At 51.7% G+C, this 142,998-nt stretch overlaps 1 protein-coding gene across 1 annotated transcript; it reads right to left on the bottom strand.

The window, feature by feature from the left end:
* Window positions 1–46,220: 46,220 nt before the first annotated feature.
* Window positions 46,221–108,047, bottom strand: CABP7 (calcium binding protein 7). The gene is made up of 6 exons (XM_039505447.1): window positions 108,030–108,047; window positions 107,193–107,292; window positions 63,431–63,574; window positions 54,875–54,987; window positions 52,023–52,176; window positions 46,221–46,377 (listed from the first exon to the last, which is right to left on the bottom strand). Exons 1-6 carry the CDS (start codon window positions 108,045–108,047, stop codon window positions 46,250–46,252), a joined length of 657 nt encoding a protein of 218 aa, XP_039361381.1. The 3' UTR covers window positions 46,221–46,249.
* Window positions 108,048–142,998: the final 34,951 nt, after the last annotated feature.

Genomic DNA, 142,998 nt, shown 5'->3' with positions numbered 1-142,998 from the left:
AGAACAAATGGATATAAACTGACCATCAGGAAGTTTAGACTTAAAATTAGACAAAGGTTTCTAACCATCAGATGAGTGAAGTTCTGGAACAGCCTTCCAAGGGGAGTAGTGGGGGAAAAAGACATATCTGGCTTTAAGACTAAGCTTGATAAGTTTATGGGGGGGATCATATGATGGGATAGCCTAATTTTGGCAATTATTTGGTCTTTGACTATTAGTGGTATATATGCCCAATGGCCTGTGATGGGATGTTAGATGGGGTGGGATCTGTTACTACAGAGAATTCTTTCCTGGGTGTCTGGCTAGTGAGTCTTGCCCACATGCTCAGGGTTTAACTGATTGCCATATTTGGGGTCGGGAAGGAATTTTCCTCCAGGGCAGATTGGCAGAGCCCTGGGGAGTTTTCACCTTCCTCTGCAGCGTGGGGCATGGGTCATTTGCTGGAAGATTCTCTGCATCTTGAAGTCTTTAAACCATGATTTGAGGACTTCAATGGCTCAGACACAGGTTTGATACAGGAGTGGGTGGGTGAGATTCTGTGGCTTGCGTTGTGCAGGAGGTCAGACTAGATGATCATAATCGTCCCTTCTGACCTTAAAGTCTATGATTCTATGATTCTATGAACCCCAGGCTGTGGGTGTCCCTAAACCTCTCTCACATGTCAGAACTTGATGACAGGAGATGGATCACTTGATAAATTGCCCTGTTCTGTTCATTCCCCCTGGGGCACCTGGCATTGGCCACTGTCAGAAGACAGGATATTGGGCTAGATGGACCTTTGGTATGACTCAGTATGGCCATTCTTATATTCATTAGAGGTTACCTCTTAAAACTTTTCTCTGCAACCAGGCAGGCTAGAACTTTCCTTCCAAGCTTTAATGAAAGCTGAGATTCTCCTATAATAATGTTCCCCCTTTTGACCCAAACAGATAGCCAAATATGTGAGGTCTTGCAGGTTGTTCCAGTTAGGAGGAGAAATTGGGAAGAAGAGTCAGGTTTTTCTTTTGAGGTAATTTTGTTTCTTTGATAAGAATGTGCCAAGTCTTGCTCCCCTAACCACAGGAGAGAGAGTCCTTGCTCAGATGTCCACACCGGCACCCCAATCCAATGCCTCTCTCTAGGCTTCTCCCAGGGCCTCAAGCCAGGCTTCCAGGCGGTGGCTGTTTGGCTTTCTTTCTCCTTCTGTCTTTCTGTGTCTCTCCCTTTATGCTGTGTCTCTCTCCCACACACAGAGAAAAAACAGTTCCACCAATCCACGCCCTCACCACTGCAAATGAAACCCCTGAGGCGACAAGATTCCCCTTCTGTTCTGGCTTTTCCATGTGCCTGAGTTTGGTGCTAATGCTTCAGCCACTTCTTTACAATGGCTTCTTCACATTTCTGTAAGGCAAAGGCAACATTTACATCTGCCCTGTAACTAGGGTAACCCAACCCGTAACAGCTATAGGGGATCATATAGACGCTGCTGGGTGGGTGAACCACGGTGGATGTGATTTAAGAAACTTGCAGTTGCAGGAGAAATGCTCACGTGTACAGAGCTTTATGGAGATGTCCCTTGAGGGTTCCCACTCTATCCCCTTACAATGCTCTCAGCCGCCGGGATCCTGGACTCCATCCAGAGAGAGAGTGAGCATGTGTCACACGCAGGGAGAGAGAGAGGTGGGTGGGGGGAAGACAGGCAGAGCCAGCTAAATCGAAAGCAGTGCTTCCTTTCCCTATGCCCAATCTGTAAAACTTTATTAAGTCACGGAGGTGCCATATATCCCAATTCACCTAAGCTGTTGTTGTGACAACAGCCACCAGACAGTGAAAAATAATCCACAGGGCAGGTGGAGGCCGTGGATTTTTTACGCCTTGGCTCTGGGAATATGAGCTGCTTGTATCAGACCTTTACAAAGGAGATCGGGGGGAAGAACAGCCTACCAGCATCTCTATAAATTATGCACGGGCTCTGCAAGCAAGCGGCGCGCGCCTGGGAAGACATTGTGCTTAAGAATTCACTCTGCAGAAACACATGCATAATGCGGCTGCCTCGGCCACGAGCACAATGGGGAGAGCTTTCACGCTGGATTCTGACAACATCACAACAAGAAGCTTTCCTGTGCTCCATGCCCCCTCCCACCAACTCTGCATCAAACGGGTTTCCCAGAACTGCAGAGTCAAGCGCTGAGAGACCTGGTACAAGCCTCAGAGACTCATCAGAGAGTCCTGGTAGAAATCCTGCACCAAGCTGCAGGTAAATGGCTTGGCATTAACTTGTCCATTCATGACTTGCTGCATGACAGGAGATCTGTGATGAATGCTGACTACAGAACAGGGTTTAAAAGCAATAGTGTTTAATGTCTGATCTGCCCTGAAGACTTGGGATGCATTCGCGGCCAGTACAGCTACTGGAAAAGTCTGTTAACATGTCTGGGGATGGAGCGGGAATCCTCAAGGGACATCTCCATAAAGCTGTCCTGGAGGTACTCTGAAAGCCTTTGCAGAAGGTTTCTGGGGAGGGCTGCCTTATTTCATCTTCCAAGGTAGGACACTTTACCACGCCAAGCCAGTAGCAAGTAATCTGGAATCATTGCAGCACAAATATGGCAGCGAATGGTCCTGGGGTTTGGTCACATTCAAGCAACATTCGGTCTGTATCTTTCTGTGTCAGCCTCAGGAGAGTGATATCATTCATGGTCACCTGGTTGAAATAGGGGAAGTTTTGTAAGGGAACAGTAAAAGGACCCTGTTCATGCTGGGCTGTTTGCGCTTGGCTAAAAGGGATCATCCCTGAGAATAGCCAAGCGGCGGGGGGAGGGGATCATCCCAAATAGCCATGCGGAGGGGTTGGGGAAGATGTGTGCTGCACATCCGCCTGAAAACCACAGCCCCTCCTTTTAAATGACAAACCCTACCGGCATTGCTTACTATGGGAAAGAAGGGCACTGCAGTTTGAAAACATTCCCACGTGTTATGAAGGCATTAGAAGACAAACCTGCATACTTTTTGGCTTACCATGGCTGCCTGGAAACTGAATTCTGTTGCCCAGCCATGTGTGATGTGTCATCATACCATCAAGCACTCAATATAAGAGGCAAAATGCGACCTTGTACCTACAGCACATGTGCTGTCTGCTGTGAATTGCTTGACTCACTGTGAAAGAGTCTCCCTTTTGTTCTCAGAAATGTATCATCTTAAATTTTACTCTCCCTTTTTATCCCCCTGCAGCTGCAAATGTTTCTATGCTCCCCCTATCATCTCCATCCCAGAGGTTATCGCAGATTAGAAGGCAAAAAAACCCCCAGCACTTGCAATGGCATGTTTTCTGAGCTCATGCAGTTCTCCCGCACTGATAGGGCACAGCTGAATGCATGGAGGCATTCAGGGGCAGAGGCCAGGAAAGCATTAAGTGAGCACAATGAGAAGAGGCAGGATGCAATGCTGAGGCTAATGGGGGAGCAAACGGACATGCTCAGGCAGCTGGTGGAGCTGCAGGAAAGCCAACAAGAGCACAGACTGCCGCTGCATCCACCATACAACCACCTGCCCTCCTCCCCAAGTTCCATATCCTCCTCACCCAGACACCCAAGAACGCGGGGAGACTCTGGGCACCCAGCCACTCCACTCCAGAGGATGGCCCAAGCAACAGCAGGCTGTCATTCAAACAGTTTGATTTGTAGTGTGGCTTCAATAAGCAATGTGGCTTTGTCCTTCCCTCCTCCCCTACACCACCCGGGGTACCTTATCAGTTATCTCCCCTTTTTTTAATTAATAAAGAAAGAATGCCTGGTTTCAAAACAATAGTGACTTTATTTCCTTTGCCAGCTGTGATCAAACTGGGGAGGGTGGTTGGCTTACAGGGAGTTAAAATCAACAAAGGGGGCAGGTTTGCATCAAGGAGAAACACAGACAACTGTCACACCGTAGCCTGGCCAGTCATGAAACTGGTTTTCAAAGCCTCTCTGATGCTCAGGGCACCTACTTGTGCTCTTCTAATCGCCCTGGTGTCTGGCTGTTCAAAATTGGCCAGGCAATTTGCCAGGCAATTTGCCTCAACCTCCCACCCTGCCATAAACATCTCCCCCTTACTCTCACAGAGATTATGGAGCAGCAATAACAATGGGAATATTGGTTGTGCTGAGGTCTGACCTAGTCAGCAAACAGCACCAGTGCGCTTTCAAACGTCCAAAGGCACTTGCTACCACCATTCTGCACTTGCTCAGCCTAGAGTTGAACTGCTCCTTACTGCTGTCCAGGCTGCCTGTGTACGGCTTCATGAGTGATGGGAGCAAGGGGTAGGCTGGGTCTCCACGGATAACTATAGGCATTTCAACATCCCCAGTGGTAATTTTCTGGTCTGGGAAGTAAGTTCCTTCTTGCAGCTGCTCAAACAGCCCAGAGTTCCTGAAGATGCGAGCGTCATGCACCTTTCCCGGCCATCCCACGTTGATGTCGGTGGAACGCCCCTTGTGATCCATTAGTGCTTGCAGCACCATTGAACAGTACCCCTTGCGGTTTATGTACTGGTTGGCAAGGTGGTCTGGTGCCAAGATAGGGATATATGGGTTCCGTCTATCTCCCCACCACCGTTAGGGAATCCCATTGTAGCAAAGCCATCCACTATGACCTGCACATTTCCTAGAGTCACTACCTTTGGTAGCAGAACATGAGTGGCACTGGCTACTTGAATCACAGCAGTCCCCACAGTAGATTTGCCCACGCCAAATTGATTCCCAACTGACCAGTAGCTGTCTGGCATTGCAAGCGTCCACAGGGCTATTGCCACTCACTTCTCAATTGTCAGGGCAGTTCTCATCTTGGTATTCCTGTGCTTCAGGATGGGGGTAAGCAACTCACAGAGTGAGTGGAAAGTGGCCTTATGCATGTGAAATTTTCGCAGCCACTGGGAATCATCCCATACCTGCAACACTATGCGGTCCCACCAGTCTGTGCTTGTTTGCCAGGCCCAGAATCGGCATGCCATTGTATCAACCAGCCCTGCTGCCACTCTGATGCCCCAATTGCCACATCCCATGCTTTCAGGAAGGTCTGTGTCCATGTCCTCCTCACAATCGTCCTCGTGCTGCCTGTTAGGATATAGATATTCAAGCCTGTCTGCAAACGCCTATACTTTAAGAATGTAGGTATATGTTTATCATTTAGCTAGTTATAGAGGTATAAAAGAAAGAATCTGTGTAAGGGCCTTCTCTCCCTGTGACAGTCTGAGGCCCTGTTCTTAGGCCAATGCCTTTGGCTAAGCAGCAGAGGCAGCTATAAGCTGAGAAGCGTGTGGTCACATCCTCACATTCCAAACTAGTCACATTGAAATCAGGCAATCTGGGGCTGTTCGGAACGTGATCCGATCTATCACCTCCAGAGAAAGGGAAGAGCCTAGCAGATGTAAAAGGAAATTTAGTTTGATAGTTTTCTGTCTGGTAAGAACTCACGTATCAATAGACACAGCTGGGAAACCCTTATGTCTGTATAGATGTAGTTGTGAAATCCTCACTTCTGTATTGTTTTGTCATTATAGTTCCCACTTTGCTATGTTTGTTTGCATGGTCTCTGCCTGGTTCTGTGATTGTTTCTGTCTGCTGTATAATTAATTTTGCTGGGTGTAAACTAATTAAGGTGGTGGGATATAATTGGTTAGTTAATCATGTTACAATATGTTAGGATTGGTTAGGTAAATTTTAGTAGAATGATTGGCTAAGGTATAGCTAAGAATATTACTATGTAAATTAGGGGCAAACAGGAAGTAAATTGGGATTCGAAAATAAGGAAAAAGGAACTTGGATTTAAGCTTGCTGGAAGTTCACCCCAATAAACACCGAATTGGTTGCACCTTCAGACTTCGGGTGTTGTTGCTCTCTGTTCATGCAAGAAGGGCCAGGGAAGCGGGAGAGTGAAGGAATAAGCTCTCTAACACTGCCATCTCTTAGCCAGATTCTGCACATACTGCAGTATAATGCGTGAGGTGTTTACAATGCTCGCAACAGCAGCAGTGAGCTGAGCATGCTCCATGCTTGCCATGCTATGGCATCTGCATGGGTAACCCAGGAAAAAAGGTGCCAAATGATTATCTGCAGTTGCTTTCATGGAAGGAGGGAGAGAGGGAAGGGAGACTGACGACGTGTACCCCAAACCACCCGCAACAATATTTTTGCGCCATCAGGCATTGAGAGCTTAACCTAGAATTTCAGTGGGCAGCGGAGATTGTGGGAACTGTGGGATAGCTTCCCACAGTGCACCGCTCCATGAGTCGATGCTCGCCACGGTAGTGAGCACGCACTCCGCTGACTTAATGCACTTAATAGGAACATACACATTTGACTGTATAAAATCGATTTCTAAAAATCAAATTCTAAAATCAATCTAATTTCGTAGTGTAGACATACCCTAAGATAGCTGGAAGAGATGTTAACGGGCTACACCTAAAACAAGGCCTAACAGAGTCTGCCCAAAAAGTAGTATCATGTCAGCGGTGTGTTCCATGGAATATTGGGGAACAGAAATTCAAATATTGGACCTGCTCTAGTCTATAACAATTTGCCCTCTAAAAATAGCGTTATGGAGTTCCTATTGTAACACGGATTTGGAAATTTCCTTTGGGTTGTTAGTTAAATAATAGCCCATTATGGAGTTTCCTATTTTGTGCATAAACTGAGCATCCTGTAAGGAGAATGATATTAAACTTTCAAATCTTTAGATAATGTCTTAATTGTAAAACCCAGGAAATCTGCGGCATGGTCTGATGTGGTGATTAACACCAATTTCTGTAAATTCCACATTGTCAAGAAGTCCTTGGAATTGTCAAGGGAGATCTAGTCTTGTATTTGGTTGGGTAGAATTAGAGTTAAAGGCAAAGTTTGTTCCTGTTGGGTGCATACATCTGCAGAAATCTTCTATAGTTGCTTGTAACTCCTGTGATTTAGGTAGGTGACGTTTGCAGAGAAGGTAGATGACTCCTTCTTGCCATCTCTGTATAGCACAAATTACACATGAAGGGGAGAATTCTCCTATTTTCTGCAGGGTATCCCTGCTAAACAGCAGGTTTCAGAGTAGCAGCTGTGTTAGTCTGTATCCGCAAAAAGAACAGGAGTACTTGTGACACCTTAAGAGACTAACAAAGCTTATGCTCAAATAAATTTGTTAGGCCCTAAGGTGCCATAAGTACTCCTGTTCTTCCTGCTAAATGGCTATGTACTGAGAGTGAAATTCACCCCTCTGCAAAGGCCCATGTACTACTCTCGCTCTATTATAATAGAGTGGAAGCACTGCTATAGTTAAGGTTGCGACTTGTTTATTGTTTAACAGATAGTTTTATTAAGTGACCTAAAACCCATGTGCTCATTTGGATTTTCTTGAAAACTGCTTTGCCTCATGGGGGCCTGAGCTAGGCTTAGTGGTCCAAATCTGGGGTCGTTTGAACAACAGATTCCTGAGATACAGCCCTCCTAAAAAGTCAGGAGATCTCAAATTTTATTTAAGTAGGATATAAGAGTACATTTACACCACCCGCCGGGTTGGCGGGTAGCGATCCATCTATTGGGGATCGATTTATCACGTGTAGTGTAGACGCGATAAATCGATCCCTGATTGCTCTCCTGTCGACTGCTGAACTCCAGCTCAGCGAGAGGTGGAACAAAGTCAACGGGGGAGTTGCGGCGCGCCGCGAGAACGCAAAATTATAATTTTAATTCGATCTAAGATACATCGACTTCAGCTACGCTATTCTCATAGCTGAAGTTGCGTATCTTAGATCAATCTCTTCCCGCCCCGCCCTCCCCCCCCCCCGCAGTGTAGACCAGGCCTAAGCGCTGCATAAATCTTGCACAGATGTGAATGCCACCCTCTTGTAGATTCTGCCACTGGCGTCATACTCTTGGGAAAGTTCTTAGCTTCTCCAGGGGATGTGAAGGTGGACTTCTGGCCACTGAGGAATATTCTAGAGTAGTTGGATATAGCAGCGTGGATCTAGCAGAGTGAAGGCTCTACCTGATCTCTGAATTTCACCCACTGTGGCTGGGCATCAGTGGAGTTATTTGGAAATAGAAGCATGCTGTGACCACCTACCATGGGTAATCAGTGAGGATTAACCTGCGCCTTGTTGCCCTAAAAGCAAGAGCATTTTTCAAGGCTGCCTTGGATGCAGCAGCAGCTCCCTGACCCCTCCCTTCCCTGGGAGGTGGCGGAGAAGTCTTAGGGCAGCAATGGGGGGTGGTGGTGGTGGGGCGGGGTAAGTGCTGCCCAGTCTCAGGCAAAGAAGTGCAAGGCTGGGGGGAAGCAGGGAAATACGGCTTCTTGCACAAGGATGAACCAATCCTCACTGTGACGGGGTCACTTATGAGAGTGATTGATACAAGTTTTTGTATAGAAACCCTGTTGTTAGAGGATCCTTTTTGGAATATTACAAATACTTTCAACACTTAATTTTTTTGAAATATTTAATGACGGGAGATTACAGAACCCGCTGCTCTCTCAGGACACTGGTTATTGGTTTGCTGCCCATTAGTTAACACTGATAAGTTATTTCATGCTTACTTGTGACTATGTCATCGGTTCTTTTATTGTAGTACTACAAAAAGTATGAGTTTACTCCTATATAATGACAGAGCATATTTCTCATCTGCTGTTCCATACAATGTACAATTCTCCTTTTTGTCTGAGCCCCCCTCTCCTGTTATATTCCTCTGCATCCTGTTCTGCTACATTCAGAAAGCAGGAATTAATGTAAGTTCTTTAATATGTATAGCTGTAACTCATCGACCTCAAAAAGTAATAGAAATTCTATGTGTGAGTGTGACTCATAATGCATTGATTAGGTCAGTGGTTCTCAGGGTACGTCTACACTACGGGATTATTCCGAATTTGCATAAACCGGTTTTGTAAAACAGAATTTATAAAATCGGGTGGAGCGCGGCCATACTAAGCACATTAAATTGCACTGTGGGTAGCTATTCCTAGCTATCCCATAGTTCCTTGGAACTTCGGGTTGAGATCCCAGTGCCTGATGGGGCAAAAATCATTGTCGCGGTGGTTCTGGGTAAATGTCGTCAGTCACTCCTTCGTCTGGGAAAGCAACGGCAGACAAGCATTCCCTGGATTGCCCTGGCAGATGCCATAGCATGGCAATCATGGAGCTTGTTTTGCCGTTTGTGACTCTCACGCGATTCAGCAGCGCTACACAGAAGCATGCTTTTGCTTTTGCATGACAGCAGAGATGGTTACTAGCCATATTGCACCATCCAAACCCTTCCATAAATTGGAACTGAGGATGATCATGGCTACCAGTCCTTTTGTACCATTTGCTGCTAGTGCCAAGATTGGTTACTAGCCATATTGCACCTTCCATCGTTTTGTACCATTAGCTGCTGTCATAAGTGCCCTGGCCGATCAGCCAGGGAATGACTCCCTGAGTCAATCCCTCATTTTTGGTATCTAAAAATAGAATCAGTGCTGCCTAATATAGGCAAGTGTACTAGAGAACCACCGTATCATAGAACCAGAGAGCACAGCTGCTCTATATCAGAGCCTGCAGAAATTATGATCTGTATGCTATTCACAGGGGGTGCTCCTGTAACAACCCCACCTGTTGATTCCGTTCTTCCCCCAGCCTTTCTTGGCTACCGTAGCATTGTCCCCCCACTTGTGTGATGAATTAATAAAGAATGCAGGAATAAGACACACTGACTTGTTAGTGAGAAATGAGTGGAAGGCAGCCTCCAGCTGCTATGATAGTCCAGACAGGACATTAAGCAGTGTGTAGGAGAGAAGCCCAGCATCCCACTGCTAGTCCAGGGGCAACTGAATCTTTTCTTTACACATGAAGGGTGGGGGCTGATGGAGCTCAGCCCCCTGTTGCTATGATGAGGATGGTTACCAGCCATATTGCACCATCCATCCACCAGAAAAAATTAGGGCCAATAGGCTGATGATGAGGATGGATTTCAGCTTATTGTACCATCAGCTGAGGCTGATGATGAGGATGGATTTCCATCATATTGTACCATCGGGGAGCAAGGATGTTGGTGTTGAGTGCTGCACTATCGCGTCTATCTGCAGCATTCAGTAAAGATAGGGTGACATGTAAAAGAGTCAGAGGATTGTTTTACCTTGACACTGTGTTGGACCCTAGAAGCATTTGGAGCACAGCCAAGAAGGCAAATACTAGTCGGAGGCTGCAGGAACTGTGGGATAGCTTCAGTCCTCCAGTCCATGAGCATCCATTTGATTCTTTGGCTTTCCGTTACGCTTGTCACGCTGCAGTGCGCTGAGTCCCTGCTATGGCGTCTGTCTGGAGATTTTTAAAAAGGATTCTGAATTTCATCTTCTGTAACGGAGCGCTGATAGAACGGATTTGCCTGCCGCGATCACATCCGCATGGTCAGCTCTTTATTTTGATTTCGGACTGCATCACCACCACGCTGGGCAAACAGGAAATATTCAAAAGTTCGCGGGCTTTTCCTGTTTACCTGGCCACTGCATCCGAGTTCAGATTGCTGTCCAGAGCGGTCACTGGTGCACTGCCACACTAACCCTAATCCGATATGTTAATAGTTTAAAGAGCCATTAAAATCGATATAAGGTGCCTCTAGTGTAGACCAGGCCTCAAATCATTTACCATCTACCCTTCTTTTATCAAAGGAAATAAACCAGGAGGGGAGAGATGGTGATAGGGAATTGACGGCAATTCCCCTCTCTCGGGGTGAGCTGCCAGGAAGAGACGTGCATTTATGTGTGCATTCAGGATTGACTTTTCAACCTGAAATTCTCATATGCACACTGGCAAAGGTGCAGAGGGGAGTTAAAAAGTCAAATGACAGATCAAAAAACACAGATTTGGTGGTTTTTTAAAAAATCTTGTGATTTGGAGGGGCCAATCTCATCGTTTTGGGGGTCTGATTCATGGTTTCTGATCTCTTGAGGTTGGCCATACCATGATTCTGTGCATGCTCAGTTTTATCCAGCTATTTTTAAAGCACAGAGGGACTCCATGGACTGAAAGAAGAGGGGGGTTGCTTTCCTTCAGTCCCTTCTGGTAGCCCAGTCACTCTGAGATTTTTGCTTCCTCTTCAGTTCTCAAATTGATTATCCAGTTGGCTGCCAGCTCTGTTTCCTCTGCCATTTCTCCTGTTGATTATCTCTCTGCATTTATTCAGCTCACAGGGTAGCAATCTGTTCTTCCATTTTCTGGTACTTCTGCTATCACAGAGCTCATCGTTTCTAACTTCTTGTCAGCTTGAGCTTCCAGTTTGGCGAATGGAGAGTCCAAAGTAGTTGTAAGGCTGGTAATTTCCACTACAGTTTTCATGGCTGGCTGAGATGTAGATGGTTCATTATTAGTATTTAGTTTGGTTGAGACAGCCCCTAGGTGCCCTAGTCCTGGACCAGGGCCCCGTTGTGCAAGGTGCTGTACAAACACAGGGCAGAAAGTTTCTGACTCGAGTAGCTCACTATCTAAGTTCATCCTAAATGGCCCCATTATTTTAATGTGCTTTGTTTTTCCCTGTTTTGGAAGTTTCTGCCTGACGTTGCTTGTGTTTGTGTGAAATGCCAGCAATAACAAAGCCCTACCCAGCCAAAGGGAAAATAGGACACTGTCATGCCTAGAAAAGGGGGGTTGGAGAAGAGAAAATGCCACCTTAGAAACCACGGGACCCCAGAAAATATCTAAATAGTCGCCAGTTACTGTAGCTCAGTATCAGATATCACTTGACTTCATCTTCAGTATCACTGCGTAATTTGTGTCATTGACATAAGAACGGCCAGACTAGGTCAGACCAAAGGTCCATCTAGGCCAGTATCCTGTCCTCTGACAATGGCCAGTGCCAGGTGCCCCAGAGGGGATGAACAGAACAGGGAATCATCAAATGATCCATCCTCTGTCACCAGGGCCAGATTAAGGCAGAGGCTTTAGGGGCTGCAGCCCAGGGCCCCGGCTCATGGGGGGACCCACAAAAATAAATCACAGTCAGCGATCTCCAACTAAAAGTCCCACGGTGCAGCAGGGCTCAGGCAGGCTGCCTGCATGCTGTGGTCCCACGCTGCTCCCGGAAGCGGCTGGCTGCTAGCATAGCTCTGTGGCCCTGGCACGGGGAGGCGGCTCCACGCGCTGTCCCCTCCCCCATCACCATCCTCACAGCTCCCATTGGCTGGAAACCGGCCAATGGGAGATACAGGGGCAGCGTTTGTGGGCAGGGGCAGCGCATGGAGACATGCTGTCCCCCTCCCCACAGGGGCAACAGAGATGTGCTAGCAGCCAGCCGCTTCTGGGAGCGGTGTGGGGCCACGGCATGCAGGCAGCCTGCCTGAGCCCTGCTGCACCACCAGCCGGGAGCTGCCTGTGGTAAGCATCTCTCGGCTGGAGCCTGCACCTCGCACCCTCCCCTCTACCCCAACCCCCTGCCACAGATCAGAAGCCCCCTCCTGCACCCAAACTCCTTTCCAGATTCTACACCCCATCCTGCACCCCAATCCCCTGCCCCAGCCCCCTCCTGCACCAAATTCCCGCCCAGGAAAAAGACCTGTACACAGGGGCCCCACAAAATCTAATAGTCCTGGGCCCACAGGAGAGTTAATTTGGCCCTGCCTGTCACCCATTCCCAGCTCCTGGCAAACAGAGGTTAGGGACACCATCCCTGCCCATTCTGGCTAATAGCCATTGATGGACCTATCCTCCATGAATTTATCTAGTTATTTTTTGAACCTTGTTATAGTCTTAGCCTTCACAAGATCCTCTGGCAAGGAGTTCCACAGGTTGACTGTGCATTGTGAGAAAAATACTTCATTTTGTTTGTTTTAAACCTACTGCCGATTAAGTGTGATATACAATTAGGCATCCCTGTACCATGATGTGCTGAGAGACGGATCCAGAGTGGGCACAGGAAAAGGAAATCAGTAATGGGTAAAGTGAATTAAATAGAATAGGAATACAAATGCCAGAGCATTTATCTGTCATACCCAGGGCACTGAAGCGTGGAGAATATTGGGTTAAGAACACTATTAAAATACTGTGAAAGCAGAATATTGTTCTAAAACCAAGATCTGCTGAGAGGAAAGGACAAAAATGTCCTCAGGCTCCACACTTGACAAGGTATGTTCCCGTGTCCTCTCTGCCCAGGCTTCTCTGAGAGCAAGACACTGGTGGGGGGAGGGTGTGGCCTCTCATTCCTGTGTCCCATTGCTCTTGTCTCTATCTTGGAGGAGGAAGGGGAGGGGGACCATGATATGTAGAGTATCACATCTTCTTAAACAGGAGGCAATAATTAAACAAAACAACTGCAGATGCAAACAGGCTGCACCACAGCTTGAGTTCAAGCCTTGTCTCCTTTGTTTACCAGATCACACCCTAGCTGGAACTCTGTGTACAGCATGCGCAGACATCTAGTGACTGACTGATATACTGCAAGTTGACATATCATTACAGATGGGAGCGGGAGGAGCAAGATGCCAGGGCCCTGCCTTGAGGTCTGCCAGTGGGTGATTCACTGGGTCTCCTTCTCTCTGTTGCCTTTTGCAAGGCAGATAGTGCTAGACAGAGGCAGGCATATGTAGGGGAGAAGGCTGAGCCTCCTGCTGATTATGCAGCTCAGCAGTGAGGAAGTGTGCAAACACTGAACCCAGTTCCAAGGGTAGGAGAGTGGGACTAAGGCTGGCAAGTTGGTGTCAGCACCAGGTGCAGGCAGCCCCGACACACAGCATGCTGTTGGATCTATACTGCAGCTTGTGGAGAGCTGCCCAAGCTGGCATGTGTGGCCAAGGAGGAACCAGTCCAGATGTCAATAAGCAACGGAACCCACATAATCTGAAGCAGGGTGTTCCGTGTGGGAGATCAGCTCTGGACACATGAGCTAACACCTGGCATGCAGAATCCTGTTCCCTGCTGGTCACCTGTGGGTCACCCAGGGGCAGCGATCTCCTCCTCTTTCCTTACTCAGTTCTCTCACCCCCTCCGCCCTCTCCCATGGCACTGCTACACCCCATGCTGGCTCTAGTGAAGCCCTGGCTGGTCTGTGGGGCTGCCCCGTTCAGTTGATCCCTGGGGGCAGTTTTGCAGCACGGAGTCGTTCGCCTCCAGACAAGGGGGCCGTCAGCACTCCCCTGGGCCTGTCCCTTAGCTGGCTGCCCACCCAGCTGGCCTCCACCACTTAGACAGATGATGGCATGTTGGCTGCACTCTTTTTTGCTGTTTTATTTAGGTCTTGTTTGGGGCTTGCCCACTTTCCAGCCGCTGTTGGGAGGACAGCTCTGCTGATGCCCCTTGTGCTCTTCCAGTCCTGAGCCTCCTATAGCTCTGCCAGTGCTCCGCAAGCCTGGCCTGCAGCCATTCCTGCTATGACACTCCAGGGCTCCCTCAGTGCAGATCTGCAGCCCTGCCCCTGCCCCTGGGTCCCTCTGTGTCTTCCAGTGCATCCCAATCCTCCCTCTCTTCCAGTCTGGAGCCCCGAAATCTCTGCCAATGTACCTCAGTCCTGGTCTGTAGCACCATGGCCCCTCAGGACAGCCCCATGGCTGTGCTAATGCCCCTCTGTCGTAAACATACAGCTAAGGGGAGCATAAAATCCCTCCTTTACCCATAAGGGGTTAAGAAGCTCAAATAACCTGGTTGGCACCTAATCAAAAGGATCAATAAGGGAAAAAGATACTTTCAAATCTGTGGGGGGAGGTTTTGTTTTGTGCTCCCTTTGTTGTTCTCTCCGGGACAGAGACGGACCAGGGCAGGAAAAACCATCTACTAAAACTCTACCTAAAATAATCATCCAAAATTACAAAAATTGTAAGTAATAGCAAGAAAATGTGTTAGCTTATCTCTTGTTTTAGCTTGTGAATTTTCCCTATGCTAAAGAGGGAGGTTTATTCCTGTTTTTTGTAACTTTGAAGTTTTGTCTAGAGGGGAATCCTGTGTGTTTTAAATCCTATTACCCCGTAAAATTACCTTCCATCCTAATTTTACAGAGGTGCTTCTTTCACTTTTTTTGCTTTATAATAAAGTTCAGCTTTAAAAAACCTGATTGTTTTTTATTGTCCTAAAAATTCAAGGGTCTGGTCTGTGCTCACCTTGGTTACCTATTTGGTTGGTAGATTATTCTCAAGCTTCCCCAGGGAAGCGGGTAAAGGGGCTTAGAGGGAATATTTTGGGGAAACAGGAACTCCAAGTGGTCCTTTTCCTGAATCTTTGTCTAACTCACTTGGTGGTGGCAGCGATACCATCCAAGAACAAGAAAAAATTTGTGCCTTGGGGAAGTTTTAACCTAAGCTGGTAAAAATAAGCTTGGGGGGTCTTTCATGCGGGTCCCCACATTGGTACCCTAGAGTTCAAAATGGGGAGGAACCCTGACACCCTCTGTGCTGCCTGGTACCATCCCCTGCTGTTCCAATAAGTACACTGCCCCAGCTGAGCCCTGAGACACTCAGGGCTGACTCTCGGTTTTTTGCCGCCCCAAGCAAAAAAAAACCCCAAACACCTCCGAGAGCACAAGTGCCGGAGCAAAAAAAACAAAAAACACAAAAACCAAAAAAACGAACAAACAAAACCCTCTGAGAGCGCCTGGAATGTCACCTCTGAAATTGTGCTGCCCCAAGCACGTGCTTGGTTTGCTGGTGCCTAGAGCCAGTCCTGGAGACACCACTCTTCCAAAGACTCTGGTGAACTGGACTGCCGCTTGGATCCAGACCCTTTGCTTGATCAGCTGGCAGTTGATTTTTGCACTGTGTATTTCCAGTGTGGTGTGCTTCCCTTTTCTTTCCTCTTAGATATTTTAATGGTGATCCCAGGCATGAAATATACATGGAGAACACAGTGCAGACACAAGGGAGGCGGAATTAACACTTAAAATTATGTTCACTACTTGTAGAGTTTGCCATAGTTTTATTTATTATTTTAATCTATTTAGGGGAAGATTATCCATTATGCTGGAATCGGAGGTCCCTGTGGAGTGTATGTAGAAATGCCATTTTCAGGTATCTTACATAAACGAGACATGATTTTCATTTGTGAAACACTCTAGCTCTGTTTCAGTACACATTTGCTGGGGGACTATCTGCAAGCAGTTCTATACAAAAGGCACTGGGACAGATTCTGGTTAGACTGGTGTCAATCTGGAGGGGCTCAGTGGGACAGTTACAAAGGCCCGATTCAGCAAAGCACCTAAGCAGGTACTTATCTTTAATCACATGCTTCAGTTCCAGGGAATTAAGCATGTGCTTCAGTGTTTCTCCAAACAGAGATGGATATCCTCCTGTGCAAAGTTAAGCACAGGCTTAGGTGCTTTGCTGGATTGGGGCCTAGTTCTGGGGTAACTTAATTGGGCTTGATCCTCAGCTACAAACAAAGGTGAGCTTGGCACAGCTATGAGAGATGCAGTACTGGTCCCTGGTGTAACTTAGAGCAACATCAGGACTGCTCTAAGTTATGCCCAGCTGACCAAGGGGCCATTTCAGCAGGGAATGGCTGGAATACAGAGGCAATACAGCTTCGCCTACTTTTTGCCCCTGGCGGCTGGGACAAGGATTCATAGACTCTAGGACTGGAAGGGACCTCGAGAGGTCATCGAGTCCAGTCCCCTGCCCTCATGGCAGGACCAAATACTGTCTAGACCATCCCTGATAGACATTTATCTAACCTACTCTTAAATGTCTCCAGAGGTGGAGATTCCACAACCTCCCTAGGCAATTTATTCCAGTGTTTAACCACCCTGACAGTTAGGAACTTTTTCCTAATGTCCAACCTAAATCTCCCTTGCTGCAGTTTAAGCCCATTGCTAAGGTGAACAAGTTTTCTCCCTCCTCCTGATGACACCCTTTTAGATACCTGAAAACTGCTATCATGTCCCCTCTCAGTCTTCTCTTTTCCAAACTAAACAAACCCAATTCTTTCAGCCTTCCGTCATAGGTCATGTTCTCAAGACCTTTAATCATTCTTGTTGCTCTTCTCTGGACCCTCTCCAATTTCTCCACATCTTTCTTGAAATGCGGTGCCCAGAACTGGACACAATACTCCAGCTGAGGCCTAACCAGCGCAGAGTAGAGCGGAAGAATGACTTCTCGTGTCTTGCTCACAACATACCTGTTAATGCATCCCAGAATCACGTTTGCTTTTTTTGCAACAGCATCACACTGTTGACTCATATTTAGCTTGTGGTCCACTATAACCCCTAGATCCCTTTCTGCCGTACTCCTTCCTAGACAGTCTCTTCCCATTCTGTATGTGTGAAACTGATTGTTCCTTCCTAAGTGGAGCACTTTGCATTTGTCTTTATTAAACTTCATCCTGTTTACCTCAGACCATTTCTCCAATTTGTCCAGATCATTTTGAATTATGACCCTGTCTTCCAAAGCAGTTGCAGTCCCTCCCAGTTTGGTATCATCTGCAAACTTAATAAGCGTACTTTCTATGCCAACATCTAAGTCATTGATGAAGATATTGAACAGAGCCGGTCCCAAAACAGACCCCTGCGGAACCCCACTCGTTATACCTTTCCAGCAGGATTGGGAACCATTAATAACTCCTCTCTGAGTACAGTTATCCAGCCAGTTATGCACCCACCTTATAGTAGCCCCATCTAAGTTGTATTTGCCTAGTTTATCGATAAGTATATCATGTGAGACAGTATCAAATGCCTTACTAAAGTCTAGGTATACCACATCCACTGCTTCTCCCTTATCCACAAGACTCGTTATCCTATCAAAGAAAGCTATCAGACTGGTTTGACATGATTTGTTCTTTACAAATCCATGCTGGCTATTCCCTATCACTTTACCACCTTCCAAGTGTTTGCAGATGATTTCCTTAACTACTTGCTCCATTATCTTCCCTGGCACAGAAGTTAAACTAACTTGTCTGTAGTTTCCTGGGTTGTTTTTATTTCCCTTTTTATAGATGGGCACTATATTTTCCCTTTTCCAGTCTTCTGGAATCTCTCCCATTTCCCATGATTTTCCAAAGATAATAGCTAGAGGCTCAGATACCTCCTCTATTAGCTCCTTGAGTATTCTAGGATGCATTTCATCAGGCCCTGGTGACTTGTAGGCATCTAACTTTTCTAAGTGATTTTTAACTTGTTCTTTTTTTATTTTATCTTTTAAATCTACCCCCTTCCCATTAGCATTCACTCTGTTAGGCATTCCTTCAGACTCCTCGGTGAAGACCGAAACAAAGAAGTCATCAAGCATCTCTGCCATTTCCAAGTTTCCTGTTACTGTTTCTCCCTCCTCACTGAGCAGTGGGCCTACCCTGTCCTTGGTCTTCCTCTTGCTTCTAATGTACTGATAAAAAGTCTTCTTGTTTCCCTTTATTCCCATAGCTAGTTTGAGCTCATTTTGTGCCTTTGCCTTTCTAATCTTGCCCCTGCATTCCTGTGTTGTTTGCCTATATTCATCCTTTGTAATCTGACCTAGTTTCCATTTTTTATATGACTCCTTTTTATTTTTTAGATCATGCAAGATCTCGTGGTTAAGCCCAGCTGGTCTTTTGCCACATTTTCTATCTTTCCTACCCAGTGGAATAGCTTGCTTTTGGGCCCTTAATAGTGTCCCTTTGAAAAATTGCCAACTCTCCTCAGTTGTTTTTCCCCTCAGGGTATGGCTACACTTGAGATTTGCAGCGCTGGTGGAGGCTTTCCAGCGCTGCAATTAGTAACTGCCCACACCTGTGGGGCACATCCAGTGCTGCAACTCCCTGGCTGCAGCGCTGGCCGTACACCTGGGTCTGCTTGGGGTATAAGCATTGCAGCGCTGGTGCTGCAGCGCTGGTTGTAAAGTGTGGCCACACACCAGCGCTGTGATTGGCCTCCAGGGTATTAAAAGCATTCTGGGATATCTCCTAACTAAATTACTCCCTTTGTTTTGTTATGCTGCCTCTCTTTGTTTTGTTGTGAACTCGGGGCTCCGGGAGCTGCTTATCTAAAATCAAACACAGCTCCTGTTTGCTGTGATCAATCTGTAACTGACTGAACAATCAAATGAGATAAACCCACTACCTTGCTGTGAATGAGGCAGGCACGGGGAAGAGTATTTGCTTGACGATAGAAACAGCGCGGGGGAGGGAGAGAAAGGGAGTCCGTTGGAGCAGCTGCTTATCTGGTCTGCAGGCTGTTTGCAATTAAGAGTAAGGGGTCGGGAAAATTTTCTGATTTTGCAAGGCAGGGAGCTGATACACAGTGTTGGCTCCAAAAATCCACTCTCTCTCTCCCCCGGTCCCTGTCACACTGCACCCCACCCCCCTCTTTTGAAAAGCACGTTGCTGCCACTTGAACGCTGGGATAGCTGCCCATAATGCACCACTCCCAACAGCGCTGCAAATGCTGCAAATGTGGCCACACTGCAATGCTGGTAGCTGTGAGTGTGGCCACACACCAGCGCTTTCCCTACACAGCTGTACGACCAGCGCTGTAACTACCAGCGCTGCAACTCTCAAGTGTAGCCATGCCCTCAGTCTTGGGACCTTACCTATCAGCTCTCTGAGCTTACCAAAATCCGACTTCCTGAAATCCATTGTCTCTATTTTGCTGTACTCCCTTCTACCCTTCCTTAGAATTGCAAACTCTAGGATTTCATGACCACTTTCACCCAAGCTGCCTTCTACTTTCAAATTCTCAATGAGTTCCTCCCTATTTGTTAAAATCAAGTCTAGAACAGCTTCCCCCCAGTAGCTTTTTCAACCTTCTGAAATAAAAAGTTGTCTGCAATGCAGTCCAGGAACTTATTGGATGGTCTGTGCCCCGCGGTGTTATTTTCCCAACATATATCTGGATAGTTGAAGTCCCCCATCACCACCAAATCTTGGGCTTTGGATGATTTTGTTAGTTGTTTGAAAAAAGCCTCATCCACCTCTTCCACCTGGTTAGGTGGCCTGTAGTAGACTCCTAGCATGACATCACCCTTGTTTTTTACCCCTTTTAGACTAACCCAGAGACTCTCAACACTTCCGTCTCTTATGGCCATCTCCACCTCAGTCCAAGTCTGTACATTTTTAATATATAAGGCAACAACTCCTCCCCTTTTCCCCTGTCTGTCCGTCCTGAGCAAGCTGCACCCATCCATACCAACATTCCGATCATGTGTATTATCCCACCAAGTTTCAATGATGCCAACAATGTCATAGTTGTATTTATTTATTAGCACTTCCAGTTCTTCCTGCTTATTACCCATACTTCTCGCATTTGTCTATAGGCATCTAAGATACTGGTTTGAACTTGCCTCCCAGTTTTGCCCTGACCCTCCTTTCTCTCTGCCATTATAGCCCACGCTCCCTCTTGTTTCCGACCCATCTCCCAGGTCTCCATGTTCCCCATTTACCTGTGGGCTTTGCTCACCTGTCCCCATTGAACCTAGTTTAAAGCCCTCCTCACTAGGTTAGCCAGTCTGTGTGCAAATAGGGTCTTTCCCTTCCTCGAAAGGTGAACACCATCTCTGCCTAGCAGTCCTTCCTCGAATAGCATCCCGTGGTCGAGGAAGCCAAAGCCCCCCTGGCGACACCATCTTCGCAGCCAGACATTCACCTCCATGATGCATCTGTCTCTGCCTGGGCCTCTACCTTTGACAGGAAGAATCGAAGAGAATACCACCTGCGCTCCAAACTCCTTCACCCGTACTCCTAGAGCCCTGTAGTCACTCTTGATCCAATCAGTGTCACATCTTGCAGTATCATTTGTGCCCACATGGATGGCATAGAATGGGCTATCTTGATGTTAAGCCAGCTGGGGATTCGGGTGATCCTTCACAATATCCAGTAGGTTTGTATTTTCCATTTATTTAACCTTGCATTCCCCCCCTCCTTCCCTCTCTCTCTTTTAAAAAAATCAATATGTTTATTTCTTTATGTCCCAGTTAACAGCCCTGGCAGGCAGCCGAGTCGCCTTAGCACCTTATTCCTGCTCCGCTCACAGAGACGGGCCTCAGTGATTTCTCAACACTCCAGCTAGAACATTTCCATTTGTCTTTTTAAAGATAATATTATTTTCCAGAAGCTGATAAGAGGCCTGTGAAGGGAATTATCTGTTCCACTGTGACAGGTTCTTTTGACTTTATTAGTGTCATTCAGAGCTGTCTTCTTAAGCCGCAGAGCCAACCAGCAGCTCTCACAGAAGCAGTCTGGGGCAGATGGGTCTGTCTCAGAGCAACTCCATTGCTTCACTAATGTGATGAATTTCCAGATCCTAGCTGCAGTTGTGCTGGAATATTATGCTTTGAATATTGTGGCCTGATATCAAGGCTTTGCAAGTCAGATTCCCTACAGAGGCGCAATCAGTCCTATGGAGTCTGGTTCTATGCTTAGAGAAATTTGTGTATTTACAGTATATACACCAGTCCTTGAACAGTGGTGGGCAAACAGCATGCAGGTGATCACTTGGTTCGGTAATCTCAGCCCAAATTTGAGTGGTTTTGTGACCCTGTGCAACGGAGGGAGAGCTGGACTAAATGTGAGTGGTGTTGTGACTCCGTGCACCAGTCAGAATGGCACTTGCTGTGTCACGATGGAGGGCAGCCAAGTCAAATTTGAGCGAGTGGCTGCCAATCCCCACAGGGCCATCCTCCTCCTTCGATGGGAACAAAATTCCTGCTGACCAAATATGGCGATCAAACCAGCCACATTCCATGCTCCACCCGAGCCAAAAGGCAAGGACTCTAGCCCAGCCATCCTAGATGACCCATTGTACAAGCATGTTACCATATCTCTTCATACCATTGAAAACTTTATTTACCTTATCCTCATACCACCATCCATTCCCTAACTGCTTTATCCTATCACTTATCTGGGTCGCCTTATCTATCATAAGTGTTCCATCCCTCTCTGTTATTGCACACTTGGTTTCTGAACTGACCTTAATAAGAAGCTGATTATTCTGTTATCCCCAGAACTATTAGAACTGATTTTCCTTTAAACCTAAAGTCAGGTCTAATTTCAGGTCCAAACCAGGGGAACTGGAAAGACCATAAGAACAAATGCCAAGGATCTGCTGATCTCCAATGCCCCCCCAATGTCCATCTCTGCTCAGGTCTAGGCCATAAGGCACCAATCAGAACACTGATCTCTCCTCAGCAACATCCCCCCATCCCCAATAGCCATTTATGGAGTTAGCTGCCATGAATACCCATCCATCCTCCTCCTCAGGTTAGCTTAGCCACCAAGTTGAATGCCTCCAGGCCCTAATCCACTCTCCTTTTTTCCTCGCTTTTTAAACCCACCTAACTATTATTTTCATTAAATTGACCTAGTTCTTATATTATGTGATTTAGTAAATTTATTTCCTTTATATTATTTCTTTTTCAAAAATAACTTTTATTATATTCAGTTCATAAGTAAATACTTTTCCTCATCATGTCCCCCTTAACTTTCTCTTCTTTCTTTCCAAACCACTATCCCATCCCCCATCTAATTTCACTATACTTTCTTTTCTCTTTTTTTCAATCTTTTCTTTTGCTCTTTTTCCTCCTTCCTTCACATCCTACTTTCTCTTTTTTTTCCTCAGCCCTTTTCTGTTCTTATCTAGTATAATTTTCTCTCTTTCTCTCTTTTATTTATATAAGTCTTTTAATACCTTCTCTGATGTATTTCTATTTTTTTTTATAATTCTTCCTATGTATATTCTCTTTTTGATTCTAGAGACTATCTTGGCCTTATATTTTCAATCTTTTTCCTCTGCTGAACTATCTGCACACTGTTTCCTGAATATATATATATCTTTTTCCTTTTTTCTGATTATGTTATTTTACTGTTATTTTTCATTAATTTTCATTTTTGTATTTTTATTTCATATTTTTTCAATGTGCATATTTTTGCCATTAGATCTTTTTTTTTTTTTTTTCTTTTTTATATCTTCAAGTTTAGTATCATTTTTTTATTTCTATTTTGTCTAAATTAGTATTTTCTCCAGATTTTTACCTGTTCTTTATTTTTTTTAATCTTCATCACTTATTTCCTTGGTTTACCTTATGATTTATGAATATTTTTGAATTTTTCACTCGTTACACTCTCCCCCTCCCTAACCTTTCCTTTATTCCTCTCCATTCTCTCCATTCCATGAAAATTTCTATCCCTTTGTTCCTTAATTTGAATTTTATTAATTCCTACCCTTCTAGGACCTCCTTTTCTTATTTCTTCTTATTGTCCCCTTCTTTCCTTTTTTCCAATCCAGCCTCAATTGAGGCTTTCTGGATCCTGTCCACTGTCATGTTGGGCTTTTGGAAATCTATTTTGTTTATGTCCATTAGTAAGACTTCTTTTTCATTTGTCAATGACGATTTCCCTTTTCCTCTTTTTCATTTTGATCAATCATGACCCTTTTATTTTTTTACTATTGTTTTTATTTTTCTATTTCCATTTACTCATTTAATTTTAAATATTGGCGTTATATTTACTTTTTGGTATATTAAAATATTATTTTAGCAGGTTACATTATTTAGTAATTTTATTTTTTTCATTGTTTCATACAATTTCAGAACTCTTGGGTTTGGGTCCATCTACCTTTTTACTTGTTCACCTTTGTTAGCCTGGTTTTTTAGTGAACTTCCTCTGTTTGAGTTCATTACTTGTTACTGTTCTCAGATTCTTCAAGTATAAACGCCAGCTCAGGTTTGGGAATCTTTTCAACATCCTCAATCTGTGAACAATCTTGCACTGACCTCACTCAAGCTTCAGTTTCTCAAATCATCTCAAATTATTTCTCTCAGCTATGTTTTCATTCATCTGAGACTCATTTAGTTTCTCCTTTCTTATCTTCCCTGCTCAACTTTTTTGATTTTGTTTGTATTTTTTTGATTTTTTGTTTCCTTGGCTTCCTTTACCTTTTATTGCCTTTATTTCTTGTTTTCTATTACTTTCTTTTTTTTCTTTTTGGCTCTTATTACTCTCTTTTTGCCTCACTTACTTTAGCTCTTTTTTTTTTTTTATTTTTTTCTTTTTTTGCTTCTTTTTTTTTGTGGCACTTTTTTACTTTTTCACTTTTTTTTTTTTTTTTTTTTTACCTTTTTTTTTTTTTTTTTCTTTTTCTTCTTTTCTTTTTTAAGGATTTCTTTTTGCAATTTGGGGTATTTTTTGCAGTTTTATTTTTTTTCTTTTTAAATAACTTTTTTTTCTTTATTTCCCCTTTTTCAACTTCCACCAACTTACCTTGTAAACTTTCCCTAACTTTCCCTTTTTTGTGTGTTGCCTTTGAATGTTATTGTATTATTGTCACTATTTCTTTCTTTAGTTTCTTTCTGTTAGGGATGTTTGATGCTAATGTCATCCCACCATGGGTTCAGGATGGTCTATGCTCCTTATGGTTGGACCGCATCCCTCAGCTCCTAAAACTGCTCTTTTCCGCAGTCGCCCGCCTCCGTTCCCCATCTAAATCCTAGTCCATTAAATAAATGTTTAAAGTCCCCAGAAATATTATCTCTGCAAATCCCTGCAGTTAATATGAAATTTAATTTGATAGCCTCTCTAATTTCTGAAATTTTAATTTGTCACTGTAATTGTCCTCCCCACTCTTTCGATTATAGAATTTTACTAGCATTTTTTTACTTTCATCCATAGAGACCATCTATATTTTTTCCTATTTCATCATGATTTTTACTCCATTTTTACTCATCTTCTTTCTACTCTACCTTTTTTTTGATATTTACAGGATCATGAAATTCTTTTTCATTCTGTTTCCATCTCTCACTTCCAAACAAATCTATTGTCTCTTCATCCTTCACACCCTCCAGTATTTCTTCGATATGATTGCTCCGATATATTGTGTGCCATCTTATTTATTCATATTATATAGTTCACCCATCTTATAATATAGCACTCTACCCACACTCACAAGGTTAACTAGTATTATTTCTTATGTTTCCACTTTCTTTTATTTGTGTGCTTTTTTTCTTAACCTACTGTTCATCCTTTGTCCCTGTTCTTTTTCAAAACTTCATTTCCTCTGCTCCTGATTTATTATATATTTTATTCCTCTACTCCTCTCCAATTTCTCATTCTCATTCATCTTCTTCCTCTCTTTCTCTCTCCGATCTTTGATCATTCTCTTCTAATCTGCTCTTCTCTCCTCTTCTTCCAGGCTTCCCCATCACTGGTTTTTTTTTTTTTTCTTCAGCTTTTTTTTTCTCTCTCCTTTTTTTTTAGCCAGCCATTTCCCTTTCCCTTGTGTTGCATCTCTCTGAACCCCTCCAGTTCCCCATCCCTCTGGATCTCTCTCCTCTACACCATCGTCTGCCCCCCCTGCCTACTCCTGGAGCTCTCCCTGCCCTGCCACCCTCTCCCTGCTGGATTGGCTCTCTTCTGCCTGCCTGCCAATCTGGCCCTCCTAAATTTTCCTCTCTCTTTCCCTAGTTCTGATTCCCTTCACTACACCTTCTCACACCCCCCCCTCTCTTGACCACCTCATGTATATCTACCTATATCCTAGGATCCCTTCAGCACTCGCACCACGGGGCACTCACCCATCACACATAAGTCTATCTAGACACCGCTATCTATCTTTCTAATAAACTGCCCTCCCTCCGGACCTCACAGCCCCAGCTCCAAACATTTCTAATAATCGGATCTACTAACTAAAACCAGAGTTTCTAATAAAGCATCTCCCATTACTGAGGGTCCCACCACCTCTGGGTCAACTCTTCCCTCCCCCGAGCTCTGCCAGGAGGGTCTGGAAGGTTTCCCCTCAGGAGCCCTCTGCTCCCCTGCTCGGAGGCCTTCCCTCCTCCCCCTTCTCCTCAGCCCGCTGGTGTCTCTCTCCTCAACTCCACAACAGCTCTCTTGTCTCCTCCTCCTGGCCACTCTGTCTGCCTCTCTCCTCTCTCTCCTCCACCTCCGCCACCTCTGGCCTCCTCTCTCAGGCCCCTGGCTGCAGGCTCAGGGGCATGCATACACAGGGCACACATTGCGGCTGCGCCCACAGCACATGTAACTCTTCTGCATAAACTCTGACATAGTGCCACCTGCTGCTGGGCTGCTGCCTTCTGCCTGTCTGGTTTGGTCTAGTAGAAAGGCTGGTTTTAGTTAAGTTGGTTTTAGGATTTAGTTAGGTTTTTAGGGGTTTTAGGGTTTTAAGGGAGTTAGTTTTGGGGTTAAGGTCCCTTGGGTCCTTTTGGCTCCCCCCTCCCCGCCCCTTACTCCTCCCCTCCTCCCCCCCTTCCACGCCCCTGTCCCTGCAGCTGGCTGCCTGGCCGGCAGCTGCTAAAGCCCTGGCCTGGCCTGGAGCCGCCAGCCAGCCCACAGATTAAGGCTCAGCTCAGCTCTGCCAGCCACTGCCAGCCCCAGCACCCAAAACCAAAACAACCAAACAAACAACAAAACAAACAAACAACACAAACACAGAACAACACAAAACAAACACACACACACACAAACACACACACACAACAACACACACACACAACACTCACTTCCTCCTTCACCTGGAACTCCTCTTTGGCTCCTCCTGAAACTCCTACTCCCTTCCCTGTTAGCCTGGTTAGCAGCCCCCTCCCTTAAAAGCCCTGGCCTATGGCTGCCCTGTCCTGGCCTGTTGTCCTCGTGTCCACAATAGCACTGAGCTGACACAAGCTGAGCTCTGAAATAATTCTTTTCTCCTTCCTGGTATTTATCCCTTATAATCATATTAGAGGTAATCTTCTTTATTCTTTTCCACAAAACATCTTAAAATACAAACCTCTTTCATTTCCCTCAAGTCTCCTTTTCCTGAAAGGCCTTCATTCCCTTGGGCATTTCTTTGTAGTTCTCTTGTTTCCGTTCTAGTTTGAATTCATCCTTCTTAAACATGGGACACCAAAACTGGACACAAAACCTTATATATATCTATAGGACCTATCTCTCCTTCCCTACTACTACCTCTACTGACTACTAATGCCTAATGCAACCCAAGATTAGATTAAACATTTAATTTTTGCACACATTCATCGATCATCAGTCATCAACCATCACTCCTCACTCCTTCTCCCTTCTCCTCTCCTCCAACTGACTGGTGCGTCCCCAGCTTATAACTAAGTTCTTGTTGTTACATTACCCATCACTACATACACTTTCTCACTCATACTAATTTCATCTACTTACTAATACTCCAGTTTACTGGTCATCTAAATCATCCTCTAATCCTATCCTCTACCCCGACTTCCCCCCCAACTTGGTGTCATCATCCAAACTTTATCAGCTTCTATCTTGGTTCCCAGGTCAGTAAGTAATATATTGAATAAATAAAATCAAAAAAAAAGCCTGAGAAACTCCAAACCTCTAACCTCCCCCCGGACAGTTCCCATTCCCCTTCTTCCCTACTCCTCTGCTCTCTCCCTTCTCCCTTATCCTCCCTCCTCTCATTTTTTTGGATCCATTTCCCATTTTTCCTTTTTAATTTTTTCTTTTTCTCTTGTACCGTATCAAACGCTTACTGAAATAATCCAGATAGATTAGATCCACCGCCTTAAAAAAATCTGTTACTTTTCTTCAAAGAAATCTGTCAGTTTTGTGATCCGGATCTACCTTTATGTAAATCCATAATCTATCATATCCCCCCATTGCATGCTTCATCCATGACCTCTCCTCTCTTTAAGATTTTTTTTTTTTGACTTTGCATACTACAGATGACTACTAACAGGCCTATAATTCCCGGGTCACTTTTTTTCTTCTTCTATATGAACTACATTAGCTAATCTTCAGTCAAGTCAGTACAATCCGAAATCCCCGGATTTATATTAGATTATCGCTAACGGGCTAGCAATATCCCTCGCCAATTCCCTTAATATTCTAGGATGAAGATTATCCGGGCCCCCCGATTTACTTCCGTTAAGCTTTGCGACCTGGCGCACAGTGTCAGGATGTCATAAACAGATAGTTAAGGGTTAATGTCTCTTTTACCTGTAAAGGGTTAACAAGCTCAGTGAACCTGACGGACACCTGACCAGAGGACCAATCAAGGGACAAGAGAATTTCAAATCTCTGTGGAGGGAAGTCTTTGTTTGTGTTCTTTGTTTTTGGGGTGTGTTCTCTCTCTGGATTAAGAGAGGCCAGACGTATATCCAGGCTCTCCAAGCTTCCTGAAATATTCTCTTCTATTCAGTATAGTGAGTAGTAGAAAGGCGGATTAGTCTTTTGATTAATTTCTGTATTTGCAAATGTGTGTTCGCTGGGAACAATATTTTACCTCTTTGCTGTACTTGTACTTATGCTAGAGTCCCTCTAGTTTTTATAAGCTGGACCCTGTAAACTTCCATCCGGATTTTACAGAGCTAAATTTTACCTTTCCTTTTTTTCTTTAATTAAAAGCTTTTCTTTTTAAGAACCTGATTGATTTCTTCCCTTGTTTGAGACCTCAGGGGATTAGTCTGGGATACCACTCAAATTGTGTAATTATAAAAGTTGTGGTGTCTGCTAAAATTTGCAGCTTCTGAAACAAAATCATGGCCCACAATTTTCTTACAGCCTCAATGATCAGATAATAATCTTTCCCTTCCTCTAGCCCCATCTGTCTGAGGATCTCAAAGTCATGCAGGCATGCAGCCTCCTAAGTCCCAGTAGGAAAGTGGGACTCCTCATTGGGTTTCATAGGGCAAGGTAGCCAGGGGAGGAGCTGCCTATTGCCTTGCTCATTGGGTAGCTCCCCCACTTGGCGTCTTCTGTGCGTGAGATGGGAGGGGGACACCAGACACAATCCTCCCCGTCCCCGTGGTGGTAGGATCTGGCCCTTGTGATGAGAATCACCTTCAATCGGTGACCCCAGGAGAAACCAATTTCAATGAGCAGCTGCTGTCTTGGAAGCTAATAAATGAGGTTGTTGTCTGGGGGACAGCTGGGGGTTCTCCAGTGCTGCCCCCTCCATGACTCCCTGGCATGCAGCTCTGTGGAGCTAGGATGGAATAATAGCCCGCTATTGCCTTTTCTCCATGGCCAGGAGCCAGATTCATTGAACTAAGAAGGAATTTTGACCAAGGGGAAGCTGGGACGCACGTTTACTCAGAGGCCGAATGTATCTCGATATTGACTAGAAGGAGCAGCAATCTCTGAATCGGGGCCGCGGTTCCATTGGAAATGTTTATACAGAAAGCGGTTAGTTTGTCTGTGAGCCGGGAGCCATTCTGTCGGAGGGAGCGTTGGGCAATGCAGTGAGTGTGATGGCTTCACCTGAAGATGTGTTATGCTGCACCCTTGGGTGGGTAGTTGGCAGCCGGCATTGGCCCTCTGACCTCTGGCGCTAAACTCACAGGCCTCTACTGCCTGATCTAAAAGACCCACCTGTGTTAGCCAAGGCTGCCCCTCAGCCTGGATATATGACCCAGCCACCACTGGATGGGGAGAGAGTGGATCAGAAAGGCCCAGTGTGTGCCTGAGGGGCACAGGCTGTGGGAGAATTTGTGCAGCCGGAAGGAACAATTCCTGCCTGGAGCTCCCAGGTGCAAAGAGGAAGACGGTGCTGATGTGTGATCCAGTTGGCAGCTGGCCAGCTCCGGGGCCCTTTGGGGTGTTTAGTGTTCCCTGGGGTGCTAGCACGGAGCAGAGTCCTGCACTCAGTGGAGGGATTGCTGTTCTGCCTGGATCCTGCTCAGTGAATCCAGGGGAGGAAGTCTCTGTACCTGCCCCAGCCTCAGGCACCTTCTGGCTCTGGTGCAATAGGTGATGGGTCAGAGGCTCTGCTTCTGTAGTGGTCCATGGACTAGTCCAGTGCTGCTGCAGAGCTCTGCTCGCAATCTCAAGACAGCGGTTGGACTAGCTCGTTATTGCTGGGGATGAAGTGCGGACGAGAGCTGGTGTCATGTGCAATCCAAGAGACTGACCCTCTGCGTCAGGGCCCTGGATCAGAGTGGCAGGGCTGCCTGGGGTTCTGTGGCAAGCTGGGCATTCTCAGCATTGGGGGAATCCTCAGGTACCTTGAAACGATGCTCCAAAGTGCTCGGGGGCTGGGGGGTGGGAGGAGGGAGGAGAGTGCAGATCTAGAACCCTGCCCCAGCCAGCCAGGCAGGAAACAAACAGAGCAGGAGGCTAGATGGGCTCCAGAAGGTAAGAGGGAATTATCACTTATACAAGTGGATCCAGCCAGGTGCTCATCATATGTTCTTTTGCATCTCTTCTCCTGGCCTGCACCTGCATGGCTCCCTGGCAAGCAGAGTGAGGACAGCAGAAGAGGCTGAAGCCCTGTCTTGCAGGGAGTAGGGTGATGATTGCAGGAGAGGAAGGCTGCCCTGTGGCGCTCCCTGGCTGCACAGGTCCCTAGCCCTCTTCTTGAGGGGTTTCAGGAGCTCCATCCTGGTTACATCTTGGCTCCCTTTCCAGGCAGACGTAGAACCATGGTGGGAAGGGGTGACTAGAACCTGAAATTACCGAGGTCTGTAGAGCAGCGCAGAGTGTGTGTGAGCATACATGTTTGTGTACATACGTGTAGTGTGCATACGTGTGAAAGTGTGTTTGTGTGCACATGTCCCTCTGTGTCTGTGTGCGTGTCTGTGTATGTGTCTGTAGATGCCTGAGTCTGTTTACATGCATCTGTGTACGTCTGTGTACGTGTGTGTGTGTGTGTATAGGTGTCTCTGTGTGCGTGCGTCTGTGTACGTATGTCTGTGTGTGTGTGTGTGTGTGTGTGTGTGTGTGTGTGTGCGCGCGCATGTGTCTGTGTATGCATGCGTGTGTGTGTGTGTGCACGTATCTGGGTGTATGTGTGTGTTTATACCACAATCTGTTTTAGAACGAGAATGGAACTAGAGGCAAGCACATCTCAGAGTACCCCAGTACAGTGGTTTGTGGGGGAGATGGTCCTTGGTTCCATCCACATGGATTTGCACGTCCCATGCTGCTCTGTGGATTTGGGATTCAAACAAACTCAGAATCATAGAGTGAAACTGCGCTGATGCTGTGGAGTCCAGCAGGTTTGGTTTCTGCGGCTGAGAAGGTGCCAGTGGCCTCCTAGGATTTGTATCTCTGCCCCAGCTCTGGGACGAGGGCGGGTGTGTGTGTGTGTGTGTGTGTGTCAATGAACCTCACAGTGCAGAGATTAGCTGTGGGTAGTGGGGAGGATAAGGATCTGTGTACAGGGCTGGATTAACTTTTTGAGGGCCTGGCGCCAAACATATTTGTGGGCCTCCATGGGACAAGGTGCAGGGGGGCAGGATGGTCAGTCTCCAGAGTGAAGGGCGGGCTGGGGGTAATGTTCAATATCTTCATTAATGAGCTGGAGGATGGCATGGACTGCACCCTCAGCAAAACTCGGAGGAGTGGTAGATGCGCTGGAGGGTAGAGATAGGATACAGGGGGACCTAGATAAATTAGAGGACTGGGCCAAAAGAAACCTGATGAGGTTCAACAAGGACTAGTGCAAGTATCAGAGGGGTAGCCATGTTAGTCTGGATCTGTAAAAGCAGCAAAGAATCCTGTGGCACCTTATAGACTAACAGACGTTTTGGAGTATGAGCTTTCGTGGGTGAATACCCACTTCGTCGGATGCAAGTCATACTCTGACATACTCTGGGTCAATAAGTAAGTAAAAAGTGATTTTATTAAATACAGAAAGTAGGATTTAAGTGGTTCCGAGTAGTAACAGACAGAACAGAGTAAGTCACCAAGCAAAATAAAATAAAATGCACAAATCTATGTCTAATCAAACTGAATACAGATAATCTCACCCTCAGAGATGCTTTAGTAAGTTTTTTCCTCAGACTGGACACCTTCCAGGCCTGGGCACAATTCTTTCCCCTGGTACAGCTCCTGTTCCAGCTCAGGTGGTAGCTAGGGGATTCTTCATGATGGCTCCTCTCTTTAGCCAGCTGAAGGACAAATGGAGGGGTCTCCCAGGGGTTTAAATAGACTTTCTCTTGTGGGTGGAGACGCCCCTCCTCACCCCTATGCAAAGTCCAGCTCCAAGATGGAGTTTAGGAGTCACCTGGGCAAGTCACATGTCCATGCACGACTCACAGTTTTTACAGGTAGCATCCATTGTTTACATGCTCCCTTGAATGACCTCAAGTAGACTTCTTATGTGGATTGGTGCATTCCAAGATCCATTGTCCTTTAAGTTTCAGAGTAGCAGCCGTGTTAGTCTGTATCCGCAAAAAGAACAGGAGGACCACATTTATTTCAGCATGAGCTTTCGTGGGCTACAGCTCACTTCTTCAGATGAGGGAGCTGTAGCCCACGAAAGCTTATGCTGAAATAAAATGTGTTAGTCTCTAAGGTGCCACAAGTCCTCCTGTTCTTTTGTCCTTTAAGTGTTTCTTGATTAGGTACTTAATTTCAACATTCCTTTCTCCAGGAACTCACCAAATGCTCTACTAAGGTTATTTAGAAACCAAGCCAGTACACAGCCAACATTCATAACTTCGAATACAAAAATGATACCTGCATACAAATAGGATTAATACATTCAGTAGATCATAACCTTTACGGAGATATGTTACATGGCATATGTAGCATAAAACACGTTCTAAGCCTATTTCCATAAAGCCTTATGGGAGGTACCGTCACAGGGAGGTTTAGGTTGGATATTAGGAAAAACTTTTTCACTAGGATTGTGGTGAAGCACTGGAATGGGTGTGGTGGAATCTGCTTCCTTAGAGGTTTTTAAGGTCAGGCTAGACAAAGCCCTGGCTGGGATGATTTAGTTGGGTTTGGTCCTGCTTTGAGCAGGGGAGATACCTCCTGAGGTCCCTTCCAACCCTGAGATTCTATGATTCTATGGCAGTGGGGAGCACAGGCCACTGGTTGCATGGAGGTGGGAGATTACCCTTCAGCCTCCCCCGACCCCACCCCAGGACAGGGACTTGGCAGTGAGGCTGCACCCAACCCTGGCATAGTGCAAGGGCCAGGCCTGCCCCAGAAACACCCTGGGGCCCTGCCCCCTGTGCCAGGCACTCCAGGTGTGGGTGAGCAGGCTCAGCCCGGCAGCAGGATCCCAGTGCAGAGGGACTTAGTGTGGGGGGATCCAGGTGTGGGTAGGAGAGTTCTGTGGGGCAATCTGGGTGCGGGTGGCTCAGTGGGAGATCTGGATGCACAGAAGCTCATTGGGGGGTTTCAGGTGCAGGGGCAATGGGACTCTGCAGGGATCCAGGTGAAGGTGTTTGGGGCTCAGCAGGGGGGTCTAGGTGCAGGGGAGGTGGGGTTCATTTGGGTGGGGTCCAGGTGCAGGTGGTTGGGGCTCAGTGGGGAGGATGTCTGGGGGGGCTCGTCGGGGTGGTACAGATGCAGGGGTGGTGGGGTTTGTCAGGGTGAGGGTTCAATGGGCCTGCTTAACTGGGGAGCCCCAGCTTCTGCCAAGGGAATGCCGCATGCTGGGCTCCAGCTTCCCCCCTGCCCCCACCCGCTTCTCTTCCCCATCCCATGCCCTTCCCCACTGCCCCATCTCCTCCCCAGGCTTGTGGGGCACGGGGGAACCACCACCCAGCACTCCCCGATGGCGTGGCTGGGAGCCAGCGGAGCGGAGCAGAGCAGGCTGGGGCTGGGTTGCTCCATTTCCCGCTGGGTGAGGGCAGGGTTGGGTCTGACCCCTGCTGCAGTCAGGGGAAGGGGCAGAGTGGGGACGGGGCTGGGAAGAGGAGGAGAATGGGCAGGGGCAGCTTTCCTGGCAGGCTCAGCTGGCCAGGCCGGGGCCCCTTGTGACTCTGGGCCTGGCACCATGGCGCCATTATAAACCTAGTACTGTCTCTGCAGGTGGGAGATTAGATCTTATAGCACCAGCCGCTAGCTCTTGTATGCCTGGGCATTGCCGTCAGAGCAGGGAGCTAAAGCTGCTGGGCCAGTGACCTACCTGTGCTCTGCCCTGACCTCACTCCAACCAGCCGGAAATGCTGAAGCAGAGACCCACTGAAACCTGCTTCCTGAAATCATAGAATATCAGGCTTGGAAGGGACCTCAGATCATCTAGTCCAACCCCCTGCTCAAAGGGGGAACCAATCCCCAGACAGATTTTTGCCCCAGATCCCTAAATGGCCCCCTCAAGGATTGAACTCACAACCCTGAGCTTAGCAGGCCACTGCTCAAACCACTGAGCTACCCCTCCCCACATCAAGTGAGTCAGAGGGGCTGAGCCAGCGAACCCACGGCAGCTGCTCCCGTGACATCTCCTACAGCTACTGAAGCACTCATCATGCTGAGGCCTGGGCAGCCAATCCAGGGAGCACACAGACAGAGGGCTAAGGCTTGGCAGAGCCCAGCAATCCAGAGCTGCTGAGCAGGTGTTAAAATAATGGGAGCATGCAGGAGGTCAGGTCACCTCCACTCCCGCCCCTGGCTGGCAGGGAGCTCTGCTCCCCCAGAACTCCTCCTACTCCCTGAAAGCTGCCCTGGCTGGTGGGATGGCCAGGGCAGAGTTTCTTGGTGGAGTGACCCTGGCAGCTGCTGCTGGCCTGTGGATGGGGGGTGATGGCCTGGTGAAGGGGGAGACCACCTGAAAGCTGTCCAACCATCTGGGCAGGAGATGCATTGGTGCATCAGCACCCAGCTGAGCTAGGGACAGGGTGGTCCCAGAGAAGTCATGGGACTAGGCAGCTAGCCCCCAAGGCAGCCTCTCCTAACACCAGCCCTGTCTGGGCATGGAGCTGAGCTAAGAGTCTCTCTCAGGTTGCCTTGCCCCTGATTTTTCTTGATCATTTTTGATCATGCGTTGACTCCAGGGTTGGCCTGCTGCCCGGAGCCAGGATTTAGTCATTAGCACTGGCAAATGGTCCCGATCTCTAGTGGTTTGCACGGCCTGTTCTTCAGATTTAGGTACTTTGTAAGGCAAATAACCCTAAAATCCAAATAGAATGTCAACAGAAAATGTCAGGGCTTGAAAACAAACAAACAAACAAAAACAAAAAAACGGATTCCAGATATTGCACAGCTTGTATATTACACGGGAGGCACAGGATCAATAGAGGAACAGCCAAAGCACAGACACTAAGGGTTTAACCCTCTCACTGCTGCTCCTCGATGGGGAATGAACAATCAGTGGAATGCCGTGCAGCAGTTGTGTTCTGACTGGCGCTCACCTGGCTTGATAAGCAACACTGCAGGTTGGGTGCACCTGGACAGACCTAAGACATTCGAGAGCACAGAACCCATGTCATGTGTGGATGGTACCAGGCACAGTGAGCAGTGCCCTGTACCACTGTGTGCGTTCTACCTGGAAGGTACTGGCCGCATGCAGTCCTCTGTACTTTATGTCGAGTTCCTGTGTTCAGAACAGCAGAAAAATAAGGGAGAAGCCAACATTTATTTTAACTAGATCAAATGACTCACATTTCATAGTGAATGTTATTCCATGGGTGTGTACCCCATCAGTGAGAGCCCTGGAGACACAGCATGGGCAGCACTCAATCCAGACACAGGCAGCCTGGCTCAGAGCCAGAGTCCATCTAGTCCAGCATCCTGTTTCTCACAGTGTCAGCACCGTGTGCTTTAGAAGAAGGTGCAAATTCCCTGCAGGCGCAGCAGATGTTGGACAATCTTCCCCCACGTTAGGTGTCACCCTGGTCCCTGTTAATTAGAGATTGATCCCGAAGCACCAGCTTTAATAACCCTGCCAGCATTTGTTGTCATAAATGCAGCAATGCACGATTCCCACACATCGTCCCCCGTCAACACACCACAGCCCTGAGCTGGAGCGGTACAACAGCAGAAGTGAGAGGGGAGTTCAGCCTCTGTGACCGTTGGGCTTTCTGCTGCCTGTTGTGATGGAGTGAGCTGTCTGACACCTACAAGCTCATCTCACCCAGTCACCCAGATGGTGGCAGGGGTGGCTCTAGGGATTTTGCCGCCCCAAGCACGGCAGGCCGGCTGCCTCCTGGGACCAGCGGACCCTCCGCAGGCATGCCTGTGGGAGGTCCACTGAAGCCGCGGGACCAGCGGACCCTCCGCAGGCAAACCGCCGAAGGCAGCCTGCCTGCCGCCCTTGTGGCGCCGGCAGAGCGCCCCCCGCGGCTTGCTGCCCCAAGCACGTGCTTGGCGCGCTGGGGCCTGGAGCCACCCCTGGATGGTGGATAGCTCAGCTTTTACTCACTGATGATCTGCTTGGAATCAAACGGACAGTGTAAAGCTTCCTGTCACCCAGACCTGGCCCACTGAGCTATCCATCTCCTCCTTACACCACTGAAAGAAAACAATTTCCATGGCGCCTTCAGCTAGTTCCTAAACCACCCAACGTGCTCTTGATGGGCTGAGTCGAGGAACTTTGCAGCTACAGCTAAACTCCGACCCTTGGAATTACATGGCGCTTTTTATAGTTCAGGCTCTTCTGCTTTTGGAAACCATTTCTTGCTTCCTCGCTTTCTTATGGTGAAGCTGAGCCAATTTTCTATGTAAGGGTAAAATCTGCAGCTGGAGGGAAAATTAGCAAGGCCTAATGAACCGCATAGCTGGGATGCTGCACATCAAGACAATCGCTAACTAAAGGGCCACAGAGTGCTGTCTTCCCTGGGGAAGATCAAGGGCAATATAGGGGAAATAGCACCCCTGAAAGCCTGTTGGAAGAATGATCCTGGATAATGGAATCTAACTATGGTACTTATACGGCCTCTACTCCCTGTGACAGGTTCGACTCACCACTGCAGCGCCTCCTGATGGTGGTCCTGGGGATTAGCTCTGTATGCCAGTGCGCCCTCCTCTGGTGGCATCTGGCTGCCATCACTTAGAATCATAGAATATTAGGGTTGGAAGAGCCCTCAGGAGGTTATCAAGTCCAATCTCCTGCTCAAAGCAGGACCAACACCAACATCCCAACCAGGCCTTTGTCAAGCTGGGCCTTAAAAACCTCTAAGGATGGAGATTCCATCAACTCCCTAGGTAACCCATTCCAGTGCTTCACCACCCTACTAGTGAAATAGTGTTTCCTAATATCCAACCTAGACCTCCCTCACTGCAACTTGAGACCATTGTTCCTTGTTCTCTCATCTGCCACCACCGAGAACAGCCTAGCTCCATCCTCTTTGGAATCCGCCTTCAGGTAGTTGAAGGCTGCTATCAAATCCCCCCTCACTCTTCTCTTCTGCAGACTAAATAACCTCAGTTCCCTCGGCCTCTTCTCATAAGTCATATGCCCCAGCCCACTAATCATTTTCGTTACCCTCCGCTGGACTCTCTCCCTTCTGTAGCGGCAGGGGGGACCAAAACTGGATGCAAAACTCCAGGTGTGGCCTCACCAGTACCAAATAGAGAGGAATAATCACTTCCCTCGATCTGCTGGCAATGCTCCTACTAATACAGCCCAATATGACATTGGCCTTCTTGGCAACACGGGCACATCACTGACTCATATCCAACTTCTTGTCCACTGTAATCCCCAGGTCCTTTTCTGCAGAACTGCTGCTTAGCCAGTCAGTCCCCATCCTGTAGCAGTGCATTTGATTCGTCCTTCCTAAGTGCAGGACTCTGCACTTGTCCTTGTTGAACCTCATCAGATTTCTTTTGGCCCAATCCTACAATTTGTCTAGGTCACTCTGGACTCTATCCTACCCTCCAGCTTATCTACCTCTCTCCCCAGCTTAATGTCATCTGTGAACTTGCTGAGGGTGCAATTAATCCCATCATCCAGATCATTAAAGATGTTGAACAAAACTGGCCCCAGGACCGACCCTTGGGGCACTCTGCTTGATGCTGGCTGCCAACTAGACATCGAGCCATTGATCACTACTCGTTGAGCCCGACAATCTAGCCAGCTTTCTATCCACCTTATAGTCCATTCATCCAATCCAATGCCGAAGCAAAAAAACCCCTAAAAAACCAGAGTGCCGCCACTGGAGAAAAAAAGAAAGGAATGCTGCCCCTTTAAAAGTGCTGCCCAAAGCACATGCTTGGAACGCTGGTGCCTAGAGTCGGTCCTGCCCACATCACTCCCAGGACCGCGGCGTTGTCTTCACACTGTGGGCTGTGTCACACTCCGTTTCCCCCACTTGGGCCCACTCACTATTCTGGGTCCCGGTCCAGGGACTCTGAAGGTGGCCCCCATTTGCTGTGTCCCCTCCGACTCCTCTGTAGATCTTCTTGGGCCACTTCCCCAGTACCTTCTTTGCCCTTGCCTCAGGGCCTCAGCCTGCAGATCCCTACAGGTGGCCAGGAACTGCCTTTATCTCCTTGGGTCTCTGCCTGCAGCACTGCTCTGTCCAGGGTACTTGCTGCCCTCCGCAGGCAAGGCAGCCAGTCCACCTCCCTCCTCAAGCTCCAGGGAGTGACCGAAACTTATATGGGCTCTTCTTATATGGGCCAGCCCAGCCCTGATTGGCTGCTCCTATAAGCCCTTCTGTGATTGGCTGCCTCTTGCACAGCCTCCCTAGGGCTCTAGTAACCCTTGAGATCCCAGTGTGGGGCGGGCACTCCATGACACTCCCATAATACCTGAGTGCCTCAGACTCTGCTGTCCTTACCCTTGCGACATCTCCCCACTCTATTCCTGGGAATTGAGGCCAGAGAGATTAAGTGACTTGTCCCAGGGCACACAGGGAGTCTGGGTGGGGGCATGGATCAGTGTTCACATCACGCTCCCTGTCAGTACCCAGCCCCAGCTGGGGAAGCTAATGACCCAACCAGTGGGCCAAATTCGGAGATTAAGCCTGGTCATGTATCACCTGAGGCATGTTGCGCATACACAGGGAATTGAATCCGGCTCTCTTAATTATTATCTCTCGATTAATACCCTAACCACTGGGCCACCATCTGAAGCTGGCCATAGAGGCTCTTGCAGATCTCAAAGGGGCTGTTTGTCACATGTGTGTGTCTACCTGGGGTTCTCCCTCTGTGACCATTTGCCCCCAGGTGGTATATTTGCCCCTCTGATCCTTCTAAGGAACCCTCTTTCTTCTAATGCAGGAATTCTCCCACAATAGTGCATGTAAAACATAGTAAAAGAACCAAAAAAGTGCCACCATGGCTAAACAACAAAGTAAAAGAAGCAGCGAGAGGCAAAAAGGGCATCATTTAAAAAGTGGAAGTTAAATGCTGTTGAGGAAAATAGAAAGGAGCATGAACTCTGGCAAATGAAGTGTAAAAATGTAATTAGGAAGGCCAAAAAAGAATTTGAAGAACAGCTAACCAAAGACTCAAAAAATACCAGCAAAAATATTTTTTAAGTACATCAGAAGCAGGAAGCCTGCTAAACAATCAGTGGGGCCACTGGACAATCAAGATGATACTCAAGGAAGATAAGACAACTGCGGAGAAACTAAATGAATTCTTTGCATCGGTTTGGAACAAACTGATAAATTAAACAGTAATAAGTCACCAGGACCAGATGGTATTCACCCAAGAGTTCTGAAGGAACTCAGATGTGAAATTGCAGAACTACTAACTGTGATATGTAATCTATCATTTAAATCAGCTTCTGTACCAGATGACTGGAGGATAGCTAATGTGACACCAATTTTTAAAAAGGGCTCCAGAGGTGATCCCGGCAAATATAGGCCAGTAAGCCAAACTTCAGTATTGGGCAAACTGGTCGAAACTATAATAAAGAAAAGAATTATCAGACACAGAGATGAACATGATTTGTTGGGGGAAAAGTCAACATGTTTTTTGTAAAGAGAAATCATATCTCACCAATGTACTAGAATTCTTTGAGGGGGTCAACAAGTATGTGGACAAGGGGGATCCAGTGGATATAGTGTACTTAGATTTTCAGAAAGCCTTTGACAAGGTCCCTCACCAAAGGCTCATAAGCATAGTAAGCTGTCATGGGATAAGAGGGAAGGTGCTCTCATGGATCAGTAACTGGTTAAAAGACAGGAAACAAAGGGTAGGAATAAATGGTCAATTTTCAGAATGGAGAGAGGTAAATAGTGGCATCTCCCAGGGGTCTGTACTGGGCCCAGTCCTATTCAATATATTCATAAGGATCTGGAAATAGGGGTGAACAGTGAGATGGCAAAATTTGCAGATGATACAAAACTTCTCAAGATAGTTAAGTGAAAGCATACTGCAAAGAGTTACAAAGGGATCTCACAAAACTTAATTTGCTGAAAACATCCACTCAATGTGCTGCGGCAGTCAAAAAAAGCAAACAATGTTGTGAATCATTAAGAAAGGGATAGATAACAAGACAGAAAATATCATATTGCCTCTATATAAATCCATGGTATGCTCACCTCTTGAATACTATGTGCAGGTCTGGTCACCCCAACTCAAAAAAGATGTATTGGAATTGAAAAAGGTACAGAAAAGGGCAACAAATATGATTAGAATCATAGATTATTAGGGTTGGAAGGGACCTCAAGAGGTCATGTAGTCCAACCCCTTGCTCAAAGCAGGACCAATCCCCAAATGGCCCCCTCAAGGATTGAATTCATACCCCTGTGTTCAGCAGGCCAATGCTCAAACTGCTGAGCTATCCCTCCCCAGATACAGGTAGCTCCCACTGACAGGGGTATGGAACAGCTTCTGTATGAGGAGAGATTAACAAGACTGGGACTTTTCAGATTGGAAAAGATGACTAAGGGGCAAGGTGACCAGATGTCCTGTTTTTAAAGGGACAGTCCCGTTTTTGGGGACTTTTTCTTATATTGGCACCTATTACCCCTTACCACGTCCTGTTTTTTCACAGTTGCTATCTGGTAACCCTACTAAGGGGGGTGGGGGATATGATAGAGGTCTATAAAATCATGACTGGTGTAGAGAAATTAAATAAGGAAGTGTTTGTAGTGCCCCTCTCCACCTGGTTACCTCCTTTAATGCCAATCCTCTTACAGGTTTTGATGGACAGGTCTGGGTTCTTTTGGATCCCGCCACCCAGCCATCAGGGTGTATCTTTATTTTTTTCTATGAAATTATTTGTCGGTGCCTCCACCCCCCTCGCGCCTTCCTGGCAGGGTCACCAGGGCAGCTTGGACGGAAAATTCTAACTACAGAGGAATCCCCACGAACTTGCCAGATAACTGGAGACTTCCAAGAAATAACACAAACACATAAAAATATATTCAACACAATAATTATATTAAACAGGAGACAAATACAACATAACAGGGTGAAACACTATTTTTACGGTCACCGGTGCCCACACTGAAAATACCCATGACTTGATGTAGCAAATTTAAACTTAGTGTCCCGTTGGTACGCGTACTTTGCTGGGGCCCTTGATGACCTATAACCACAAACTCCTTCCCTGCAGAGGTGTAGCAGTGCGGCTGACTGGGTTCAGTACAGCCCAAAGGACTCACAAGTGGGAGGAGGTGGTGAATCCCTCCACAGGTGTAGTAAGCAGCAGATTATAAAATCCTCAAACCCTCGCTCCCTGGCTTGAGGACACAGTTCAGGGAATAGGGGGTCCCCAAAACAAATTCTCTGACTAACTAACTAAAAGCTGGTGTACTCACAAACTCCATGAACGATCCTCAGGTTTGAAGATGACGTGGGACTCCTCAGTCACTGCAGAGGGGCTGCTGTCTGCTGGCAGGGATCCTCCTCAGGCAGGAGTCAGGCTGCGTCGGTCCCAGGATTTCCCTTCACCACAAAGGAGTGCAGGGCTCAAGGTGTAGGTTATACAACTACCCTAACATCCAAACTGTAGCCTCCTAGCCCAGCCTCCAGTCACACACACAGCAGGCAGCAGCCCTGGACTAGCAGGAGGTGTTAGTACCGTTATACAAGGCACTGGTGAGACCTCATCTGGAATACTGTGTGCAGTTCTGGTCTCCCATGTTTAAGAAGAATGAATTCAAACTGGAACAGGTTCAGAGATGGGCTACTAGGATGATCTGAGGAATGGAAAACCTGTCTTATGGAAGGAGACTCAAAGAGTTTGGCTTGTTTAGCCTAACCAAAAGAAGGCTGAGGGGAGTTATGATTGCTCTTTATAAATATATCAGAGGGATTAATATTAGGGAGGGAGAGGAATTATTTAAGCTTAGTACCAACGTGGACACAAGAACAAATGGATATAAACTGGACACTAGGAAGTTTAGACTTGAAATTAGATGAAGGTTTCTAACCATTAGAAGAGTGAAGTTCTGGAACAGCCTTCCAAGGGGAGTAGTGGGGGCAAAAGACATATCTGGCTTTAAGTGTAAGCTTGATAAGTTTATGGAGGGGATGATATGATGGGATAGCCTAATTTTGACAATTGATCAAAGATCAATTGCCAAATTTTCATCAGGTAAGTATGCCCAGTGTTCTTGGATGGGATGTTAGATGGGATGGGATCTGAGTTACTGCAGAGAATTCTTTCCTGGGTGCTGGCTGGTGCATCTTGCCCACATGCTCAGGGTTTAACTGATCGCCATATTTGGGGTCAGGAAGGAATTTTCCTCCAGGGCAGATTGGCAGAGGCCCTGGAGGTTTTTCGCCTTCCTCTGCAGCATGGGGCACGGGTCACTTGCTGGAGGATTCTCTGCAGCTTGAGGTCTTCAAACCACGATTTGAGGACTTCAATAACTCAGACATAGGTTAGGGGTTTGTTACAGGAGTGGGTGGGTGAGATTCAGGGATAGCTCAGTGGTTTGAGCATTGGCCTGCTAAACCCAGCATTGTGAGTTCAATCCTTGAGGGGGCCACTTAGGGATCTGGGGCAAAAATTGGTCCTGCTAGTGAAGGCAGGGGGCTGGACTCAATGACTTTTCGAGGTCCCTTCCAGCTCTAGGAGATTGGTATATCTCCAATTATAATTCTGTGGCCTGCGTTGTGCAGGAGGTCAGACTAGATGATCATAATGGTTCCTTCTGACCTTAAAGTCTATGAGACTAGTCTCACCTAAGGAGCTGGAGGTGAACCCAGCCTGGCTGGGGAAATTTCCCAGCAAACGCTACCAATTGGGAATCATCTGTGGGGAACAAAAACCCAGCTGGGGGATCTGCTGTCAGGTCCCTAGAGGCCAGTTCTCAGGGGGAACCTGCCTGCAGGCCTGGGACTCACCAGCTCCCCACACAGCCAGTCCTGCCCTTGCCCTGGCTGGCTCCAGTCTCTCCAAAGTGGCTTCTCCCCTTTCCTGGACTCCCTGGGAGGGGCATCTCACTCCCTATTGGTTGCTGGGCAGACTCTGAGTTTGCCTTGGCTCCCCCTCCCTGAGCTGCCAGCAGACAGAGCCCCAGGAATCTAGGTCATCTCCTTGGGGGTTACATGTTATTTACCCCTTCTCATAACACAAGAACTAGGGGTCTCCAAATGAAATTATGGTGGGGCAGGTCTCTGGCCTGTGCTACAAACAGAGCCAGCTCCAGCTTTTTTGCCGCCCCAAGCGGCAAAGCGGAAAAAAAAAAAAAGGTGCGATCGGTGGCAGCTCTACTGTGCCGCTTCATTCTTTGGCAGCGGGTCCTTCCCTCCGAGAAGGACGGAAGGACCCGCTGCCAAATTGCTGCTGAAGACCCAGACCCCTTTCCATTGGCCTCCCAAAGCACCTGCTTCCCTCGCTGGTGCCTGGAGCTGGCCCTGGCTACACAGGAGGTCAGATTAGAGGATCACAATGGGCCCTTCTGGCCTTGGAATCTCTGAATCTAAGGGTAGGTCCATACTTACCGCGCGGGTCGACGCAGTGAGTTCGACTTCTCGGAGTTCGAACTATCGCGTCTAATCAAGACGCAATAGTTCGAACTTCCCATGTGCTCCGGTCGACTCCGGAACTCCACCACCGCGAACGGCGATGGCCTTGGAGCCGTGGAGTTCGACCGCGCCGCATCTGGACGGCTAAGTCAGTCGAACTAAGGTAGTTCGACTTCAGCTACGCTATTCGCGTAGCTGAAGTCGCGTACCTTAGTTCGACCCCCCCACCCCTCCCGTAGTGTAGACCAGACCTAAGTTACTTAGCTGCTACCACCATTAGCCATAACTTGCCTGGGCAGGATGGAAGCTGCTCCCAGTTCCCAGCCGATGCTGTGGTCTGGGTTATATTTTTCTGCCAGCCCCCAGATCTGCGCACACCAAGCCCATGTGGGTCAGGAACCTGGGTCTATGGAAGGTCTGTTGGGAGTGGCAGTTAGAAGAGCCCAGTGTAGACAGTGCAGCTTTGAAGGGTGTATGTGAAACAACGGCCCCATATTCCAGCCTGTGGCATGGCGCTGGGTGCCTCTGGGCTGGGCACGAGCGGACACCAGCCTCACTGGTGCTGCCTGAAGAGTTTGTCTTAAAGGAACGTTGTTTTCAAAGGTGATGTCTCTAAAGACACCTGCCAGTTACACAGAGCCACAGCTAACTCCAGCCCCCCCACCTCCCGGCACACCCATGGCCCCCACCTCCCTCTGAACCCAGCCATGCCCTTACCCCCACTCACCCCATGCCCCCCTCCTCTCTCTGAACCCAGCCATGCACTTACCCCCATTCACCCCATGCCCCCACCTCCCTCTGAACCCAGCCATGCCCTTACCCCCACTCCCCCCCTGCCCCCACCTCCCTCTGAACCCAGCCATGCCCTTACCCCCACTCACCCCATGCCCCCTCCTCCTCTGAACCCAGCCATGCCCTTACCCCCATTCACCCCATGCCCCCACCTCCTCTGAACCCAGCCATGCCCTTACCCACACTCATCCCATGCCCCCACCTCCCTCTGATCCCAGCCATGCGCTTACCCCCACTCACCCCATGCCCCCCACCTCCCTCTGAACCCAGCCATGCCCTTACCCCCATTCACCCCATGCCCCACCCACCTCCCTTTGCAGTCACCCCTGCCAGCACTTAGTCACCCCAACACACCCCTCAGCTCCACCCACTTCCCTTTGTAACCGCTCAGACTTGCCCTACCTGTACCCAGCCCCGCCTCACCCCCCACCCAACACACCCTGTACTCCCCGACACACCCACGCCTCCCACCTATAGCGCCAGCACCAGCTGCCCTCATTTCCCAGCCCCCCACCCCTCACTCACCTGGAGCTGCACATGTCCCCCTTGTGTCCCATAGAAAAGCTGCCGGGGTGCTGGGGTCCAGTCCCGCCCCAGCACTCTGCAGGATTTGCCCCAGGCCAGGATCGCTCCCAATCACAGCCAGACCCGGCCACACCGAGATCAGTTTATAAATTCCATTTTTATTTGGATTGAACATAAAAAAAAAGAAACCCAAATTCACACTGGTCTGATGCTACATCCAGGCTGTAGGGGCGTGTGTGTGTGTGGTGGTCAGGGATAGACACGGGGAGGGAGCACACAGAGGTGACATGGGACGAGAGGGCTGTGTCAGGAAGGCAGTTCAGAAGTGGCTCTCCAGACAGGACACAGAGGGGCTGAGAGCTGAGGCAGCCCCCTCTCAAAGAGGGGTGGTGATGTGATCAAGGACAGACTATGGCCAGCTACATTCTGCAATCAATGACTATCTTTGGGGCCCAGAGGGTTACTGGGCTAATAACCCGGCTGTTATACAGCACTTTTCATCAAGGAAGCAGCATTATCTCTATTTTACAGCTGGGGAAACTGAGGTACAGAGACTTACCTAAGGTCACTCAGTAGGCCACTGACATAGCTGGGAACAGAACCCAGGTCCCAGTCCACTGGTCTGTTCACTAGGCCACACTGGAAGATGTGGGCAATTGGGCATAGTCTGTAGGACAGTCCCAGAGGGGGCTGAACAGGCCAAAAGCAGATGAGTCACACACAGTGTGAGCTCCCTTGGCGAGCCCGGATGCCCCTTTCTGATAGGGAGCTTTATTCATGCCCTGGCATGAGCAGTTAGGGAATGTCTCATGTGGATTTTCTGATGGCAACGGGACCCGAGCTGCAGTACAGACTGAGTGTAAAACCTGACGATTCCTGCAGCCTGTCTTTGCCAATGCCCCCATACCCAGGGCCATATACAACAGGCTCCCTGATGACAACAGCAGCACAGCTGAGGTGAAAAGTGTATGGTTTCTGGGACGTGTGGAGATGGTTATGGGGAGATGGTGCTACAGCTAGTGGTGGAATCCAGCCCTTGTTATTGAGGTCCATGCAATGCCCGAATCTCAAATAGAAAATCTCAATGAGTGTGTATTGCTTACGGGATGATTTGGTTTATCATAAATATAGAGATATAGAATATATTATATATCTGATAGGACTCTAATCTCCGGTTATAAAAGCACACGCTATTGCATCACTCAGAATGGGGGGGGACTCCATGCACGGTACATGCACTTTTGTTTTAATCTAAATGTTCCACAAACAGCCATGCGAGTCCAGGTGACCTCTCTTGCCCTGAGGCGAGTGGGAGCCGCCTCAGGGGAACCCATGCGCTCAGCAGACACGATGGCCCCATCTCCTGGAAGGGCGCTCCCAGCGGAGGAGGGGAAGGGCAGATGTGGGTGAGGAGTTGGTGGGTGTGCACAGGACACGTTCCATGGAAGAATAGTTTGTTTTTTTCCTCCCCCCTTTGTGTATATATTCTATAATATATATATATATATATTTATATATGTCTGTGTGTCTTTGTTCTTCTGGTAAGCAGTCTGTCTGTCTGGGTTACTTCATCCCGCTCCTCAGCACCTGATTGGCGGCGATCAGCATGACGCTGATGATGAAAGCGATGGCGAAGGCGCAGATGAGGCTCTTCCGGACACACGTCTGTCGGATTTGCTGGTTCGAGCAGGCTGCGGGGGAAGTGGGGGAGAGAGAGGAAGGGGAGATGCAGGTTAGTTTGGTGTCTTCTGTCACTCCCCTACTCCCAGGCTCATCTGAAAGATTCACCCACACCCTTCACACACAGCGACTTCAGGCAGCCTTCTGCTTCCTTCCATTTGCTGTCCCTGCTTGCAGTCCTTCCTGCTAGGAAGTTCCTGGCATCTCCTACCTGGGATGCTGCAGGTGTGGGAGTCACTGTGCAGGCTCCCTCCAAGATGCCAGGTGGCTTTGCTGCAAAGCCCTGGCATGGTGCTTTGCCACTTGCCATGCAGAGCGGCAGCTGGCCCGCAAAGCACCCAAGAGGCCTCCTCCTGCATTAAAATTCCGAGCAGCCCAGAGCCAGAGTAGAACAGTCACTTTCTTAATTAAAGTAAAAAAAAAAAAGGAGTAATAAGACTCAGTATCTCTGGCTGGCGCAGTCCCTGGCTCCTCAGGGAGAGGCATTGGGCAGCATGTCAGCGCCTTTCCTCACCCAGAAGGCCTGTGATGTTGGGTACTCGCAAATGTCACCATGTTCTAGATGTACAAAGATCCCAATGGTCTCTGCAGTGGCTGAGCATAGAGACTGTACTGCTTTTACTGAATCAGAGCCCTTGTGGGGCAGCAACATCCACAGTCCATGTGGGTATGGAACACAGTGACTTCTACTGGCCAGGTGGGTGTGGAACACAGTGATCTCTACCAACCACATGTGCATGGAACATGGTGATCTCCAGTGTGTGTAGATGCTGTATGGAAATATTTGTGACCTCTGTGGTGTACATGTGACTAGACAGGGTGACATGTCTGAAACATGGAGTATACATGGGTAGAAGGTGGTGACCTCCACGAGATGTGTGTAGAATACAGGGAGTACGGGGAGCTCAGAAGTGTACATGTCCAGAATGTGATGACTTGACATTCTCTTGGGTGGGCTGGGGAATAGGGTGTGGACAGGGGAGCCACATATTAATCAGCCATATTTGTTGGCCTCATATTGAGAGCAGTAGCCAATCAGTGCAGAGGGATTTACTGCAGCTAATCAGAGCAGATGTATTTGCATAATTGTAATATATCTACTCAAGAAAGTACAAAGCCCTACGCTGTGATTGCCTAACAATGCTCTGATTGTCAGCCAATCAGAACACTGGGATTTGCATACTGTACCATGACTGATAAATAACTCTATAGTCATACAACTCAGAACTCCTCAGCCAATCAGAGTTCAGGGAATCCCCTAATGAGAGAGGAGTGTACAGTTAGAAATCAGGAAGTGCACTTTGATTCCCTTAGGCAATTAGGGATAAGACCTTACCTTACCCATTATCAAAATGCAGCCATCTCTGGGGCAGAACAGGCCAGCTGTCCTTCTAGACATTAGGTTCTGCCATGGCCCCTCTTATTTGTCTCCTCTCTAAACTAAACAGCCCGAGATCCTTTCAATCTCTCCTTGTATGGGATTTTCTCCAGGGCTGCAATCATTTTTGTCATGCCCTGTGTTGACAGGCTGTATACCTCGTCCTGGCTCTGAAAGGAGGAATGTGAGCCTGGGGGAGCAATTAACTTGCCTGGCTGCACCTGGAGGGTGGGCCAGGCCTTATTGAGGGTGAAGCCTAGCTGGGGAAGGAGCTGGGTGATGACTATAAAGACAGGAAGCTGGCAGCAGCAGGGGGGCCTGCAGGGAGAGAGGGAAAGGACCTTGGCAGTCTAGGACCAGAGATTGGTGAGACTGTGGGGAAGAAGGATGACTCCTGCAGGCTGATGACCTGGGAGAAGACACAGATCTGGAGCAAGCCCTTGTGGCCAGCTCTGACCCAAAGGCAGGCACTGGACCTCTGGGGAGAAGCCCTAGATGGTGCTCAGTGTTACAAAGAGCCCAGAGAAGTGCTGGGGGAAAGGCTTATGGCAGCAAGGAGACCAGGGAGGCAGTGGAAGGGGGTATTGTGGGGCCCCTTGATGTTGCTATTTAAAAGCCAAACAGCCTTCCAGGAGTCTGGGGCTAGACAGGCCCCTGGAAAATCTTGCACTTTAAGAGTTTTAAAGAAGTAAAATTTGGGTTCTGTTAGTATTTAGCTGTGATTTCTATAAAGGATGAAAACAGCTCTGCTGCTGTTGCTCTGCTTAGCATGGGTTAACCTGGGACCTATCTCTGCCTTCCTGACAACAATCTGGGATCCCTTGAAGAGCATTGTGGGGGGGGGCAAATATCCCCTCTGCCTTGGCGGTGCCGGTCCTGGTCCAGAGGGCGGATGTGAAATGGCCACTCAACTCAGACTGCACAAAAACTGCCTCTAGCTCAGAGTGCTGGGAAAAGCCAAGGTCTCCAAGGACCCCCACCCACACATGGCCTGACCGTCTCATGCTCCTGGGTTGCCCCCTGACCTGAGAGGGGGGAACTGGGCGGGGGGGAGAGGGACACAGCCCAGTGTCCCATGGTGGATGGGAAGCCCCATATTCACTCGTGATGCATCACAACAAGCCCACTGGCCTGCTCCCTGCTTCTCCAGACAACTCTGTAGGGGCAAGGTGGCTGATGTGGGCAGGTGACACGGGCACAGGGACTGCAAGTATGGCTTGCTCCTTACCGCGGTCTGGCTGCAGGGCTGGCCCACAACATTTTGGCACCTCAGGCGGGGAGCTCAAATGATGCCCCCATGTCTCCTTGCTTGGGACAAAACTCTGAAAGGTCTCAATTCTGCCTTCTTCCCGTTCTACTCCTCTCATCGTACTGCTCTGCTACCCACCCCAATAAAGGAGAACTAACAACTTAAAATGCCTTGTTCAAAAATTTTAAGTAACACTTAACTTTCAAACACCTGAACAGCAAATGTAACTTTTCTTGTCTGCATAGTAAACATTGGCATTTTTCTCTGTTTGAATAATCAAAGTGCTGCTTTTCGGGCCTTCTTGGCAGGGCTGCCCAGAGGAAGGGGCAAGTGGGGCAATTTGCCCCAGGCCCCGCAGGGGCCCCCACGAGAGTTTTTCGGGGCCCCTGGAGCCGGGTCCTTCACTTGCTCCAGGGGCCCTGGAAAACTCTTGCAGGGCCCGGGCCCCCAGAGCTTCTTCTGCTCCGGGTCTTCAGTGGCGGGGGGTCCTTCCGCTGAATTACTGCCGAAGCAGGACCCACCGCCGAAGTGCCGGGTCTTCGGCAGTAATTCGGCGGCGGGTCTTCGGGGCACTTCGGCGGCGGGTCCCAGAGCGGAAGGACCCCCCACTGCCAAATTACCACCGTAGCGGGGGCCCCCCGCTGCCGAAGACTCCAGGCCCCCTGAATCCTCTGGGCGGCCCTGCTTCTTGGTTGCAAAGATTTGAACTGCTTCTTGAAGGTCCACAGTCTGGGCCAGCTCATGCTCTACTGAGATGGTTGCAAGGCCGACCAGCCTCTCCTGTGTCATTGTGGAGCGCAGATGTGTTTTTATTAACTTCAGCTTGGAGAAGCTGCATTCTCCACTGGCAACTGTTACAGGAAGGGTTAGAAGTATGTGCAGAACAACAAAAGCATTTGGAAAGAGGGTGGTCATCTTATTTGTGCACATATATTCCAGAATAGCCTTTGGATTGATCCTGCTGGAATGTATCTTGAAAGGGCTTTCAGTTCATCACCAAAATCACTCGCATCGTCGTGCACGTCATCATGTGTCAACACTGTCTCTAGTGCCCTGCACTGCTGGTGTAGGTCTTCTTCAGGTATAGTGAGGAGTTTTGGAATATCCTACAACATCCCAAATATACTGCTGTGTTCCTTGAGCTGCATGAAACGTTCTTCAACTGACTGTATTACACAATCTAGCACCCGGTTAAAGAATTCAACTTTGAATTGTTGTTTGGGGTCTCTTCTGGGATTATCCCGTGCCTCGTAATCAAAATGTCTTCTTCAGTGACTCTTGTATTCTTGAATGGGTGGGAAAATAGCTTAAGTGTGAAGTTCCTCTGCCAACTTCTGTGCACTCTTCAGAACGTTTTGAAACGTTCTGACTCATCTGACTGGTAAGACTGTAGGTATGACTTTGCTTTGTCCAGTTGTTCCGTTGCTCCAGATATATCAAGGTCAACACCTTGGAGTCTCTTGCTTACAACGTTTATGTTAAACAGTATGTCATGCCACCAGGGCCGGCTCCAGACCCCAGCGCGCCAAGCGCGCGCTTGGGGCGGCATTTTGCCGGCAGAGCGGCAGGCGGCTCTGGCGGACCTTCCACAGTCATGCCTGCGGGAGGTCCACCGGAGCCGCGGGACCAGTGGACCTCCCGCAGGCATGACTGCGGAGGGTTCGCTGGTCCCGCGGCTCGGGTGGACCTCCCGCAGGCATGCCACCGGAGCCGCGGGACCAGCGGAACCTCCGCAGGCACGTCTGCAAGAGGTCCCCCGGAGCTGCGGGACCGGTGACCGCCAGAGCGTGCCCTGTGGCACGCCGCCCTGCTTGGGGCGGCGGGATTCCTAGAGCCGCCCCTGCATGCCACAACACTAAGCCCCACAGAAATTTGAAGTTATGTAAGTTTCTGGTGATTCCATTTCTCTCTGCCACTGTTCTCCCATGAACAGTTCCTGTCATAGCATTATCCTCCATAATGGCAACTATGGCATCATCTATCTTCCCAATTTGGTGTTTGATAGGCTTTATCACCTCCGCTCGAATTTCCTATCGTGTGGCACTCAGTGGTTTCAGTGTCAGAGAGGATGTTCCCAGATGTTGCTTCAAAATTTGCCATCGATGAGTTGATGCAGAGAAAAATACATAGATGCTTCGAATTACATTAAAAAATTTGGCAGCCTCAGTAGAAGCTGATGCTGCATCGCTGACCACCAAGTTCAATGAATGAGAACTGCATGGGACAAAAAAATCTCGAGGGTTTAACCACTCACATCCTCACTGGGGCCGGAAGGCTCCCCGTAAACATTTGTGTCTATGTATCTCAGGAGAGCTCCTTCCTGCTTAGATAGAAAAGCTTCCTTTGCTTTCTTTCTTTTTCTGAATGCTGCCCCAGAGGGGCGTTTTCTTCTTTCACTCATGACTGCTGTTCTGTGCCAGCTATAGTGGCTCCCAACACTCAGTTGAAGGGGACAAATAAGCAGGCTGGTAGCAGGGCCTGAGTGAGGGAAGATATCAGCGTCTTAAGGGCCTAACTGGCTCCTACTACTTCAGTTGACTGTCTGTTCCCCTCAAGTGGGTTCAGGGAAGCAGCAGGAACCAGGAAGCTCCCTGAGAAGCTGGTGTGAATCAGTCCAGGCTCCCTGGGGGCTCCTCCTCCTCTCTCTCCCTGCAGCTCCTGCTGCTTTCTGTTATTCCCTCTCACCTTTTCTCCTGCCTGCCTGTTATGTCTCTTGTGCTGTCCTTCCTCCAGCACAGCACTCCACCATCTCTGTGCACCAGCAGCAGACACAATTTTCTACGCTCTGGGTCCTAGTGGCCCCTCCACAGTCTGGCACCTGAGGTGGCTGCATCAGTTCGCCTCATGGTAAGGCCAGCCCTGTCTGGCTGCTTCAGGCAGCAGCAGAGATGGACAGCAAGTCCCTGGACGCTGATTGTAAGCTCCTTGGGGCAGTGTCTGTACGGAGCCTAGCACCGTGGGGCTTGGCCCATGCTCCTAGGCTCTATGGTAGCAATAGTGAGTGGCAGTGCTGGGGAAGGGTCACTTACGCTCCACGTCGACGGGGCACTCCTCGGCATTGCCCATGTGGCTTTCCTCCTCCGTCATGATGATGTTCTCAATGTCCTTCATGGACAGGTGTTCGCAGAAGGTGTCGTAGAGCAACCGCTTCAGCTCATCCACCGTCAGCTTCTGCATGTCGCACTGTGGCAAGGGGAAGCAGCACACAGACCCCTCAGGGGGGGATGGCAAGAACCGCCCCATGTTCACATGATCTCCCTTGGGCATCATGTGACTTCCAGCTGTGTGTCGTGGGGACCAGCGCCTGGCACAGCTGTCACTGATCAGTCACCACCACACACCTCCGGTCACGCAGGGAGCACAGCCGCAGCACAGCAGCTGCTGATCTCACATGGGGCAGAGGCCTGGCACCGTGGTCCCCGACACCTGGCCGTCATGCAGTATGTGTGGTGTCATGGCTGTCATGTGACCTAACCATTGAGGGCAGGGACACATTGACCCCTGTGCTGGCAGTAGGGAGGAAGGGGAGCCAGGGGAGGCCCACGGTGTGATTGACAAGCATGATGGCAATGTCACAGATAGGCAGCTGCCCTGCCAGAGTGATGGCTGGAGCAAAGACTAGACTGCTGTGCCCTGCAGTGCGCCCCACCAGTAGCGTAGCTAGTGGGATGCATCAGAAGCAGCTGCTTCTCCTCCCCACATTTTTAAAAAAGCGGCGCCTCACGGGCTCCGCTCTGAACTGCCTGCCCGGCTTCCGCCCCGCCCCCGCGGATCAGCTGTGTCTCCCAGCTGTGTCTCCCTCCCAGGAGGGAGATAGCTGATCGCGGGGCGGAAGCGGCGCCTGCCGGCCAGCACTGCCAGCAACACGGCCGAAGGAGCCATGGGGCGGGCGGCTGCGGCAGGCCGGCGCGGAAGCAGCTCGCTCAGACCGCGCCTGGCGGGGCTCGCTGCCTTCTTCCCCCACCCCCCAGGAGGTAGGGCCAGCGCTGAGCTGGGCTGGTGCTGCACACGGCGAGCCCCTCCCAGGCTCTCCTGGTCCTGGGGGCAGCTCCAGCCCCCTCTGCACAGAGAGCTCCGGGGACTCCAGCCCACTCCCATCCCCGGTAACCCCTCCCCAAGCTCCATACCCCATGTACCCCTCCCATGTACCCTGTGCCCCTGCCTTTCCCTCCCCTTCACCTCCCCTCGTACCTCTGTCCTCTGCCAGCCTCCCTGTACAGCCATGGGTGGGGGCGGCGTGGCCGGGGGGGCGCAGCATGGCCGCAGTGTGACCGGAGGAGCCAGCCAAAGGGGGGAGGGGGCGTGGCGTGGCCGGAGGAGCCGGGGGGTGTGGCCAGAGGAGGAGCCAAGGGGGGGCGCCTTTTTAATGTTTGCTTGCTCCCCCTGCTGTTAAAACCTGGCTACGCCACTGCACCCCACCAGCCCCTAGTCACACCAGGAGCTCTTTGCTCTTATAGGGCTGGAGTCAGTAGGGTGACCAGATGTCCCAATTGTATAGGGAAAGTCCCGATTTTTGGGTCTTTTTCTTATATAGGCTCCTATTACCCCCCCACCCCTGTCCCGATTTTTCACACTTGCTGTCTGGTCACTGTAGGAGTCAGGGGCTCTGAGTCCAGTTTTCTCATCAGGGCCCTGACTGTCTCCCTTTTAGGAGTTGAAGCACAAACAGGAAACCACCCCCAATCAGGAAAATGAAACTAAGCCCTGCCCTGGGTTCTGCCGTGTGAGCGTGCACCAGGTGTGATATGTCCAAGGAGGGCTGATGAGCCACCCAGAGGAGAGGCTCCTGGAGATGCTAAAGATGGGCGAATTGGGCTCCTGGGGAGCAGTGCAAATCAGAAAGAGGCCAGGCTGTACCCTGCTGTAACCCCACTGAGACCAACGGGGCTGGGCCAAAGGTAGGGTTGATCCAGAGGCAGCTGATCGTGTCAAAACAAAGCTAAGTCTCATTAAAGAAGATGCTCCCCTAAGGTGTTTCTCTTGTGAGCAAGGGAGGAGTGGGCATGAGGCAGGCCCATGGCTTGCTCCTTCACTTCTCTGGTGTACAGAAAGTAGACCTGGCTTTCCAGAAAGGAGGTGTGGTCAAGGCCAACTCCCTCCCACCCCCAGAATCCCTTCCGAGAAACTTCCAAGTGGGGTTTTCAGCAGACACAGGTGCTGGGGTGGGTGGGTGAGTGAGGGGTCACTGCTGGAGGGGTGGGACGGTGTATGGTAAGGGTGGGCTCATTGATGGGGGGCGTGTGGTGGAGGCAGGGGGTCAGGGCTCTTTGCGGGGGGCTTTCTGGCTGGGCTTGTGGCAATTGTCATTGGGGCACAAGGCAGCGGTGTGTCCGTGCTGCACCACAGGCAGGGTAGGAGCAGTGGGGTCAGCACAGGTTCCCTGGGGAGTCACATGAGCATTCCTTGGGCACGTCAGTTGTTACCTCTCCTGCCTCCAGCTGCGTTCCCTGTATCCGCTCCTCCCCCCCTCAGGCTGTCTGCTTACCTGATTGCACTGACCCCATCAGCTGCCCCTTGGTGCTATTTGGAATAGAGAGGGTCCACGTTGGAGCCTGCTGTGGCTGGTACAGGCAGTGGCTGTTTGCTGGGCACCTCGTAAATGAGGAACTCTCATGGGTGCTGTCCTACCAGAGCCTCTTCTTGTGTGATGCATCTGCACGCCCCCCACCCAACCCCGAACACTGGCTGCTCCTTCCATGGTAGAGCCCCAGGGGCCTGGGGGGAGAACTGGGATCAGTCTGTACTTCTTGGCCTGGAGTAACTTTGGGATCTGCTCTCCCTCTATATCCATGACTCCCCTACCCCAGGTTTGGGGATCTCAAGAGGAGGCGTCAGGGCGAAGGGAGGGCGTGGAGAGGCCCACAGATGAGGCACCAGTTACCTTCCAGAAGACAGTGTCGAAGTCTGTGCCATGGAACTTCTTGGGGATCCCTGAGGTGGAGAGCTTGGGCCCCAGTAATGTCACAAACTCCTCAAAATCCACTTGCCCATCCCCTGGGAAAGAAAGAGGCAGGAGTTACCTCCCCTGGGTGCAGGTGGGACGCTCACTGGAGCTCTGTCTTCTCTCCCCCTTTGGTGCCCTGTGGATACATTTTCCAGCCAAACCCAAACTGATTTCAGCCCAAACTGGAACATTGTTTTTATTTAAAGTTGAATTTCCTTCTGAGAACATTGATAAAATGATTTCCCCATGTTGTCAAACTGGGGCGGGGAGGAAGGGGTCCCCTGTTTTCTGACCCATGCTAATGGTTTGCCCTGGGGGGTGGCAATCACAGACCCCCTGGGGCTGCTGATCCAGGGGCTCCATCTCTGGCATGGGGATGTGGCCTGTGTGATTTGCTGGAGGTGGGGTGGGGGGGAATCCTGCCCATTCCCCAGGCCTCACTGGAGAGATCCACCCCTCCGTCCCCTCAGTGCTGCCTCTTCCCATCAACCACCAGCAGGGGGCACCAGCACTAGAGGGCCTGTGGAAAGACGGGAACGGGCCAAATCCCTCCCTAGCCTCCCCTCCCCTACCACAAGTCCTATGGGACCCAATAGCTATGGAAGAAGAACAGAAGAGGAGAGAGACAGAGGGTGGTAAAGGGAGAATGGGACAAAAGAAACTTGCAAGAGAATCAGGTGTGGGGGCAGGGAGACTGGTCCTGAACAGAAAGAGATGCTGGGGTATGTGGAAACAAGGGCTTGATTTGCATTGCCCGACACCTGGAACTGTGCAAAGGGGCATGAAATGCTCCCGGTTAGATTGAGTAGCTTTTCCCACCGACTCTGTGCTGGTGCCGGTGAGACTCAGGCCCAGAGCTGGGAGCAGTGGAGATGGGGACTTGCAGAAAGGCAGCAGAGCATGTGAAACAGGAAAGAAAATAGGCTGAACTTGGATGAGAGAGTGAGGAGCTCAGGGCTCAACAGCCAACAAGCACCCTGTGGGGGCAGCCGGGGGGCTGTGAGGCAGGAGCCCAGCTGGAGACAGGGACAGTGAGATTCGTAGGGGTGAGAGTTGGCACAGTTTGAACAGAAAGGTTCATTTTCAGTGAAAAACTGGCACTTTCCCCAAAATGACTCGTTTTTTCAAGAAAAATCATCGCCACTGTCAAAATATGATTTGTGTTGCGGTAGCGCCTTAGAGCCCCGGCCCTGGCCTGGCGCCTGTTGTGCTAGGCATTGTAGACACCCGGAGCAAAGGGGCCGTCCCTGCCCCCAGAGCTTACAAGCTGCTGTAAATCTTCTGGGATTTATTTTCAAAAAAGCTCCTGCCCTTCCCTCCTCCTTGATATTTTGGGTTGAAATGTTTTCCCAAAGGTTAATTTTTGATAACCATTTCTGTGGTGTTTTCAATATTCAATTTAAAATAAGTAAATGCAAAATTTTGAATAGATGAAAAATGGGTCAGTTTTGAACCCTTCCGACAGCTTTGAAGTTTTGACAGGGCCAGAGCTCTGCCCAGTGGCTTTTGTGCCCCGCCCCGTCCCCCTGGCTCAAAGGACGCGTGTGTGGTAATGCTCTGTTGCACAGTTCACACAGCAGGGTTGGCTGCTTGTGCCAAACCCTGATTTCCAAATGCAGCCCTGTTAACGGGCCAGATACAGTCTCTGGGCTGGGGCTGGGGAATCCCCCACTGATCAACACAGCACAGAGCAGCCATGCTGTGTGGGGACATGCCATTGCATAGCAATATCTGTGGCAGCCGGGAGGGGCGGGCGACATGGGGGACAGAGGCAGGGATCGTGTGAGCCACATGGGCACTATGGATTAAGCCATCGGCACCAAGAGAGGGACCTGGCCAGTCAGTGTGAGCATGGGTAAGTGAGCATGGCTCGAAGGGTAAGTGAGAAGGAGAGAGCGTGATGCAGAGGAGATGTAAAGAGATGACAGGCAGAAAGCTGGGAGGGAAATAGAATGGAGTGAAGGAGAGCGAGACAGCTAGGGCAGAGAAAAAAGAAGAGAGAACAATCCGAGTGAGAGAGACGTGAGCAGAGGAGACAGGGAACGATCTCAGCCAGAGATGACCCTCTGTTCATCTTGTGAGAACAACTGATCACCATCCTCTTTTTAAGAGCCCTTAACGTATTTGAAGAATGTTATCAGGTTCCCCCCTCAGTCCTCTTTTCTCCAGACTAAACATAGCCCTTTTTTTAACCTTCCCTGACATGTCAGGTTTTCTAAACCTTTGATCATTTCTGTAGCTCTCCTACCTGCCTGTACTTTAGACCTGTCCCCAGGACACAGACACTGGGCCAGATTGGCAGAGACCCTGGGTTTTTTTCGCCTTCCTTTGGTGCGTGGGGCATGGATCACTTGCAGGTTTAAACTAGTATAAATGGTGAATTCTCTGTAACATGAAGTCTTTAAATCACGATTTCATAGAATCATAGATTATTAGGGTTGGAAGGGACCTCAAGAGGTCATCTAGTCCAACCCCCTGCTCCCTCCTTCTGGGACTTGCTAATATCCATCCCAGAGATCTGGGGCCTGTGCCAGCAAAGCCAGGGGAAGCCAGCATTAATGCTCTCCTTGATGCTGGGAACTTCCTTCCGCTGTCTCTGAGAGAGTAGGGCCCTCTCCAGAACTGCAGCCCGCCAGCAGGATCGGACACTCAGAGACGAAAAACCCCAAAGATCACAGGGCTCCCTGAACTGTTGCCAGCAAAGGACAACAAGAAACTCTGATCCCACCTCATTGCTAAGGTTCTGAGACACAATGAAAGGGCTGAGCTGGAGAGCAGAGCCTGGGAGCTTCTGTGACAATGCCGCTGGTGAGCTGGGGATCAGAACCTGGGGAGGGGTTACCAGGGAAGATGGGCCATCTGAGCTCTGGGGATGCTGCAGGAAGAGCACTATTACAAGGGGATGGGAAGCTGGAGCACCAGTATGTTTAACCAGTCCAGAAAGGAAAGATGTTAGCTAACGAGGCCGAGTTTCTTCTAGGAACAGAGTGGTATTTAAACTACCCCCTCCCCTTTGTAGCAACCTGCATGGAACTTGGAGGGAGAAGCACAGGGTGCAGGAGGGAAGAGTGTGAAGATGCCCCACAAAATCAGTCTGTGTGCACATGGCTGGAATGCCCTTTCTAAATTGTCCTTTTAGTAAAGAGCCAGTTTAGTTTTCCGAGTTTGGAGTTCTCACGTGCTACTACCTGGCATGCAGTACATGAAACACGAGTGACATATTTGCCTCCCCCTGTCTCAGTCATAGTTGAACACGGTCTGGCTGCTGGTGTGAAGGGAACCCTTCAATCCTGTACAAGCCCGATTGGGCAGGAAACAGAACAGCCCAAATGCAGGGAGTTCAATTTCCGAACCTATCTCAGGGGGCCAGGATCATCCCCAGGCTGTGGGAGGGGGGGATCGGGCATGGCAGGCCATGTGCCATGCTTTTTGAGCGTACTTCTCTTCCACGTGGGGAGGGATAGCTCAGTGGTTTGAGCATTGGCCTGCTAAACCCAGGGTTGTGAGTTCAATCCTTGAGGGGGCCATTTAGGAATTGGGGACAAAAATCTGTCTGGGGGACTAGATAACCTCCTGAGGTCCCTTCCAACCCTGATATTCTATGGTCAGGAAGCCTTTAAAGAGACTGTGGGGTGTTGGAGATGGAGCTGCTGCCCTCCCTGGAATCAGGTGTCGATCCTACACCAGTAGGCCTAGTGCTTAAGGCACCATGCATCACCATGAACAAAGCTTTGTGCCTGCAGGACAAAGACCTTGGGGATGGATGGATGGGGGGCTGGCTTGGGAGGCCTTTGGAGGGGGAAGGTGTGAAATGAGTTGGGATCTCACAAAACCACCTCCACAACTTGCTGAATTGGCCTTGTTGATGGCATTCTGAGCAGAGAGAGCAAGGAGAGAATGATGTTTGGAGGCTAAACTCCCTTGTCGCCCAGAACTGGACCCCTAGAGGGCAGGGCTGACCCACATTGGTGGGGCAGAGCAGTGGGGTGCTTGCCCTGCATTGGTCTGTGCTGTACCTGTCCTGTGGATAAAAAGAACTTTGATCTCCACTGCTGGTATAAAAATTAATAAGGGAGGGAGCTGGCAGCCTTGCCTGAAGGGCTTTTAAAAGTTAAGAACCCCCCCATCCAATACATTAACATGCTGTTTAAGGTCCCAGATCAGTAAAAGAGCGACAGGTGCAGATTTTAAAGTGATCAAAGGACTGTAAACCTGCCTCTGATCTCCATTACTCTGTGGCCATCTGTACAGTGGAGCTGCTCCAGATTATACCCATGTCAGAGAGACCAGAGTCCAACCCATTGTGTGGAAAAACAAAGGGACTGGTTCTGTCCCTTGCCCCAGCTTCCAAATGCTGCTGTGCTGCTGCATAGGGGATGAAACTCTGCAGCAATGGGCTGGGGGAAAGGCTGCAATGCAGGCATGGTGTAGAGTTGCCATAACCAGCCTTATGCAGTGCCCATTGCAAGCCCTGGCACGGAGGGAGCATCTCCATAGCTCACACCTCTATAAGGATTCGGCACTGCTGCAGGCACTGCATAGGCAGCGCTTGGGAGGATTCCATAAATTAGAGCACCCCTTGGGCTGCTCTAATTTCTGATGTGGGCCACAGAGCCCCTGGAGTAGCCCAGAATCTCAAAGCCCCTTCTGAAGGCCCAGCACAAACTCTCATCCCAAGTCCCTCCTTTATTTACTTGACAGGGTGTGGTATATGTGCAATAGACACATGTCTTGCTAGCAGCATGTTCCCTGCAGTCTTTATGTTGCTGTTGGTCTTGGTAACGTTATCACCTTTTGCAAGGAAACAAATCCAGCAGCTCTGGATCTCAGGCCTAAGGCTCTCTGATCCCCTCTAGCTCTCACTGCGCCCACGAGATGTCACTGACAGAAGCACAGCTGATCAAAGCCAGTGCAGCAGAGCTGGGCTGGGGCGGTGATGCCTAGCTCTTCCCAGCCTTCGAGAAACAGGCTGCAAATTAGTAGTCACACCAGGTCATTGAATTCCACTAAACGAAGCTCATATGTCATCACAGCCGCCATGATCATGATGATGATTAATATTTATACTAAGTGTTTATAGTGCATCGTAGAGTACCCAGCTCCTTACAGACACAGAGGCAAAGATATTCTCTACTCCTTCTAACACAGATGAGAGAAGCGATGGCCCAGGAGGAGAGGGAGGGGGAAGTATTTTTGGAAGAGGTGGGTTTTAGGGAGAGACTTGAAGGAGGTGAGAGGTTCCTCCTATTGGGATCCAGGAAGTGGGCGGGCGGAGCCTCCCCCCAGCCTAAGGGAAGGATCCACAGGACCTGGAAGCCAAGCGATTCTGGGGGACAACAAATGAAATAACAGGGACAGGAGTGCAGTCAAAGGGTCAAACATAGGGAACCTGACGGGGAGGTGAGAGGCCCTGCCAGCGTTACAGGGTGGAAGGTGAGCAGGAAGGCGAGGGATTGGGAGGAGAGCTGGGAGTGGCTGGGGAAGCAGAAGACAAGCTCAGAGATGTAGGAGGTCCCACAGGGCTTGGGAGAGGCTGAGTCTGTTGCCCTAAAGGGAGCTGATGAGGGTTTCTGGGAAGGATGAGGGTGGCCTTAGAGGCAGTGTGGTGACTAGTCTGGAGGGAAGGAGGACACAGTGCGACAGGCAGGGAGGGCAAAGGCCTGGGGAAGGGTCTCCACCAGACTCATGCCACAGAGCTGTCTGGTGCCGGGGGGTCTGATAGCAAACAGTTAGATAAGGGAAAGTGATGGATCCTTCATGGCAAAAGAGACAGGACTTAACTGGAATGAGTTCCAGGGAATTCTTTTACAAGGCTGCTGGGCACAGACACCCCCTGGAGGTCTCTCTGGTCCTGCAGCTCCCAGCCTGCACTGTCCCACCCTGGATTCTCCTGTCACAGAAGGGACAGCTGACTCCACTACAGGTCCAGTTTGAGATGTGTGGGAGGGAGAGATGGTGCGACGGGAAACAGAGGTCAAACTGCACTCTGGTTCCAATGTTACGCGGGCTGACTCCCTAAATGGACACAGTCCACATGCATGCACACAGATATCTGCATTTTCCCCTCATCCTTGTTACCAAGAGCACTTTAGAAGATTAAATCTGAAAGGGTTTATTGAAATCTAATTTATTGTTCACTGGTCATGTTGCTTATTTTTTCACTGCACTCAGCTTTGACAGTGAAACGACTGTAGGCTGGTCAATTTCGTTTCCTGGTTCTGGGGCTGAGCATAGCACTGTGATATTTAGGTTCCCCATGCTGCAGGGGAAGGTGTGCATTTAAAACTGCTTTCAGTAAAAAAAAATTCCTACAGCTGAAACAGTCCCTTACAGGGCTCAGCAGGGAGGTAGAACCCTAAGCCTTCAGATCCACAGTACAGCGCTCCATCACTGGAAGTAAAGGAGCAATATCATTACCTGGTAGCAGTAGTAGGCTACTTTTCCTGTGATGGACACATCCCGGAAGGCACTGCGGTACACACATTGCCACATCTTACACAAATGTTTCTATTCCTATTAGGATTTTGTAAATCCTGTTGTAAACTCTAAATATTGAGCCTATAACTAGAATCATGGAATCTCAGGGTTGGAAGGGACCTCAGGAGGTATCTAGTCCAACCCCCTGCTCAGAGCAGGACCAACCCCAACTAAATCATCCCAGCCAGGGCTTTGTCAAGCCTGACCTTAAAAACCTCTAAGGAAGCAGATTCCACCACCTCCCTAGGTAACCCATCCCAGTGCTTCACCACCCTCCTAGTGAAAAAGTTTTTCCTAATATCCAACCTAAACCTCCCCCTCTGCAATTTGAGACCATTACTCTTTGTTCTGTCATCTGCTACCATTGAGAACTAGCTGCCTTCCACCTCTTTAACAAATGTTTAAAATGTAAAAGGGCAAGAAGGATCAGGTGCTTGCAATGAGCAGATGGCAGCAAAAATGGAAAATAACTAGAGAAAAGGAGAAGCCCTTGGAATATGGATCAGCTGCATTTCCTTTCCCACTGGCCCAGGTACTCCAAGACAAGAGTGGCGAGCTGACAGCACAGCTCCAGCTCCACTGCGGCAGAGGGCAGAGGCAGTGTGAGTGGCTGTGGAGGAAGGCAGCTCTGGCAGCACGTCCATCCCATACTCAGACAGTTGCAGTCACACTCACACACCTGAGCGTATTTCATTGAGCTGTCACCTTTTACAGCAAAGAGATTATATCCATTCTCAAAGAAAATATTCTCTTTAGCTGGTGACATCAAATCTGTAATAGCATTGGCAATGCGGCTTGCATTAAGAGTCACGGCAGCGAGACAACGGAGTGCAGGAAGACAGAGGATGGAGCAGTGTAGGAGAGATGGAGAGAAGGAGAAAGATAAGGGAGGAGGAGAATGCTAAGGGGTACGATTCCCCGCTGCAGGATATGTGTCAATGAGAGTTACTATGGGGGATATGAGGGACCCTGAGAGATGGCCAGAGAGCCATGAGAGATGGAGGGATGGAGCCAGTGAATGAGCAGGAGAGAGAGATGGAGAAAGTGAAAGATGAAGAGGTGGCAGGAGAAGGAGCTGGAGAGAAACCCAAAATGAGAAAGATGATGTGAAAGAAAGCTAGCCGGAAAGAGACAGCAAAAGATGGGAGAGAGATGACAGCAATGGTAGGAGAGGGAGTGAGGAATTCAGTGGAGAGAGCGAAGGGGCACTTTGGCAGAGAGGGGTTTGCTTGGGGCAGTGTGATTGCGGTAGTTTGGGGGCATGGGGAGCAGGCTGAGCTGGGTAAATGACGACCCCCATGCAGGGGGGCTGGAACAATTTGTATAGAGGGGGGCTGAGAGCCCTTGAACCAAACTGTAAATCCTGGTTATAATGGAAATCACTTCAAGCCAGTGGGTGCAGCAACCTCCCCAGCATCGCTAGTTCCAGCACCTATGACCCCATTTCTGCAGTCTGTGACTCCCTGCTGGCTGAGATGCTGCAGCTACCCAGACCCCAGCGAGGCAGTGAGACATCCTGCCCTGATAGGGAATCAGAATGGGCCACCCAGGAGGGCTTTCCTGGCCCTGCCATCTCTGCTCCTCTGGGCTGGAATCACCCCACAGACACAGGAAGATATGGAGTGTGTGGGGGACAGCATCCAGGAAGGGGGGATGTTTCTGCCTTCCCCCTCCCTGGGAGGGCATCCCCTAGCCTCCCTGGCCACACCTCCTCCCAGTCCAGCCAGGCTCACTCTTGGGGAAGTGCTGGCCTCTTGTGACAGCCCTGGCTTGCTGCCTCCCTGACTGGGCTTTCTGCTTTGCACCCCAGGCCCATGCCTAGCCCCATGTACTGAGAGCAGGGGCACTGGGGACCAGAGGCATCGCCCTCCAAAGGGAGGATGGAGTAGGAAGGAATGTGGGAGAAGTCCCAGGGGAATGAGGGAGCTCTCTGCTGTGCCCCCGCAGGCCTGTCCCAGGAAGGTCCTAGGGTCTGCGGGGCAGCGCCACGCCCGGGGCAGAAGAGACAAGACTTACCATCCATGTCCAGCCGCTGGATGATGACCTCCAGCTCCACCTCATTGGGCATGTAGCCCAGGGAGCGCATGGCCGTGCCCAGCTCCTGCTTAGAGATGAAGCCGTTCCCATCCCGGTCGAACACTTTGAAGGCTTCCCGGATCTCTGTGGAGAGGGAGGGGAGTGAGGGTGGCAGGTGGGTTGCCCTGGGGCATTGACTCCCAGGGGGTAGTACAGACAGGGGTCCGATTCTCCCCACCCCCTCGGCATGGTAGTGATTCTCACTGGGAATGTCTGCTGTCCTGTAGGGATGGGATCTTCAGCTGGAAATGTGCTGCTTAAACTCACAGCATTATCTGTCGAGAGTCGTTTTCCGGCGCCAGTCCCTGAGCACCTCATGATCTCTAACACGTTTATCCTCACACGTTCCCAGGAGGCAGAGCTGAGCTATTATCCCCAGTGCAGAGATGAGAAACTGAGGCACAGAGAGACCAAAGCCCAGAGCCTCTAAGGTATTTAGATGCCTAATTCCCATGGTAATCAATGGGAGTTAGGTGGCTAAATACCTGTTTGTTGAAAAATAACCAATCTTAAAAATAGGTTTTACAGGCATGATTTTACTGGCTCCGGCCTAATGACGCTGTTACAGTGATGTCTGGAGAGCGGCTCATTCCCTGGTGTTTCAGCATGTTCACTACACCGTGCCAGCCGCCAGCTCCAGCCCACGAGCTGCAGCCCTTTGAAAGTGTCTTGTTGCAGTTTAATGGATTCATTTCTAATAACCATGGAGCGAAGCCATCCCTGTTGTGTCTGCACCCTGGGTATTTACTGAGTTCTGAGTGAGCACGTGTCTAAAAAAGGGTTATGTGAATGTTCCAACTGTGAACATCACACGCCGCCTGGATCTGGGGGGAAGCTCTCGCTCCAGACCCAGCTGCTTGAGTTGCAGGGAACAAGGTAGAAAAATTCTACCAATTTAGAATCATAGGGCTAGGAGGGACCACAGGGGTCATCTAGTCTAATTCCCTGCCAAGATACAGGAGTTGTGTCAAAGGCCTGGTCTACACTGGGGGTGAGGGGGAGAGAATAGTGTCACTGAAGTCGATATATCTTAGGTCAACTTATCTCACGTCCTCACGGCGCGGGGTCGACTGCCGCTGCTCCCCCGTCGACTCCACTTCCGCCTCTTGCCGCGGTGGAGTACAGGAGTTGACGGCAGAGTGATTGGGGAATCGATTTATCATGTCTACACTAAATGAGATAAATTGATCTCCGATAGATTGATCACTACCCGCCGATCCGGCGGGTAGTGTAGACGTACCCTAAACCATCCCAGACAGATGGCTCCAGCCTCCTTTTGAAAGCCTCCAGGGAAGGAGCTTCCATGACCTCCCTGGGCATCTGTTCCGTTGTCCTGTTGTTCTTACAGGTAGGGAGTTTTTCCTGAGATTTCATCTAAATCTGCACTGCTGTACTTTGAACCCATCGCCTTTTGTCTTGCCCTCTGTGGCAAGAGAGGACAACTATTCTCCATCTTTTTTATGGCAGCCTTTCAAGTATTTGAAGACTGCTATAATGTCCCCCCCTTAATCTCCTCTTTTCCAAACTAGATGTAAGCATGGTCTGCTGAATTCTTCCCTGAGAACTAGGTGGGAGGGGAAGATACTTCAAGAGCAAGCGGTATTTACATGAGCACACCTACTCTGCTTAGTTATCCAGTAGATAGAGCGCTGTGTTGCTCAAAGTGATCAACTTTGGCTGGTGGTGGGTTACAAAGCACCTTAGTATCCTGAATGCAGGGGTAGTGAAATGCTGTTACCAATGTTGGCATTATTGTGAACAAGGAGGGGAGGGATAGCTCAGTGGTTTGAGCATTAGTCTGCTAAACACAGGGTTGTAAATTCAGTCCTTGAGGGGGCCATTTAGGGATTTGGGGCAAAAAATCTGTCTAGGGATTGGTCCTTCTTTGAGCAGGGGGTTTTGGACATCACTAAGATGACCTCCTGAGGTCCCTTTCAACCCTGATATTCAATGAACTGTGCTTAACCTGTCCTAAATGAGAGGGTGACCCTCGGCTGAAAGGACCTCATTAAGCCAGGGGGTCAGAGGCCTGTGGAAGTAAAAGGGGTGGGGACAGGTGCTCTAGCCAGGAGGTGTGTGGCACCTCCACTAGGGTCCTTTCCAGACTGGTTTAACCCATTCCTCCCCACTGTTCAAATAAAGAGCTGTATAAGCTTCATTAGGAGCCTCTTTACTATTTTAAATAATCAGAACTGAAATCACTTGAGGTGGGGCAGTTTCTGCACAGCCTGCAGAGTTCAGAATTACTAAGAGACGGATGTGCAGAGGTCACAGCAGAGAGGCAAGTAGCAGCAGCAGATGACTCACAGTCAGCTAGTGAATGAGTGGCTGGTGAGGCAGCAGGGTCCAGGACTGGTGGGACAGCCAGAGGAGAGGAGCTGCAGCTGGCAGGGCGGCCAACCAAAGCAAGTGCTCAGATGCTGAAGCAAGCAAGGTGCCTTCCTCCCTGGGTGGGAGGCAAACACACACAGCTGCGCCTCTAAACCCTGGCGTCCTCACTGACTAAAGGACAACCACTGAGTGGGGTATGGTGAGGGGCAGGGAGGGGCACAGAAAAGGGACTTTTGCTTGTTAGACTCAAGAACATGAGGCAGAAGGCACAGCCCCATGCACTCTGGGGTGGGCGTCCTGCTCACAGCTTTATGATTATGAATCCTGCTTGTGGCATTTCCCCTAATTAATGTCACGTGACCTCCCTCCTTTCATTAAAAGTTAATTTTCAGCACTCACACTCTGTGCTTGTGAGGGGGGAAGTGTTGCCTCCCAGAGGTGCCCAGGGGTGGTGTGTAATTTTCCCAGGTTACCAGGCGGGGGCTCGAGCTGGTCCTGTGCTGTGTCGATGGAAAGAAACCCCTAGATATTGAACCCGGCTCTGGTTGCTGCTGGGTCCACCTGGCAGAAGGGTTATATAAACATATCCAGTTCCTTCAGCCTTTGCTCATATAGCCTGCATTCCATCTTTGAGCATCTTTCTCATTCTCCTCTGGTTCCTTTCCAGTTTCTCTACATCCCTTCTATACACTGGTAACCAAAATTGACACAGTACTGCAGCTGAGGCCTAACCAGTGCCGAGTAGAGTGGCACTATCACCTCCTGTGACTTGAATGCTATGCCTCTGGTAATACAACCTAACATTTGGCAACAGCATCTCACTGTTGACTCATGTTGAGGATGTGATCCACCAGAGCTCTCAGATCCTTCTCAGTAGTGCTGCTGCCAAGCCAGTTATCCCTGGGCATTTAGTTTTTCTTCCTAAGTGGAGCACCTTACATTTGTCTTTGTTGAATTTTATGTTGTTATCTATAGCCCAATTCTCCAATTTATCAAGATCCCTCTGAATTTTAGCTCTATCCTCTGAAGTGTTGGCAACCCCCGCCCCCAGCTTTGTGTCATCTGCAAACTCGTTCAGTCTGCTCTCTAGTCCCACATCCACGGCATTAATGAAGATGTTAAACAACACTGGGCCCAGAACAGATCCCTGTGGAACCCCATTTGCAACCTCTGTCCAATCCAACATCATTCCATGAATAGTTACTCTTTGTTTGCAGTTGTTTAACCAATTATGTATCCACTTAATGGTAGTTCTGCCGAGCCTGAATTTCTCCAGCTCACCTATCAGCATGTCACGTGGGGACTGTGTCAAAACTCCCATGGGTCTTTATTTGTTGATTTTAGAGGGGATGTGTCTGAAAACAGGGCTTATACGTGAACTAGGTCACATAATACTTAGAAGTTACAGAGGGCTTCTTGGGTCTGATCCCTGAACTGCACTGTGCTTTAGATTGGGTCCCTAATCTAGAGATTATAAAGCTCTTTTACACAGCGGCATCAGTGGCATTATCTCCATTCTACAGATGGGGAAACTGAGGCACGGAGAGGAGAGGTGACTTGTCCAAGGTCTCTCAGTATGGCCATGTCTGCACTCAGCAGCACTGTAGTGTAGCTTCTTCCTGCAGTGATGGAAGGGGTTTTTCTGTCAATGTAGTTAATACCCCTCCCCAAGCGGTGGCGTCTGGGTCAACAGGAGAATTCTTCTGTCGACCAAGCCACATCCACACCGGGGGTTAGGTCGGCTTAACTATGGTGCTTCACACCCCTGGGCACCATAACCATGTTGCCTAAGCTTTTAAGTGGAGCAGGCCTAAGGCAGCGGCAGACCTGGGAGTTGAACTCAACCCTCATGACACCAAGTCAAGCACTGGACCACAGCACTTTTATGCCTAGCCCTTGTACCAGGCTCTAGTCTGTGTTGTAAGCAGGGCCTCAGGCCATGGCTATCCTAGCGAGCTTACAGCAGTGCAGCTGCGCTGATGCGGCTAGAAGTGCTCTGTGTAGCCGCTCTAATCCTGTTGGCTTAATTACTCCACCCACAGTGAGCGGCGGTAGCTTAAAGTGCCATAAATTACATCACACCCCTGAGCGACATAACTTATATTGACTTAAACTGTAGTGTAGCAATAGCCAAAGGCAGCAGCAAAGTTGTGCTGTGTCATGTGACAGACCCAGGTCCAGCAGGACCCATCATTTCAACAGGCAGTGTCAAAGACAAGAGTTCGCAGTGGCAGCTCTCTGCAGATTGGAGGAAGCTGGCATTTAGCTGGCGGGTGAGCACGACACCTCCCTCTCCTGCTGCCATGCAGGCGATTAAGTCTATAGGCATCTCTGTGTCTTTACTTAACTATCCACCTCACCAGCCGCTTTCTGGGCATTTGCCTGTAATTATATCTCTGCTTCGCATTACTGTTCTGCAAATTAATCACCGCCATCACTTCCTCGTCTATAGCAGGGACCTGCCCAAACAATTGCCAAGGAATCCGCTAAAGAGCAGGGACTGCTGAGCTGCTCTGTGTGCGCCGTGTGGGTAAGCAATGAAGGGTCTGCTCACATACTGCGATGGCTCCCTACATGCTTCCCTCCAGCTGACCCCCGGCACCCCACCCAGGCCAATCCCATGGGGGCTGGTTACTGCACATACATGTGACCCTTTCCCTTCTCAGTACATCAGATCACGGCCATTCTGTTCTGGCTACACGGACTCCTCTAGACTGGGCAAGGCTGCAGCTGCCTGCCATTCTGGGGGTGTTCTTGAGAAGATCTGGTGATTTGTGGGTCCCCAAGGGGCTGGTTTTCATATGGCACATGGCCCCTATGGGAGGGGACCCACAGCTGCCATCACCCCCTTCTTGTATGCGGCGCCCTCACCTGAGCCCTCCGATGTGCTGATCCTACCTTCACTGCCTCTCACTCCCTGTCCCGCTTCACGCCCCCAGCCCTCCCAGGATCTTCCTTCCTTCCCGTCCCTCCCTATTCTCCTTTACTTGGTCCCCTTTCTCTGCTCCCTGCCCTCGTTACCTCCTGCTGTCACCTGCATGCTCCTATCTCACCTTCCCCCCATCCCTACTGGTCCTGCCTCCATCCCCTCTCTCTTCACACTTGCTCTCCCCTTCCCAAAGCCCTCTCTCCCTGCCCCACACTGCATCCAAGCTCCAGCTCCTCCTCCTTCACGCACTTAGCTGAGCAGAGGCTGACACACTTGGCCTCCCGTTCGCCTGGCAGCACTGACATCCAGAATGCGGGTTCTTCAAATGCCTCAGCCCCTGCTGCACCAGGCCCACAGCACAAGGGCCACTGGCTGCTTCTCCATGCTCCAGTGCCCGTCTCCCTTCACAGTGAAATGCCCCCTATAGGAAAGTGACATTGGCGAAGGAGGCAGTGACTCTCTAGGGCCACCTCCTGTGGATCTCCCTTTGGAGAAGCTTCTCTGTTGGCCGCTTAGAACCCCGAGCACGTGCTGGCACGGCCAATGCACACACACAGCTATAATTCCCCTCAATTACTGGTTCCATAACCATAAATGTCGATAAGAAGAATTGTACCAGGTTCTCAGGCAAAGAGATTCTGAAACCAACCTACACTGCAAGGTCTTTGTGTTAACTCCTTCAGCTCTGGATTACAACAGAGAACCTGGGCTCCCCTGACACTGAGACACAACTGCCCTCCCTCTGCTATATCACAGCACCTGGGAACCCCAGCACTGAGAGACGACTGTATCCCCGCTGCTATATCACAGCACCCGGGAACCCCAGCACTGAGAGATGACTGTATCCCTCTGCTATATCACAGCACCTGGGAACCCCAGCACTGAGAGACGACTGTATCCCTCCGCTATATCACAGCACCTGGGAACCCCAGCACTGAGAGACGACTGTATCCCTCTGCTATATCACAGCACCCGGGAACCCCAGCACTGAGACACGACTGTATCCCCGCTGCTATATCACAGCACCCGGGAACCCCCAGCACTGAGAGATGACTGTATCCCTCTGCTATATCACAGCACCCGGGAACCCCAGCACTGAGAGACGACTGTATCCCCGCTGCTATATCACAGCACCTGGGAACCCCAGCACTGAGAGACGACTGTATCCCTCTGCTATATCACAGCACCCGGGAACCCCAGCACTGAGAGACGACTGTATCCCCGCTGCTATATCACAGCACCCGGGAACCCCCAGCACTGAGAGATGACTGTATCCCTCTGCTATATCACAGCACCTGGGAACCCCAGCACTGAGAGACGACTGTATCCCTCTGCTATATCACAGCACCTGGGAACCCCAGCACTGAGAGACAACTGTATCCCCGCTGCTATATCACAGCACCTGGGAACCCCAGCACTGAGAGACGACTGTATCCCCGCTGCTATATCACAGCACCTGGGAACCCCCAGCACTGAGAGACGACTGTATCCCCGCTGCTATATCACAGCACCTGGGAACCCCAGCACTGAGAGACGACTGTATCCCCGCTGCTATATCACAGCACCCAGGAACCCCAGCACTGAGAGACGACTGTATCCCCGCTGCTATATCACAGCACCTGGGAACCCCAGCACTGAGAGACGACTGTATCCCTCTGCTATATCACAGCACCTGGGAACCCCAGCACTGAGAGATGACTGTATCTCCGCTGCTATATCACAGCACCTGGGAACCCCAGCACTGAGAGACGACTGTATCCCCGCTGCTATATCACAGCACCCGGGAACCCCAGCACTGAGAGATGACTGTATCCCTCTGCTATATCACAGCACCCGGGAACCCCAGCACTGAGAGACGACTGTATCCCCGCTGCTATATCACAGCACCTGGGAACCCCAGCACTGAGAGACGACTGTATCCCCGCTGCTATATCACAGCACCTGGGAACCCCAGCACTGAGAGACGACTGTATCCCTCTGCTATATCACAGCACCCGGGAACCCCCAGCACTGAGAGACGACTGTATCCCTCTGCTATATCACAGCGCCTGGGAACCCCAGCACTGAGAGACGACTGTATCCCTCTGCTATATCACAGCACCCAGGAACCCCCAGCACTGAGAGACGACTGTATCCCTCTGCTATATCACAGCACCCAGGAACCCCAGCACTGAAACACGACTACATCATGAGAAAAGGAGAACTATTAGCCCAATTTTACAGATGGGAAATGAAGCCCACAGAGACTTGCCAATGGTCATCCAGTCTGTGGCAGTCTGGAAGGAACCCAGATTTCCTGAGCCCCAGGCCAGCTCCTTTGCCCCAGATCAGCCTTCCTCTATTTCATTCCTTTCACCGTGTGGCTTTTTCATAGAGAGATGAAAAATGTAAGGAAGGAAAAGAACAGAACAGATACATCAGGTGAGAAATTGGCCATTTGAAATAAATAGGAACATTAAACATGAATTAGAAATCATGTAATGTGAGGTTTTTTAGCTCTCCCTCTTTCAAGTGAATTTAGAGCTGGCAAATGATACCAGATTGACAGACCTGAAATCTCTTTAGTCACAGAACGCTACAGTCTGGACAATGATGGGGCGATTTTCCTACCATCAGTGTGCCACACAACCGTGATGTGGAAGGACTAAGCCTAGGGATGGAAGGGCCCCATGAATACATAATTCGTCATCCCCTTATAATAGCATCCACTACTGCTAAGTGAATTAGTTCAAAGAGTTACTCCATTACTGACACTAATACTTTGAAAAGTCTCTAGAAAACTGGATTGGTACGAGAAGTTTGGAGAAAAGCAAACATGGTACTGGTCTTCATTCTGGTGAACAAAGAACGAACCTGACAAATACTAGATTGCAATGGCCAGTCTCACTGCAATCACAGATAAAGTAAACAGGGCAAATATCATAGAATCATAGAATCTCAGGGTTGGAAGGGACCTCAGGAGGTATCTAGTCCAACCCCCTGCTCAAAGCAGGATCAAACCCAACTAAATCATCCCAGCCAGGGCTTTGTCAAGCCGGGCCTTAAAAACCTCTAAGGAAGGAGATTCCACCCCCTCCCTAGGTAACCCATTCCAGTGCTTCACCACCCTCCTAGTGAAAAAGTTTTTCCTAATATCCAACCTAAACCTCCCCCTCTGCAACTTGAGACCATTCCTCCTTGTTCTGTCATCTTCTACCACTGAGAACAGTCTAGATCCATCCTCTTTGGAACCCCCTTTCAGGTAGTTGAAAGCAGCTATCAAATCCCCCCTCATTCTTCTCTTCTGCAGACTAAACAATCCCAGTTCCCTCAGCCTCTCCTCATAAGTCATGTGCTCCAGCCCCCTAATCATTTTTGTTGCCCTCCGCTGGACTCTTTCCAATTTATCCACATCCAAATATGCAGATGAAAAGAAAAAGCACTAAAGCCAGAGGAAAGAAGAGCTATGAGCAAGTAATCAATGTGTTATAAAGAAACAAATCTTTCCATGTAAGCATAAAACACTTTTAAAAACTAATTTTTTAAATAGAATTGTAAAATTAGCTGATGACAAGAACGCAGTGCATAGAATACAGCAGGGTTTTAGTGAAGTGTTTTATGCAGCGGCTCATGACATCTTATCCATAACATTCATGTCATTTGGCTTGTATGGGAACACTGATTAGAAACTTAGCTGAAGGACTGCAGGCAGAAGGTAAATGGCATCTGTGACAGGTTGGATCACAGAAACCCCCCTGGGAGCTGCCAACTGATGTGTCAAGACTACCTCTGCTCCTGCTTTCCCTTCCAGCTCGGGACCCCAGCACCCTGTCTTGCTGAGCTAGACACTCCCATCTGCTCCAACACAGACCCAGGTTTACCTGAAAGCAGCTCACAGAAGTGTGCTTGTCTTTAGCACTCAGATGCCCAACCATAGGCATGCGCAGCACATTTCATTAGGGTGTGCACCCAGGGAATTTGATTATTATTATTTTTAAAGGTGAACATCATAAAGGTTGGGGTGCGGGAGGGGGTGAGGTGTGCAGGAAGGGGCTCAGGGCAAGGGACTGGGGCAGAGGAGGGGTGCGGAGTGCAGGAGGGGGCTCAGGGCAGGAGGCTGGGGTGCAGGAGGGATGCAGAGTGCAGGAGGGGGTAGAGGGCAGGGGGATGGGGTGCAAGATGGGTGCGGGGTGCGGCAGGGGGCTCAGGGCAGGGAGTTGGGGTGCAGGGTGCAGGACGGGGCTCAGGGCAGGGAGTTGGGGGGGTGCAGGAGGGGGCTCAGGGTAGGGGTTGCGAGGTGCAGGCAGGGGCTCAGGGCAGGGAGTTGGGGTGCAGGAGGGGTGCGGGATGCAGGCAGGGGACTCAGGGCAGGGGTTTGGGTGCAGGAGGGGCATGGGGTGCAGCAGGGGCTCAGGGCAGGAGTTGGGGGCAGGGTGCAGGATGGGGCTCAGGGCAGGGAGTTGGGGTGCAGGAGGGTGCGGGATGCAGGCAGGGGACTCAGGGCAGGGGTTTGGGTGCAGGAGGGGCATGGGGTGCAGCAGAGGGCTCAGGGCAGGGGTTGGAGGTGCAGGACGGGGCTCAGGGCAGGGAGTTGGGGTGCAGGAGGGGTGCGGGTGCAGGCAGGGGACTCAGGGCAGGGGTTTGGGTGCAGGAGGGGCATGGGGTGCAGCAGGGGGCTCAGGGCAGGGAGTTGGGGGGCAGGAGGGATGCGGAGTGCAGGAGGGGGTAGAGGGCAGGGGGATGGGGTGCAAGATGGGTGCTCAGGGCAGGGAGTTGGGGGCAGGAGGGATGCGGAGTGCAGGAGGGGTAGAGGGCAGGGGATGGGGTGCAAGATGGGTGTGAGGTGCGGCAGGGGCTCAGGGCAGGGAGTTGGGGTGAAGAGTGCAGCAGGGGGCTCAGGGCAGGGAGTTGGGGCGGGGTGCAGGAGGGGGCTCAGGGCAGGGAGTTGGGGTGCAGGAGGGGTGCGGGATGCAGGCAGGGGACTCAGGGCAGGGGCTTTGGGTGCAGGAGGGGCATGGGGTGCAGCAGGGGGCTCAGGGCAGGGAGTTGGGGGGCAGGGTGCAGGACGGGGCTCAGGGCAGGGAGTTGGGGTGCAGGAGGGGTGCGGGATGCAGGCAGGGGACTCAGGGCAGGGGCTTTGGGTGCAGGAGGGGCATGGGGTGCAGCAGGGGGCTCAGGGCAGGGAGTTGGGGTGCAGGAGGGGTGTGGGATGCAGGCAGGGGACTCAGGGCAGGGGCTTTGGGTGCAGGAGGGGCATGGGGTGCAGCAGGGGGCTCAGGGCAGGGAGTTGGGGGGCAGGGTGCAGGACGGGGCTCAGGGCAGGGAGTTGGGGTGCAGGAGGGGTGCGGGATGCCGGCAGGTGACTCAGTGCGGGGCTTTGGGTGCAGGAGGGCATGGGGTGCAGGACGGGGCTCAGGGCAGGGAGTTGGGGGGCAGGGTGCAGGACAGGGCTCAGGGCAGGGAGTTGGGGGACGGGATGCAGGAGGGGTTACCTGCAGTGACTCAGTGTGGCAGTGGCGCGCTCCCTGCCTGCCTGCCCTGGCCCCACACCGCGCCGCTCACCCCGTCCCTGTGCGGTCCCTGCGGGGGGGCAGGGGGGAGCACAGGGCTCCCCCTGCTGCCCTTACCATGTCTCCGGGTACCTCCCCCAAAGCTCCCATTGGCCGCAGTTCCCTGTTCCTGGCCAATGGGAGCTGCGGGGGGCGGTGTCTGGAACAACGCACAGAGCCCTCTGCCCCCCCGGGGCCCCAGGGACGTGGTGCCGGCCGCTTCTGAGAGCGGCGTGGGGCCTGTGGCTCCATGGGGGTCAAGTTCTGTGGGCCGGATCCAAAGGCCTGAGGGGCTGGATCCGGCCCACGGGCATGAGGGTGTGCCTGGGCTGACCCGGCACACTCCATGCGCACGCCTATGTGCCCAACTCCCAATGGGGTCTAAACCCAGGTAAAGCCGTTTTCCCCTGGATACATCGTATGCAGGGTAAACTCATAAATTGTTCGCCCTCTGTAACACTGATAGGGAGAGATGCACAGCTGTTTGCTCCCCCAGGTATTAACACAGACTCTGAGTTAATTAATATGTAAAAAGCGATTTTATTAAATACAGAAAGTAGGATTTAAGTGGTTCCAAGTAGTAACAGACAGAACAGAGTAAGTCACCAAGCAAAATAAAATAAAATGCACAAATCTATGTCTAATCAAACTGAATACAGATAATCTCACCCTCAGAGATGCTTTAGTAAGTTTTTTCCTCAGACTGGAGACCTTCCAGGCCTGGGCACAATTCTTTCCCCTGGTACAGCTCCTGTTCCAGCTCAGGTGGTAGCTAGGGGATTCTTCATGATGGCTCCTTTTCTCTTTGTTCTGTTCCACCACTTTATATATATCTTTTGCATAAGGCGGGAATCCTTTGTCCCTCTCTGGGTTCCCACCCCCTCCTTCTCAATGGAAAGACACCAGGTTAAAGGTGGATTCCAGTTCAGGTGACAGGATCACGTGTCACCGCAAGACTTCAAGCCTTCATTCCTCCCAGCCTAACTCACAGGAGGGCCTGCCTGCAAACAGAGCCAGCCAGTCAATTGCCCTGGTTAATGGGAGCCATCAAGATTCCAAACCACCATTAATGTCCCACACTTTGCATAACTACAATAGGCCCTCAGAGTTATATTTCATATTTCTAGTTTCAGATCCAAGACTGGTACATTTATACAAATAGGATGATCACATTCAGTAGATTATAAGCTTTGTAATGATACCTTACAAGAGACCTTTTGAATGAAGCATATTCCAGTTACATTATAGTCACTGATTAGGATATTTTTTATAAAATCATATAGGCTGTAACCTCACAGCATTGTTTCGAGCTGTGGAGAGGTGTGGGGTGGGGCACTGACAGAGATCAGTGCAGGGGCTGGTCTTCTTTAACACCTTTGCGAATGATCTGGAAAAAGGGAGTAGACAACATGTTTCAAGTGTGATACAGCTCTGGGCCAGGGAATCATTCCTACTCTGCATACAAACAGAAGGCTCCAGGGGTGAAGGATTTGTACCTCCCCTACCTGGGCTGGGCAGTCGGATTAGCACTTGGTCTTTGCTGTTCCTTGATACAACAGCACTTGAGTGTTTAACGTTCAATGAGCCAAATTCAGAGAGGTGTCTCAACTGGTGTAAATTATACACTGAAGGGACTGGGAGAAGATATAAATGATGGTGTCTTAGAGTCCATTCCGAGCTGGTTGGCAAGTGGGCAGCATCTTCTGCAAAACATTGAAAATGAACTGCAACATCTTTCATTTTTTCCCTAACCTTTTCTCTCAGGTTTTCAGACAGAAGGCAGAAAACTGAAAATGTGCCAGTTTTTAATGGTTTTTGGTTTTCAAAAACTGAAACATTTTTGGTTTTGGTTTTTTCATACCAAAAAATCCTGAACATTTTGAAAGAAACACAATTTTTTCACAAAGCATTTTGTTGAAATAAAAGACCACTTTTTGTCAGAACAAAATGTCTGAATGAAAAATTTTGATCAGCTGCAGTTCATTATCATATAATAATCCATTCCCAGAATCACAGGGTTCTAGGCCAGAAGAGACCATTAGATTACCTAGTCTGACCTCCTGTATATCGCAGGGCTTTAAATGTCACCCAGTTACCCCTGCATCGATTGGATTCACCTCTGAGTTTGGCCCATTGTGTCAAATCAAACCAAAAATTAAATATCTCCCTGCACATTGAGTTAGTCAGATCTCGCACCATGGAACTCCCTGCTGCAAGGTATTATGGCAGCAGATAACTTGCATGTTATTACAAAATGGACTAGACCCATCTGCGAATGGGAACGGCACCTTCACTTATACTGGGTAGGACAAAAAGACAAGGGATCTCAACCCTTGTGTTCACAGCATAGGCACATCACCAGTTATGATCAGGAGGAAATTCCCCATGGTGTAACTATTCCCCACTGACATGATTTTGGGGATTTTACAGCTTTCTCTGAAGCATCTGGTATCGTCCACTATCAGACACAGGATCCTAGTCTAGATTCATATATTTTAAGGCCACGTCATCTTATCTGACCTCCTGCAAAACACAGGCCAGAGAATTCACCCAGTGATTCCAGAATGAAGCCCATAACTTCTGGCTCAGCTGCAGCGTGTCTGTTAGAAAGACTTCACATGATGATCCACCACATCTGTAGCTCGGGAAGTCATTCCAATGGTTAATCACAATATTGGCATTATAGGACGACATTTGTTTGTGACCCCGTGATTGAGAACCCGGGGACTCGATGGCCCATTGGTCTAGTCTGATGTGTTCCTTCTTATGGTTTTCTTTTGCTCTCCAGAAACACTCTCCTTCGAAGGGCACATCTACACTGCAGCTGGGAGCGAGCCTGCCTCCCAACCCCACTAGACAGACATGGGCTAGCTCTGCTCAAGCTAGCGTGCTAAAAATACCAGTGTGGATTTTGTACCAAAGACAGGCATGGACTAGCCACCCACGTACAAGCCCACCTGCCCCCTTCGGTCCATATTCAGGTGGTTAACCCATGCTGCAACATCCCCACTGCTGTTTTTAGCACATGAATTCGAGCATAGCTAGCGTGTGTCTGTGCGCTGGGAGGCTTGCTCGGAGCTTCAGGGCAAACATGACCTAAGGGACTTCTCATTGACATCCCTGCAGTGAGGAATTAGCCTCTTCCATCTCAGGATGGCCTGATCGGCCTCCCAGAACCAACTGAGGGCCGGGCTGGGAGCCAGGCAGCCTCCTTTCAGGAATTCACGCCCTTCTTGCAGGAAATAGTCACAGACGTACTATAGGCAGCCAGGCCCCCCTGTGACTCTGAACTAGTAAGGGAGAGTGGAGAACATCTTGCAAGTCCCACTGACCGCTTGTCAGCATCTCCTTCAATGAGAGGACTCTCCCACCCTCCCCCCGCACTAATGAAACCATTGCTCTCTGTGAAAGACCCCACAAACTGCTGCCCACAGGGTGACCTCCCTTAGCTAAGTAAGCGCATGGAGAAGCCTGCAAAACTCCTGGCTCTAGTGCCACCTGCCAGTGGCCTGGAGCCCTCTCAGTCAGCTCTCAGGGCAGGGCAGCATGGGACAGACAGCACTTGTGACCCTGGGGCATGGCCACTTCTTGTCCATAGGATCCATATTCATTTAACAGTGTTGACCACCCAGTACTGCTGCCCTGGCTCCACGAAAGGATGAGTGGAAAGGCCCTGAAATAACTCAGGTCTTTCCCCTTCTACAAAACTCAGGGGGCTGCTCTGGGCAACTGTTCCTCCCCCTCCAGAGCCCTCACCTGAGCCTCATCCCTCTCCCCATGCTCTTCAGGAAATCACTGGGAGGCAGGGCTGGATTAACCTATTTGTGGGCCCTCATGGGGGCAATGGAGCATGGCGTGGGGAGGTCAGTCCCCAGAGTGAGGGGCCAGCCAGGGGCAATGGGCCATGGCATGGCAGGGGCAGCCCCGCTCTGCCCAGCCCAGTGCGAGGGCACAATTTACAAACTGGCAGTTGCCAGACACACAGTGGCCTGCCCGGCCCTGTACTGCCAGCCTGCCCCTTCCTGTCGGGGGTGGGCCCATGACGTGCTACACAGCCCCCCCCTCACATCCTCCTGACTCCTTATGGCCAGAGCCCCCCCAGACCCACTATGCCCAGCATCCACCCCCCACAGCTCCCTCCACACAAATGCACAGCGCCCTGCACAATAGCACCCCTGTCCAGCGCCCCCCTGCCCACAGCCCCACCACAACTGCCAAGCACCCCACACAGAACCTCCACTCATCTTCCCTGCCCCCTCACAGCCCAGCACCGCCCTGCAAAAAATCCACTCCCCCATGCCCTGCCTCCTGGCCGCACTCACTGGCTCTGCTGGGAGGCAACTGTGTCTGCTGGGCATTGCCGGCAGTGCAGCCAGAGCTGATCCTGGGGCAGGGAATCGCTCTAGTCCCTCGGGAGTGGTGTGATCAGCCAGGCCACAAGATGTACTTCCCCTGGACGAGCCCAGCCAAGCTCCCCTCCTCCGCCCCCCGGCTGAGACTGCCAAGGCTTCTGCACCAGTCACAGGTGGCTCAGCTCCGGGGAGACAGATGGAGCCCCACAGGTGGTGGGAAGCAGAGACTGCCCAGAGCCGGAGGTGCACTGGCCCTGTACTGCCAGCCTGCCCCTTCCTGTAGTGTTGCAGCTAGCCGGAGATGTTAGGAGTAACAAGAAGGGTTTCTTCAGGTATGTTAGCAACAAGAAGAAAGTCAAGGAAAGTGTGGGCCCCTTACTGAATGAGGGAGGCAACCTAGTGACAGAGGATGTGGAGAAAGCTAGTGTACTCAATGCTTTTTTTGCCTCTGTCTTCACAGACAAGGTCAGCTCCCAGACAGCTGCACTCTGCAGCACGGTATGGGGAGGAGGTGACCAGCTCTCTGTGGGGAAAGAAGTAGTTCAGGACTATTTAGAAAAGCTGGACGAGCACAAGTCCATGGGGCCGGATGCGCTGCATCCGAGGGTGCTAAAGGAGTTGGCTGATGAGATTGCAGAGCCATTGGCCATTATCTTTGAAAAATCATGGCGATCGGGGGAGGTCCCAGATGACTGGAAAAAGGCTAATGTAGTGTCCATCTTTAAAAAAGGGAAGAAGGAAGATCCAGGGAACTACAGGCCAGTCAGCCTCACCTCAGTCCCTGGAAAAATCATGGAGCAGGTCCTCAAGGAATCAATCCTGAACCACTTAAAGGAGGGGAAAGTGATCAGGAACAGTCAGCATGGATTCACCAAGGGCAAGTCATGCCTGACTAACCTAATTGCCTTCTATGATGAGATAACCGGTTCTGTGGATGAGGGGAAAGCAGTGGATGTGCTATTTCTGGACTTTAGCAAAGCTTTTGATACAGTCTCCCACAGTATTCTTGCCAGCAAGTTAAAGAAGTCTGGGCTGGATGAATGGACGGTAAGGTGGATAGAAAACTGGCTAGATGATCGGGCTCAACGGGTAGTGATCAATGGTTCCATGTCTAGTTGGCAGCCGGTATCAAGTGGAGTGCCCCAAGGGTCGGTGCTGGGGCCGGTTTTGTTCAATATCTTCATTAACGATCTGGAGGATGGTGTGAACTGCACCCTTAGCAAGTTTGCAGATGACACTAAACTGGGAGGAGTGGTTGATACGCTGGAGGGTAGGGATAGGATACAGAGGGACCTAGACAAATTAGAGGATTGGGCCAAAAGAAATATGATGAGGTTCAACAAGCACAAGTGCAGAGTCCTGCACTTAGGACGGAAGAATCCCATGCACTGCTACAGACTAGGGACTGAATGGCTGGGCAGCAGTTCTGCAGAAAAGGACCTAGGGGTTACGGTGGACGAAAAGCTGAATATGAGTCAACAGTGTACCCTTGTTGCCAAGAAGGCTAATGGCATTTTGGGTTGTATAAGTAGGGGCATTTCCAGCAGCTCGAGGGATGTGATCATTCTCCTCTATTCAGCACTGGTGAGGCCTCATTTGGAGTACTGTGTCCAGTTTTGGGCCCCACACTACAAGAAGGATGTGGATAAATTGGAGAGAGTCCAGCGGAGGGCAACAAAAATGATTAGGGGGCTGGAGCACATGACTTATGAGGAGAGGCTGAGGGAACTGGGATTGTTTAGCCTGCAGAAGAGAAGAATGAGGGGGGATTTGATAGCTGCCTTCAACTACCTGAAAGGGGGTTCCAAAGAGGATGGATCTAGACTGTTCTCAGTGGTAGAAGATGACAGAACAAGGAGTAATGGTCTCAAGTTGCAGAGGGGGAGGTTTAGGTTGGACATTAGGAAAAACTTTTTCACTAGTAGGGTGGTGAAGAACTGGAATGGGTTACCTAGGGAGGTGGTGGAATCTCCTTCCTTAGAGGTTTTTAAGGTCAGGCTTGACAAAGCCCTGGCTGGGATGATTTAGTTGGGTTTGATCCTGCTTTGAGCAGGGGGTTGGACTAGATACCTCCTGAGGTCCCTTCCAACCCTGAGATTCTATGATTCTATGATCTTCGTCGACGTCATGGTCTCCTTTGAGAACAGGACCCTGGCCTTTCACAAAGCCGAGCTCGTAAGCTGGAATAGTACACCCCCTTGGCTGACATCCTGAGAGCGAAGGGCTACGAGGTGCAGATGGATGCCCTGATCATTGGAGCCCTGGGTGCCTGGGACCCCTGCAACGAGCGTGTGCTGAGGACTTGTGGGATCAGTCGATGCTACGCACAGCTCATGTGGCGCTTCATGGTCTCAGACACCATCCGATGGTCCAGGGACATCTACACTGAACACCGGCCACTGACAGTACCAGGAGGTGCGAGCCAGAGCAACATTGTGCATCGAACACAAGAAAGGGACCAAGAGAGGACCATATGAACTGGAACCATAAACTCACTGAACGTAAAATCTCACCAAATGAGGGTCAATCCATCCTCATCATCGTATCCCCTCATTATACTCCACACCTGCACATAGCCATCATATGAACAAGATACCCTCATAGCTCAATGTCTGTACTTTGACCCATCAACCTTTTACTCCCACTTGGGGATATTGCAGATTATGTATTCCTTATGCCATCTGATACTAAACGGAACTTCGCACCCCTTGAAAATCTGTACGCTATTCCCTGATAACCAGAATCTTCTACACTTAAACTCTGTACCGTTCACTTTTTTTAAACATCATCTTAATAAAATATTTATGCAGTCCCACAACTCTGTAAGGCTTGTGTCTGAGTGCAGTCCTCCCCTCCTTCCACCCCCGAGTGTTTGCTGCTGTTGTTTCTGTCCCAGTGGGTTTTTCGGTGTCAGTTTCTGACTGGAATACTCTACTGTATTGCAAAGAACGCACTGCGCTTACAGGCAGCAGGCCTTTGATCTGAGGTTCCCAATGCACCCTACTGTAAAGTCATTAATGAATTAATTGCAAGATGAAAGCACTCGATGTAAGCAGGTATTATTACGCTACATATAATAATATGGGTGTGTAACTGTGTGTATATGAGAGAGAGAGACTCATCTAGCTAGCGAATATTTGCACATATATAGCACTTCTTATCCATAGAGCTCACAGTGTTTAACAAGAGTGTAGGTAGTTTTACAGATGGGGGTGGGGAGTGACTTGTCCAGGGCCACAAAGTGGCAGACCTGGGTGCAGAACACATTGTTTTGACAAAAAATGTTTCTCAACCAAAATGAACATTTTTGCAGAACATTTTGCTGTGGTTGAATTTGTCCATTTTCTCAGTAACAAGCTGGAAACAGAATAATTCACTGTAAAATGTTTTGGATTTTGGCAAAAGGTTCAGCTGTTAGGTAAACATTTTTGACTCAGGTTTAGGAAACAGATCATTTGGTTTTTACTCAAACACAAAAAGTGTTTTTGAAAAGTGAAAAAAAGGTCATTTGCCTTTCAGTTTCAGTTTTTGATTTAATAAACAAAATAATTTCACAGGAAATTCAGAAAACAATCCAATCTTTAAAAAATGTCCCATGAAAAATAATTGGGATTTTTGGACTAGCTCTAATTTTGGTGCTTTTGAAAAAATCTCACCCTGGGCCTATGGTGCTGTGTCTTTGAGTATGTAATGTTATGTTGACCCGTGTGTGTATCAATATCAGTTGTGTTCTGGCATGGCTGGGTGTACCGACCTCAGTCTCACAGAAAACCTAATTAGTCCTGCACTGGACGTGCTTGCTCATCTCTGGTCAATATCACTCTATATGTGTTGCATGCGGGGCTTCTCGGGCGCCCTGCCGCCCCAAGCAGTCATGGCCGGGAGGCGCCTGAGGCGGAGCAGCGGGGGGCCTGGGCCTGCCTGACTGCAGAGGCTGGAGGCTGTGGCTCGGCTGACCTCGCCCTGGCGGGCGCGCGCGGGTCCGTCCGGCGGCTCGCGCTGAGGCTGCGCAGTCATGCGGGAGGGAGGGAGGTCAGCCTGGGCGAGGCGCCGCCCGCCCAGGTCGTGGTCCCCCCCCCGCTCTCTGGACCCCGCAGGCATGACTGCGGCGGGGGGGGCCGCCGCTCGCGGGCTCGCAGCGGCACGGAGCTGGGGACCCAGCCTTTTCCGCCCCCCCTTTTTTTGCCCTAGGCACCAGCTTGTTTTGCTGGTGCCTAGAGCCGCCCCTGGTTGCATGTGCCCTGTGCCTGTAGCTTGCAGTGCATCAGCTCCCTGACTTTCCCTGCTCTCTCCTTCTGTGCAGCTGTGTGGTGTGGAGGCAGCTGGTATCCCTGTCTGATGTATTTAGCTCACTCTGAGGTTCCCATCTGTCCAGACCTCACCAGCTGCAAATGGCAGGGTGTAAATTAAACACCAAGAGCCAGAAACCACTGGGGAGGGGGAGGCTTTGATTTTACAGTGTGGCAAGCACCTCCTACGGAGTTTGGCAGCCCCGCTGTTGGGAAGGGAAGCACAGGCTGAATCAGGGCCGGGGTGGCTGTATGTTTTTTGCTGCCCCAAGCACAGCAGTGAGGCAGCCTTTGGAGGTCTGTCAGTCACGCGGATTCGGCGGCGATTCTGAGGGAGATCTGCCGGTCCCGAGCCTTTGGCACACTCGCCACCGAAGCTGTGGGACCGGCAGACCTCCCGCAGAAATGCCACCGAAGGCTCCCTGACTGCCGCCCTCCTCGTCCTCCCCCGCCCGGCTTGCCACCCCAGGCACTCTCTTGCTGCGCTGGTGCCTGGAGCCACCCCTGATCAGGGCAGAGGAGAGGGAATGATAGGCAAGATAGAGGGGTCTGCGTGTGAAGAGGAGAAGGGAGGGAATGAAAATATTAAGGGATTTGCTGAGCAGGACAGAAGGGGATTGGCTGTAGAATGTGACAAGGCCCCATTTCAGAGGTGAATGCTGTCATGCCCTGTGGCGCATGTAGCTATGGAACTATCAGGGCTTTCTTTTCTCTATACTATGCCTTTGAAATCCTAAGGAGACTGCCTATCGGGGCATTTTATGGGGCGGAGACCATGCAGCATCTTACACACCAGCCAAGGATTTTTCAATTTTGTTCCTTCTTGCTGTTATTTCTAAGAGTGGCAGAATTTACTTTTCAGTTTTTTATAATGTTGACAAATATTTCCTTTTAAGCATTTCCCCCTCTATCTTTATTGATTTGAATTTTCATGGTTGTAGGAAATTATGGAGACATCTGACAATGGGATGGGTCAGAAAATTATTTTACAACAATAGATGTTGAGATTCAGAAAGTAAAAGCTTTATAACCATTGAAACACAAATTGTCAACATCACATGTCACTAGATACAAAGTAAATAGCCTCACTTCAAACCCTAAGAAGTTCTCAAACAGCATTTTTCGCTCCTTGCCTATCTCTACATTTTGCCTATTATCAATGACAATATCTTTTGTCAGTTTGTGCATGTGTGGTGAAATCCATGGTGACCGACATTTACCGATAAAAACGTAATCCTTCCAAGCTTAGCTATTTTCCACCATTGCCTGTAAAATAAAGATTACAGGCTGAAAATACCCATTTGCTCTTTGGGTGTGGTGAAAGGTAATGGATTCCCAGTGATGGCTTTGCTGGCCAGAAACCCATGAGCTCTGAGAGTGGGGGATGGAGCCTATCTAGTCTTGAGGGTATCCTGTTCTGGTGATGATAATTTCCTTCTTTACGTCACCAGGGAAGACTGCAGGCACACTGCCCTGGTAATGTGATAGGCCAGATGACCCACTTGGTTTCCCCCTCTGCAACAGCTGGGATTCTAAGACTATTTGCATAGTCCATGCTTTTTCGACCATGACTGCTTATTATTTATTATATTATTAATTATCATTATCCCTTTTTGACCCAAGTGGTTAGCCAAAATTTGGGCTCCTGCAGGCTGTGTCCATAAGGTGGAGAAATTGGAGGTGGAATCAGCAATATCTTTGATGCAATCCTTTCCCCAAAGAACGTACAAAGTCATAGAATCATAGAATCATAGAATCTCAGGGTTGGAAGGGACCTCAGGAGGTCATCTAGTCCAACCCCCTGCTCAAAGCAGGACCAACCCCCAACTAAATCATCCCAGCCAGGGCTTTGTCAAGCCTGACCTTAAAAATCTCTAAGGAAGGAGATTCCACTACCTCCCTAGGTAACCCATTCCAGTTCTTCACCACCCTACTAGTGAAAAAGTTTTTCCTAATGTCCAACCTAAACCTCCCCCTCTGCAACTTGAGACCATTACTCCTTGTTCTGTCATCTTCTACCACTGAGAACAGTCTAGATCCATCCTCTTTGGAACCCCCTTTCAGGTAGTTGAAAGCAGCTATCAAATCCCCCCTCATTCTTCTCTTCTGCAGACTAAACAATCCCAGTTCCCTCAGCCTCTCCTCATAAGTCATGTGCTCCAGCCCCCTAATCATTTTTGTTGCCCTCCGCTGGACTCTCTCCAATCTGTCCACATCCTTCTTGTAGTGTGGGGCCCAAAACTGGACACAGTACTCCAAATGAGGCCTCACCAGTGCTGAGTAGAGGGGAATGATCACGTCCCTCGATCTGCTGGCAATGCCCCTACTTATACAGCCCAAAATGCCATTAGCCTTCTTGGCAGCAAGGGCACACTGTCGACTCATATCCAGCTTCTCATCCACTGTAACCCCTAGGTCCTTTTCTGCAGAACTGCTTCCTAGCCATTCGGTCCCTAGTCTGTAGCAGTGCATGGGATTCTTCTGTCCTAAGTGCAGGACTCTGCACTTGTCCTTGTTGAACCTCATCATATTTCTTTTGGCCCAATCCTCTAATTTGTCTAGGTCCCTCTGTATCCTATCCCTACCCTCCAGCGTATCAACCACTCCTCCCAGTTTAGTGTCATCTGCAAACTTGCTAAGGGTGCAGTCCACACCATCCTCCAGATCGTTAATGAAGATATTGAATAAAACCGGCCCCAGCACCGACCCTTGGGGCACTCCACTTGATACCGGCTGCCAACTAGACATGGAACCATTGATCACTACCCGTTGAGCCCGACCATTAAAGTCCTGTATCCCTCATTACAGGAGGAGTCAAACAGCAGCAGACAGTTTCTCTGCTCATAGATCCATGCCTATTTTAGCTAGCACTCTGCCCCAAAGCTCTCTCCTTTAGCTTTTTCTCAGGCTCACACGGCTAGTTCTTCTGTGGCTGTGTCTGGTGCTTCCTTGCTGACTTTGCTTTCACTTGCTGTGGTGTTTCTCCTGCTTCTCTCTCTTACACGCACTCTGCTAAAACAATACTTTTGTTTTGGGGGAGGGATGGCTCAGTAGTTTGAGCTTTGGCCTGCTAAACCCAGGGTTGTGAATTCAGTCCTTGAGGGGGCCATTTAGGAATCGGGGACAAAAGTGTGTCTGTGGATTGACCCTGCTTTGAGCAGGGGGTTGGACTAGATACCTCGTGAAGTCCCTTCCAACCTTGATATTCTAGTCTATGATTCTAATACCCAGCGGAGCCCCTCTGCCCATGTAGTTCAAAGTGCTGAGTGACTTCATAAGTGTCTTTGTTGTGGGAGGAGGCTTCTATTGTTTCAGCTGCCTGGTTCCATACAGGAGCTGAATGACTTCTGACAGCTCCCTTAAGGGCAAAGTGGTGGTTGCACCTCCAGTGTCAGTGAGGTTTAACCCAGCCCATACCATTATTAATAATGATTTGTATTGCGGCAGCACTGAGATCAGGGCCCCATTGTGCTGGGGCAGTGGTCCCCAACCTTTTCCTCTGGCAGGTGCCAGACGAAGGACCATGGCGGTGGTGGAGCATCCGCTGAAATGCCGCCGAATTTCTGTGGGGTTTCGGCGGCAATGCCTCTCGATGACGCCACTTGCTGCCGACAAGCGACGTCATCGAGAGGTGTCACCGCCAAAACGCCGCAGAAATTCGACGGCATTTCGGCGGATGCTCCACCGCCGGCCAGGACGCGAGCGCATTTAGCTGCCCCCACGGGCGCCATGGCACAATGCAGGCACCACGCCGGGGACCCCTGTGCTAGGGGTTGTACAGACACATCGTAAGAAACAGTCCCTGGCTTGAAGAGCTTAGGATCCAAGCAGACAAGGTAGATGGAGAAGGGTTTTCCTCAAGGTCACACAGCAGATTAGTGGTCAAATGGGAAGTAGCACGCAGGCCCCTTGACCTGGTGCCCTAACCACTATACTACACTGCCTGTCACCATAGCTGCTGGAACTGGTGGGGCTGCCACACCCTCTGGCATGAAGTGGTTTCCATCATATCCAGAGTTTACAGTTTGGTTCAATGGCTCCCAGCACCTCCACTATACAAATTGTTCCAGCCCCCCGGGCTGTCACTCAGTGGCTGATCTGTTCTTGCTGCAATTTGGCTCCTGCTCTGCATGAAATGGTTTTGATCAGCTCTCTTCACGATGAATTAACCTTGAATCAGTTTGAAAGAGATAGGAAATGAGTTAATAGCAATGTTAATAAAGGGAACAACTTTCAAGAGGGCTCGCACTCAGGCACTTTGAATATAAGGTAGGTCCTTTCTTCACTAGGCTATAACACTTGGGAGAGGTGAAGCAGGAATTTCAATTACCTTATATCTATCTTCTATGAGATAGGTATAAGGTAATTTCTGGCTACTGGAGGGCTTCAGTGTTTGACGAGTGGGCAATAGAAACAGAGTATGAGGGATTTTTTTTTAAAGAAGATAAGATAATAAAGGCTGTACATTTAAAATAAAATGTGCTCCCTAATTCACACTAAGAATGCAGAATGCCCCCAGTCAGGCCCCGGCCCCTGACTGGGACCCCTCCACCAGGGCCGCCCAGAGGGGGGGCAAGTGGGGCAATTTGCCCCAGGCCCCCACGAGAATACAGTACTCTATAGTATTGCAACTTTTTTTTATGGAAGGGGCCCCCGAAATTGCTTTGCCCCAGGCCCCCTGCCCTCGACACTGCAGTAATACAAATAAACAATTCCTAACGCTTCGCTAGTGCGCAGTGGCTAAGGGCAGGTCTACACTAAAGGCGGGGGTCAAACTAGGGTATGCAAGTTCAGCTACGTGAATAGCATAGCTGAACTCGAAGTACCCTAGTTTGAACTACTTACCCATCCAGACGCCACGGGATCGAAGTCCGCGGCTCCAAGGTCGACTCCGCCACCGCCGTTTGCAGTGGTGGAGTACCGGAGTCGACCGGAGCGCGCGGGGAGTTTGAACTTACCGCGTCGACCCGGCAGGTAAGTGTAGACTAGCCCTAAGACTTGGTCATTGAGTATTTGTTTGTACTCCACCAAGCACACTGACGCTCTGAGCTAGCTGTAGTTGTCTGGTGCTAGCACAGTGTAACTGTTGAATAGTAAGAATAATAACAATTAATGAACAATAATAATGAAGTACTTTATACCCTTTGAGAATGTAACTTTATATCTCTTGCTTGATTTGCATCGTTAATACATATGTGAGACAGTGAACAAACTTTTCAATAGTTTAGCTAGACATGTCTCCACCCATAGACCACCCGCTGGAATCTTGCTGTGTCTGTGACGTTACAGAAATCAGGTCTGTGCAGACTTTGCAGACAAATGAATTCCCACTGCTTATTGCCAGAGCGACTGGCCGCTCGCTCGCTCGCTCAGCCCGTTTGGGGGATACGAAGTGGCACTGCTGCTCTTTGTCTAACCTGGCTTTGAGAAATCACTGCATTTCAGGATACCCCCAGTCAGGCCCTGGCGTGCCTGACGTGCAAAGTTAGACTTTTGGGCCAAAGGCTGCAAAGGCATCTAGGTGCCTAACTGCCATGGTACCTGGGCCCTGGTTTGCAGTATCCTGCGACCATCCCCACCGGATTACTGACCTCACCAGAACTTCAAGACAAATCAAGAAGAGACTATGCCCCCTCCCCACCTGCTCCAGTGACCAAGAGAATCCATTTCAGGGCTGCACTGGGGCAGAAGGAGGTTGGGTTTTACTCAGTGCGGGCTGGATGCCTGTGCAATGCAGATGTGACCAAGGCAACTTGCTATGGAGCCCAGGAACTAGCACTGAGGTGCTCTGGTACCTGCAGACACAGCGTGTTGTGTGTGGACTCTACCACTGGCTTCTCCTCTGTTGTGCCCCATACCTGCAGCCCATGCAGTGCCCGCACCGACACTGGTCTCAGACTCTGGCCATGCTGTGTCATCGGGGCACAGCAGGAGCAAGGCTTTGGGGTCAGTTGGATTTTGTTAGCTTGCATCACTGGCCTGATCCTGCCCACCACACGCAGACAGACAGACACAGAAGACAGGTCCTTGAATCCCTACTTCTACCACATCAGCACCTCCTGGGAGGCTTGACTCAGCTCTACGCAAGCCTAGCAAACAGCAGCTGGTTTTCATCCTCTGCTGGCTCCTCACACGTAGGAGGGGCAGGATTGGAGCTTTATTTCTGTATAATTTAGATGGAGAACGTTGATATTTATTTTTAAGCTTTTTTATTTCAATCAGTGTAAATGTTCACTGTTAGGTGGTTCACTGTTAGGGAAATTGTGGGGAGGGGTCAGACAATCGTGGGGGTCAGACAATTATTTAATGCCAGTAGATGCTGAGATTCAGAAAGCTAAAGCTTTATAACCGTACAGCACAAATTGTCAACATCACATGCAAAATACACAAAGTCAATCTCCTCAGATCAAGCCCTCAGAAGCAGCATTTCTTACTGTGCCTCTCTGTAAATCTCAGTTATTATTGATGGAAACATCTTTGCACTGATTTGCGTGTGTGCTGTGAAATTGACATTTCCCGATAAAAGTCTGATCCTTCCAAGCCTCCTTATATGCCATGAAACCTGCCGCTCTACGGCTCCCAGTCCCTGTCAGTCATAGCCTCTGAGCAGCCCAGAGCAGCTTCTAGCAGCCTCAGCCTGGCATGGCCCCTAGGGATTTGGGGGCTCCCTGTTAGCAGTAGTGGCTGAGCCGCTGCCTACAGGCGAGGCGCATCCAGGTTTGAGCCCAGACTCTGATTACAATGCAGGGTGCCTGGCCCTAGCCTGGAGGCTGCAAACTGGTTAAGTTCTGTTCTACTTAGAGGATACCAGTGGCTCCCACAGCCGTATGCATGTTATGTGCCACTGGCAGGGCCCAACTAAGGCCTAGGCAACCTAGGCGTGTACTGTGCCACGGGCCCAATTTGTGGGGGTGGGAGCTCTGCTGTGCTGCCCAGGTGTAGCCCCGCAGCCCCTCCACCACCGGGGATGGGGGGGGAACATGGGGTCAAAATGAGCACATAGCTGTTACCGCTCTGCTTGGGTTTGGCCCTGCACCAGGGCCACCCAGAGGTTTCCGGGGGCCCGGGGTCTTCGGCAGCGGGGGGCCCTTCCGTTCCGGGACCCGCTGCCGAACCGCCCCGAAGACCCGCAGTGGGGGCCCCCCCCCGCCGAATTACCGCCGAACCAGGACCCGCTTCCGAAGTGCAGCCCAGTCTTCGGCGGTAATTCGGCGGCCCCACCGCGGGTCTTGGGGCGCACGGCGGCGGGTCCCGAACGGAAGGGCCCCTGCCGCCAGTGCCGCCAAGACCGAGCTGCGCCGGCGGCGGGTCCGCCGGCGGTAATTCGCCAGTGGGGGGTCCCTCCGCCCCAGAGCGGAAGGACCCGCCGCCTTTGAAGTCCGGGAGCAGAAGAAGCTCCTGGGCCTGGCCCCACAAGAGTTTTCCGGGCCCCCCAGAGCGAGTGAAGGACCCCGCTCCAGGGGCCCTGAAAAACTCTCGTAGGGGCTCCTGTGGGGCCCGGGGCAAATTGCCCCTCTTGCCCCCCGTCTGGGTGGCCCTGCCCTGCACAGGGTGCAGGGCACCAAAATACATTATACAACAACGTCAGTTTCTTCAGCCTCCCTCCTTGTTAACCCTTTGTTCACTCCGGTCACCCTCCCGAACACCGTTCTGGTTTTTGCCTCCCGGAGATGCTGGTTCAATTGTCTTTACATCCCTTTCACTTGCTGCAGACTCTGCCCCCCAGAGCAAACCATGCTATGAGGGGGATCAGGATAGCACAACAGACCTGCATGCATGGGTGTGTGTCGTGTTAACCCTTTAAGCCACACTCTTGTCCCCTCTTCTGGCCCAGAACAATCTCAAACCAAGATCTAGTCACACAGTGCAGCCAAGAGGACCGGAGCACAATCGTAACCAGGAGGCACTGTAGATCGATTGACCATGTGCTTCAGATGGAAACTGATCGGATTACAAGAATAGCGATTAGATGGACATCTGAAGGCAAGCGAAAATGAGGCTGTCCAAAACCAACATGGCAAAGAGCCGTGGAAGCCGAGCTGAGAAACCTGGGGCACAGCTGGGGAACCATTGAAAGACTTGCCAGAAACAGACAGGAGTGGAGGAGCTTCGTTGCTGCCCTAAACGCCAGAGGTATAATGGGAACATGATGATGATGATGTTGTCCCATCTGCACCAATGGTCCGCGAGAACCCAGGCTCATTTGTTTTCACCATAATGAAGAGCCCATTTGTACATGGGAATTTTGATCAATCAAAGAATTAAGGCCCCCTAATGTAAACTTCTTTTGCAAAAAAAAGCTCTTTCTCTCCTTAAAGTCTCCAGGCCCCACTGCAAGCATTTCAGTCCTGCAAAGAGATTTATTCTGGGAGATCCCCATGGTAAATCAGTTGCTCACTCACTGCCTTCCAGATGTCATGTTTGTTCAGTCAAAACCAGTCTCTGTCTCTCCTCCTGGCGCCTGTCTCCATGTGCTTGCTGAGCCGAGCAGTCACAGGGGAAGCCCCACGTCCCTTGTCCATCCACGCAGTGTCTAACTCATCCGTGAGTGGTGGGTGGCAGAGACCTCCTTTCTCTCTCCTCTGCCGCTCTCATTGCTAGGCAGGGAATAACTGCAGCAGAGACTGGCTCATCTCCTGGGGGAGAGTCCTGTCCCCTCCAGCCATGTGGGGAGAATGGAGGGTTCCTGGAGGGCATGAGATCTCTTGTGTGGGGCCACTAGGTTTCTGCAGTGATGGTGGAATGTTAATTCCCACTGGTGTCCATCAGAAAGCATCAGACGGTGGTGTCTGTCTCACTCTCCCGAGTGGATGAGCTCAGACCCATCAGTGATGACTTTGGGACCAGCTCCAGAGCACAGCAATGGCTGTACCCTTCCAGCAGGGGAGGCACCCTCTGTGCCCATCCTCTCTGCTCTCACACAGAGCTCAGAGACACCCCCTGTAGTTTAGTCACAGTGCTTCTACAGACTCCTGCAGCCCTACTTTTCACACAGCCTCAGCTTAACTACCATTTCCATCCCCAGCTTAACTACCAGAGCTGGGGATGGAAATGTGTATGTGCTAATTTGCTCCTTAGGTACCCAGCCCCACTCTGATCTGGTAATCAGGAGCCCCTCTCCTTCTGCAGGCCCTCTCCCAGAGGAGGGGCTAATTGGAAACAGTGCCCAGAGCACTGGATCAGTGGCTGATTCCCAGCACTCCATCACACACAGCTTGCTGACAGCGATCGGCAACTCAGGGGTGGGGGAGCTTGCAAAGGTGGGGTAGCCTTTGTCTCTGCTCAGAGACCCAGGAATCCCAGGGACAAAGGGCAGGCTTGGAGATCTGCAGGATCCCCAGAGGGAAGGTGGGAACTCTGGCCTCCCTCAGATACAGGGTTGAGCTCAGGCCCTGGGCAGTTATTTCTATATAGGCTTGGAGAACTGGAAGATGCTGGGTGATTAGAGAAAAGAAGGAAGGAAGGGAAGAGATTCTGGCAAGTCCCAGCTGGTAAATCTAGTCTCAGTAAATGAACCAAACAAATAGTGAAGGGGAAACAAACATAGTTAGCAACCTTGTGTTATTTACTCTCTGATTTGCAGGAGCACCTCACGGCCTCAGTAGTGGGGCCAGCTGCTCAATGTGGCAGTTGGAGTCCTGCCAGCGCCTGGGGGGCCCAGCCCGGTGTGTCTGCATGTCCAGTTTCTGAGCTGTCTGCTCCGGTGTGTCTGGGAGGAGAGCAGGGTTTCTGTGTCCATTTATCCCTGGGCTGGAGTCTGGCTGGGCTTGGGCCTGTGTTTGCTGGATGGGGCAGGGGAGATAGAAACACCAGGCCAGATATGGAGAGGACCCTGAGCAATGGCTCACACCTTCCCCTCCCTACTTTCCCCGGGCTGCTGGCCATGGAGTGTCCTCGTTCTGCCCTGCAGGGTCCCTGCCTCCAGCACCTGGGTCTGATCTTTTTCACCATCAGGTCTCTCTCTGAAAGCAATTGTGAGCCCAGGAACCACAACAGCAGGAAACAGTGTTGCACCCCAGCATAGGGTTTCCAACTTTCTACTTGCACAAAACCAAACACCCTTGCTCCACCCTCTGCCCCACCCCTCCTCTGAGACCCCCCCTTCTCTGGGTCCCCGCCCCACTCCATCCCCCCTCCCTCTGTTGCTCACTCTCCTCACCCTCATTCACTTTCACAGGGCTGGCTCAGTGGGTTGGGGTGTGTGTCGGGGGGGGGTGAGGGCTCCAGATGGGGGTGCGGGCTCTAGGGTGGGGCTGGGGATGAGGGGTTCAGAGTACGGGTGGGGGCTCCAGGCTAGGGCCGAGGGGTTTAGAGTATGGACGGGGCTCTGGGCTGGGGCAGAATGGGGGTGGGGTGCAGGAGGGTGCTCTGGGCTGGGACTGAGGGGTTCAGAGGGTGGGAGGGGGATCAGGGCTGGGGGAGGGGAAGGGGGTGGGGTGCAGGAGGGTGCTCCGGGCTGGGACTGAGGGGTTCAGAGGGCGGGAGGGGGATCAGGGCTGGGGGAGGGGAAGGGGGGTGGGGTGCAGGAGGGTGCTGGGACTGAGGGGCAGGGCTGGATTAACTTTTTGTGGGCCCGGTGCCAAACATATTTGTGGGACCTCATTGGGGAAATAGGGCCTGTGATGGGGGGTGGTCCGCAGAGCGAGGGGCTGGTTGGGGGCAATGAGGCGCAGCGCAGTGGGACTGGCCCCACTCAGCCCAGCACAAGGGCACTGTTTACAAACCAACAACTGCTAGATGCACACTGGCCCGCCCAGCCCTGCGCAGCCAGCGTGCCCCTTCCACACTGCCCCCTGCCCAGTGCCCTGCCCTTATGCCAGCGCCCCTCACCCAGAGACTTCCCCCACGGATCCCTATGCCCAGCACCCCCTGCCCAGAGACCCCTCCCGCTGACCTCCCACCACCACTGCACAGCACCCTGCACACCATACCCCTGCCCAGCTCCCCCACCCACAGATCCCCTTCACAGTCCCACCACCACAGCTGTACAGTGCCCCATATTCCTGAGGGAATTCTGCATCAAATTCTGTGCAGAATATTTTAAAATTCTGAATATTTTTTATAATAAATAAATGTGGAAGCTCCACCACGGCAGTGGGGAGCACAGGCCACTGGCTGCATGGAGGTGGGAGGTCACCCTGCAGCCTCCCCCACCCCCCGGGACAGGGACTTGGCAGTGAGGCTGAACCTGACCCTGACACAGCACAAGGGCCAGGCCTGGCACAGAAACACCCTGGGGCCCTGCCCCTTTTGCGCCAGGCACCCCAGATGTGGGCAGGGAGGCTCAGCCCGGCAGCAGGATCCAAGTGCAGAGGGACTTAGTGTGGGGGATCCAGAGGCGGGTAAGAGGGTTCTGTGGGGGGCAGTCTGGGTGCAGGCAGCTCAGTGGGGGATCTGGATGCACAGGGAGGTGCCAGGTGCAGGGGCAATGGGAGTCTGCAGGGGGGACCAAGTGAAAGTGGTTGGAGCTCAGCGGCGGGGGGGGGGGGGGGTTGGGTGCAGGGGAGGTGGGGTTGTTGTACTTAAAAGTACTGCCCAGGATCTTTTCAGGGGGAATAAGGCAAATGCATGTATTACCAATGAATGTGGCATCAATCAACACTGTATCATATGCATATGCTCTATATTACACTCATGCACTCACACACACACACACAAACACACTCTGTCCTGTTGTTGTTACCAGCTAGTTGCTCCCCTTAACTGCACTGGCCAGGTGAGTTAGCTGGGGGAGGGGTGGAGCCGGGCTTCTGCCGATCCGGATCGATGCTCCAGTGTTGACAAGACAAGACCCGGGGTCCTCAGCAAGACACCGCACATTAATAGCAGCTTCCCTCTCATGCAAATCTGTACCAGCTTCAAAATCTGTGTCTGTGTCAGCTGGTCCTTTGTGCTGCTTCCTTCTGGCTGTTGCCCCAGTGCTGTTCAAAGAGGGTGTTTCCAGAAGAAGGTGCTGGCTTCTAAACCCCCCTGCCCCCAGGCCATCCATATGTCTGCTCTTCTTTAGTGAGCCCACTTGACAAGGTTGATTGTCCTTGGGTCTGGCTTCCATCCCCTCTCCAACTAGCTGTCTGGAGGTGCTGCCTTCCACGCCTCGCTCATTCACACCTCATTCATTCAACACGGCAATTGATTAAGGGGGGGCAGGAGAGATCTTATTCTACTCCAGGGGTCGGCAACCTTTCAGAAGCGGTGTGCCGAGTCTTCATTTATTCACTCGAATTTAAGGTTTCGCCTGCCAGTCATACATTTTAACGTTTTTAGAAGGTCTCTTTCTATAAGTCTATAATATAGAACTAAACTATTGTTGTATGTCAAATAAATAAGGTTTTTAAAATGTTTAAGAAGCTTCATTTAAAATTAAATTAAAATGCAGAGCCCCCCGGACCAGTGGCCAGGACCCGGACAGTGTGAGTACTACTGGAAATTAGCTTGCGTGCCGCCTTCGGCACCCGTGCCATAGGTTGCCTACCCCTGTTCTACTCTTAGCAAAAAGACATTTTTCTTCTACTTTAACTGTCCTTAGGGGCTATAACATTATACCAAGGCTTAACACAAAGTTTTCTATAAGTTTTTCTACATAGGGATCTGATACAAAGTTCCTATATCAAAAGACTTGATACAAAGTTGTATGAAAATAGCTTAATACAGGGTTATATGAAGAGGCATAATACAAAGTCATATGAAAGTTAGAGGTTATATATGGATAGGCTTAATACAAGGTTATATAGAGAGGCATAATACAAAGTCATATGAAAGTTATGTGAAGATGCTTAATACAGAGATTTATCTACAGGGTTCATTTGGGTGGGGGTCTAGGTGTAGGTGGTTGGGGCTCAGTGGGGAGGGTGTCGGGGGGGGGCTCATGGGTGTGGTACAGATGCAGGGGAGGTGGGGCTTGTCAGGGTGAGGGTTTGATGGGCCTGCTTAACTGGGGAGCCCTAGCTGCTACTAAGGGGATCTGCATGCTGGGCCCCCGTTTCCCCTATCCCAGGGATCAGCAACCTTCGGCATGCGGCCCACCAGGGTAAGCCTGCTGGCAGGCCAGGCTGGTTTACTTGCCACGTCCACAGGTTCAGCTGATCGCGGCTCCCACTGGCCGTAGTTTGCTGCTCCAGGCCAATGGGGACTGTGAGAAGCCGCGGCCAGCACATCCCTCATCCTGCAGCCCCCCATTGGTCTGGAGCAGCGAACCGTGGCCAGTGGGAGCCGCGATTGGCCGAACCTGCAGACGCGGCAGGTAAACAAACCGGCCCGGCCTGCCAGGGGGCTTACCCTGGTATGCCACGTGCTGAAGGTTGCAGATCCCTGCTGTGACAAACTGGGAATGTTCTTAATGTTTTCTCTGAATATAGTGTTGGTGCCTCAGTGTCCCCTATTCAGTTCTTAAGTATCTAGGTGGTGGGATCAGGGGGTATGGTTGCTGCAGAGCAAAAGGCCAGTGTACATAAGTGCCTGACGCTCTGTCTCCTAGCAACTTATGGCCTGGGCCCCTTCTCTGCAAAGGTGCCAACTAAAGGTATTGGAGACAAAGAGGTCAGGTGACCTCCTGGCCCCGGAAAGGAGCTGAGCAGAGAGGAGGGGCTGGAGGGTTTTTCAGGCTGGAGCTGGCTGGGGACAAGGAGTGAAGTGCAGACGTGGGGGTCTGGCTCACTGCCCCCCAGAATGGACCCGGCCGAGGGATCCGGTTCGCTGTACCTACAAGCTCTGTTTTGGACCGTGTTCCTGTCATCGAATAAACCTCTGTGTTACTGGCTGGCTGAGAGTCACGTCTGACTGCAAAGTGGGGGTGCAGGACCCTGTGGCTTCCCCAGGACCCCGCCGGGGCGGACTTGGAGGGGCAGAGGATGCTGAATGCTCCAAGGAGAGACCCAGGAGGTGAAGCCGTGTGAGCTTCTTGCCCTGGGGACAGTCTGCTCCAAGGGAGAGGAGGCTCCCCAAAGTCCTGACTGGCTTGGTGGAGAGCAGTTCCAGAGCATCGCCCGGGGACTCCGTGACACCTGCCCTATTCCCTTCTCTTCCCCATCCCATGCCCCTTCCCCACCACTCCATCTCCTCCCCATCCCACCCCCTTCCTTCCCCACTGCCTCTATCCCCCTGCCCTGCCTGCCCCACCATGGGCACTCACTGTTGTACAGGATGAAGGATGGCTCCCAGTGCACAGAAGGGAGCTCAACCAGCACTAGGACCCAGAAGGTGGTGTCCAGCTGCAAAGTCCCGGTTGCTGAGCAGCCCCTTCTTTTTTCAGCCTGGCTGTGCAGCTCTGCAGTCAGAGTAGGTCTGCTCATTCCATCCCCCTCCCCAAGGCCCCACCTCTTCTCTGCCTCCTCTCCCCAGGCGAGCATGCTGGGGCTGCTCTCCTGCCGGCAAACAGCTGATCGGTGGCAGGGAGGGGGAGGGCGGAACGGAGCAAGCTGTGACAGGAGGCAGGGGAGGGGGAGTTCGGCTGCCCTACTGCAGCAGGAGCCTCAGTGCCAGCAGCACCAAGCTTCTGCCCCCCACAGGAGAGCGGAGAAGAGTGGCCCTGGCCGGGGTCTCCTGGAGTGTGGGCCCAGCGCCATGGCACCAGTGGCTCCATGGCAAATCCACTACTGCTGAGGGGTTCAGAGGGCGGGAGGGGGATCAGGGCTGGGATAGGAGGTTGGGGTGCACTGGGGCATTCAGGGGTGCAGGCTCCGGATGGCACTTACCTCAGGCAGCTCCCGGAAGCAGCAGTATGTCCTCACTCAGGCTCTTACGCAGGTCCACGTGCTGCCACCACCGCAGCTCCCATTGGCCACGGTTCCTGGCCAATGGGAGCTACGGAACTGGTGCTTGGTGTGGGGACAGAGCTTGGAGCCCCTTGGCTGCCCCTACACCTAGGAGCTGGAGGTGGGACATGCAGCTGCTTCCAGGAGCCATGCGGAGCCAACGCAGGCAGGGATCCTGCCGTAGCCCTGCTGCGCTGCTGACCAGACTTTTAACGGCCTGGTCAGCAATGCTGACTGGAGCCGCCAGGATCCCTTTTCAACTGGGAGTTCTAGTCAAATACTGGGCATCTGGCAACTATATCTCAGCGGGGAGCAGCTGCTCTGCAGCACCCCAGCCTTTCCCATGCCCCTGTGCCCACTTGCACCCATGCTCTAATGTCTTTCCCCGTCAGATGATGCCAGCCGTCAATCTCATCTCTGATAGCCTGGTAGATCCTTCAACTCCGCTGTGCAGCATCACAGGCAGAAGCCCATGAGGCAGCCTTTAGCGCAGAGAGGCTCTGGCCTTTGAAGGTGAGGGATGAAGACCTCTCTCCATGGGCCCCATCTACCTGTGGGGTTGGGGCTAATATCAAAGGGCTCCTGACGGCCTGAGTGTTCCCTGCACCTACAGTACAAAGCTCATCCCAGGTGGCAGATGGGGCATGCAGGGAGGGGGGAAAAGGGGCCCTGCAGCCAGACAAAGGAGGAGGAAGGCAGGGAGTGACTCATGAGGGGGAAAGGGCCAATGGGGCCAGCCTCACCATGGATCACAGGGGTGCTCACCCAGGAGTGAGCTGGGCTGAGACACGGGCGTGCCAGGCACATCACATAAACTGGCAACTATGCAAAGAGTGTCTGGAAAGTCGTTCTCTGCACACTCAGATGGCACGGGGTGGGCACTGCTCTGAGGGCACTCACACTGCTGGTCCTGGGTGCCCACCAGCCCCTCCTTCACTGTGTGAACCGCCTGTGTCTCTGAGCAGAAAACTCTGAGGTGATCAGTCCCCGTCCCCCTTCCTCAGCCCCTCCCTGTCTTCCAACACTAGACCTGAGCGCTGCCTAGGGCCACCATTTCATCCCATCCCCCGCTGACTGTGGCTGCCTGCCCCAGGACCCCGCACTGCTAGCTGGACTGTGAGCCTCCACAACTGTCCCATTAGCAGAGAGAGGGAAGCACAGGTGTAAGCAGAGTCAGGATGAGCTCTCCCCTGACATCTGGTGGTGAGCTGTGGAAAAGGACTTCAGGGGCTGATTTCGTTTGCATGGGCACGACCACCCTGCCTAGCATGATGGGACTGCTTGCCCAAATGGTCACTTTGGCTGCTGTGGGATCCCCAGTCTCTTTGTTATTGGGGCAGGCGTAATAAAACGTTGTTATCCTGGTTAGGTGAATCAAAGACATTAGAACTTTACTTGGCATTGTCTGACTGGGGGACTCACCCTCAACTAAGCAGCACTCGCTAAGCAGGGGACATGGGCTCCAAAGGCCACGGAGAGACAGGGATAGGTATTTATGTGGGTTTTGTTGGAGGGCTCTAAATGTCACTTTAATTTGTTCACTGTGTAATAACTGAGCTAAGTGTGGCTCAATTAGATGCTTTGTTACATGCTGCAGAGCTGAAATCACTGATACTTTGGTCTAAGCATTAGACCTACTTTGGGCCAGTGGTTCTGATGCAAGAAGACTATCCAGATGCACCAGCAGTGAGGCTCCCCTACTAACAGCTGAAATCATTGAGAGCTGTGTTAAGTGGGGGGGAGCCTAAAGTCACATTGATGAGCAGCTAGCAGGATGGCTAATGGAGAGGCACAGCCAGCAGAACGGCTAGTAAAGAGGCGCAGCCAGCTGGGCAGCTGGTGGAGAGGTGCGGCTAGCAGAACGGCTAGCGGAGAGGCATGGAGAGGGGCAGCTGGTGGAGAGGCGCGGCTAGCAGAACAGCTAGTGGAGAGGTGTGGCCAGCTGGCCAGCTGGCGGAGAGGCGTGGCCAGTGGAGAGGCGCAGCTGCAGAATGGCTAGCGGAGAGGGTGTGGCCAGCTGGGTGGCTGGTGGAGAGGTGCGGCCAGCAGAACGGCTAGCGGAGAGGTGTGGACAGCAGGACAGCTGGCAGAGAGGCGCGGGCAGTGGAGAGGTGCAGCTAGCAGAATGGCTAGTGGAGAGGTGTGGCCAGCTGGGTGGCCAGTGGAGAGGTGCGGCCAGCAGAACGGCTAGCGGAGAGGTGTGGCCAGCTGGCAGAGAGGCGCGGCCAGCGGAGAGGTGCGGCTTGCAGAATGGCTAGCGGAGAGGTGTGGCCAGCTGGGCGGCTGGTGGATAGGGGCGGCTAGTGGAGAGGCGCGGCTGCAGAATGGCTAGCGGAGAGGGTGTGGCCAGCTGGGTGGCTGGTGGAGAGGTGCGGCCAGCAGAACGGCTAGCGGAGAGGTGTGGACAGCTGGCGGAGAGGCGTGGCCAGTGGAGAGGTGCAGCTAGCAGAATGGCTAGTGGAGAGGTGTGGACAGCTGGGTGGCTAGTGGAGAGGTGTGGACAGCTGGCAGAGAGGCGCGGCCAGTGGAGAGGTGCAGCTAGCAGAATGGCCAGCGGAGAGGTGTGGACAGCTGGGTGGCTGGTGGAGAGGTGTGGCCAGCAGATCGGCTAGCGGAGAGGTGTGGACAGCTGGTGGAGAGGCGTGGCCAGTGGAGAGGTGCAGCTAGCAGAATGGCTAGCGGAGAGGTGTGGCCAGCTGGGCGGCTGGTGGATAGGGGCGGCTAGTGGAGAGGCGCGGCTGCAGAATGGCTAGCGGAGAGGGTGTGGCCAGCTGGGTGGCTGGTGGAGAGGTGCGGCCAGCAGAACGGCTAGCGGAGAGGTGTGGACAGCTGGTGGAGAGGCGTGGCCAGTGGAGAGGTGCAGCTAGCAGAATGGCTAGTGGAGAGGTGTGGACAGCTGGCAGAGAGGCGCGGCCAGTGGAGAGGTGCAGCTAGCAGAATGGCTAGCAGAGAAGTGTGGACAGCTGGGTGGCTGGTGGAGAGGTGTGGCCAGCAGATCGGCTAGCGGAGAGGTGTGGACAGCTGGCGGAGAGGCGTGGCCAGTGGAGAGGTGCAGCTAGCAGAATGGCTAGCGGAGAGGGTGTGGCCAGCTGGGTGGCTGGTGGAGAGGTGCGGCCAGCAGAACGGCTAGCGGAGAGGTGTGGACAGCTGGCGGAGAGGCGTGGCCAGTGGAGAGGTGCAGCTAGCAGAACGGCTAGCGGAGAGGTGTGGACAGCTGGCGGAGAGGCGTGGCCAGTGGAGAGGTGCAGCTAGCAGAATGGCTAGTGGAGAGGTGTGGCCAGCTGGGTGGCTGGTGGAGAGGATTGGAGCAGAACCCCACAGAGAGGCATGGCAATCGGCCATTGAGGGCTTGAGCAGCAGAGAGTGTAAGATGCCTCCATACCTCCCCCCGCTTCCACCCAGGCTGGGAGGTGAACTCTGCAGATGAACTTCTGAACTCTAGGGCTGCACTGACCAAGGACAGCAACTGTGGGTTGGGTGACTTTTGGGTTGCTGGTCCTAAGACCCTGAGGGGAAAAGGACACTGCCAAACTTACTTGGGGGTGGGTCTTTTGCTCATGGTTTGTGCAATGAATCCTGTTTGTGGTGTTTCCCTCCTTTATTAAAAGGCTTTTGCTACACTCAGATTCTGTGCTTGCGAGAGGGGAAGTGTTGCCTATTAGATGCACCCCGGGGGTGATGTATAATTGTCCCAGGTCACTGGGTGGGGGCTTGAGCCGATTTTTGCATTGTGTTATTGAAAACGAACCCCTAGATACTGAACCTGGCCCTTGTTGCTGCCAAGCCTGGCGGGCAGGAGGGTTAAACAGGCATCAGGCATGGAGGGGAGAGACCAAGTTGTCTTGAGCCTCCCCCCAGCTCCTGGCTCATTTGGATGCCTGACGAGTGCTCCCTGTCAGGCCGGACTTGCCAGGCGCTGACGTTGATTAGCGACCTTTGCTGTTCGCTAATTGTTCTGTGACGTGAGTCCTCCCCGCCACCAACTCCCCGCTCCTGCTTTGGCCCTGGGAAAGCCCCTGGGATAAGTGGTCTGTGGAAGCACAGGTGGGGCCGGGACACAGTGTCCCTCCCCGCCACCATTGATTCATAGCTCTGCCTGGATGAGTGCTAGCAAGGGTCCCTGGTACAGAGGCTGAGTTAGTGTCCCTCGTTTCTTTGCATCTGCCCTGCCCGTGCCCGGAAGGAGGCTAGCAGGAGAGCAGTGTGGCCTAGTAGAGAGTCCACTAGACTCAGGAGGTCTGCATTCTGTTCCTGGCTGTGTAGCTGGGTGACCTTGGGCAAGTCACCTTGCCGTTCTGTGCCTCAGTTTCTCCATCTGTACAATGGAGATCATGATCCTGACCTCCTCTGTACAGTGTGTGGAAACTGACCAATGAAAGGTGCTGTCAAGAGTTAGTGATGATTATTATTAAAGTAAAGGTACCAGGAGGGCGCACGTTTGAGAACAGATGGAGCTGGAGAGGCAAAGTTTGGATCAACATCCAGATTTGTAGGGCAGACTGGGTCCTGCTGGGTCTTAATGGACAAAGCAATGGGCTGGGAGTCAGGACAGCTGGATTCCACTCAGTTCTGCTGCTGACTCAATGCATGATCCTAGGCAAGTCATGCTTTCTCTTTACCTCAGTTTCTCCATTTCTAGAATGGGGCTAATGCTACAGCCCCTCATTTGCAAAGAGTGTTCTGCTATATAGATGAAAAGCATCTTCTCAGGGCAAAGCACAGTTATTTTGAAGCCATCTACCAGTTTTGGGGTGTCCGTGCCTTGGGGTGTATCTCCCATTACAGAGAGAGGCACAAGCTGTAACATTTGAATCCAGATCCGCTTTTGAATCTGGATTCTACACCCTAAGGTAAGGGAGGTCCTGGATTCAAGGTTCTGATTGGACTCTTCTCCATTTCCAACCACCAATGGCCACTATGGAGACAACAGACAAAGAGACCATAACTTGTTTTCCACACCAGGAAGATTTGGTGGATCCCACCCCGAAACGGAGAGACAGTGCAGAGAAATGGTCTCAGCAGGGGAGGATGAAGCAATGGAGAAGGGAGAAATATGGTGTAGCCCCCAACTGTGGGCTAGAGTCCCAGGGGGACCATGCAGGCTGCGGGAGGAACCAGGCCTAGGTAACATTGTGGGTGTGATTCTGATCCTGCCGAGGCAAATGGGAAAAGTCCTATTAGTTCAACGGCAGGAGGATCAGGCTCCAGTAACATCAGCCCTCACTCTCTGCAATTAGGGTTACCACCTGTGAAATGCAAAACCCCTGGAACTCATCCCCCGCCAAGGCAAGCCCACCGCAATCCCAACCACAAGGCAACTCTGCAACCCCTCCTTTAACAGCCACTTACAGGATCTAGCGAGAGAACACGGATAGCTAAGCCAGACACCATCGCACGGCTCCTCACTCTCTTCTGACCCAACCCCTCTTACACACACCTGCACCGTGCGTTTGCAGACAACTGCTGTATTTTCAACAGGTTTGATCTGTTATTGCTTAAAGTGCAGAAGTGGGAACACTGCAGCATCTTTAGCTGGACAAAGAAACTTTTACCATGAGCTATCCCAGCATATTGGGAGAACAATGCAAATCTTTAGCCCTGTGTAAAAAAGCCTGGCAGACTCAGATTAAATTATTTTTCTGGCAACTGGCACATCCATAAAAAAGCCAGCCAGGCCAGTCAAAAAGCAGCCCGGTGGTAACCCTATCTGCAATATCCAAAGAATCCAGCTTGACATACCAGATACTAGGCCTGATGTGCTGCCTTGCGAGGGACGGGTAGGGAGAGTGGGGCCCAGCGCTGCTCATGGGGATAATGCCAACAATACAAAGAACAGAAATGTGCCTATCTCATGTATATAATTATTCAACCTTATAAATAATGCTAAGCAGAAAAATATTTACCTCTGGGCCATTTTTATCAGTCTCTTGGATGCAAGGCAAGTAGACAGACATCTCCAAGTTGACGTCAAACAGCAAGTTCTTCACTGTTTTTATGACAGATAAGCTTAAAACATGATGAACCTGTCACTGTGGAGTTAAATGCCCGAGATAATGGGGTGACAGCAAGTCCTCATATTTTGTATATGGGGATCTTTCAAGTGCATGCACAGGTACACACTAGCATAGCTGCCAATGCTGTGGGGGCTGGAACATGGAAAAAAAATAGTGGGCGCTCAGCACCCACCAGCCACTGCGGATCAGCATCTTGGTGGTGGACAGGAGGAGCGTGGGCAGGAGCAGAATTGGAAGAGGTGGGGTCGGGCCTCAGGGGAGGGGGTGGAGTGGGGGTGGAGAAAGGCTGGGACCAAGGGGGCCGGGGTGGAGTGGGGGCAGGGCCTTGCGGCAGAGCAGGGTGGGGCACCCACCTGGAAAGAAGAAATTTGGCGCCTGTGTACACTACTATAGGGAATCTCACGTTCATATGTATACACCTCACTATGGGGGCTCTCTTTCACACTCTCTCTCTCCCCCATGGGGGGGGTGTCTGTCACACACAGTCCTTCTTTTTAATCAATCTACATCCATTCACTCTGACTCTGTAATCCTTTATCAGACTGATTTCCTGCATTTCTCTCCTGTTTGCATCCCTCATTCCTTCCTTTCTCGTGTCTCCCATGTTCCATCTCCTGCTTTCTCTTTCCCTCCATTCCCTTCTCATTCATTTCCCCATTTCCCTACACCCCCTTTCCTGTCCCACCATTCCTCCCTCCACCCCCCTCTCTTCCTAATACTCCCACCAGCCCCTCTCCTTTCTCCATCCTTTCTTCCTCTGGCTTTGCTCCCTGCCCACCTCTAGGGGAATGTGCTTGTGGTATCTGGCCTGCCTGCCCGCCCTAAGAGCAAACGGCTTGGTGCTGTGTCCCGCTTTAAGGCCGGGAGAGCTGCACTTGAAAAGAGCTGATCAGCCTGAGCTGCTGAGCGGCTCCCCCTCAAGTGCACAGGGCAGGCTGGCCCAGCTTGCCACACTTTCAAATTTTAAAGACACCAACCACATGGGAGAGTCTGTGGTGGGAGAGGTGACAGGAGGGGAGGGTAGTACAGATTCCCTTTCCTTCCTCATTGTGTGATACCTTCCTCCAGTGCAACTAATGTCTTAGTCTGTGAATCGTCTATGATGAGGAGCTGTCTCTGGCTGCAGGGTAGTATTACTCTTCCAAGGTGTGCAGATGGCAGTAAGATGCAAGCACATGGCAGAGGTCTGTGTACATATCACTTTTCAAGGGCGTTAGCACTAAAATTCAGACTCTGAATTGCCAGGTGTCCGGTTTTTGACCAGAAAGTCTGGTCGAAAAGGGGACCTGGCGGTGTCCACTCAGCACATCCGTCCTACCTGGCCCGAGCTCCCAGCTGGCGAGAAGAGGGCAAGGTCTGAGCATGCCAGAGAGGCTGCAGGAAGGAAGGGGGCAGCCCACTACCTGTGGGGCGCGGATGTTGGGAGAGGGGCTGTTTGGAAAGCAGCCCCTGGCCCCACTCCACAGAGGGGCCCAGGCTTGGCATGTTGTGTGGGGCCACTTCCCCGGAAGAGCCGGGCCGGGCTGGGCTGCCATTCCTGGCTCCATGCATGACGCGATCACCACCCAGGGAGGAGACTGGCCGTCCCCCAGCACCGCTCCCTGAGAACTCGGGCACCTGCTCACTCCAGGCGGCAGACGTTGGCAGGCTCGGGGCCTTTACAGCCAGCCGCCTGCGCTGCAGCTGAGGTAGCCTCAAGAGCCCCTCACCGTGGGATGCAGAGGAACCAGGAGCGGAGGCTTATTAAACCCCTTGGGAGAAGCGGGGAGACCCCAGAATCAATATTTCTGTGTCAGTTTTCTGGAGCCAGCCAGGGAGAGCAGGTTGTGGCTGCCAGGGGGGCGGCTACACACACGGGGGCAAGTTCCTCAGGTGGGAGCGAGCAGCTCCCTGCTCCCAGTTCCACGGAGCCAGATGGGCAGGAGATGCCTGGGCATGTTTGGGACTGTCCCTTGTCTCAGTGCTGGGAGCCTGGAGCAGCTGGGGGGGTGGGGAGCTGGGAGTCAGAACTCCTGGGTTCTCTCCCTGGGTCTGGGAGGGGAGTGGGGGCTGGTGGTTAGAGCGGGGGGCTGGGAGCCAGGACTTCTGGGTTCTCTCCCTGGGTCTGGGAGGGGAGTGGGGGCTGGTGGTTAGAGCAGGGGGCTGGGAGCCAGGACTTCTGGGTTCTCTCCCTGGCTCTGGGAGGGGAGTGGGGGCCAGTGGGTTAGAGCAGGGGGGGCTGGGACTCAGGGCTCCTGAGCTTAGAAAGGAGAATGGTATTTTGTGCTTAGAGTGGGGTGGGGGGAGCTGGAATCCAGGACTACTGAGTTCTATCCCTGGGCTCTAGCTCTGGAATGGGAGTGGGGGCTGGAAGCTAGGACTCCTGGGTTCTATTCCCAGCTGCTCCACAGACTTCTTGTGTGACTTGAGTGAGTAGCTTATGGAGAAAGCCTCCCCCCTGCATCTAACTGGTGAGATGGGGAGAGTGTGGTGGTTTCCGAGCTGGGTGCAGGGTGTGAGGGGCAGAGAGGAGTGAGCAGAGGATGGGATCTTGGGGGAGGGAGCAGGGGACAGGGCCTCAGGGGAGGGGGCAGAGCAGGGGTGTCCAGTTTTTCAGAAATTGGAAAGTTGGCAACTCTAATTCAGAGTTAAGGTTGCTCTGCCATAACAACACACAATCACACTCAAATAACCTCAACAACCTTAACTCTGCCCCTGCAGTGGGGTGACAACACAACATTCTCAGATTGATTTGGAAGCTATTGCCTAATGTTAGATTCCCCTGGGGTTTAAGGAGGCCTGTGGGCTCAGCTCGCTGTCTGTAAAGGAGAGAAGACAGAAGAGAGATGGGAAAATAGTTTACTTGACTTATAGCTGAGCTGCCCAGGTCTTGCTCATGAACATATGGCCTGGGAGGGTGCTAGACACTGTTTGTAAATAGCAGTATCATAATGGACATGACCAGTCTGTGACTGATAACATGTAAGGTGGGGGAGGAATAGCCTTATAATTCAGTTCTACCTTGATGTACAGCTCAGCCAGGAACTTGCCTGCTTAAATCTGGTGCTGTGAGAATACCTTTAATAATGCAAGACACATGAAAAAATGATGTAACTGTCTGTGATTGAATTAAGAACACACAACGCTTGAACTCCTACCTCTCGAAAGTGGAGCAGAGCACCTCCAGTCTGCTTGGAACTGAAAAGTGCTTTCCCCAGTGCACGCGCTGACAGCGTGTATGAAGCGAGTAACTTGGATGTGTGCATAAAAGGTGAATCTGCACTGGAGTGCCTTTTGATGTAGGTTTGTTACAGCCCAATTCCTGCTCTAGTATTACAGCTGCTTTGCTTACTCTTCCTAAAGGCGGTTTAGAGAGAGAGAGAGAGATTGATCTTTCTTCCTTTTTCTGGCAATGTGGCTGCAGCCTTTGGCTGGTTTGCCTGGAAGAGACCTGCTCCTCCAGGGAGTTCTCAGACTGTTCTGATGTCCAACCAGCTGGTCAGTCATCCAACTTTTGATGGGGAAGTTACTTGGCAAAGGATGGTGGATCTGCTGGAACCAGCGGCTGGTCTGGAGACTGATGTGGGATGATGAGAGTTCATGAGCCTGGTTTGTGTGGTATCGGGGGCACTGGGCCACAGAGAAGAAAGTACGTAGAGTGGGAAAGGTAGCTTGGGAACTGTGCTAGAGGGTAGATCCATTAGCCTCTGCATGGATCACATCCTCTGCCATTCTCAACCTCATAACTTCTCCATGGCAACTCTACGCATTGCTTACCTAGCAAGGCAGGTTATGTACGGGTTTAACAGACCCTGCTTCTTTTAATGCAGTTCAGCAGCTGGAGACAAGGAAGAGAAGCCAGCATGACAGCTGCCATCTTGGCTGGCATACCTGGGATTGAACCAGGACTCTCTAGAGCAGGGGTGGGCAAACTTTTTGGCCCGAGGGCCACATTTGGGTTGCCAAACTGTATGGAGGGCTGGGTAGGGAAGTCTGTGCCCCCCTAAACAACCTGGGCCCCACCCCCATCCATCCATCCATCCCCTCCCACAACCCACCCCCGACTGCCCCTCTCAGAATTCCTGACCCATCCAACCCCCCCTGCTCCTTGTCCCCTGACCGCCCCCTCCCAAGACCCCCTGCTCCTAACTGCCCCCCGGGATCCTACCCCCCATTCAACTCCCCCCCCCCGCTTCCTGCCCTGCCCTGTATCCACACCCCACCCCTGACAGGCCCCCTGAGACTCCCATGCCTATCCAACCCCTGCACCCATTCCCCATCCCCGACCGCCCCCGAACCTCCACCCCATCCAACTGCTCCCTGCTCCCTGACTGCCTCCCGGGACGCCCCACTCCCTGCCCCCTTACCATGTTGGAGCCAGCCATGCCGCCACAAGCAATGGGCCAGAGCACTGGCAGCATGGTGCACTAAGGCTGTGGGGAGAGGTCAGGGGTAGCCTCCCCAGCCAGGACAGTCCCGCAGGCCAGATGTTTGCCCACCTCTGCTCTAGAGTTAAACACATGAAGCTGCTACAGATTGAACGAAGGAGCCACATCTCTGTAACTGCTGACGGAGACAGACTCATAAACTCTGCAGATCAGCACAGAGGGTGACCTGTACTACACCCCCCAGTAGGTTACATGACCACCATGTGAGCAGCCAGCCCTCCACAGACCAGCATGGATCACAGTGTGGGCTCCCCTATTCAAGGCCAGCTCAGTGGCTCACCTTTTTAGTCCATGGGGACTGACAGTCATTATAAAGCTGCGTGCTTCAGGGCATGAACCAGCTTCTAACTAATAGGTCAGGAGGGGACTTCCTTTAGGGGCAGGCTATGGCATAGAATCATAGATTATTAGGGTTGGGAAGGGACCTCAAGAGATCATCTAGTCCAACCCCCTGCTCAAAGCAGGACCAATCCCCAGATCCCTAAATGGCCCCCCTCAAGGATTGAACTCACAACCCTGGGTTTAGCGGGCCAATGCTCCAACCACTGAGCTATCCCTCCACCCTTCCTCTGAAACAGCTGGTAATAGCCAGTGTTGGGGCCAGGAGCCTGCTCTGGTCTCTTCAATGGCAGCTCCTGTGTCTGAGGCAGTATTTTAGTGGTGTGGTATCTGGCGTTTGCCGGGAAGGGTGCCATGCCTTTGATATGGGGATATTCTTGGGTCTCCCTTAGGGTACATGGCAACTGGGGAAAAGCCTCCCCCATGAAATTTCTCCTTTTTTCCAGACAGCTCGACAATTGCTTTTCCTGGGGGATTTTAGATGGCCTGCTGCGTTGGCAGACAGAATGAGGAAATCGGAAGGATTAAGGTCATACAAAATATATTTAAGGGCAGTTTGAAGCTGACAAGCTGTGGGGTGTTTGGAGGGGTCTTGATTTGACAGGAGATGGGGCTTTTCCATTTTAGGGGGGGGATCATGTAGTTCAGTAGATAATCATTGCTACTGATATTACAGCAGCCCTTAGAGGCCACATGTAAGATCAGGGCCACACTGTGCCGGGTGCTGCACATACACCTGATAAGAGACAATCCCTTCCCGAAGAGCTTGTAGTCCCCACACACAAGACAGACAAAGTGTGGGAGGGAAAGGAGAGGTGCTATGACTTGCCCAAGTACATGTGGCAGAAGAAAGAATAGAATCCTGGGCTCTTGATTCCTATGATCAACGGCTCCATGTCTAGTTGGCAGCCGGTATCGAGTGGAGTGCCCCAAGGGTCGATCCTGGGGCCGGTTTTGTTCAATATCTTCATTAACGATCTGGAGGATGGTGTGGACTGCACCCTCAGCAAGTTTGCAGATGACACTAAACTGGGAGGAGTGGTAGATACGCTGGAGGGTAGGGATAGGATACAGAGTGACCTAGACAAATTAGAGGACTGGACCAAAAGAAACTTAATGAGGTTCAACAAGGACAAGTGCAGAGTCCTGCACTTAGGACGGAAGAATCCCATTCACTGCTACAGACTAGGGACCGAATGGCTAGGAAGCAGTTCTGCAGAAAAGGACCTAGGGGTTACAGTGGATGAGAAGCTGGATATGAGTCGACAGTGTGCCCTTGCTGCCAAGAAGGCTAATGGCATTTTGGGCTGTATAAGTAGGGGCATTGCCAGCAGATCGAGGGATGTGATCATTCCCCTCTATTTGACATTGGTGAGGCCTCATGTGGAGTACTGTGTCCAGTTTTGGGCCCCACACTACAAGAAAAATTGGAAAGAGTCTAGCGGAGGGCAAAAAAAATGATTAAGGGGCTGGAGCACATGACTTATGAGGAGAGGCTGAGGGAACTGAGATTGTGTAGTCTGCAGAAGAGAGGAATGAGGGGGGATTTGATAGGAATCTCCTTCCTTCAAGGTTTTTAAGGTCAGGCTTGACAAACAGGGCCGGCTCCAGACCCCAGTGCGCCAAGCGCGCGCTTGGGGTGGCATTTTGCCGGGAGGGTGGCAGGCGGCTACGGCGGACCTTCCGCAGTCATGCCTGCAGGAGGTCCACCGGAGCTGTGGGACCAGCGGACCCTCTGCAGGCACGTCTGCAAGAGGTCCCCTGGAGATGCGGGACCGGCATGCTTGGGGCGGCCAAATTCCTAGAGCCGCCCCTGTTGACAAAGCCCTGGCTGGGATGATTTAGTTGGGAATTGGTTTTGCTTTGAGCAGGGGGTTGGACTAGATGACCTCCTGAGGTCCCTTCCAACCCTGATGTTCTATGATTCTAGGGCTCTATGCACTAGACTGTACAACCTCCAGTAGAAAAGAGACCATGGTGATAGGACATAGTGCATGCAGCCTATAGCACTCCCGGATCCTTGTTTGGTTGGCAGGGGGCACTGGAGATAGAATCTTGTGCTAATGATTTACTGCTGAGAGAGGTTCAGATGTGACAAAGTAATGATCTAGTCTTACCTAACAGGCCCTAGGACTTCCCTGAGTGAATTCCAGGTTGAACTAGGGCAGATCTCAGAAAAAGAGCCCATCTGGATTTAAAAATTGACAGTGATAGAGAATCTGCCACATCTTTGGGTGAATTGTTCCAATGGTTTATTACCCTCACTGTCAAAAATGGTGCTTATTTCAAGGCTGAATTTTGTCTAGCTTCAGTGCCCAACCATTGGATCTTTTGAGTGCTAGACTGAAGAGGTCTCTGTTATCAAAATATCTGTTCCTACGAAGGATATTTTTTCTAGAGCAGGAGGCAGAGTGGGAGCCTCCTAGATGGAGAGGTGGGAGCTGACCCTGCGGAGCTCAGTGGTGTCACTACAGTAATTTTTAGGATATTTGTACGGAGCGTTGTTTAATAGTTTGCTGGGAATTGGGAGGCTCTTTGCTCCAGGCTGAGCAAAGAGTAAACAGGGAGGTTTAGGTGAAGAAGGGGATGGGTTCAGTACTGGAAGGGAAAGGTGGAATCATCAATATTTGCTTAGGACCAAAGGACAAGAGACTGCTGCATCCTGAAGTGGGGGTTTCCTTTCTCTGTGACATCACAATTTGTTGTCCTGGAAACAGTGATCTCACAAAGCTGCATTATGACATCACTGCTGGATCAAGCAGTAGGAGCAGAAAGAGAGAGGGAATTAAAAGAAAGGGAGGGCCAGAGAGAAGAGTGAACAAATGTGAGCAGAGGCCAATCTGCCATGAAGCAAGAGGTAGGAGAGAGAGAGGCACAAGACAGGGACATGCAGATAAGAGAGAAAAGTGAATTAGTGAAAGAGACAGTTCATGGGAGTGCATGAGAGAGAAACTTGTGCAAGCAGCCGCTCCTTGGGTGATTAGCAGGGATTGTTAGAGTCCGTCTACACTGCAATAAAAGACCTGTGACAGGACCACGGCTGGCCTGGCTCAGCTGACTCGGGCTCTGGCAGTGGGGCTATAAAATTGCAGTGTAGACGTTTGGGCTCAGGCTGGGACTCCACGAGGGGAGAGGGTTCCAGAGCCCAAACGTCTGCACAGGGGCGGCTCTACCTTTTTGGCCGCCCCAAGCAGTCATGCGCGGGAGGCGCCCCGGAGCTGCAGGAGCAGCGGACCTCCCGCGGGCATGACTGCAGAGGGACCGCTGGTCCTGCGTGGCTCGGCTGGACCTCCCGCGGCTGCGGACGGTTCGCGGGTCCGGCGGCTCCGCTTGAGCTGCCGCAGTCATGTCTGCGGGACCTGCGCAGTCGTCCTGGGGCTCCGGTGGACCTCCCGCAGGCATGACTGCGGCAGGTCCACCCCCCCCTCCCCGGCGGCAGGATGAGCTGGGGCCCCAGCCTTTTGCCGCCCCCTAGATTTTGCCGCCCTAGGCACCAGCTTGTTTTGCTGGTGCCTAGAGCCGCCCCTGCGTCTGCACTGCTATTTTTCGCCCCGCAGCCAGAGCCCCCTGAGCCTGTCAGCTGACTTGGGCTCAGGGCCGTGGTGCTGTGGGGTTTTTATTGCAGTGTGGATGTACAATGAATGGCATGGGCTAGGAACAGGAATCTGTCTGAAGTGAGCGTTTATGAGTGAGGGAAAAGCCATTCATTGCTTGAGGTTCACACCTGACCCCTTCAATGCCTCTGGTTCCCCTTAACCCACCTGTGCAGCCATTCCTGGCCCCTTCCTCCCCTCCTCCCTCCCTTGGCGAGTGGTTCCACATCCTCTTTCTTGAGCCTCCAGGAGGGCGAGGGAGGTGGGAACAGCTAAGCTCTCACCACTGGCATGTCTCTGGGGGAACTGATGGGAGAAGCAGGTCGGAGCGACTGGTCCCTCTGCTCCAGGGTGGGATGCAGATAGCAGTAAAATCTGATTCTCCTCCCACAAGAGCTAGTGATGGGGGCAGACTAGCTCGAGGTGTGAAGGAGAGACGGCTCGTGTTCCCGTCACTGGGGAAGGGCCTGGGACATGGGAGGGCTGAGTTCAAGGACCACGGATGCCCTGTTGGACCTTGGACAAGTCACTTAATCTCTTTGTGCCACTGTTCCCCTGTGGTAAAGTAGGATAATGGTACTTCCTCACCTTTCAAAGAGCTCCCTGGAGAAGTATTAGGACGTGGTCTCCTCGTACCAGGGCTGGTTACTAGAGTCACAGGTAGGGGGGCTAACACCTCCTGGTCATTCTCAGGCCATCCCCTCTTTTTTGGGGTGGAAACATGTGTTTCTTCCACTCTCAGACAGCAGCAGAGCTGCATTCCTGGTGCTAACCCCAGCGGGCCTGACCTCCTATGTCCAGCATCTGCAATTCTGTTTCTTCTGGAACAGGGACAGTGGTAATTAGTGACCAAAAGGCCCCTTTGAAGCAAAGGATCATTTATCTAGAACAACAGCACTCTAGAGAGAACAGACCTTAAACACAAACCAGCCTCAAGGCACTGCTTGCAGTTCCCTAAGGCGTCTCTCGCTCTTTGTACCAGCCTGCCTAGCTAGCAGCTTCTGGAGTGCCCCGCAGGCCCCGCCAACTTCTAGGAATGAAAATGCTCTTTTAACTGTGTGTAGCCCTTTGATCTGATAGGTCCCAGCACTGCAAAACCACGTGTTGGAGACAAGATGTAGGATCTTTCAAGCTAGCAGCTGGACCCCATCGTCTTCCTAATGTGCACCTAAATGTTCTTAGCTGGCAAGCCACTGAGTTACTTCCCTGGTTTTTAGAATCATAGGGTTAGGAGGGACCACAAGGACCATCTGTTCTTCCCACAGTCCTGGTATAAGGTGGATCAGATTCACACAGGAAAGCTTTATAACCCACTACAAAATAGCTTCCCTCTGCTGACCTGGTCACACACACTGTTCATACAATGATTGCAGATTATTACATCTCAGCTCCACTTCTGTCACAACTAGGGTGACCAGACAGCAAGTATGAAAAATCAGGACAGGGGGTGGGGGGTAATAGGAGCCTATATAAGAAAAAGGCCCCCAAAATCGGGACTGTCCCTATAAAATCGGGACATCTGGTCACCCTAGTCACAACTGGCCTTTAGGCACTACCAGCCCAGGTGTGTTAGCAGTTGCAGCCCCCTCAGCAGCCCGGGCCTGCCAGCGTCTGCAGCCCTCAGCTACACAGCCAGATGGGGACTGTCTGGTCACAATGGCCAGTAGCCCATTTAGTTCCTAAGCTGGAGACGGGAATGTCACTAGCTCTTTAAGAGAGAAGAGGCCAGTGCACCTGTGATGGGTGAGCTACCTCCCCAGTTAGGTTTAAAAGAGGACACCTGGGCTTGGCTACAGAGGGAGGAGATGGGAGCTGTCCAAGAGGTGCCAGGGACAGGAAGCAGCAGCAGGCGTTGTTTGGGAGAGCACTACAGGAGACTTGCTAGAGAGCTGAACAGCTGGTGAGCCCTGCCCAAAGCTGGCGACCCCTATGAGCAGCGGGCTGGGGCTGTGGCAAAAGGGGCAGCTCCAGCTCAGTGATGGGAAGCAGAGCTCAGAAGCAAGAGAGTGGATTTGGGAGGGATGTGCCCTGAGCAGGGGTAGGACTCTCTGCCTGGGGAGTGGGACACTGGGGAGTTCTCCTGGGGCACCTGACCTGGGGGCTATGGAGACTGGTTGGGGGTCTGGAAAGTGGGGGCCCTGCATCAGGAATGGGGAACACAGTGGGGGCCCTGAAAGGAATGGGGAACACAGTGCTGCTGTTCGCTCTTGGGGGGAACCTGGAGGTAGTGGCCCCTGCAGAGACAATGGAATAGTTGTACCTTTGTATGTTTGCGGTGGGTGTGTCAAGAATGGCTTCACCACAAGGGTTTGGGGAACTCCTGCCCTGGTGTACCCGACCAGATTATGCACAGAGAAGGGACTTTGTAATGGACAATGAGAGATTGTTCCTTTCATGGGGAAATTGAGGCAGGCAGACTTGTTGGTCTGCCACTGGAGTGTGTGCAAAGGGGGCCCCCTACAGGCAGCAAGCTCTTTCCTGGGAAGAATGGAAATAACAGTGGGAGCCGATGGGAGTCATGGTGGAGTGGGGCTAATACGCAGGTGGTGCCCCAAGTTGGCACCAAAAACCAAGGGGTTGCGTTGGACAATTTGATGATAGAGGCCAGATTTCCCTAAGGTTACACGCAGTCCACATGCTGTGCACTGCTGAGCTCCAAAGGGCGGGTTTTTAAAGATCAGCCTGGTCTTGGATAACTCTAGGCCCAATGGCAGGGTAAGGATTAGAAATAACCCCCGCCGGCGCATGCCACAACCTGGCTCCGTCAACAGCACCCAGGCAGCTGGCGCTAGCCCCACCCTCTTGCTCTCCACCTCTGCTCTGGGCGGCACCTGACTTCCTAAGCACCCCCAGGGGAGGGGCTCCATGGAGAGAGCCAGGGGACCTGACTCAGGGCCCTACGCGGTGAGTGGCCTGTGCAGCGCTGAGTTGAACAGCGAGATGCTAGTTATTAATAACGAAGCACAAAGAACGCTGGAGGCCCTGCTCTGGGGCGGCAGCTCCCATTAGCCTCTGGGTGCTAGCCCTATGCCAGTGAGTGAATACAGCCCCAGGGGCTACAGGCCCCTAGTCTCACTGCCTCAGCTCCTGCTCTCTCCTTAGCAATTCCCAGGGCTGGGCCCAGCAATTCTTGGGCTGCTCTCCTCTGAGACCCCTCCAGTTTCTACTCTGTAGCAAGTATCCGGGCTGAAAGGGTGCCTGCCGGCAGTGCCAATACACAGCAAGGGGGGAGAGAAGGGTGGGTGGCTCTGTGCCCTCCCTGGGGGCTCTCTAGCTGCTCTGGCAGCTAGACAATGATTGCTGTGGGTGTCTGGGCAGATTCCCCTCCCAGCAGAACGTGAACTGGAGGCAGGGCTGGGAGATGGGATGGGATGCCCAGGTCCCCCTTGTCTCTCTAGCTTTAAGAAGCTCAGTGTCTCTGGCTTGTGGCATTCCCTGATGGAGCTGTGTTTGCTTAGCTGCCATTTCAAGGCCTCTGTTCTCCTTGTGGCTCCTGCAGTGCCCAGAGCTGGAACTCAGGGAAACGTGCCACAAATGGCTTGATTTGAACAAAGGACTTTTTAAAATCAAGACCCCCAGATCCAAGCACCTTCCAACTGTGGGGGGTGAGGATTCAGGGCCGGATCAGCACAATTAGCGCAGGGGAAAGATGGGTTGGCTGCCCTGCAGACTGGTGTGTGTGTTAAAATGTGCAGGTCCCCCCTTCCCTGCCTGCCCTAAGCCCCCTCCTCTGGTGACGGAGCGCTCCCCAGGCAGGGCATGCTGACACAGGAGCAGCAGGTACCCGGCTGGGACTCTGTCACCAGCTGGGAGCCCCCCATTTGCCTCCTCACCTCTGAAGGTAGCTCGGGCAGCCTCCCTGGGGAGATGGGAAGAAGCCCATGCCCTCCACTGCTGGCTGCCCTTCACCTCCACGTGCCAGGGCCAACAAGCTCATGCAGTTAGCTCCTTCTGCCTTCCTGGCCCAAGGGCTGGGGCTGTTGGTGGATGGAGGACAGAGCAGGGCAAGGGAAGGGGGAGAAGGGAAGAGGGAGGGGGCTGGACAGAGCCAAAGGGTGGATCTGAAAGGGGAAGGGAAGCAGGTGGAGGAAAGTGAAGCAAGTGGAAGATGGAGGGGGTGCACGAATCTCTGAAAGGAAGAGGCAGTCCCAGCATGGCAGGGAGCAGTGGAGGTTAGTCTGGCCCCACTGGCTCTGGGTGCAGCTGTTGATTCCTTTTCTAAGGGCCCAGATGCCCCTGGGGAGTTACAGTTAAGCCCCCTGGTAAAACCTGGTACATTTCCTGTGGCTTTTTTCCTCCATAAAATCAACTTTTTTAGTCTGAAAATTCAGCTGCCCAGATGCTGTACAGTATCAGGCCTCCAGACTGTTCTTGAGAGGGTCCCCCACCCTGGTTCCCCCATCGGTCCAGCATCTCCTGCTGGGGCTAGCTTGGGGGATGTGCCCCTGCACAGCTACAGCCATGTGCATGCACTCACTGCTCTGGGCCTGCATTGTCTTTGGTCCCCACGCACTTCCCCAGCTGCATTCTGGCTCCACACACTGACGTAATGCTGCTTGTCATGTGAGCTAGAGACCAACCCCCCAGGCCATCAGGCGGCCTTGAACCGGTGACTGACAGTGCTAAAAGCTGAGTCGCCCACAGGCGCTAAAGCCAGAATCCTTTTAACCAACTACAGCAGCAGCCTTGTTAGCCACCTATGTAGCCCAGTCACTTAGAGGGTGACAAAGACCCATATTCTCCACTTGTGTGGGCTACAATGACCTCCACCAAAGGGAGTAAGCTCCTCTCCTGGTTTGCTCCGCTGCTGAGTGGAGACAGTGCAGGCAGAGCGGGGCAGGCTTCCCCAGCTCCGCCATGGAGGGGACACCTTTCAGGGCTTCTCTAGGTGTAGGACATTTTGGAAAGTTAATCCAAATTAACATTGGAAGTGAATTAAATTTAAAGTGAATTAAGGTTACTTTAATTTGGAAAGAGTGTCCACACAGGGGTTTAATGCGATCTAACTAATAATGCCATTTAAATTCACACCTTTAGTTAATTCAGATTAATTTCCTAGAGTGTCCCGTGTAGACATGCTTGCAGGCTCCATAACCCATTCATCACCCAGCCTCTCTGCTGAGACTGACAGTTAGTTCTAGTGATGATGGTGGTGGTGGTTTCTGAGACATGGATACCTGTCTGCTGGGAACTGGGCTGACCCCACCACTCCGTGCCCCAGTGCTGCTGAGCAGCTCTCAGGCGGCTCTCCACCACTGCACAGTGGATTGAGTAGAACGTGGCATTCGGGGCATAGCTGTGAAATTGGGGCCGAGTTTTCCCAGGGCTCATGTCAGGTTCCAAGATGAGCAGGAGGTGGGAGACAGCTGCCTGCCTGCCTGGCCATCACCTTGCTCCTGTTTGCTTCCACTCCCACCTCTTCCTGCGGGGGCTGCTCCTTCTCATCAGATCCACCCTGTGTAAAAGGTGTGGTCCCTTCCGGGGCAAAGTCCCAGCTCCATGGATGTCAGTGGTAAAATCTCCCATTGGCTTCACTGAGGCCAGGATTTCACTGTGGGATGTTGCTGAGGAGGTGCTCAACAGGCAGAAATATGGGAGCAGGATGGGTGCACTAGGTGGGATAAAGATGTCGTCTTGCCAAAGACAGGGTGGCTGTCTTAGTATAAAAAGGCAGGCAGGCCTCAGAGGGCTTAGCCATTCCATTTGGATACACACGCCAAAGCTTGGCTGCCAACACAAACTCTAGAGCCCTAGGGCATCCCCTCCAAGCTATTGACCAGGACTTGGGAACCACCCAAGAAGAAGCTACCTCCTGCCCAGAGAATCTTACACTGAGCCCCTTGCATACTGGGGTGAGGCTTTGGACTTTCCGGCCTTGTCTCCAAACACAAAGTTGCATGACTTTAACTGACCTAGTGCAAAGCCCCTGTGTGGACACTCTTAAATTGCATTTCACTGGGTTTATTTTGGCTTAGCTGGCAGTGGTGAGCAGGCAGGAGCTGAGCCAGCATAACCAGTTCTAAACTGAGATCAGAGGCCAGGCCAGGGTTGGCACCAATTTAGCTAAATGGGTTTTAAAACTGATTTCAGTGAAACCAGGGCTAGTTGTGTGTGTGGACAAGGCCTCAGTCAGCGCTGGGTGGGTATCCTTGCAGCGCAGATACTGAGCACTGTGCCTTTCTCTGCTGTCCCATGGCCTCACTTTAAGAAGCTCCCAGTAACCACAGAGGTAGCCTGAACTTTCAGAATTGGGACCTAACTTTAGGTTTGAAATGTTGGCTTTGACCCCTGTGTGCTTCAATTCCCCCCTCTGAAATATGACACTAATACTTCCCCACCTCCCTGGGGCTTGTGAGGATTAATTAGCTGATGTCTGTAAGTAACTTGAAGATGCCAAGTGTAATGATCTGAGCTTCATTAAAATGATTGATCATTTCCTTTGTGCTGCTGGGGTGCCTGGCACTTAGACATAAGAAAAGGCACCGTCTCTGTCCCATTCGTCCTGTCACTGATTTGTACTGTGTGTCCTGGCCCCTCTGCCTCCATGTCTGCTCCTAACTCATCCATATGCAACAGTTTGCGGATGCCAAGGAGCTGAGGCCTAATTGAATTGAATTGATCCTGCTGATGTTATCAACAAATGGCTGCTACAAAACACAAAGTCAAACAGCGAGACCAGGCAGGCGGGAGTGTCCATGAACCTGGATCACCTGCTTCTTCCCTATGTGCTATGGTGGTGAGGGCTGTATAAGAACTAGACTAGAATAGAAATTCTCCTGTTACCCTCCAGTGGGCTTGGAAAACATCTGGCCAAGGGAAATCACCACAGTACAGATCTTTGTTCCCCTGCTAGTGGCTGGACGCATAGTGTTATAGGTGTCTGCTACTGCCACTAAGCCAGGGGGCCTGCACCTTTAGCTCTAGCAGTAGAGGCTCATACTTTTAGACTGAGAGGTCCTAGGTTCAGTTCCCTCAGGTGACCCCTCCAGGGTCACTGTCAGAAGTGCCCCATGCTGGGATTTGGATCTGTAACTCTCAGGACAAGATTCCCTAGCCAGGGAGAGTGTTTAATTCAGGGGTGGGCAAACTTTTTGGCCCGAGGGCCACATCTGGGAATAGAAATTGTATAGCAGCCCATGAATGCTCACAAAATTGGGGTTGGGGTGTGGGAGGGGGTGAGGGCTGTGGGCTCGGGGGTGGGGCCAGAAATGAGTTCAGGGTGCGGGAGGGGGCTCTGGGCTGGGGATTGGGGTGTGGGGGAGGTGAGGGCTCTGGCTGGGGTTGCAGGCTCTGGGTTGAGTCTGGGGAATGGGGCTTGGGGTGCAGGAGGGTGCTCTGGGCTGGGACTGAGGGGTTTGGAGGGCAGGAGGGGGATCAGGGCTGGGGCAGGTGCAGGCTGCAGACAATGGTAGCTGCAGGGTCTGTGCTTGGGGTGGGGACAGTGTGCAGAGTGGAGGCCCCTGGCTGCCCCTATGCATAGGAGGTGGAGTGGGGCCATAGTGCTGCTTTTGGGAGCCAGGTGGAGTGGCCCTTGACCCTGCTCCCTGGCTGGAGCGGGGCAAGCCCCAGACCCCGCTCCCCAATGGGAGCTTGAGGGCCGGATTAAAGCGGCTGGTGGGCCGAATCCGCACTTGGAATCCCTGCTAACTCAGGAGCCATGGGATGAGTCTGATTTAAACACAAACGTTGCCCTCCATAACACGGTTCCAAGGAGCTGATGTGTTGTGCCGAGGGGCCTCTCAGTAGATGGAATGTCCTGATTGCTGTGAAACCACTGCCCTGAGCAGCCCGTTGTCTTCTGCGCTGGCACTTTCCCACCTTGCAGAGCCTGAGGACGTCCTGCCACCACTGAGCTAAGTATCAAGTCCCCCCAAAGAAAAGGGCGTCCCACCCAAACACTGAGAGCTTGCCGTGCAGATGAGAGCATGTCCAGGCAGCGGAACACCAGGGAGTTGGTAATGTTCCCACTCCTCCAGCTCAGGGCACCCCGACAGCCACCACCAAGCTCTTGTCTGATAAACGCCTACACCTTCCAATACCCTGGCATTTAGTTCACTTAGGAACATAGGCAGGTCTACCTAGTCCTGTTTTCTCTCTCCATCAGTGGCCAGCACGTGTTTCAGCAGAAGGTGTAAGAACCCAGTAGTAGCAGGTTTGGGATAATCTGACCCCATATTAGATTTGACCCTGGGTTGTTATAGTCACAGATCAGTTTAAGCCCTGAAGCACCAGGTTTTATCTTTCTTCCACAATTGTTATAATTAGTTGGGGTAACTTTGCATATTTTCACTATCCATATACATGCCCAATCCCTTTTGATACATGCTATACATTCTTGGCCTTGCCGGCTTCCAGTGGCAGTGAGTTCCACAGTCTGAATATGCATTGTGTGAAAATTGCTTGGTTTTGACCCGCCCCCCATCTCCATCTCATTGTTTGTCCCCTTGTTCTTGTGTTAGGAAACAAGAACAGAAGCACTGAATCTTCCTTCTCTAGCCCAGTCACTATTACATAGACTCTGGTCCCCTCTTATTCCTATCCTGTCTAAAGGAAATGATTCCAGCCTTACAATTGCTTCTAAGATAAATACCCTGATCTGGGACCCCTTTAGGGGGAGGAATTTAATCAGTGCCCTGGTGTGAGCTGGCTGGGGCGGCTCCTTTCATTGCTGATTTAAAAGAGGGAAAGGTGATGTGAGGGGCAGTGCTGTCTAGTAGGTTGAGCACAGGGGGCTGGGTGGAGCTAGATGCCCAAAGTGCCAGGGTTCCATTCCTGGTTCTGTCAATGGCCTGCTGGGTGACCTTGGGCAAGTCACTTCATAGCCTGTGCCTCAGTCTCCCCATCTGTAACACAGGGATAACAACACTTGCTGCCCTCCCAGGGGAGGCTTGGCTTATGATCCCACCAGGCTTTGGAAATGGGGGATTAGGTTTGCAAAGCCAACCAGGGGCTTTAGAGGCACAATCCCCATGACAAGGACTAGGAGCCAGTGGCCAGTCAGAAAGCTCGCCCATATAACGCACAGGGCTGTGAGAGGTGGGACAGCACTGGGGTAGTCATGGGATTCGGCCATAAAGAAAGATCAGGGGACAGCAAAGGAAGGGCTCTAAGGTAGGTGATTTTGGATCTGTCAAGCCACACTCCTGCCTGGATGGGCTGGTTTGAAAGCTCTCTGCCCAGTGCCGGGCTCCAGAGAGGGGCACAGGTGGGGAAGGGAGGCTGTACTGAAAAGGGGGGTAGAGCAGGGAATGGGGGCATAGTTCATACCCAAAGGAAGAGGGTGTACTGCATGCAGGAGGGGAAGGGGGCGTGGGACCAGAAAGTGAGGCTATATATTGCATATGGGAGGGCTTAGACAGGGCAGCTGGTATGAGACAGGAGGGGGCTCAGAGCACAGTGTGGGGCCAAGAAGAACAGGGGCCTGTGAGGGGGCTGAGGGAGGGGCTGGCTGGAAGGACCCACTGCATGCAGGAGCATCCTGAGAGGTGCAGGGAGCTGCTCTGAAGCAATGGTTCAGCCTCACCTTGGCAGCTGCATTCAGCCTGAACCCTCCACTCCAGAAGGGTGAGCAGAGAAGACGCTGCAGTGGAAATGTTCAGAGGCATCAGGAATGGGGGTGGGCCAGGGTGGGAGGGATATGTCTGAGGAGACAAGGCTGTTTAGGTGGGAAAGGCAGGGAGGGGGAGGAGACAGGACAGAGGGCCAGATAATGAGGAATGGCGGAGACATGGCTCGCTGAGAGCACCTGGCACCCCATCCCCTGGGGACAGTGAAAAGGAAATGTATGTGTTTCACACAAAATGTGACTGACCTGGGGAACTCCCCGGGGCAGGATGGGAGAGTGCCCCAGGGTCAGGCATTAATCTATGCAGAGACACTGTGAATGTTGTTAACACTGTTAACTCCTCAGTATTACAGTAGCAGCTAGAAACCTCAGCCATGATCCAGGCCCCACTGTGCTGGGCACTGTGCAGTTAGATCCAGTCCTTGTCCTGGAGAAGTTACAGTCCAAATAGATAAGAGACAGGGAACATCACAAGACCCAAGGAGGCTAAGTGACTTATCCAAGGTCATGCAGGGGGTCAGTGGCAGAGACAAGAATTGAATCCAGATCTCCTGAGTCCCAGCTGGGAGCCTTAACTATGAGATCGTCCTTCCTTGAACTCTAATTTTGAGACCATGCACCAAAGTCTTCCTCATGGAAGCCCACTGGCTTCAGCAGGCTTCTAGCAGGGAGGCATTTGACCCCAGTGGTTCAGCTGCTGTATTCCTGGGTTGTTGGGCTCTTGTTCCATTTAAAGAGGGAGACTGGAAGCAAAAGGAGCAGAGATGGAGCGGGGAGAAAGAAATGAGGGTGAGCAGGAAGCAAGAATCAAAGGCAGAGCGTGAGCTTAGGAACAGCAAGGAGGAACAGGAGCAGCAGCCTGGATATCATACATGGCTCCCACCCATCTCGGCTCCCCGACCTCTAACAGAGAGTGCAGGCTCCCTTCAGAGTGAAACACAGGTTTCTACAAAACCCAAATCATACTTGAACATGAACCCAGGTTAAGGTGACACAGAAAGACCCAGGCTTCCCAAGCACCAGGGAACCCCACCACTTCCTGCAAAGATCACGAACCCCCAAACTCCACATCCAGCGTTCCCCATCTATTTCTGTGCAGAAGGTGAGGCCAGGCTGGCAGCGCAGCAAAGAATGCACATCAGCACAGCACAGCCTAACAAGATGGGTTATGGGGGCTTCGCATCAGGCATTGAACAGCTCTGGAGACTTGCCACCATACGGCTGGGGCCATCAGCTGGTTGGACTGCATGGGCCATCGGTCTGGTCCAGTACAGCGGGGAGATGGGACATTGCTCTAGAGGGTCCGAATGCTCTGTGCCAAGCAGTTCCTATGTTCCTCAAGTCCCATGATTCAGGGCGGGAATGGGCAAGTTGTACCATATCCACAGAAGAGCAGGGGGAGACTTTAGAAGGTCGAGGGGAGGATCATATTCATGAGGGGAAAGAGAGAGAGAGGGGCTTTGACATTCCTGGCACTCCAGCTTCTGACATGCCTATGGTGATCCAGGTGCTCAGGAATCCTCCTGTGCCAAGCTTGCCAGCAGCCTGGCAGGGACAGAGGTGGGAGCAAGCTTCATTGGTGTCACCTGCCCCATTGCTTCCCTGAGTGAAATCAAAGAGCGCGGAGGAACCTTGCTCTCGGCTGGGATGTTTTCTCCTTTAGGGTCTGCCTATGCTGCAATCAGGCCAGCATGTGCAGGCATACCTGAGTTAGCTCACTACAAATAGCAGGCTAGCCATGGTGGCACAGGCGGTGGCAGGGGTGAGGTGCCCAAGTATGTACCTAGGGTTGCAGGTGGGATAGTACTGGGCAGCTAGGCTGTGCTGCTGCCTGTGCCATCCTGGCTACACCGCTGGTTTTTAGTGAGCTAGCTGGGATGTGCCAGCCCATGCTGCAGTGGCTGCAGTGGCGCCAACCTCAGTGCAGGTTGCGGACCTGGCCAGCGCATGGCAATTCTGTTCTGTGCCAACATTTGTGGTTTCGAGATGTGCCCATTCCACATGGCAATGAAACCAAAACCTGCCCAATGTTTTCGCGAAGCGGGTTTGTGTTGAAACGTCTTTTCTGCACTTGAAAAGCACTTGCTGTCCATTCTGCCTTCCTCTCTCTGAACAGAGGTGAGCAGAGCATCTCTGGGCACCAGAAAGCTTCCGATCCAAATCTGCCCTGAGACCAGGATGTCTGGGGAACACTGTGGTGATATGCCATATATCAATGAAAAGGACATTCTGACCAGCCCTAGGATTTAGCGCCGAAGAGGGTGTCATGGGGGGGGCCTCTCTCCAGCCCCAGGACAGAGACAAGAGCAGGGCCAGCTTCTCTGCACCCAACCTCACCCCTGTGCTTCAAGCCTACCCTGCCCACTTCTAGGGTACTTCAGTCTCTGTGATCCTAGTGGTTCTTGGCCTCTCTGCTCAATCTGGCTGCAAGGACCTGGGGACGTTTCTGCCTGGTGCACGCCTGTTCACCAGCCATTAAACTGAGAGCCCCCAACTCATTGCACACAAGACATCCAAAGGGGACATTTCAATGTCAGCTTTGTGGGCATAGCAGGGATTACAGGGGCAGAAGCACCACTTGCTGCCAGGCATTTCTGGGCAGCTTAGGTTCAAGCAGCAGGGGGGAGGGTGGTTTGCCTCCTACTGCCAGATTGCCTGAAAACTAGCCCTTGGCAGAGGTGGTGAAGGAGGTGCCAGCTGGAGGTGTGTGTGAGTAGGAATGGGATGGAGAAAGCTTTATAGGGCCCCTACGCTTGGTGCTTGCTCCCTCCTGTGTCTGCTTTGGAAATCGGAAGAAGAGAATCCCTGTTGGAATTAACAGTGGAAGAGCGACGGAAAACATAGCCACTGCGACCCAGCTGTTCTCGTGACAGGAAAGCAAGAGTTGCTCACATTGTATCCTGACACATTGTGATAGGAAAGCAACAGTCATGTTGCATTGTGATGAGAAAGCAACAGTTGCTCACATTACATTGTGCTAGGACCCAGGCGGTCCTGTCATATTATTGTGACCTAGTTAAAGAAAAGCAAAAACCACCCTCATCATATCCTGACACAATAGAAGAGCAGGAGCTGTTCATGTCATAGGATAGAAAAGTAACAGTCACTCAGCTCATGTTGTGATTATAATAACAACAGCTTGTCAGTGTACTAGTGTGACAAAATGTTACACAAACGCAGCTCACTGCAACACATAAGCACCAGTTACTCATATCTTCTTCTGATAGAAATACATTGTGATGTAAAGTATCAGGGGTAGCCCTGTTAGTCTGTATCCACAAAAACAACGAGGAGTCTGGTGGCACCTTAAAGACTAACACATTTATTTGAACATAAGCTTTCTTCACCTGAAGAAGTGGGTTTTCTACCCACAAAAGCTTGTGCCCAAATAAATCTGTTAGTTTTTAAGGTGCCACCAGATGCCTTGCTGTTATTGTGATATAAGAGCAATAGTTGCTCTAATCACACTGTGAGAAAGCAACAGGCATTTATAATTACACTGTGACACTGTTATACAAAAACAAGCCACATGGGTCAGAGGATGATAGGAAGGTAAAAGTTGCTTATGACATAGTGGGATTAAAAGAAAAAAAGCAACAATCACCCATGTCATAAGATTGTGACACAATGTGCTAAAACAGCGCCAATCACCCATGCTGTACAATTGTGATATACCGTGCTAGGCCTGCAACAATGGCTAATGCCCTATGAGTGAGACCCACACCACGCTGGAGCAATGACAATTGCCCAGGCCCTGTGAGTGTGACCCACGCTGTGCGGCAACCACGATTGCCCATGCCTTGTGAGTGTGACCCACACTGTGCTGCAACCACAACAATTGCCCGAGCCCTGTGAGTGTGACCCATGCTGACTGCAACCACAACACTCGCTCATGCCCTGTGAGTGTGACCCACACTATGCTGCAACCACTATTGCCCGTGCCTTGTGAGTGTGATCCACGCTGCGCTGGGACAAAAAGGATCAGCCGTGCCCTGTGAGGGTGACCCGACCGCACTGGGACAGCGAGGACCAGCCATGCCCTGTGAGGGTGACCCGACCGCACTGGGACAGCGAGGACCAGCCATGCCCTGTGAGGGTGACCTGGGCTGCGCTGGGCCAGCGAGGACCGGCCGTGCCCTGTGAGGGTGACCTGGCCGCGCTGGGCCAGTGAGCACCGGCCGTGCCCTGTGAGGGTGACCCGACCGCACTGGGACAGCGAGGACCGGCCGTGCCCTGTGAGGGTGACCTGGGCTGCGCTGGGCCAGCGAGGACCGGCCGTGCCCTGTGAGGGTGACCTGGCCGCGCTGGGCCAGTGAGCACCGGCCGTGCCCTGTGAGGGTGACCTGGCCGCGCTGGGGGACAGCGAGCACCGGCTGTGCCCTGTGATGGTGACCTGGGCTGCGCTGGGGGACAGGGAGGACCGGCCGTGCCCTGAGAGGGTGACTCGGCCGCACTGGGCCAGCGAGGACCGGCCGTGCCCTGTGAGGGTGACCCGGCCGCACTGGGCCAGCGAGGACCGGCCGTGCCCTGTGAGGGTGACCTGGCCGCACTGGGGGACAGGGAGGACCGGCCATGCCCTGTGAGGGTGACCCGGCCGCTCTGGGCCAGCGAGCACCGGCCGTGCCCTGTGAGGGTGACCCGGCCGCGCTGGGGGACAGGGAGGACCAGCCGTGCCCTGTGAGGGTGACCTGGGCTGCACTGGGCCAGCGAGGACCGGCCGTGCCCTGTGAGGGTGACCCGGCCGCGCTGGGCCAGCGAGGACCGGCCGTGCCCTGTGAGGGTGACCCGGCTGCACTGGGACAGCGAGGACCAGCCATGCCCTGTGAGGGTGCCCCGGCCGCGCTGGGCCAGCGAGGACCGGCCGTGCCCTGTGAGGGTGACCCGGCCGCGCTGGGCCAGCGAGGACCGGCCGTGCCCTGTCACGGTGCCTTTGTGGCAGTGGATCAATAGCTTGTTGCATGCGGCACCCCACGCCGAGCGCCCGGCTCCCCCGCCCCTCCCGGGTTGCGCCTCCTGCCTTGACACCGCTTCCCGCACTGCCCGCGGCCGGGCGCATGGGGAGCGTGGCGGGGCTGCCCGGCTGGCGGGAGCCCGCCCGGATCGCCCGGGCCGACACGAGCGGAATGCCAATGGCGGTGGCTGGCAGCCGGCGCCCGGGGCTGCCGCACTGGCACGGGGACAGCGGCCCCGGGCTCTCCGGGCCGGCGCAGCGCGCCCAGCAGGGAGGCGGCCGGGGGCGGGGTGATTCCCGGCCCCTGAGCAGGGCCCTGCCCCGCCAGGAAGCCCCAGCCCCGCCAGGGTGGGAGGTGCCCTCTGCTCTAGCGCTTGGCTCCCGCCCGTCGCTCCTCTCTCCTCCGCACCGGGGCTGTGTACCCACGCCCGGCTCCCCGCCGCTCTCCAGCCCGCTGGCGCTGGGGCGCTAATCCCTGGCAGCTTGTCTGGCCCCTGCTCCCCCCTGCACCGGGCACGTCCTGCGGGGCAGCTCGCTTGGCTCGCCCCCCGGCCCAGCCGCGCCTGCCCCGAGTGCGACCCCCCAGCAGCCCCGGCCGCGCTCCGCAGGGCTGGCTCTGGCGATCGCGGCGGACACTGACCGCTGCCAAACTCCGGCCGCGACCCGCTCCCAGGAAACAGGTGCCCCCCCCACCCTGTGCGGCTGCCGGGCGAAGTAACCCTGCAAAGGGAGGGAGCCCCGAGCTGCAGCCCCTCTGCAGATCGCCGGGCCGGGCCCCCGCCGCCCGCCGGTCACTCACCCTCCAGCTCGTCCTCGGGGATCTCGACGGGGTGCTGCTCCGCGAGGATGTTGGGGACGGTGTAGATGCCCCGGTACATGAGCGCCGCGGTCACTGGGTGGAACGGCATGGTGGGAGCGGCCCGGATCCCCCGCAGGACCCCCTGCTCTCATCCGAGGCGCCCTGGCGTGGCCGGAGCGTGGGACCGGGGAGAGGGCTCCCCCCGCACCCGCCGGCCCCCCGGGAGAGCGAGAGCTGCCCCGCTCCGGGCCGGCAGAGGCTGGGGCGGGCGAGCCGCTCCGGGGGAGATGACAGCCTCGCTGGCCGCCCTGCGCCCTCCACACACACGGCTCGGGTCCCCCGGCAAAACGGTCCCGCTGGCGGCTGGTTCCAGTCAAACCCCGCTGCCCATCCCCGCGGCTCTCAGGCAGGCAGCAGCACACGGCTGGGCATCCTCCCTAGTGCTTCACCCCGGCACTCTCGGGAGCACGGATCCCATCTAGCCCCTGCCCCGAGGCCTCTGGGGGGCTGCCTGGCTTCGGGCCGGGTGCCGCGGGGGGGGGGCAGTGCGCTAAGTTTCCCCAGCAGGAGTTCAGCCCTAGACTTGCTGTGGCAACCTCTCTCCACTCTGTGCGGTGCCTGCCTCTGCCTCTGCCTCTGCCTGGCTCCCGGCGCGCACATGCTCCCCCCACCGCCAAGCAAGTGAACATCTGAGCGGCCACCGCGCAACGAAGCACTGAAACCACCTGCAGGAAGCGGGAGGAAGGCCAGGGAGCACCGGCCGCTCACACCAGGCTTAGGTTGACCCCAGCCCTGGAGAGTCACTAGCTAGTGCTCCCTGGCCTTGGCTTCCTAGACTCTGCTCGGCACAGTTCCCACAAGGCCCCCCTTGCCCTGGGTCTGTCTTTAAACCTGACTCCATTTGCAGGGCTCTGCAGCTGGAGCAGACAGGGGGTTTCTTGTGCCATGCCACATGGCGCCAGATGGCCTATGACCTGGCCTCTGGAGCCTGCCCTTCCTTGCCCAGAGCCAGGGAGTCTTTTTGTGGCAGCAAAGGAGGCGCAGAACTCTACCTAGGCACTGCTGGAGAGCGCCTGGGAGAGGCCTGTGTGTAGGGAGTCACATTGTGCAGGGCTGTGTGTGGAACACAAATCCATTCCAGCAGGGCTGAGTGCCCATCTCTCAGTCTCATCCTGCTGTCAATGGTTCCCCTATGTTCTCCCAGCCAAACAGGTCACACATATCGAACGTGTGCAGGACCCCATCGCACTGTGACTGTGCACAAGCTGTGCAGTGAGGAAGGCCAAGAACCTAGGACGGGATCAGACCATCTAGCCCAGGCTCCTGCCTCCAACAGAGATGGGTCCCAGGTGCTTCGGAGGAAGTGGTGAGAAATGGGGCATTGTGGAATGTGCAGGAAGATATTTCAGTCAGATCAGTCTCGTGGGCTTGCCAGGGACTGGCTGGCTCCAGGGGCCCTGCAATGGGAGGCAGAGCCTGTGCAGTTCTGTTCTGTTCTAATAGGAGCTTGTGCTGTGCTCAGCACTGTAGCGTCAGAGCATCTCCCAGTCGGGCATTAAGCAATGTGACTAACACCTGTCACAAGTTTGTTCTCTCCTCCTTGCGCCGGGGGGACATGGTCAAGGCAACGCGTCCTGCCCTTGGCGTGGGAGTGGTGAGGTTTGGGGTGGCTTGGGGAGTTCATTCCACAGTCCCCATCCTGGAGCTTTAGGGCTTTTAGGCGCCCTGTTCCCAGGCTATGGAGCACCTTGAAGATCAGGACTGAGACCTTGAACTCAGTTCAATATTCGATGGGAAGCCAGTGTAGGGAGCAGGGGAGATGCACTGCAGCAGTAACTGCACGTCAGTACCACCTGATAGCAACTGGGTGGCTGGTGTGAAACGAGTTTGCTGGGTCTCAGTGGGTCTGCATTGTAATAGCTACCACCACAAATGGCCCCCTCCCTTGTGGGCAGTCCCAACAGAGAGACCAGGGATTGAATAATTTCCCCTTTCTCTGCAGCATGGGGCATGGGTCACTTGCAGGTTTCAACTAGTAAGAGCTGATTCTCTGTGACATGGAGTCTTTAAATCAGGATGTGAGGACTTCAGTCACTCAGCCAAAGGTTGTGGCCGGTTACAGGAGTGGGTGGGTGGGGTTCAGTGGCCTGCAGTGCACAGGAGGTCAGACCAGATGGTCATGATGGTCCTTCTGGCCTTAAAGTCTGTGAGGCTAAGTCATGGAGACTGTTCCCATCTCACCCAAGCAGTGAGAAGAGCAGCACATGGGCGGGGCACTATGTGCGTGGGTGGGCGAGGAATTGAGTTTGGCTTGTTCAGATTGTGGGCTGCTCCAGGCGGAAACTCCAACCTCATATCTGCCTGTGAAGTGCCATGGCACACTCCTAACCAATCCCTGGCTCATTGCCACTGCTTGTGCAGAGCCACAGAGGAATTTAAACCGGCTGCCACCCAATGGTTTCTCACTGGGGATGTGTTGGTCTGGGTCCCCAGGCCAGTGGCATTTCCTGCCATGGGCCTTACGCTCTGTTTTTATGGGCACGGCTTTCACCATGATCCTGTTGTCCTTCTCTAACCTCTTTCTGGCTGAGGAGCTCAAAGCACTTTACAAACATTCCCGAAACCTCACACAGCCCCTCCCTGCCTGCATGGTTGGATCAGTACCAGTATCCTCACTGTATGTAAGAGGAAACCGAGGCAGAGGGAGCAGACACAGCTTGCCAAAGGTCACAGGGTCAAGCCTAAGCCTCCTGACTCCCACATCTCAGCTTTAGCCACAAGCTCCTCCTTTGTTCCTAGCAGCTGCTATGGCTTTAGTAGCCAGGTGCTGTGATACAGCAGGACTATAACGAGCCAAGGACACCCACAATAGGTAACACCAGCCCTTGCTGGTGCAGCCAGTGGCTGCGGGTCACCTATCAAACTGTCAATGGGGCAGAACTTATCCAAGGGAATTGGCCTTGCCCCTGGCAGCGGGTAGGGGGATGCATTCTCAGGCTCTGGGCAGTAGAACTGAACCATCAACAGCAGCCTTCCAGGCCTTCTTAATGGGGAATATTTGCCAGCAAGCCACCCTGCACCAATAGTCACTGACAAGAGTGTGCAGCTTCAGCAGGCCATGAGAAAAAACATAGCCTGTAGGGGTCAATGCAGCAAACAGGGCACCCCCAGCTCCTCTCCCAGGCAGTGTGAGGGGAGCAGGGCCCATGCAGAATCACCTACTAGTTGCACTGGAGCTTTCCCTAGTGCAGGACAGTTTGGGTTCATCCATAGCTCTGCGACAGAAGGTGTAAGGTGATGAGTCACTCCTGTGCTAGGCTTCAGCCAATCCACAAGCCAGGAACTGGTCTTGTGACTCCCAGACCAGGTATATAAGCCTCACAGGTGGCCCAGCCACTCAGTCTGTCACTCCAGGGTTTGGAGCTCACTCCGGCCTGTCGGTGGCAACAGACTCCCCAAGACTCAGCCTGCTCCAGCCTCATTCCAACCCCGCCCCGGGCTCCTGACTCTGGCTCTGACCAACATGCATTACTGCTCCAGCTCTGATCGCTAGGCATGACCATCACCCTCACAGTTTCTGACAGAAGGGTTTGTACTCTGAATTTGCAACACCAGGTCACTGGTCTGCTCGGTCCACTCTTCCCTCCTGCTGAAATGAATCTGATCAGTGGTGATTTGCCTTCCTTTCATGCTGGGTCAGCCCACTCCTCCATTCAATGGGGTATCCCAGCTCCAGCTGTACTGGATCAGACCATCCAGCCACCTCACCTGCTAACCTCACCTTCTGCTCTACTAGGCAAGACCATAAGTCCAGCTATGTTCGTTGTCCTGGTTCTGGCAATGGTCCATCTCTGACAAACAAGTTCCTGTTGTGCCTACCATTTCTGGTCAGGGGGTTTAATAGCCCTTGGCTGCATGAGGGGGCAGTGGGATTTTCCGGTCCTTTGTAGATCCAGTTGTGGTATCTAGCCCTCCTGCAGCAGAAAGTTCTGCAGGTCGATTGCACCCCGTGTGAAGGAGAATCTCTTTGTATTGGTTTAAGTGTCCTGCCCTTTGATTTCATTGAGTGACACCCCCCCGCCCCCGAACACATCTTGTATCACAGCACAGGGCACAAAAGGAAGAGGGAAACTGTGACCTTCACACAGCCTGACCCTGTCCAGCTGCACTCAATGGCTGTTTTGCCATTGACTTCAGTGACAATCCCTTAGTCAGGGTCTTAGTCTGGGATAATTTAGTCAAGTCCCCTGGAAAGGCCTGACCCTGTGTGGTGCTGAGCACCCTCATTTCCTGCTAACTTCACTGGGAACTGAAGGTGCTCAGTAGTTAGCAGGATCAGTCCCTAACTCCTCCTTTCAGGCTAACTAATCCAAGTAATTCCTCAACTGCTGTGTCCTAAATCCCAGCTCCATTCCAAACCCCCGTAACTAGTACTCAGCAAGGCCTGGTGCTTTGCCTTCAGGACAATCAGTGCTGGGCGTGGGGCTAGGTGCTAACAAGGGGCCTGGTTCTGCTCTCGCTGTGGGGTGATGCCAGGGCCATTCTCTGGCTTTTGCTGGAGCTATTGGCCATGGTGGAAGGGAGAGAAGAATTCTGTTCAATCCTTCATTATGAACATCAAAAAGAGCCCAGAATAAAGACATCCATTTGCAGGATGGTTCTCCCTCCCCTTGCTCCCCCAGTTTGGGGTGCATTGTCTGAGCCCTGCGTATCCAATCTGCATCTGTGTAAAAATCACTAATCTTCAGTGGAAAAATAGCCTGCAGCAGCAAAAAGGAGCTACTGATTAAAGCCATCCCGGCACAGAAACGCTTTTCAATTATTCCTTTCTTCCTCCCAAGCACTGATTACATTTTGCAACTTATTTCTCACTTTGTCACTGATTAATCACAGCGCTGCTTGCTTACCAGGAGAGGCGACCTATCAGATACTCTGCTATGGAGATGTGGGGGGAGCTTTGGCAGGACACTGCTGCGAGGAAGCTCGTGCCACTGGCGTCTTACTTTGGTGTGGATGCACACTGCTTGGCGGAAGTATAAAATCATAGCTGTGTAGGGCTGGAAGGGACCTTGGGAGGTCATCTATTCAGCCTGCTGTGCGGTGGCAGGACCAAATAAACCTAGACCGGCCCTGACAGGTGTTTGTCCACCTTGTTCTTAAAAACCTCCAGTGATGGGGATTCCACAGCGTCCCTTGGAAGCTTGTCCCAGTACTTAACTACTCTAATAGAGGTTTTCCTAATATCAAACCTAAATCTTCCTTGCTGCAGATTAAGCCCATTACTTCTTGTCCTACCTTCAATGGACATGGAGAACAATTGGTCACTGCTTGGCCTCTTTATAACAACCCCTTTAATTTTTAAAGATGATCAGGGCCCCCTTTGGTCTTCTTTTCTCAAGAATAAACATCCCCAGTTTTTAAACCTTTCTTCCTAGGGCAGGTTTTCTCAACTGTTTATCATTGCTGTTGCTCTCTTCCGGACTCTCTCCAATTTATTCACATCTTTCCTTAAGTGTGACACCCAGAATTGGACACAATACTGCATCTGAAGCCTCACCAGTGCAGAATAGAGCAGAACAATTACATCCCATGTCTTACATAAGACACTCCTGTTAATACAGCCCGGAATGATATTCACCCTTTTTACAACTGCATTACACAGGGGACTCACAATCAATTTGTGATCCACTGTAACCCCCCAATCCTTCCCAGCAGTCCTGCTGCGTAGCCAGTTATTCTCCATTTTGTAGCTGTGCATTTAATTTTTCCTTCCTAAGTGAAACACTTTGCACTTGTCTTTATTGAATTTCATCTTGTTGATTTCAGACCAATTCTCTAATTTGTCCAGGTCATTTTTCATTCTAATCCTGACCTTCAGCGTGCTCACAACCCCTCCCAGTTTAGTGTCATCCACAAATTTTATAAGCATGTTCTCCACTGTCCAAGTCATTAATGAAGATATTGAGTCATACTGGACCCAGGACTGACCCTGTGGGACCCCAGTAGATACATCCTCCCAGTCTGACAGTGAACCATTGAAAACGACTCTAAGATCTTTCAACCAGTTGTGATCTAGATGAAATTACTGTAAGGAGAGAGCACATTTCCCTCGTTTGCTTATGAGAATGTCATGTGGGACTGTGTCAAAAGCATCACTAAAATCATGATCTAGCACGTCTGCTGCTTTCCCTCTGCCACTAGGCCAGCAACCCTGTCAAAGAAGGGGATTAGGTTGGTTTGGTATGATTGTTCTTGACAAATCCATGCTGGCTATTCCTTATAACCCTTTTATCCTCTAGGTGCTTAAAATTGATTGTTTCATGATCTGTTCCAGTATTTCCCCAGGTATCAAAGTTAGGCTGACTGGTCTATAATTCCCAGTCCACATTGTGCACTCTTTTAAAGCTAGGTGCTATATCAGCCCTTCTCCTGTCCCCTGGGAGTTCTCAAAGAGTTTTTGCTAACAGTTCTGAGATTGCTTCAGTTAGTCCCTTATGTACCATAAATGAATTTCATCAGGCCCTGCTGACTTGAATACATCTTATCTAAATATTCTTTAACTGGTTCGTTCCCTATTTTGGCTTGCATTCCTTCCCCCTTGTTGTTCATAACAGTTGTGTTGATTATCTGGCCACCATTAACCCTTTTAGTGAAGACTGAAGCAAAATAGGCATTATACCGCTCAGCCTTATCATCGTCATTTATTAGCTCTCCTTAGAAGATTAGAAGACTTCACTTGCCTTCATCTTTCTCGTGCTCCTAATGTATTTAAAGCACCTCTTATTGCCTTGTATGTCCCTGGCTAGGTGTAACACATTTTGTGCCTTGGCCTGTCTGATTTTGTCCCTACACGCTCGTGCTATTCTTTTGTACTCCTTCTTAGCAACTTGGCCATGTTTCCACTTTTGTAGATTCCTTTGGGGTTGTCAGGTCATTAAAGAGCTCCTGATGGAGCCATATTGGTCTCCTACAGTTCTTCTTCAAGTGATTGTTCATGTGCATTCCACAATACGTGTGTGTGCTCACCATGTGCACCGGTGCTGGAATTTTTTCCCCTAGCAGTACCCGTGGGGGAGCATCCCTAGCGACCCCTAGAGTGGTGCTTCCATGGCTGCGCGCTGCCCCCACCCTCAGTTCCTTCTTGCTGCCAGTGAAGGTGCTTCAGAACTGCTCTGCTCCAGCTTGGCTGTAGTTTATCCCCAGATCTCTTGTTTGTTCAGTGTATGTGACCTATAGTTAATACTCAATTAGCTTTAGTTTAGTTTAGTGCCCCCGGGCCAGGGCATGGGGCATGCCCCGTGCTCTGGGTTGTAAGTTGTGTGACACTTGTAGGCACCTGATGCCAGTAAGTGATCCGCACACGGGCTGTTTACACTGTTTGGGTGAAACCCATCTCAGTGATCGCTGTAAGATTTGCAAGCCTTGGACCGAGAGAGAGAGACATTTGGCTCCAGGCCATCCTCATGGAGTCAGCATTGACCCCGACTCCGGCGCGCCGCTCCGAATTGGCACCTCAATGACGGTGTGTGGCGACCCCCCAGTGCCATCAACTAGTTAGCACTGCCCCCCATCTGCAGGGCATGCCAAGAAGGCTAAGAAGAGGCCTTCTCCGCCGCAGCACCAGAGTAAATCTGGGGCAGAGACTAGGCGTGTTGAGCAGTCCTTGATCTCCATTGGCCTCTAGGCCTCCAACTCGAGTCAAGTGGAGTAGCCTGGCCCAGTTGAAGCAGGGTTCCCTGGATGTCCAGATGCCCTCCACGCCCTGCAGGCGGCCCGGGACAACATGTCCATGCTGGTACCAGGAGCACCGCCAATGCTGGACCCACACTCCAGAGGCAAGCCACTGCTGGGATCTCCGCAGTCACCCCCGACTTGGTACCGGTCTCAGTCAAGGGAATGTTCCCGATGCCATTCGCCGCTCAGCAACCATCCCGTGCATAGTCCACGTAGGTCGCCATAGACTCTCACCAGGTTGTCTGCCTGGGTTCGGTCTGACCTGGACTCCAGGAACTGCTCCACCTCGAGGAGTAAACACTGATGGGACGGATGCAGACGCTGCCGAAGGTCCTTGTCTTGGAGGGGCTATCGCAGCCGGTCGCAACAGGAATGTCAATGCCATTCCCGTTCGTCGTCTCGCTCCAGGACCCTGCCACGGCAGTGCTCCCACAGCCCCGGGCGTCGATTGCCGGCAAGTCGCCATCACAGATCCACCTGTTGGAGCCGATTGCTGAGCAGCTGTTACTGATGGTACTGGTGCTCCATGTCAAGGTCGCAGTCTCGGGGTCGGCACCGCTCCCACCGCCACTGCTCCTCCTGGTCCAGGGACAGCGGCAGGTCATATGTCAGCCCGGCCTCCTTCGTAGCCATCCATCGATAGGTCAGGCCAGCCAGGCTGAACAGCCCGCTCCCCTGGTGCCACAGCAGGTGCAGGGACACCGGGCCCCGTGGCCGGCACAATGGTACCAGTGGGCACCATGGCCCCTGATGCACCGTGCCCAGAGACTGACCAGCTGGTGGATCCTCCTGTGCTGGTGGACAGGCAAAGTACCGCACCCACCTCCTCACCCTCCCCTGATGAGGAGATTATGGCCCCTCCTCCCTCCATCCCACAGGAGGACGCAAAGGCCCACCAAGAACTATTAAAAAGGGTGGTATCAAGCCTGAACCTCCAGACAGAGGAGGTGGAGGAGCCCTCGGACTCCCTGTTTAACGTCCTGTCTGCCTTGGCATGGGCAGGATGGCTTTGCCTCTCCACAAAGGGGCCGCAAAAATTTCAAATGCCCTGTGGCAACCCCCAGCCTCATTGGCCTCCATCTCTAAGAGAGCAGAACGCGAGTATTATGTGCCTGCCAAGGGACATGAATACCTGTACACCCACCCTGCCCCTAACTGCCTGGTGGTCGAGTCGGTCAACCACAGGGAGCAGCAGGGCCAACCAGCCCCTACTCTGAAAAATAAAGATTCAAGGAGGCTGGACTCATTTGGAAGGAAAATGTATTTGTCCTCGAGCTTCCAGTTACGGGTGGCGAGCCATCAGGCTCCCCTGGGCCGGTATGAGTTCAGTCTGTGGGGCCCAAGTTTGAGGACTCCCCTCCAGGAGTGTGACAGGAAGGAGTTCAAAGCTCTGGTGGAGGAGGGTAGAGCTGATGCCAGGGCAACCCTGCAGGCAGCATCGGATGCAGTGGACACGGCCACGGTCCATGGCCTCCACAGTGTCCATGAGAAGGGCATCATGGCTCCGTCTGTCTGTGCTGTCTAGTGAGGCACAGACTCCTTGCAGGAGCTCCCGTTTGACGGCAAGGCTCTGTTTGTGGAACAAATGGATTTGGGCCTCTATGTTCCAGCTCCAGCTAAACCTAAATTTAAGCCACAGCAGGCTCCCGCCCAGGCCACTCACGCTAAATATGAGCCCACTGATAAAAAGTCATGGGACAATAAGAAATGCCCACAGAGGCAGTCCCGGTCTGCCTTCCAGCCTGGGTTCTCCAAGGGCAAACAGGCAGGGAAACGGTGGTTGTGACGAGACGCCTGGGGCCCCCTGCCAGTTCTCATCAGGGATCAACCCACAATAAAGCTTCCCTACTCCAACTGGTTGTGTGCTTTTCTCCCGGAGTGGTCGCGGCTGACCTCGGACTGATGGGTCCTCAATCCTGCCCAACCACCCTCTGCCTCCGTCCCTCTTGGGGGACCCCCTCACGAGGCCCCGCTTGAGCAGGAAGTGGGGCAGCTCCTTGGTCTAGGAGCGGTGGAACTGATGCCTGTGGAGTTCAAACAAGAGGGGTACTTCTCCCGCCAAAGGGGGGCTGAGGCCCATCCTGGACCTGCAAGGCCTGAACCAGCACATGGTGAAGCTCAAGTTCCACATGGTCTCTCTGGCCTCCATCATCCCCTCCCTGGATCCCGGGAACTGGTACGCCGCCCTCGACCTGCAGGACGCGTACTTCCACATCCATATATTCGAGGGGCACAGATGCTACCTCCGTTTCATGGTTGGGCATGAGCACTACCAATTTATGGTCCTTCCGTTTGGCCTGTCCACTGCCCCCAGGGTATTTACAAAGCGTATGTCAGTATTAGCAGCCTACCTCAGGCACCGGGGGGGGGGGGGGGGGGTGTCCAGATCTTCCCCTATCTGGATGACTGGCTGGTCAAGGGCAGCTCCCGGTTGCAGGTGTGGGATCACGTGGTGCTCTTTCTGTGCGCCACTCTAGACCTGTTGGTGAACAACACCAAGTCCACGTTAGTCCCAGTACAGCGCATAGAGTTTATCAGGGCAGTCCTGGACGCAACATTGGCCAGAGCCTCCCTCCCACTGGACAGGTTTGAGACCCTGAAAGGGCTCATCGACAGGGTCACAAGGTTTCCAGTGACAACAGCCAGAGCGGTCTCCAGCTCTTGGGTCACATGTTGGCGTGCACGTATGTGGTTCGCCATGCCAGACTCAGGATGAGGCCCCTCCAGCTCTGGTTGGCCTCAGTGTTCTCCCAGGCCAGGGACAAGATGGACAAGGTCCTCACTGTGCCCCAACCGGTGATCACCTCCCTATCATGGTGGTCCTCTCCCAGGGAACATGCTCCATGGGGTCCTGTTCAGAGACAGGGCCCTGTCGCTGGAGCTGGTGTCCAATGCACTGGGCCTGGGGTGGGGAGCCCATGTGGGGAACATTCAGACCCAAGGTCTGTGGTCTGCGCAGGACCTGGCCCGCTACATAAACGTCAAGGAGCTCAGGGCGGTGCAGCTGGTGTGCATGGCCTTCTGCTCGCACCTGGAGGGCCAGGTGGTCAGGGTTCTCAGGGACAACACGGCCTCGATGTTTTATGTCAACAGGCAAGGCAGGGCCCCATCCTCTGCCCTCTGCCAGGAAGCCCTCAGGCTGTGGGACTTCTGTATAGCCCACAACATTTGCCTACAGGCCTACCACCTATCGGGCACTTGGAACTCGTGGGTGGATCACATGAGCAGGGACTTCTCCTCTCAACATGAGTGGTCTCTTCACCCAGAGATGGTGTACAGGCTTTTCCAAGAGTGAGGAACTCCCCTGGTGGACCTGTTCGCAACTCGGCAGAACTGTCGCTGTCCCTGGTTCTGCTCCGGGGGGCGGGGAGAGGGGGACTGGGACAGGGTGCTATCTCCGATGTCTTCCTCCTGTCCTGGTCGGGCCGGTTTCTCTATGCCTTTTCCCCATTTCCACTGATAGTCAAGGTCCTGGAAAAGATAAAGATGGACAGGGCCTGGATCCTACTGATTGCCCCAGCATGACCTAGGCAGCATTGGTACAGAACCCTCACGGGCCTGGCAGTCACCCTGCGGTGCCATTGCCATCCCACCCAGACCTGCTCTCCCGGGACCAGGGCTGCCTCCTCCACCCCAACCTAGCAGCACTCCACCTCATGGCGTGGCTGCTCAATAGACTCATAGACTCATAGACTTTAAGGTCAGAAGGGACCATTATGATCATCTAGTCTGACCTCCTGCACAACGCAGGCCACAGAATCCCACCCATCCACTTCTATAACAAACCCCTAACCTATGTCTGAGTTATCGAAGTCCCCAAATTGTGGTTTGAAGACCTCAAGCTGTTAGTCTTTAAGGTGCCACCAGACTCCTTGTTGATATGCCCATAGTAATCCTGGGAGACCCAGCAAACCCCTTAATGCCATGGCTCATGAAACCTTACACAGGAAACCTGGATAACAGTAATGAGTGGTTCAACAATAGTCTGAGTAGGGGCAGGATGACCATGGAATGTAAGTTTGGCAGATTAAAGGCGCACTGGCAATGCCTTTATGGCAGGTTAGACCTCAATGAGGATAATATTCCCATGGTCATAGCTGTGTGTTGTATGTTGCACAGTATTTGTAAAGGTAAGGGTGAAAAGTTTGCTGAGGGGTGGACTGCTGACGCAGAATGCTTGGCTGCTGATTTTGAGCAGCCAGAAACCAGGGCTATTAGAGGGGCACAGTGGGCGGCAATTTGAATCAGGGAGGCTTTGAGGCAACACTTTGAAAATGAAAACCAGTAATGTATATTACTATGCTCAGGACTGCAATGCTTAATGGAATTGAATTTTGCTTGGAAGTACTTGTGATTTTTGTGGCTGAGGATTCCAGTAAGCAAATGATTAAACTGCTTGTGTATGTATTGCTGCCACCTGTTATCACAATTTGTAGGAAAAACACACACACACACACACACACACACACACACACACACACGGTGGAAAAGGAGGTACCAGTGAAGGGCTGACGTTCAGAACTGTGCATAAGTCCAGCTATCATTTGAAAAGGTGTCCATGGGCATGGAGTGAATGGAAAAGCGAGATGTCCCAACAAGCGGAAAGGAATGCACGAGTGGAGTTTCGGGACGGCATGGGAAAGAGTTCTGAGTATGCTGAAGGGGAGGGTGGACACGCATCTGCTCAGTCCGGAGCATTATGAGGGACTTCAGCATCTCAGTTTGCTCCTCCATAACTTTAATAATCCTCTCAGTAGCATCCTTAATGAAGGCCTCATTTTCTTTTCTGTCCTGCCTTTCGATTTCCCTCCACTCCATGCGTTCCCTCTTTTCTGCATTTGAGTATTGCAGCAGCTTCTGGAACATGTCCTCCTTGCTCCGTCTTGGGCACTTTTTTCTCTGGCAGAGGTGCTCCACTGGTGTGTCGGGGATGCCTCTGAAGGCCACATCTGCAGAAGCACAAGGAACAATACACAGATGCATGGTTGTTAAGTACACACACAGCATTGAAACAGTATAGTAAAATACACCTCTAATAACATACCAATCACTTTCTCACTGACCCTTGACTAGCACACATGTTGTCCAACACCCCAAGCATGGTGAATTTACGCCGGGGTGGGGGGCATTGTACATGGAGAGAAAAGCAATATGAAAGAGTCGTAGTGCAGTCAACTAATGACAATATTCTAAAATTTCCCACGCTTTTCCACAGGCAGGGGTCACTGTAGCAGATAGGTCACTCCTGAGAGTAAGCAAGGAAGCAAGGGTGCATTTACTGCACTCTTGCAGCTTCTGACCCAGTCCCTATGCTGCTCGCCTGTGTGCTGCTTTGGTCCTTGCGCAAGTGATTGCAGAATGGCATGGGAAAGTGTCCCTCAATGGGAGAAGGAACAAAGCAGATCTGCCAAGGAACCTTCGGCAGAGGATTGGCGAGTATCTCCAGGAAAGTTTCCTAGAGATCTCTCTGGAGGATTCCCATGAAATCTTGGTGTGCATCAACACCCTGTTCCACTGCACTGCTTAGCTGCACAAGGGAATGTCCAGCACACAGAACCACAGCCAGCCATGTGTAGTTCTATGCCCTCAACCCACCTCTGCACTTCACAAAGCAAAACTACTTTCCAGCGGTCTTCTCTCTTGCTTCATGCTCACCAGAGTGCAACTTCTGAGACTGGCTAGACACTTCTGGAGTGAAGGACAACTCCGGACTGGATGCTCCACTGGATGATCCCGCTGTGGGCTCCATATCGTTGTCTATCTCCACCTCTTTGTCAATGACTTAGTTCTCTGAGGTAGGTCAACTTTCTGCCAGCTCCAGTCTCACCCAGGTATCCACAGGGCTCTTGGCAGTGGAGATGGGAGTTCAACTTCTTACAGAAATGGCAGGTCTTTGGCACAATCAGACCTGTCACTACCAGACTGGCGTTTTGCTTCCCTTGCTTTCTGCCTCAGCTCCTTGATCTTTGCTCTGCTCTGCACCATGTCCCAATCATAGCCCTTTTCGCACAAGCTACACGAAATCTGCCCACAGGTATTGAAATTCCCACAGCTGGAGTGCAGCTGGGACCAAGCGGGACAGCCTTTGCTGCATGGAGCTGCCATGGTCAGCTGGGAAGATGTGATGTGAGCTTTCCACGCTGAGCAAACAGGAAGTGGAATTTCAAACATTCCTGGGCCTTTAAAGGGTGAAGGGTGGATGGTTGTTTACCTGGCTACCGGGCAGTGGAGTTGGAAGTGCTGACCAGAGTGGTCAGGATGGGCATTGTGGTACACCTCCTGGAGGCCAATTAAAGTGATAAAATCAAGTGTGGTGTCTACACTGGCACTTTGTCAACAAAACTTTTGTGCAAAAAGCCCTATGACTCTCGTTGAGATGATTTTTATTTTGTCACCAGAAGTGGCATTGCAGTGTAGACAAGGCCTAATATTGTCTCCTGGAGAAACTGCCGGCTCTCCTGAACTCTTTTCTTCCCACGGAACCTAACCTACCAGTTCTCTGAGTCTGTTAAAGTCTGCTTCTTTCTAGTCCTTATTCTGCTACTGTCACTCGTTCTTTTCCTTAGGAGCCATGAAATCGATCATTTCACGATCACTTTCACTCAACCTTCAAATTTACAACCAATTCCTCCCTCTTAGTCATAATCAAGCCTAAAATGGCGTCTCCTGGCCACTGCCTCCACTCTCTGAAACAAACAGCTGTCCCCAATACGTTCCAAGAACTTAATGGAAATTTTGTGTTTTGCCATATGTCTTTTCCAACAGAAGTCTGGGTAGTTAAAGTCCCCCATCACTACCAGGTCTTGTCTTTTGGATATTTCTGTTATTTAATCTAGAAATACTGCATCTACCTTCTCTTCCTGATTTGGTGGTCTAGAGTAGACCCCCTACTATGCTGTCATCTCTGTTTTTCCCCTTTTTTATCTTTATCCAGAGACTTTCAACTGGTCTGGCTCTTGCCCCTTTCTGGCTCTCAGAACAAGTGCAAACATTTTTGATGTATAATACAACTCCGCCCCCCTCTTTTCTGTGCTTGTCCTCTCTGAACAAGCTGTAGCCTCTATGCCAATATTCCAGTCATGAGATTTATCCAACCAAGTCTCTATGATGCCAGTTAAGTAATAATGTAAGTGAGGTTCTAATACTCCCAGTCCCCCTCCACTTCGTGCACTTGTGCACAGCTAGCTAAGATGTTGGCTGCTTCCCCCACTGATTTTCCTCTTGTTGCTTCTTTGACCCTATTGCAATTTTCCATGTCCCTCCCCCTGTAACATCCAACCCTCTGTCAGGCTGATGGCAGCAATGGTGACCCAGGCAGGGCACTGCCATGAAGAAGCACCTGCTATTGGTATTACAGCTGGCATGGGCAGGGCACTGCAGGGTGGGAGCTTGTATTGCTGGAGGCTCAGTGTCACCCCGTTGCTGGGAGCTCTAGGCCCCACGTAGGCAGGGTACTGCAGGGTGGGAGCTTGTGTTGCTTGGGGACTCTCCAGAGGCCTGGGAAGCTGTCGGGTTTGAACACATGGCGATGCTGATCCAGGGGATGTCAGTGATTCTCTTTCCCTCTCCACCTTTTCCCATATCCCATTCAGGCTTCCTCAGCCTACAGTTCTCTGGCCTCCTGTCCCCCCTCCCCCCAATGTAAGCATCGCATTTCTCCAGGCTTGGCGTCATCCCTACACAATGCCTTCTCCTCTCTCCCCACCCCATCTAAAGTCTGTCCTATCCCTCTCCCCTCACCCCTTGGCTGATGCTCTGAATTCATGCAGGATCTCAGCAGCTCTGGGCCTTCCCGGGTCGGAGGTGCCTCAGATGGGACTGACCCTAGGGAGCCTCCAGAGGCCAAGCAGGACCAGGAGAAGAGCTGCCAGACCTGCTGAGACCTCCAGGGGAAGGGAGATGTCTGG

This window comes from Mauremys reevesii, linkage group 18, assembly GCF_016161935.1.
Source record: "Mauremys reevesii isolate NIE-2019 linkage group 18, ASM1616193v1, whole genome shotgun sequence".
Lineage (NCBI taxonomy): Eukaryota > Metazoa > Chordata > Testudines > Geoemydidae > Mauremys > Mauremys reevesii.
The sequence above is the reverse complement of the archived record's forward strand: the minus strand, read 5'-3'. Positions and strand labels throughout refer to the sequence as shown.

What these genes read in the sequence shown, in the direction of transcription:
- CABP7 (XM_039505447.1), bottom strand. An exon ending in GATCCACCATCCTTTGCCAA is followed by an intron (nt 63,575 to 107,192) that starts GTAACTTCCCCA and finishes CCCTCTCCACAG; the next exon opens with AGATCCGGGAAGCCTTCAAA. An exon ending in GTGCCCCGTCGACGTGGAGC is followed by an intron (nt 46,378 to 52,022) that starts GTAAGTGACCCT and finishes CTTCCCCCGCAG; the next exon opens with CCTGCTCGAACCAGCAAATC.